The following is a 144179-nucleotide window of genomic DNA, read 5'->3' as shown; positions in this document are numbered from 1 at the left end:
ATATGCCAGTAATACATTTTTGCCTCGAAACTAGAATTATTATTAAAATCTTTAAGCCGATCCCTGAAACTAATATCTCTATATATGCGGAGATCATATAGCAACATCAATTAACAGCATCGAAAAATATCTGAAAGTCGTTATGGTTCAGCTAAATCGATGCAAAGTATATCGTGTATCTAACGAAAAACAAAAAAGTTCTAGGGCTAGCGTCTGAGGCGACACCGAGTACTTACCACAGTTACAGGGAAATGATCACATATTTCAGTAAATTCTTTACAAAATGAAATGGACTCAGAATTATTCTGCAAAGCAATTACGAGCTTACTCATGGAGGTGGAAAACTAGGATAATATATTGAAGTTTGAAAAGGTTGAAATAATTTGAAAGTCATATTATTTTTAAATTTTTATTTTTTTTTTCATATTTATTATAATAATTATACAATAATAATGATAATAATATTCATAGCAATAAAATAATAAAATTAATATAATGTGTTACATAGAATATCGTTAAACTTTAAACAACTTAGGTACAGCTGCTCGATACTTTTTCTTATTCTTTTTTTCATAAATCTTCACAGAAATTAAAAGCGACGAGAAAAGAAATTGATAAACGCCAATGATTACGCGAGAAACGCATCGAATCGAATGTTAACCACTCAATTTTTCTTTTTCGTTAATTTTCGTCCTTTATAGGTACACGTGTGTAATTAATGTTAGACGCGAGCTTGAGCGTGTCAAACTCATAACTAATATACGATTCTCGACAAAATAATGTCGATGAACGCTTTGTTTTTTTCATTTGTCCTTTTGCTTTCTCTCACTTGGCATGTTTAATCATAATTTCGTAATAATAATCATCACAAATCATCAGTTTTACAATAGTGAAAAAAGCACCTTACGGGAAAAATGGTACAGCATTTATTATTACGTTAAACGCAAAATTCGATACGGCGACAACCACAATAATAACGAACGATGCACGACATTAAACAATTGTGTTTCGCGTCGCTTATTTACGATCGGTTTTTTTGTAGGTATTTTCGTCGCATCTATACATCTCTTCAATAATTTATCAGTACCTAAACAGATGAATTAATCAGTAATAATCAGTAATTATAAACAACGCACAGCCCATCAGACCTTGACCACCGTAATTATCATTATTATTATTTTTTTTTAGGTTTTTTCCATCTTTTTTTTATGATTCATCTTTGTTGATACCGTCATGTATAATTGATTCGTTCTTACGATTCGTCGTTGACTTCGTGTTTTTTTTCAACTATGTACTTATTGTAATACACACATGGAAAGTATAGTAGGTATAATGCACAACGAAGCGGGCGAAAAAAGAGCATCGCGACGAGGAGCTTTAGTTTTTTTATCTTTGTTTATAGTACTTTGTTTTTTTAAAGTTAAGGCCTCATCGATGATTGGCTCTCTTTGTCACATTATATAAACATCGAACGTCTCTCTCTATACTCTCGACGTTTTTTTCGTCTTTCACGTGTTTCGCGGGCACAAAAATAGTGTTGCACTCGACCGCACGTAAAAAGATAAAAATAAAAATATAAGCGCACATTTATGGATTGCAGCAAGCTACGTCGGGCGTTGCTCTTTTTTCCTACTTTTTTTTCAATTCTTCGTTATTATATTGAGCACGCGTGAAAAGCAAGATAAAAATAGGAAATAAAAAATTTTTCACATTAAATATCAGTATGGTGTACATATTACACGTAATGACAATTATGTTTTTTTTTTCAATCGTACGAGGGTATACTATAGTAATTACTTTTTTTCATATTATCGTTGTTGTAACCGTATCGTCAAAATTTTTGTCCAATACAATATTATTATTACCATTATTATTATTTTTTTCTGATCGTTTTTGTCCCATACAGACTACTTATATTTTTGTTTTATTTATTATTACTAAACACTATTTATTCTTATTATCTTACTTCATTATCAAGTAATCATTAGAGTATATAATTACTTCTACGATTTATTTATACACTCAGCATCGAAATGTTTTCTTCGCTTCTTTCCGTTTTCCTCCCTCACTCGTGATTTCATTTTTTTCTGCACCATGACCGTCTCGTCATGTGTTTTAGTCAATTTATAATCGTAACAATATAATTCCATACGACTATGATAAAGCGTACATCATATAATTATAATAAGTATATTAAGGCCCTTGTTTTGAGGTTCCTGGACAGAATGTCAGAGCGTCACACCCCCACATTTTTTTTATTTTACTCACGATTATCATCGTTTTTATTATTATTTTTCCTTTTCCCCGTTTACACGATTTTCATTGCCCGCTAAAATTTGTCGGGCGATTTTCAACTGTCCCTGGAATGACATGTTATACAATCGATTACCAGTCACACGTGTACGTAAATATGTTTGAACATTTTTTTAATGCAATAATAATAATCGCTTGAAAAATCGACCCTCTCACTGGAAAGACTAAAAAATCATCTCATGGTATGAGTTTTCTTTTTCCCCCATAGATATGTATCTCGCACTCACTCAGTGTTGATGTGTGTAAGTGTTTTTCACGTATTGGTGTGCAGAAAAAATGCGACTTACTTCCTATACAATAGTAATATATATATTTTTTGTTGATTTTTTTCGTCATTTTTTTTTTACTTTTTATTTATGTAACACGAAAAATTCCTTACGAGCTAATTTTTTCCCTTACGCATTTAACGCGATCACTTACAATGTCCTAAGTATTTTATTGGGTATAATAAGTATACGTTTAACCTTACGATTGCACGACACAAGTTTTGTAGTTATGCAAATGTATCGGAGATAGTTTGCTTGAAAGGATTTTTCTCACATTCGGCTTGTGTTTTATTCCCGTATTACTTCGCTAAGTTTTTTTATAGTTTAATTACAGTGATATAATAATATTGAAAGGCGTTTTGGCGTGTTAAAATCAACGTGTAGGTATGTATACGTGAGTGTGTGTTTGTGTGTACGTGTGTACGTGTTGTTTATTTTTGGCTTTAGAACAACTATTAACAATCGAAAGAACAAAAACATACGGACATGACGGAGAAACTGAGAATGTTTCAAAAGTGTGCGTATATTATTCCGAGGAGATCCGAATTTAATAATTACACGTATAATATGAAACGTTTTTGTTGCCGGTGCGATCCACGAGCAATCAAAATAATTTACGAGTAGTAGATTATCATAGAAATTAAAAAATAAAAGGTATTAACTCTCGCGAGATTATAATATGCACATACTCTCGCACACGTTTGGGCGTTATATTTTCGTCGAATTTCTCTTCCTCCACAAACGTACATTACTTTTATTCCTCCCTTTTTTAAGTATATAAGAAATAACAAATTTATATTTCTCGTCTTATTACAAAAATTATCTCACTTTTGTCGCGACTCTCTGGAACAGGATATAATTCCCTAATGTATTAGAAACTTGCTCATTGACTCGTTTCGTTTTTCGATTAATATCATTCAAAATTCAATGGCTTTAAGACAGTCTTGGGAAAAAAAGTTCTTCTATGTATTTGTTTATTTCACTTTTTAATAATATACAGATCCTTTTTCTCGTTTACTCCTCTAAATGACGTCGTCGTATTTTACAATTATTTTCATTGTACTAATTTCTTTTTGTAATTACTATCATAACTTTGACGAATCACCCTCGAATCGTCGCTATACAGATTCATCTGTAAACGCGACGCAAAGAGCGGATTGTGATGTCAAAATTGAATTTTGATTTTCAGTCGAAAAGTCGTATTTTTTGGTCTGTTTGTTTTTTTTCTTCTTCTGAGAAACTACGCAGAGAGCATTAGAGCTGGGAACGAAATTCAAGCGAGCAGTGCTACGAACCACCAGGACATCGATTACAATTAATAATAAGATTCATTTTTAAATGTGCGTGGTGTAATATACGTCTATATACGCGTGTAAGTTAAGTATTAATTAGTTTCACTTATCAAGGAATTGCCATTAATTATATAACACCGTGTATATTGTGCGACTAATCGTGGTTATACTTTTGCACTCCTTGGACTCTTGACCTCTGCTCTGATCTAACTCTCTCTTTGAAGTTTCAGATTCGAATCAAAAGTCTAATCTAAAAAATCACCATTACACTTTTTTTTCTCTTCGAAAAGAAAATAGGTTTACTTTTTTACTTATTTTTTTTTATTAAAGTTATTGTCAAGCTCTCGCTATTTAATTGTTTGTCTTTTTTGGTTAAAAAATCGTCGTCGTCGTTTAACTGTAAATTTGTCCACTCTGTCCTCGCGTGACAAAATTTTTACGAGAAGAGAAAATAAAGTAGAAAAATGAACGAACTAACAGGAACGGATGATATCTATGCAAGTTCGTAGAACAGTTGAAAATCGCAAGCGCATTACCTCACCCTAAATCTTTTGTGTGTCTTGGAACGTTTTCGTTTTTTTTTATTTACTTTTGTCTTATGATTTATACCCCATGGTTAATTCTATTGCAATCATTTCTGCATTCGCAAACGTATTATCACTCAAACTTTTCTCACGGTTCATCGGTTAAAAAGTAATGATGTGGTTAAAAATACGCAATGTATCTCTCTCTCACTTATCTCGCATTTGAAATAAATCAAAAAGAATAAACTTGAGTCGCGGGCGCAAAATTCATCACGCTCGAAGTGGCGCCGGCGCTTCGATCACATACACGTCTGCCCTTGGTTTGATGATTCTTGATTAATAGTTTATTATTATTTAATTATACGAGGAAAAAGTCTATAAGTCTTTTAAAAAATCAAGTCTCCGAGCGCAAGGCAAAATCATTTGACTTTTTTTTGTTTGTTTGTATTTTGTGATAATATTTATGACGAGCGAGCGCCACTTCGTCGCGTCGATTTCGGCCACGAAATTCCATCTTTATCATTTTTTTTTCAATTATTATTATTATTATTAATATATATTTATATAAATTGTTGTGTTTTTGTTTTCTTCTCCTTTATTCGGTACGAATAACGATAGAAAGAGAGGCAACACGAGTATATAATAGAAATTAAATGTCTGCGCTTGGTCGTACGCCGCCTCTGACTTACATCGCTACGTTTTCTTCTTTGTGTACTATATGCGTGTCACAATGAACCTTAGTTTATTTTTTATTTATTTATTAAATGTATATGTACCATATACGTATATAGTTTCACTGCCTTGAAAAAATGTTCCTTATTTACGACACACTATGCCTTTATGTCATTTTCTTTTCTGTTTTTTTTTTATTTTTTCTTTAGAAATCTAGATAACTACGAGAAGAAATATTATAGCTTTCAGACTAAAGCTCACAACACATTGTACATTAATAATAAAATCCGTATAATCTTAATGTCATTTTAATCAAATATCATTTATACGTAGTAAAATTGATAATGACAATATTAAATAAATTTAATAATAAACATAATAAAAAGTAATAATATTGACGATGACACTTATGCAATTAAGTTTCATCGCCGAATCGTGACGATATTTTTTGCTTAAAATTAATTTCGAACTCTTGCATAGAAAAGTATTTTCTGCATTGTGTGTATTGTGTTTGGTTTTTATTTCGATCACTTCACTTTTCAAAACTTTGCTCACACACACACATACACGCATACGACTGTACTTACAAATATAAATTTAATATATTAATATGCAACCACAAAAATCAGTTTATCTCGATTCAATTAATACTCGCATTTGTATGATTGGCATAATTATACTCACAATGACAGTAATTGATAATAGCAATTACGATAGTTTATTATTAATAATAATAAATAATTTTATATTAATATATTTTTTAATCATAATGTATAAGGTATATCATGTAATTGGTTAAATATAATTTTATTATCGTTATTTTGTATATAGATATATATTATATATTGTGTATATATATAATATATTGATTTTTCCATTTTCCTTACCATATAAATATGTTTTTTTTCATTGAGGTATGTCGCATACAACACATTTTTTCTCGCCGTTAACCTTATTTTTTTCAGCATTAGTTTAATTAATCTTAGATACATGTATAATGTGTGTATGTAATTATAACAGGGATGTTGGCGCTTCACAGATTCGTTTCAGTGCGGAAAGAACACCGGTCGCAAAAAACATTTATTAATTATTACTACGTTTTTAATTCTACCTTTATATTATGACCCAACCATTAAAAGCTAATTTCATGTACATAGGATCTTCGTCGTTTCTGCGCGAGAAAAAAGGCCCTTCGTTTTTTTTCATTAGGGTTTTTGTTTGTTTGTTTTTTTTACGTAAAAACGTTGCGTTGTTTTACGGCGTAAATTTTTTTTCTTCAAGTCGACGCGCTTGTGAAAAACTCGAACCTTTTTATCTCCTCCGATAGTACGTATAACTCCCATTAATTCTTCGTTTTCGAAACATTTAAAAATTACTGCCTTTTACCTATCTTTCAATCGCGTCACAGCTCTGATGCTACTTTTTTTTCTCTTAATTCGCTATTACGTCAACGCGCTCATTGGTTTACTCATGGTTATTATCATTTATTACCTTTGTTTTTTTATTGTTATCGTTAATTACAAATAAGTTAATATAATACGCACGATCAAACAAGTATCTTATAATATATGTGTATAATTATGAATATATTGTTTAATGATATAATTATATTATGTAAGAGGTACTAAGAAGCTCGAAAGAAAGAACGGAAAGAGTAGTAAGGGTCATTTAATTAATTCGTTTACATATTAAACCTTCTTCTTTTTTTTACTCTTCTACGCTTTGATAGTTTTTTGTTTAATTTTATCATTATTCATTAAAAAAAGGCGCCCCCGTGTTTTGATAAACCGTCCATTAAAACGGAAATCCCTAAAGATAAAGATGATCACATTTTGATATATTTGACACGAATTTCGATGAACACCTTCGAACTTATTAAAGAGCTTCGATCGACGCTACGAAGAGAGATCTGCTCCAAATTTCACTCAACAATAAAATTATATTTTTTTCTTATTTTTACACTTTTGTTCTGAATTTTTTTTCCATTCGCCACGTTAAAATAATTACAATCGTTTTTATTTTATACGATCAAGCCACTTGATACCTTCTTCTGTAACGAATGTTTGAGTTCCTGCATTTATATGGTATAGTTATGGATACATTTAATCGTTTATTAATTATATCCTCATTGCTATATTTTTGCTCGATATATCAAACAAGTGGATACATCGATTTGACGACTTGTCTTGAGATTATGGGCTGTTTTTATTCACGTCCGTAAGTTTAATTTTCGCAAGTCAAAGTCTCACATTGAGCCATTTTTATTATGACTTTAGTTCTTTTTTTCCTTATCGAGTTCATCCTCATCCATTGTTGTGCCATTCGCACAAAAAAGAAAGAGTCCATTAAAAAGACAAGAGTTAGTGTCATGTTTTACCAAGTTTCTTTCATTTTTGATTTTTTTTCGTTTTTGGTCGTTCTTTGCTTCCTAGCACAATTAATTAATTTATTTTTTTCGTCATAAGTATGTTTTTTTTTTGGTTAGATCATTGTCATTGTGATGGAGAAAAGAGAGCTCAAGGAGGGAAGGGCTCTGCACAATATATAAGGTCACTTTGTCTCAAACATCTAAAAAGTCTCTGATTTTAGTGTTGTAGCACGCATTCATGCTTTCACGCACACGTTACTTCGTTCCACATTCAATCTTTCACGCTTAGGACTAGATTCAGGCAGGTTTCTTACTTTTTAATTGTTGATTAAATTTCGCTGAATTACTTTTTTTTGCGCATTCATGCGGGGGGAATCGTATTTTGCAAGCATTTGGAGGGGAGTGGGAGGATTATAGTTATTGTAATAATCGAACCTCGCAGACGATTAGTACCGAGAAAAACTTAGGAAATTCCTCGATACTCTAAACGGCTGTTATCATTCAGCGCTTAAAACGAGATAGAAATTATGTTTACGTATGTCCATTATAATAAACAAAATAATTATGTAATTAGACGTTAAAAAATGTATTTTATGGCACGCTAACCTAAAAATCGCAACTTCGCCGCTACTTTTAGGCTTTTGTACCATAAAATATTGTATGCAACTGATACGGATATGCTTTTCCAACGAAACTCGTTGCAGCCCTCGCCTTCGGCTCGTGCTGCAACCCCTCGTTTCGCTGAAAAAGTATATCCGTACCCGTTGCATAAAGTACTATAAAAGTTAAAATCTATATGTTGGCTTATGATATTTCAACTACTATACAGTAAGAACATCTTTCAGAAATATCAACGGGCGAAATTACTTCGTTAGATCTTTACCAAGGCAGGAATTTTTATTAAATTACGCGTTAAAGCCTTTTTTCTTTACCGGAAAACACGTTTGTCCGTTAGTTTCCACACTCATGAGTAAAACCTGCTGTCGTTCTGATTCGAGGAAGGGGCGTGTGGAATTACTGACTAAAAATTGAAAATATCGATTGCAGATATGGTTAAGGAACAGATATGCGGCGGGACTAAGTGTTACATGCGCAAATTATCACTGCTGCATGATATTGAAATTAAAGTAATATCGGAAAAACCCTCGTTCTTATCGAGACTCGATAATCTTCGTTTCATTACTCGCAAAACATAAAAGGCCTCGTATCACTTTTATACACAGCTTTTTATATTTCACATAAATCGAACGTCGCGACTTAAAAAATTACATACTATCGTCTTTTTTATACTTAGGCACTGAAACATGGAATTTCTTTTTATTTTCGTTATTTCGTTCATGTCCTTTGCTCACCCTCTGGCTCTGTATTGCACAATCTACTTGATTAGAACCTAACCTTAAAAGGCTCTGACTTAACTCGTTACGATAACGGAATACAATTGTATGGAAAATTTACATTTAAATCTAGTGGTTAGACAAAAAAGCTACATGACTAAATACGCGAATAATTCAACTTATTTTTAAAGAGAATTCGATAACTAAAATACAGGAAGAATTCATAATGATGATTATTCAGAAGAACGAAAATGGAAGATCGTTCAATTATGTCAAGACTTCGATGATAAAACTGATTTTTATGATTCATCGCGCGGAAAACAAATTAATATATCAACGAGTTTGATGAGCGTAAAATATAACAACGAGCGAGGTAAGGTTAGGTTCGAGTTAATTGAAAATTTTTATGTGAAGCACAGTGTGGTAATGGGCCTATTACGGCATACATTAATAGGCTGTCTGGTGTTTGTCAAGTATAGTAGGTATTTTGGTCTGAAACGTTAACTGTCCTTATCATTAGTAAACGTCTTCATTGGAAAAATGCCGCGTTTTTTTTAGTTTACAAACTGTGAACCGTCGGAAAAAATATCACGCATAAAATCGGACATTATTAATCTCTCTGTCTTTCTTCGTAACGATTCCCGATCCCAAATACTCGTTTTAATGAGACCACAAGCGCGCGAACAATTATTATTTTTTTTTACGAGAAATACCAAATTTTCGGTTAATATACATGATCACATTTAGTTCATTGATGTACGATTGTGCACGTATCGGTTAAATATAATTAATAGTACCTTAATGTCAATGTGATACGATATTATTATTATATATAAATAGAGAGAAATATTCTAACGCGATGATACTTTGAAATATTATTATTGTTACCTACGATTAATTGCTTATAATTTGTAGAAAGTATTTAAAATAACCATCGTAAAATACATGAAAGGAATAACTTATAGAAATACATCGTTACTATAATTAATTACTCTTTATATCAATGCTTTTTCCTGTCTAAATATGATATCGATTAAAAATTAATTAAGATTCACCATTTATTTAAACATTAATTTTATAATTAATGTGATTGGCAACTCAATTAAGCGTATATCAGAGCAACTAAGCTTTTACAATGGTTTAGTATTCCCTCCTTAATAATTTTTCGACTACGATTAAAGAAAAAACACTTTTTTGGAATCACGCAAAATTCGTCGTTTTTTTTTATAAGTCAACTTCCGTATAGTCTAATTCTTACAATCTAAATAATGATAATTGGCAATCTGTAAAAGAAACTTGTGTAACACTCTTGTCTTATTAATAAAATTTCTCTTAAGATCTACTCATCAATTTTGCTCGGTTAATTTTTTTGCACACAATGGAAGTAGCAGTGACTCTCTGCGTTTATGAACTTCACTCGTCAGTGAGAAATATAACACCAGCGAAAACCACATGGAAATATTTTTATACTTAATGTTGAGCATTGACGCTTTTATCTTTTTTAGCATTTATCAATAATTCAATATCTCATTTCTTTGTACGTTTTCACAGCACGGAGCTACTGATTGATTGTTTCTGTTTTTTTTCTCGTTTATTTTCTGCATTTATTTTCCAATAAAATCGCGTGAGTATGTAAATGTTAATGTATGTATATCGATAAATAAACGCGTTGATCGAACGATTTTCGTCTTCACATTTTATTTCGGTGTATTTACTCGGGAACGACGCGTTCTTAATTGCGAAAAGGACGGGGATGACTACCATTGCAAGGATATCGTAATAATATATATATTTATATCATTTATAAGTTTACATTATATATCGCATTAGTCAAGGGTTTCAGAAGACCATCGACGTTTCGTTTTATTATTCGTCATGAAAAATACGTCCGATTGTAATATGCCGTTTCGCGATCGAACGATATTTAGTTACCCATTATCGTATATAAATGTTATAATATTGGTGATTCTTCTTGGCAAAACCCGTAGGGCATGCGCATAAAATAATATGCTCTATTTCAGTGAAAAGTGGCGGTTTTGAGTTTTGTTTACGTGTAGCTTTTTTTATTATATAAATATGACATTAATTAGACAGGAGGAACATGTTCGTTTTTTTTTATTTTATTATTACGAGTCTGAAACAAGACCATTTTGACGTCGTTTAATCATAAAAACGTGTGGTCGTTACTATCAATTTTCATATACCGCAAAATTATTATTGGCATATTTATCTCTTAAACGTACTCTTGGTGTCTATAAGATGCGTTCAACAATGGATACTTTTTTTTTGGGGGGGAATTATTGATGTCCGTCTCGTAGTGTAAAGTTACAAAGCAGCATTATTAGCAGCTTGAATTGTTGACTGAATTATTTCGACTTCATAGAAACGTTTCGTTTGTGCCGAGATTTTCTTCCAATAGTAATTCACACATCTTTTACTTTGATTACTAGAGCTTGGCACGCTCGTAATGCCCATTTGACTGCACTTCGTTATTAGTATTGTACTGATCGACTTTTACCGAGAGTTTTACGTATGCGTGTTTATTCGTTACTTTTATCAATCTTCGTGTTATTTACTGTCGTTAAATTTATAACGACAGTTACACGTATCGATTGTTTCACGAGTTCTTTCCTCCGTTTTCTTTCATTGAGAAAAATACGATAGTTCGTTTATGGATATTCGTCAGTGTGATTCTTAGCAAGTTAAAGGCTCCACATTAATTTCTTTGTTTTAATCCAGAGCGACTGTTTTTTACATTGCGATGAGTAATTATTTTTTCATTAAAAAGTTGTACTACTTTTCATTTATTATTATATACATCGAGGCTGCAGTCAGAGCTTAGTTTTTTTTCAAATCTGCTCATAAAACTCGCCTAAGTTTATGTAAGCCTTACAAATAAAAGCAAAAGTATTTATGAGTATTTAGTTAGAACAAGTTTTATTTTGCATTTTCACATTCGTACTCGTACCATTAGTGTTTTGTGCTATGATTATTTTTTTCAACATTTTAATCGAGTCTAAACACCCATGTTACTCTAAAAATATGCTCACATTGATATTTTTTAACATTGTTCCCTCGTAGGCGTTTGTGATGGCTTTTTTTTCAAATTAAAAACGGCGACGCGACGCATTAACGTACTGCAATAGTGAAAATGTGCGGAAAGACTGTGAACTTTTTTAGTTTTATTTATTTATTGTTTTTCATTCTTCAGTCAAGTTCATCGGATCGACGCACTGAAAAAATAGCTGATGCATTGCTCCTCGTCATCATTGCTTAGGAAACGCACAATTTCCCATATCAAAATTGTCAACTCTCTCTCACGTTATAGTGGAAATTATTTTTTATTTTTATCAGTGCACGGATTTGATAAAGTCTAACACATATCGCTGTCTCACCAGCTCTTTTTACTCAGACGATTTCACATTTTTTTACAAATGCACGTTGATCTAAAAGTAAAAAATAATTTGATAAATCGCGTAAAATATAATATATCATTGAGATTGTTTTACTTTTTTTGAATTCGATATTTAGGGTAGACTGAGGTTTCAATTTTAGAACAATTTTTTGTCAATTTTTGATTACATGCGCGTATGAACGGCACTTATTACATCCAACAAGTTTTATTGCATTTTATTTTTTATAAAAATTTCACACGACCGAACATCATTCAGGTTCGTTTTTCATTTTTAAAATATTGAACATTATTCTTGACGACCTTGACGATGGATAATGATACCATGAAAAAAATAGTTTAAAATAGTCATAGTCGAGGTAGCACATTCCTTTGCTCTGATGGCCTAAATCACAGAAAGATAATTTTAGATAAATCATTTGATTGATATCATAAATAAAATTGACACATTCTAATGAGCGGCGTGGAAAGTAAATGGGAAGAGGAAAATAAAATAAGAATGACTTGGGTGTATTGATCAGGTACTGGGAGGGTAAGGAATTTGAAATAAAAATAACGTAAAATTGAAGATTATACATTTTTTTCTAACTGTTTCCAATTTAGAAGGTAATATTGTAATCTTAAGATATAAAACGAAAAAATTCGACTATACAAATGGCCTTAAGTATCTGTAATTTAGATGTATTTGAGTCTTTCGTTTACTTTCATACTAGACTTCGTATATTCAATATATACTTAGTATGATATTAAATTTATGATACTTTTTTTGCTTTTTTTTTATTGATTTTTTTTTGCAAACTCAACATTCATCATTCTCACATGAAATTCAACACTTAAAACGACACGCGAATCCACTCTTGTACTCGTTCATGATTAGGTGCACTTTTTTAAAATTTGTTTTGACTTATAATTATTTATACGTTCGCGATCTGCTTTTTTTTCTATTCATTTTTTTCTCGTATTTTGTTAATTCTTTGATAAGTTATTAGGAAACATGAGATCACAGATTCGAAGAGCACGACTTCATTTCGAATGTTCTCTTACTCATTCGCACAATAATCATGATTCCCTTTGATTGGATTTACAGACAAAAAGGTATAGGTTTTGCGAACTTCATTTTTTCTCGGCGATAATTTTTTTTAATTATTTTTTTTGTATTATTTCGTAAATGCTAGCGAACAACTTGGCCTTTCGTCGTCGATAATTCATACATACATTATAGTGTACATACGAAGTGTTTCGGACGAAAAGATTCGGCGCCTTTGATTTTATTATGAAAATACTTCTTTGTTTTACTTTTTCTAAATACGATTACATGCGTATTTTTTAAAAAAAATATCGCACTCAGAAAAAGAGGTCCGATATTATAATTGAACTTGTGCTTTGTTTGGTCGATAAAATTTTTTTTTCTACTACACTTAATGACGTCGCTCGCTATAACACTCAAGTTTAATAAATTTGCCGGATTTGGAATGAATAAATATATATGCCTTTCTTAGAATAAAAATGCCATAGTAAAACGACAATAAAAATTAAGCGCGAAGAAATTATTATTATTATTACTAGAGCTTGTAAAAGTATTCACTACCGATCTTTCGAATGTTAAATACTTGAATATGCACTTGTAATATGCGATCGTGCTAATTGAGTTTACTATCTTTTTTCCCTTTTTTTCAAGAACGAATTTACAATTACAACATCTTTTTTTGTTTTTACAGTTAGTAGTGACACTTTTATTGAACTTGAAATTCGCATCATTCACTATAATCATCATTTAGGAAGAAACATGAAAAATATTTCAAAACGTTCTTAAAAAATATCAACTTTAAAAATCTTTGATCGTCTTAAAAATCCAAAATTTTCCTTACAATTGACCTTGCGTAATGTGGTGGAAAAGTTTAAAAATATAATTACAAATATATTTTATACCTTTATCAACTTGTAACAAAAAGTGCAGAAAAAAGTTACGTTTTAAAAATTAAAAACTAAATTATCGCCTCATGCGTCGATTTTTTTTGCACACGCCGAATCCGGCACGATCCAATGCGCACCCTAAATCTTTTCTTTTTTTTGTTTCTGTTGAAAACATCGACGAGGCTCGGAGTGCTCGGGCTCGAAGCGCGTCCGCACGCATAATGTAGTCAGTAAGTTCACGGTGATACAAGCGTATACTATAATACTAACAATATAACTTCATATATGTGTTCTAAAACAAAACATATATAATTTTCTTTTGAAAAATAATGCCTAATTCAACGGATTATATGAAAAATGTGTAAAAACTAGTATCACCGCAGTTGAAAATTTGCATTATTATATATAATTTTAAATATATATAATATATTAAAAGATGTACAATACGCGAGGTGATAAAATATCGCTAAAGTAACATATACTCTCTACATATAATATCAAGAAACGCGGAAAGTTATACTTATCCGTTTCCGAAGTGCATGGCAAAATAGCTACATACAAAGTGTCTCGTGTACATGTATATTATTATCGATAAAATTATGAAATATATAGCGTAATATTACCATATGTTATCCAAGATTATTGTGATACATCCACTATTAATTATAATTATTATTTCATTATTATTGTTAAATAGAATTATTATCGTTATATCGATATCATAATTTCATCTTAAATAGAATATATATAATATATTTATTCTTGTATTAACTCTATGACATAATTATTTGTGTATGCACGATTATTCAACGTCGCATCAGGAAGATGCATTGTTTTTTGCTGTTTATTCATTTTTTATTTATTTTTTATTTAACAAAACAAAAATAAAAGTATAAAGTTCTGATCATTAAAAATTATAATACAAATAAAAATACCATTAAAAACTTAAAAATTAATATCCATCGTCAAGTCAAAGTATTTCTTCGGCATAGTCCGATCAAAAAGTTCATTTGTCACGCATTGGTTTAGTTTTTACAATTAATAACAATCATCGACATTTTGTTACGTACGAGATTCATCTTGTTTCATCGTTTCTTTTTTTTTTGCTTTTTTTCTATTTTTTTTTTTTTTTTAATTTATGGCTTGACGTACGAGCGTCAACGAACATCACGAAATATTTTTGTATTGTTTATTATGTATATTATATATAGCGGCACAAACGAACGGTCATTTTTGCATTGCTGCTGTCATTTTTTTTCTATTACAACGATATTTTTAAAAAAATATTATGTTATCTTTTATCTTTTTTTTACATGAATTAAAAAGTTTAAGGCTAGATAAACTTTAGCATCATACTTTTATCCCCTTTCGTCAATTGTGAGATTACCACCATCGTCGTGTTCATTTCTTCCTTTTATTACTTTTATAACTTCGTGACGTTCGTTTGTGTTTCATTAATCGACGTTGCGTACATAATGTTTTTATTTCTCTATATTAAAAGGACGAATCGATGTTTCTCTTTATTATTATTATTTTTTTTTTTTTTTTTTTACAATCATTTAAGTCCTACAATTATTTCTTTGTATATTATTATTCATTTATATACTGCATTAAACAACAACCACGGAACTGGAAATTTTCTCGCGTTTACGTTATTCTGCAAGGCAGTTGACTCGATACATCAGCGTTTTTTTTAATCTAACTATTCATTCAGTGTTTTTTTTTATACTTGAATGCCTCTCGCACACAATTTTTTTTTGTTATTTTGTTGAAGGAAAGATTGGGTACATGACATATATAAAGAACCCGACTCTATCACCTATTTTAAACCTTTTTTTATACATACGCGAGATTACACATTAGGTTCATAATATATAAGTTGTAATTAATAACATACTTTATATGTATAGCGACACATACGATATATACTAAATTTATATACGAAATCTGATTTTTTTCATTGCCATTTTTATTTTTCGTATAGGCACGCGTCAGTGCACATTTACATTCAACATTACCTACATATTCCCCTATATGATATATATAATATAATATAATACTTCATGACGATTCGTTAGCATTGATTCACATACACTTATATAACACATTTTTTTGTTTTATAAATTGTGTGATGGTACTGTAATATTCATGTATTCGAAACTCACTGAAGAGTCATGAAAATTTCAATTATAATTAATAATCATAATAATCATGTAATAATTCTAAAAAACAACGCCTCTCGTTGGACAAGACACGAGAATATCACATAGTGGATGTTCATTATTATTATTCTTTTTTTTTTATCTTTTTTTTTCTTTTTTAGCAGTAAATATTAAAGTGTCGTACTGGGTTTTATCGTCACTATAGAAAAATCTATTAAAAAAATTGTTTCTATCCGTCAAAAATGAAACTTATGAATTGAAATCTCGTTCAAAGTGTCAGTTTTGTTTTAATAAACAATCAACCCCCTTATACTTAGTTATGTATAAACATTGAAATGACTTATTTCGATTATTAGTTAATCAGGGGTGCTTTTCACTGCTACAATGATTACACATGTATACTTATAGTTGACGTTTAATTAACGTTACTTTTGAGTTTTATCGTGGTCGACTAAATTTTGGTCTGCAGTATTATTGATTTCTTTTCTCAATTTTATCATGAACTTTTTTTGCCACCACTCACATTTTTTTTCTTTATAACTGTACTATAATTCCTTCGAAGGATCAGTCGAGGAACTTGACTGAACTTTTCTTTGCTTTAATCAAACAATTATTAATGCGCAGTGCAAAATCTTGTCTTGTTGATATGATTTTCAATTATATGTATTACAAATGACTACATGCGGCTTAGTTTGCGTGAGTTTTTTGTTCCATCTATTGACTAGGATTCAAATGTAACGCGAGTTTGAGTGTCAAATATATATATATAGGATATAAATTGTATATTCATATATAGTTTCGATGCGAGTTGTTGAAAAACATTAAAAAGGCAGGAAAACTGATTTTTCACCGCGAATTCGTATTCATTATTCGGTTAATGACTGGAGTTCAATTATTAAGTTCCTCGGTGATCAACGTACCTAATAAACGTTTCTTTACTTTAATTATTAAAAGATAATTTTAGCAACACAAGATTCGGAAGAATGTTTTTTCAATTATACGTATAAATGTATTTATATGTATGTATATTATATATAATAAATATACAATATACATAATGCGTTGGTGTAGTTCAAAGCGCGTCGGGAATCTCGAGCGGCGAGCTCGGAAGTGAGTTTATTTTTGACGCGCTGATTGTTGAGCCTTCGAAATTGATATTAAACATTACCGAAATTTGTACATGTGATTTTAGTTTTAACAGTATTCATGTTATTACTATTATTATAATTCTTTTTTACTTATTCTAATCGTTCAATTTAACTTTGAACTGGATTTTTTGGAAACATGCTCAATACGCTTCGAAGGAATGGTGTAATTATTATTCATTAATTGTCGTGTATTATGCACATGCAAATTCTTCAAATTTTATATCGAACCAACATTTGTAGTTTTTTTTACTTCGCTTGTGGCATTGCTCATTTTTTTTTTTTTTTTTTTGGTACTGATAACTTGCAGGCGTGTATGTATATTATTTTATCATTATAATATTATATCGTAGTTCGTAATTATTTCATTGTTTATAAATCGTACTGTTGGTTGATGAGTGTGATTTTTTTATCCCTTCCTCAATTTTTTTAAATTTTATGTACGTATGAAATCTTACTCGAAAAAGTAGGATTATACACCTTTAAATGTATCATGTGTCATTGTTAGAAATATAGTTATCATAGGTACATTGACGTGTTCGATATTATATGAATTGTTTGCATCTTATTATTTTTTTATTCTTATGCATTACACTGGGCTTCTTTTGCAATCTCACACAAATATATAACTATATTTATCGTATAATACAACCCTATTATAGAATATTTTCATCTTCCTGTATTTTCAGCACGAATACGCTCGATTTTACGCTCGACTATCTCTTTAGTCTCGCCCTGTATATATAACACAGCATAATAACGCGAGATTATTATTATTATTATTTATTATAATAATTATTAGCATTATCCTTAATTTTCATTTAATAAAACACTAGAAGTTCAAATTTAATTTATCACAACAAACGTGTCAGCCGTTCGTCATCGTCTTTGATTTGATCAATGAAACATAGTAAGTCTCGCTTCGAGGGAGTTGGCGTTGTGTACTTTTTTTATCATTTCAAAACGCCGAAATACTTTGAGTAAGTCGTCATTTTACTTTTTAAAACTTTCTTAGCCGCTGTCATGACTCACCATTACCTACAAATATATTTATATGCATGTTTTACAATTAATTTATCTTTACTTGTTTACTTATTAGATTTTTTTATGTAAGTATGCAGTTTCGATCGACGAGAAGATTAATTCGAGTTATATTCATTAAATTTTATAATAGAAATAACCGAAAATATAAATGCCTCCTTTTGCTGAGCTTCGCATCGATACGCGTACACGCACACAGATTCATCACACAAGACAATTTTTTAAATATTAAACGATTTTTATTTTATTACTTTTTTTTGCATTCAAAGTTCATTCAGAGTCCCTAATTTCTGATATTTTAATACGTTCTAAATAAAATGGCTATTTCAGATCACTCAGTTAAATCGTCGCTATAGTCAACGACGGTTGTACATAATATACACATGTAACGTTGGTTTCGTTTGATCGACTTCAATTCATCGAATATTGTTTTAATACAACGAATAAATTGGATTGACCCTCAATTTTATTTTTTAATTGTCAAAACGTGGCATTTTTTTGCTATGTTTTTTTTTAATAAATATTATACTGATTTTTTTTTAGAAAAATAATTTTTTTCGTTTTAAAGCTACATTTATACATTTTGACTGATAATTATAATTCAATACGACCAAATATCAATGCATTGGATATCTTGCGACTACTGGACTAATATGATACTTTTTTTTCATATGTATATAAACAGATATTCCCCGTAGCTCGGACAAAACATTTTTTTACCATGGTTGATACGCGAAGGCCTTTTATAGTCTCTCACGTTTGAAAGCTCTAAATATATGTCGATCGCTCGAACGGGTGTCCCCAAAGCTGCACGAAGTCAATGGGAGAGCCGTTCTTGTATGTGTGTGTAAAAAAAGTCGAATGTTTATGCCCGTGTACGTAAATGAGCCGTTTTGTGCCACGGCTGTAGTAGACATTTTTTTACATTTTAAATCTTAGGTCCCTCTATACAATGTGCACGACGAGTATATTATACACGTATATGAATAAGGCCTGCACTCACTGCGTGATTATTTTTCTTCAAGTAAAAAAAACATGTATTATTGTGATATAAATATTAAAGTTGCGGTAAAATAACACAGGTCATTCGTTAGTTTTTCTCTTCATTATCGCGACAGTAGTAGTAACTCTTTCGCGCGAGTCGCTCATTTATTCTGGAACTAATTCTTGTTTTTTCGTGTGTGATCCGTCCGTCGTAGTGTAATATAATGTGTCGACCCGCAGAGAGCCTCACACTTAATTGTTCAGGAATGAGAAGAAAAAAAAATTGACAAAATTTTAGATTACAGTTATTATAAAAATTGTAGGTATTGCTTTTATCTTTATACAAAAAAATAATATAATAAATAAACAATATGATAATGTGCAAATTAGCAAATGATGACAACAATTAACCATTTTGCTCGCTTGTCTAACTAGATACTTATGTTTTGTTGTAGTGCCGGTTAACACGCGTCGCTAGCGACTAGGATAGTATACATATATCAGTAATAACCATTTTTCAGTGACATACGTTTTTTTCTTTGTTTGATCTGAGTTAATAAAATAAATAAAACCAAAAAATATACGGATAGTCAGATTCATTGCCCACGCATAAACTCTCAATATACTGCGTAAAATATATAAATAAATATATATCTGCCATATATATTTTTGATGATACGCATATAGTTTTGTTTGCCTTGTTTGCATTTTTTCCTGTAAAGCTTCAACTTCGCCATCAATAATTATATCGGATAATAGACTCGTACGTTATACAAATTAAATTATAATACAATAATCAGAGTTCATACTTTGTTTTACTTATAAGACTATCGATGTGTTTTGTCAGTGGTGTATTGTAAATACTTAGTAGTGGCCCTTAATTTTCGATTATACTTTTAAAAAAAGCTTTATCTTTGACTCGATTCGTGTGCTCAGAGAGTACGTTGAGGAAAGAATTTTAATAGTCAAGAGCGATTTCCAATGCATTTGTAAATACGTTCACTTCAAACAGTTAAAGCTTTAAAGATTTTACTTGATTTGAATTCCTGAATGGCTTTCCATTAGTGGTGAATTGAAACGCGTTTACGAATACATTAACATCAACATTGATTATAAAATTGTATCTCATCGTACATGATTTATAATTAATAAAAATAAAAAAACGCTTCTTAAATTACGTCAATCACTCGGTTAATCTTTTGCATCTCGTCACTCGTTTTGCGTATCGTCCCGTATTATTTAGGTATTGCGCGTTGTTTTATAATAATAGTTTTAGTGTATATGGAATTTTTCATTAGTTTGTTTTTTTTTTGGTTTTTAATTTTTTTTTTTTTTTTTTTCATAAAATCATTACTTCTCGCATGTCTTGTTCCATTATTATTGACTGAGAAGAAAATATCTGAAATTCTTCAAGTAAAAAGAACTTCGAACTTCTTAATATGAGCAAAGCTTAAAACAAGCGGGAGAAAAAAGAATGATGAGTGAAAATTCGTCTGTTCTACTACTTAAATAAATTATTTAAAAACAAGCTTAAAATATATAAAGATCAAAGGTAAATATCAAATTCAATAGTTCATCTTTTTTCCTTTTTTTTGGATTATAAGGGTTACTATAGTTCAACAAACGTATTTCCTCTCGTCAGTCAATCAGGTACGTTTTTCATTTAAACGCGGAGAAACGCAACAAAAGAATATAAAGATAATCACGTTATAACGTCCCAGCATACTTATTATCACACTTATGTATATTTGCAATCATACTTGAATTATTCACACAATACATACATACAGAAAAAACTCACATATACTTTTTAAATCGTAAAAACTTCGTGCTTAAACGCATATCACTATGAAATCTCTTCATTTTTATACACATTTCCTTCTTGAAACTTATACGCGACCGAAGCAGTCACTAAAAAGCTCTACTATTTTTGATCAATAACAGAATGGACTTTGAGAGGCTTAGTAACAAAGTACAGTCACGAAACGCTCTTGAATTCTTTCAAAATCGAGCGAGTTCAGTTTTTTAATTGTTAAATATCAATTATCGGTCCGTTATGAGTTATTTTGCTTTGAGGAACGAAGATTCTCAGTTGGGTGATTTTTCGAAAAAATGGCATAGCTATTTTTTCTTAAAGTTGAAGGTTTTGAAATTCGTCATTTCGTCATTCGTCATCGAGTGCAGGCTATCATATAATTAACTATGATATATATTATTAAATACGTACTAATCATGCGTATTTTTTTGTTTTTAATGCACAGGAAAATCTGATAAAACGGATCGGTAATTGCTTATAATAAATGTTTTTCGCGATAAACACGCAAAAGCTCGAGCATCAATTCATCTTATATATTATTTTATATACCGTTTGATTAAACCCCAAACTTTCGTTCATTATTAATAGATACTTATATTTTTGTACATAGCGGAAACGAAAACGAAATTCAATCCCAAACCCTTTTTACTTGAAAGAGAGAGTCTCTCTTTGTATTATTGATTAATCTTCAGCTTAACAAGTTTATTTTACGTCAGCTTATTTCCTAATTTTTTTTCTCTATTATTAAAATTCTACAATTAGTAAATGGTACAGAGACACACTGGACATTGGCACGACAGGTGGCATTAAGATTTAATAATAGAATAAAATTTACGTTATTGCGATAACATTTGGTATCGTTGCGTCGCCGGCCGCGTCTCACCCTCTCTTCTACCTATCATTCAATCTCTCTTATACTTGTTGGCTTTTCAGTATCTTTATATTTTATTTCATGAATGGCGATACGCTTATCCTCCAATTAACTCGCACACGACGGATTTCCCACGATGATTTTTTTTCTCATTTCTCTCTATGTATTTTATATTTCTAATGTAATGTATATGTGTACGTGTGTATCTCAGACTTCGGGAACGGAGAGAAATTATTTATTTTTTACTTTTTTTACTAAATAAAAGCGCACAAGAGAAACCACATAGTTTCATGTTCATTTACGCGTTTTTCAATTTCACGTGGAGATCCGGATTAACTCATTTTGTATTTATCACCTTTTTTTTCTATTTAATTATCAATTCATTTTTAACTATCTTTCGTACGTACGTTTATATATTAATAAATAGTTTTAAGAACTTTTTTCTCATTTGTTTCATCACACTTAAGAATATCGTCAACGCTCATCGTTTTTTGATTAGATTGGTACAGTCTAAAGTTCGTGATACTCACGCCGTATTACTACGGGTTAGCCGGCGATCGATCATGATGTATCGTAGAGAATGAATGAAATGAAAGTAGAACACTCATTATAATTAATAATTTTTTTGTTAGTCTGAAAGCACGGCGCCGGTATAGTTGATTATTATTATTTTTAGATGTCTCATTGTGTACGCGTGGTTTACCATGCATGTTACTAATAAGTCCTTATGAAATATATATGTTTATATATAGAGCCCTTCCCATTTTTACTTAATTAACGACTGTCGATGCATAAATATAAGCAAAAAAATACATGAACCGTCCGGCGAGCCTTGCCCTCCTAACACACAGCACTAGTACTAGTATCTTTCATTAGAAAAAGATTAAACGCGCGCATGGTGACACTTCCTACTTTTTACGGTGCGATTTGAGAGCTGAAATCAACGATGACCAGGTCAAGTTTGAATCACGCTCATCGTTATCAACTTAAAAATAAAGTATCAGAAAAATTTAAAAACACTAAGACATAAAGCTTTTTTATAATACAATAATACAGTTCAAGTCTTAAGACCATCGTCACCTTCAGCTCTCTCATTACTTATTTGATCACCACACTCGGCTTATCCTTTACTTTTTAAGTAACGTTTAAATATATATAATGTATATCTTATATATAAATATATTCGGGGACGAATATATGTATATAACCTTTGCTTCTTTTGTCGCATAAAAGCGAGTCTCACGTTCACGCACGCCTGAATATAATAATATAATGTGTAGTATCGCAATATGTATCGTTTCACAATTAGTAGCCTACAGTCTCGCTCTTTCTCGCATTCGTTCAGCTGTCCGTTATTATATAGGTAGTTTTTTTTTGTTATAGTCATTGGTTCCTTACGCTTTCTTACTGGTTTGGTGGTAATTGACGTATTGATGAGTTCAAGCGTTTTATCGTAATGGTGTTGCTGATACTTTACATGGTAAGGTTTCACCTTACATGGATTCACCGCCAAGCAGATCACCGGGAAGGTAGGAGTTCAGAGAGCTCGGAGTGGTACGCTGCTGGTCGCCACCATCGAGACCACTACTGCCCCACAGTGAATTGCCTGTCGGCGGGGCGCCCCAGAGTTGGCTTGCACCACTCGCAGCAGCCCAAGTATCATTAGCGCTGGGAGGACCAACGCTCTTGTTAGAGCCGGACGATCTAAGACCACCAACCCAACTAGGAGCGTTTGGACCGACGCTGCCCGGTGGCTGCTGAGTAGCGCCTGGTCCAGCAGGAGATGGTCCCGCGCTGCCGTGACTAAGTTGCTGCAGGAGAGTGTGCACCTCGCTATCAACTGGTGACTCGGCAAATATCGTGGTATTGCCAAGTACGCAGTTGTTAAGAGCTCCTTGAGCCTGCAGACAAAATATTATATTATTGAATAATCTTCAGTTAAAGAAATATATGTATGATAAAATAAATATTACAAACCTTGATAGCTTCGTCTCTCGATGAATATTTAGCGAGGGCAATGCCATGGTTGAGGTAAAGTCTGAAATCTTGTACAGGTCCGTGCTGCATGCACAGAGTTTTCAAAGTAGATCCGTCAATTTGGGGAGTGAGATTGCGCAGCAGCAACCAAGTGGATGGAGAAACCCAGCCACCAGGATTGCCACCGTTTCCTCCAGGAGAGTTGGACTGTAAGCCCCAAGTATTTGAGCGTCCAATTGATGAAGACCAGCCGTTGCTCACATTACTTACAGAGCCACCCTTACTGCCTAATCCAGGTGGAGGACCCCGCGATTTGTTGTTCATTGGAGCACCCCAGAGCTCGGACGTAACCGCTGTTGGTGGTGGAGCTGAATCACCCCATGTATTTTTCGAGCTACAGAATTAGACAAAGGATACATTAAATTACGTCACACTGAAAGTCAATAACATGATCGATGAAATCTTACCTTGGAAAGACTGGTGTTGTGGCTGCTGCAGGTGTGAAACTCCAGGTTGAATTGCTCAAGCTTGGAATGGGTGTATTATCAGAGTTGACAGATTGAGGTGGTGACGATGACTTACTGCCAGGTGCAAATATAGTGTCGGTATCTTTAATTGCTGCCAATGATAGTGGCGAGCGAACTACCGAACCAGGTGTTATGTTTGGATCGTCTTCGATGGATTTCATCTGCATCAAAGAAAATTTCGTAAATGTTATCGTTCCATTTTCAATTATTTCAAACGTTATAATTATTTATTTAATATGATTATTACCTTCCAGGGTTTGCCTGGTTCGAATTCCGGTACGAGATCAGCAAATGCAGCACTTGTACCGCCGGGCTGCCAGTCTTTGCCGTCAGTTGCATCATTGTTACTTGTGTCAGGCCAACCGCTATCTCCGAGTCTAGATGACCAAGTAGCGTCTCCAGGACCTAACAGCGGATTACTGTGCGCCGAGTTTAAGCTGCTTGGTGTTGAAGGTGGCTTGCTTGAGCTACCTGGAGCTCGTGAAAATTCATTGACTACGGAATCTGTATCCTTGTCAAGAGACGGAAGCTTCCATTGGTTCAAGCGAGATTGCTGCTGGCTCTGCTATAAAAAAAGTACGATGTATAATTATTATTGAAATTGACGGTGAAGTTTTATCTTGTTGTTAATAATACTGACCACCGGAGCTTCTTTGTGCATTGATAGATCGCTGAAACTGCTCTGCAAAGCGCTCATTGGATCTTGAATCGACGGTTTGTAATAATCTGAAGATTGAGACGGCGTGCTCGGATGTTGTTGCTGTTGTTGTTGCTGTTGTTGTTTCATATACGTAGCCTGTTGTACAGAGATTTGATTTTGCAAGTTAGTAATCTGTTGCTTGGTTTTGGTAATCTGAACGCTGATTTGAAGCACGTTCTGGCTGTTATTCTTGATGGCGTTCTGCATGGAATGCTGCTGATGAAGCTGTTGTAAAACCTTGATCTGTTGCAGAAGCTGATTCAAAAGCATCAAAGTCTGAGGAGCCAGGGGCTGATTCAAAATTTGATGATTCAGATAACCTTCTTGCACAGCCAGTTGGATTTGTTGAACCAACATACGCAGCTGTTGAGCACTTGGCGGATTCGATGGCAGACGAGATGACTGCTAAAAAAAAGAAAGATACACATAAAATTAAACTATTGGTTTCGTATGCAACGTTATGAATAAAATAAAAAATAATGATAATGTTAGCGAATTTCATCGAGTATAAATATATTATAAATATTTTGACAATCATTATAATTATTATATTTCATATTACTTTCAAGCAATTGATCATAATTCTAAGGGCGAGAAAAAAAAGCATCAAAAGGCAAGGCTGCTTTAAGGTAATTATTTGGCTACGAAAGCGTTAAACCCAAAATCACTAAGCTAAAAAACTGTTTTTCAAATCATGCGAGATTCACGAAAAACATATTAGTTAAGTACGAATGAAATAAACAAAATAAAAGCATACAATACATGCAAAGAGCAACAAAATATTTGAGAAAAAACAGAGGAGTGTAAAAAATTGAGAGTGCACTCGTAGAACAAGTTCTATTTACAGAATGAGAGATAAGAATTTTGTCGGTAGTTTTGGAAAATGAATTACATGTATAATACAAATAAATACAACAATAATGCATTGTTGGCCTTTCACGCCATCATCATACAAAGTATGTAAAAGGTGGAAGAAGAAGCTCAGAGAAAGTAAAGAAAAAGTTTCTAGGCAATAGTTTGGATTTTAGTCGATATTTTAAAAAAATCTTAAAGATTCTGTTCGACAAAGTTCAAGCGGTCAGTATTGTTGATTTCACCAAACGTTTTGTTGTAAAATTTCATTGCTTTATCGTGTACTTACATACGCACGTGTGCGTGTGCGCGTGCGGCGGCAAACAACTGACTGCTTAAAATTTTGATAACAATATAAAAAATCATAAATTCAATATCAATTAAGATTGACGCTTCAAAAATAAAAATATAATCAAATCATAGTTGAAAAAAACTGTACACAATCGGCAAGTAATTGATAAAATTGTACTGCATTTTTTATATATTACAACTCGACGTGAAAATTTTCTATACGTAAGTGGAATTCATGTAAAGGGCGGATTGGCAATTTCACCTGATTGAAAGACTGCTGAGGCGTATTACTGCTCGGTGGTTGCTGCTGTTGCTGCTGTTGCAATTGCACAGCTGCGGCCGCCTGCTGCTGCTGCTGCTGTTGCTGTTGCTGGTGCAGCTTCAATAGACTGGAGCTAGCGACCGAACCACCGGACGCGGGCACGGCGCTACTCGGTACTCCGACTCCCTGTTTGTGCGCATATTTTTTTGGTTTTTGTAATTTCAATTTTTACGGATACGCCCTTCTTCCTAACTCTAAATGTTCTTATGAAAATAATCCCTAAACGACTTTTGATTGGGGCTTTTTTCGAATCGTTAACAGTTCTCGTATAAGTGTGCATGTACGTCTGACATTTTGTAGATTGTATTTAGGTCGTGTTGAATTGTAAGAATAAAAAAGTATAACTACTTGAAATTGAGAATCTTCCAATCCCGATGTAATTATAGATACTACTGGATATAACGGAGAGCACAGGATAGAATACTGAACCAAATGATTATTCAAATGCGATACAAGCCTCCACCTTGAAGGTTTTCGAGCACCAATTTCCCGTAATCAAGAAAAAATTGCTTAATGATAATAATTGTAATTCATTGCATCAAACATTGCAGAAGAGAATATTTTTTATCAAATTTATCGGATGCCATTTAAAACTGCTAAATGCTTGTCAAAGCTTCTGAAGCAAATGCATGTTAAGTTGCATTACAATATAAAAATTTAAGGATACCGGTTTTATTAAAACATTATAACTGCACAATATTATGATTATTTCATGCACGTTGTTTGCGCTCCGATCAGGTTTTTCTTATTTTAGTCGATAACGCTTTTACGGAAATAAGACCTCGAAAAGTCAAAACAAACACCAGAAACAGCTTGAGGTCTGTTATATTCACGTGGATCATTCAAAAAGATGAGGAAAATCCATACCCAAGAGTCAAGTTGGAAATGGGCAAAATGAGCAAGATGAATCATTTGTAGGAGTTTTCACTTACCGGTGTAAATGCTACTGGTTGGCTGATGTGGTTGAATCGCGAGAAGGATTGGCTTCCGGCTGATTGACTCGAAGGATCATAGCTGGAATGGCCTCCTCCATCGTGACGACGCCACTGATCAGTCGGGCGCAGTTGATTCAATAATTCTTGAGCTTCGTCACAGTTCATTTCACGATTGCGCAAAGCTAATTCAACATCTTCTTTCTGTAAATACGAAAATTATGTTTACAGAATTGTTTGTCAAAAAACCACGAAATTTATATTAAAGACGAAAAAAAATTATACCTTGAATCCCATATCGCAAAGGTATCTGAATTCACGACTGTTCCAAATCAATTCTTTTGTCAACGTAGGCTTATGAGGAGTATGCGCTGCCCAGTTACTAGACGGATCCATATCTGAGTCACCCCAATTGCCGGCACCGGATGGCCCCATAGGCGGTTTTTTATGTTCATCCCAACTGAAGTTCTTGCCGGAAGTTTGGGGATTGACAATATCACGTACACTACGTTTACGAATAGCGCCGCCACTGCTCCAGTTTGAAATATCAGATGGACCGTCGGTCCAAGAGCCATTGTGACTTCCACCGGTAGGTCCGGCACCGCTTCCTGGATAATTTGCACCCCACATCTGACCACCGCTTGTATCTGGTTTCATACCTGGCTGACCTGGCATTTGATTTTGCATCATACCGGGAGGGCATTGCATGCCACCCGAGGCAAAGTAATCGTTTCCACGTCCGAAGTTTTGAGTTTGCACATCTTTCCAGTGAGGAGCTTTGTTTCCTTGCATCGGACGTTGATTGGCTGCAGGATTAGCCCAGAGGCTAGTGCCATCATCGTAATTGGGAACGTTGCGTCTTTGAGTGGGAGGTGAAGGTTCTTCCCATCCTGTTGGTTTTCCGGGTATCATATCTTTGGGTGGTGGAGCAGTCCACTGATTAATATTCGAAGGTGCGATCATCTTATTTGGTGGGCCATTAGGATGTTGATGGCTTGGTATTTGATGATGAGGTGGACCCGGAGGTTGGTTCCACATCGCATCGGCGCTGGAGCCATTGAGTCTGCCAGATATTCCACCTCTGGGATCGCCACGAACTTCACCCGGCATGCGAGGCATGTCTCGAGCCCCCATAGAGTCCATGACGCGCATATGTTGTTCACGAGGATCCAGAGACATACGATGATCTCGTGGATCGCGAAGTTCGCGAGGATCAACCGAGCGCAATTCACGTGGATCACGGGGATCCACGCGTGGATCGCCCCAATTCGAGCCCCCAGTCGAGGCAGGTCCACCAGAACTTCCACCTGGTTGCCACATACCGGTTTGCGAGGTATTGCCACCAGCGCCTGGCCATTGGCCAGTGTTGGGTTGAGCCGGTGGTTGCGAAGGAGTGCCAGTCCACATGTTCGATGTATCAGCGGTATCATCGTCTTCGCCCCAAGTTCCACCAATGTTGGTTGACGGGGTGTGTCCCCAGGGTGTTTTGGCTTGTTGCGGGGGCGGTTGACCGCCGTTGCGCAAATTCGCTTCCCATAAATCGGTTCCATTATTCACTGTAGTTTTCCACATAGGATTATCAGACTTAATTGCTGGCTCTGGGGTGCCAGGCACATCCCAGTTTGTATCTTGGTTAACATGTTGCTAAACAATAAATTATATTAGTTAGACTATTATGAAACTTCACTTATGTACACTTCACGCATTTTGAAAATACTTACGCATCCCCAGCCATCAGGACTGAATAAAGCTTCTCTCATAGTATTCAACTGTTCAAGTTGTTGCTTGGTTGACGGATTGGTAGCGGGAGGAGATCCGGCACTGACTGCCACAGAGTTCGGCATCTGCTGGTTGTTGTTGACTCCGGCTTGTTGCTGAGGCTGCAGAGGCTGAGCTTGTTGCGGCTGCTGTTGATTCGGTGGTTGCTGCTGCTGAGGTGCAACACCTGAACCGTTGTTATTTTGAGATTGCTGGTTGGTAGCTTTATTGCCCTGCTGCTGGGCTTGTTGTCCCCATTGAGTATTTGTATTGGCAGCGGTGTTACCGGTGGTTTGGTTATTTGATTGCGATGTAGGCGGCACTTGTTGAGGGGCTGTAACAAAGATTCACGTGTCAATATCACTTCATGTCACTAATTTTAAAACACAACGGATAAGATCAAGGTGGGTAGATTTTTTCTGATTCTAATCGCTCAATAAACGAGAGTCGTGAAAAATTTCACACATACCCATTCCTAGTTCATGTTAGCTGTGCTTACGCGTGATGTAAACACGCGACTAAGCATGCGATTACTCTCGTTATCGAACGATAGGTGTCATTTTACTCGCGCTCTGCAGTGTGTATCTCGAAACTTAAATTTTGTAAATATTAGTCTCTGTTTACCTGGGTTGCCGGGTGGTCCTTGTCCTTGCATACTTCTATTGCCCGGCGCTCCCTGCTGCCAATTGGCTTGTGGTGTTTGTTGCTGTTGTTGCGGATTAGAACCGGAAGCATTGCCACCGGAGGTAACTACGCTGTTGCTGCCACTCCATCCGGAGGGAGCGGGATTGTTATTGGTCGGTGTAGTTGGCTGCGAGGCCCAGCTAGCGGTAGCTCCGCTGTTGAGAGAGCTTTCCCCACCGCCGCAGAGTCCCAAGAGGCTTGGAATGCCCCAGCGCTGTTTGTAGTCATGAATCATAGCTGCACTGCCGCAGTTGTTGTTCCTGTTGAATGAAGAAGGTACGCTTTTAGACAATCTCTTTCAGAATTAACAATTTCGCTAAAAGACCGTTGGTAAAAACTTACTCGTATTTTTGAATTGGGATAGTATCTTTATTTTTAATAATTTCGTCAATGAGAGCTGAACGATGTTTAGTCGTCAGCAGAGTATTCAGAACCTCCCTCAGTCTCGTCAGTTGGCGTACGTTGTCATCACAATTATCATTGTCACGCTTCACTCGGAAATAATCAGCGAGAAGGCTTTTGCAGTCTTCAACGAGACTAGATCCCGTTTTATCACTTTTCTTCGTCTTGTTCATCTGAAATAAGAAATAATTTTTCGTTAAGTCATGCCTCTAGAGACTCGTTTATTCATGAAAAAAAACTAGAAGTCAGGGTAGTGTACGCACCTCGTTCTCGAGAGTAGATTGGATTGCAGGTACATCAAACATCGCTTGAGATTTGATAACGGTGGTAGATTGGCAATTAAGCGTCATCGTAGGCTCGCAGGTATTAGGAATGTTATTGTTGGCCGGCTGCCTAACAATCATTGTTTTCTCATCAAATCGCCGGCATAGTTTATTATTATCATCATAATCGACCGCCTTCTCTTTGAATTCATCAGACTTATCACTATCCTTACTGTAGTCCTTATCGTAGTTCTTATTGTTATCATATTCAGTATTAATTTTAACGATCAGCATAGACTTAGACAACTGCATTTTTATCTCCTTAAGTTGCATTAGATAATCATCATTATCAATGGTAATACGCCGATAGGACGCATTATCACCAGAAATCTTAAAGCTAGTATTTAGAGGCTCATTATTAGACTTATAATCATTATAAACCCGCGACGAAGGAGCACCAACAGTGAACATTGTTGCTTCGGTATAGCTAATACCATCGATTGAGCTCGTCAGCATGAACTGCTGCCAAAGCTGCTTCTTCATGTACTGGTACGACATTAGTTGCAGTAGAGACAGCAGCGGCTGCATCGGAGCTTTACATTCTAAATTTAATGGAACACATAATGCGCTTATTAGTCGTCGTTCGAGCTCATCCTTTCCAGCTTGTACGAGTTGCTCGATCAAGAAGAGGCAGGCCCGCCTTGTTGTCGTGGTTGTAGGAACGGTAAGCGTAATGGAAGAACTGGCCTGGCGCTCTTTATGATTATTAACCGTGCCTTCTTGATCAATCTCATTGAAGATCTTCTTAATGGTGTTCTGGCTGATTTTCATGCCACTGAAGCTGCTGTTGAATGCTGAGCTCGAGCCGAGCGATATCACAGACATGGAGTTATTCGGCTTATTAATTAAACTTACATGACTAATATTAGCCTTAAGGTTAAGGGCCCGCTGGCCATCATCAGACTTGGGTATCATCCTAACTAGGCTAGGTGCTGAGCAACGACGGTTATTGATCTTACGTCGCTGCTCATCCTCCTCCTTAACTTCGTCCTTTATCATCGTTGAGAGATAACGATAATATTGGAATACATCTGCTGCTGTTGTTTTATTTCTTAAGCTTAGTACCCTAGGGCTTACTGAGCTAAAGCTATCCTTATTATCACTTAACGGCTTAGATGTAGACTTAGAGTTAGCAGCTGCGCTTTGCTGCTGCTTATGATGGTTGTTTGATGCTGCTACTGTTGCTTCATGACCTCTGTTATTGTGATGTTTATCATGAATGGCATTATTCATTTTTTCATTTTGTTCTTTAATTAGATGGTTCAATTTAATCTCATCATAGTCTTTATCATGGATGTTGTCTTTGGCCAAGCCATGATTGCAAGTTTTGTTTGGCTTATTTGAATGAATCAAAGTGTTGATTGTTTTTTCATCAACATTATTGAAAAATGTGTTCATGATACGAACGATACTTTGGCCATCTGCTGATAATGATGACTTTACTTCCACATGTGCTGAGGACTTGTCTGTAAAAAAAAATATAATGTTAACATAAAAACTTTGATTATAGTTTACAATACACTAAAACAGGTCAAAGAAACTTTTGTTAAAGGCAGGTCCATAAAAAATCTTCCAGCCCTTAATTAGTATTTGAAAATGAAGTATCAATTATACAAGTTATATTACATACCAGCACCGCTCATGAGGACGGTAGAGAGGTCAATGATGGCATCAGCTTCAGTATGGCTGATAGGTTCAGCTGCTGCTGTTTGTTTTGCCATCACAAAGTTTGGCATATTGCTGCTGCTTTCCGTTAATCTGCCACAGTTGTTATTTTTGTTGTTCTTTATGAATTCGATATCACAGTACCCAGCGTCTTCTGGTCTTTTACCCACATCCCTCACCCCAGTCAGACTGCTTTCCTCTAATACTACTACATCCCCCTATTCAAATTATAAAAGTATATTAGTACATATATCAAATACAAAATTCGAGGAAAATAGGAATCGTCAGTGCAAATTTAATCATTTTTACTGACAGTTACTTTTTGGACATAAACACTACATAGAAAGATAAGAGAAATTGCTTCTTGTTAAAAAAAATTTTCTTTCTATTCACCTTGGAATTTTGTACGAAGGCATTTGTTTCGGTAGAAATCTCATGTGAACTAGAATTGTGTGGAAACATTGGGCTCAGTTCTTCTTTGGCAGGCAATGCATAGAAACCAAGATCTGTAATCAGCAAAAAAAAAGTATCTTATCATAAATGCAATCTCTAAAACAATATCTGTACATGAAAAAGAAAAGGAAGATATGATATTTACCTTGTGAAATATCGCTGTCAGTGCACTCCTAGCTCCATGCCAGTAGAGATCTGCAACAGCAAAAAAGAAAAAAATTATTAGATTATTTCTTTCCGAGCGACGATGAGTGCTGTATTTATGAATTATACAAAGAATTTCTCGCTATAGGCGCGCGAATCCGCGCTCTCTTTTAAAATCATTCGAAATATTCGCGGACCCGTGAGGCACGCTTTATAATACATTTCTCGACAAAATTTCTTGCAACTGCAGCAGCGGAGAGAGAGAGAGAGCGAGCTAAGCGAACATAGAGAGAGAGAGAGAGAGAGCAGCATCAGCAGGGATTCTCCTCTCCATCTTATACATTATATAAAAGAGTATAACAACGGCATAAAAGTACAATGGAAGAATCTATTATGAGCTCCAGGTGTCCTATATAACTCGGTTTTTCCTTTGTCCTGAGCGGTTGTTATATACATATACGTACGCCCGATATACGGCTCAGAAAGTAAGTAACAAGGGGAGAAAGAGAGAGAGAAAGAAAGACATGTTTTGGTAACGAAGGAGAAGTGCGAAAGAATATAATATAAGGGAGAGAGCTTTATAGCGTTAAGACATCTCGCTAACCAACTTGGAAAATATATCGCAAGGAATAACCGATCTCGAAAACAAATTTTTGTCAACGCGTGCACCCGCTCATTTTTTTTTTTTCTTGCCTACGTTCTCACTTGCAAAACTACTTTTGCTAGTTAAAAGAAAAAGAGTCGCTCGCGCTATATAAGAGCATACATACGTTATTATAACCACACACACACACAAATATAATAATATTCCAATGCTGCAGCTACAACACACCGTCGTCGCTGCCGTATAATATGCAGTTCTCGTGTGCTCCTTTCCACCTACGAGCCATTTGCGCCGCCGCCGCTCACGGCCTTTCACGAGCTCCGCGCGCGAGCGAAAGCTTACGATAGTCTATAGATATATGCACTCGCAGACGCACACACGTATACACGGACACACAGACGAGAACTGGAGATAGTTACTGTTACTACTACTACTACTACTCGAGCTGTGTAGTGTTGCACATTCCTAAAACCTTCATGTACGCCGTGTAGTAGTTTATAAGCCATACGTATAATGCACTCGAAATAGTATGTATCGTATGCCACACGCTTACAGGGCTATCGTGTTTTTGCTTTACAGAACTTGCGGGGCCGAGATTCGCACAAAGATCCGCAATTATTATATTAAAATGTCGAGGAAGTAAGGTAAGCTGCTGCACAAAGCGCAGCAGCAGCAGCAACAACAAAAAACACATCCAGAATAACATCTCGAAGGTCCGGGCGAGTATTGCATTACTACTACCTCGCGCGTACTATATCTCTCTATACTAAAACGCTACATTAGTGATAATAATAATAACAATAACAACATCAACAAAACAACTGTGTCGTCTTCGCGGGTGTCTCATCGCCACCTTACACAGTCGTACGTATACACGCCCACGCGCACAAAAGTAGCTCGCGTCTAGTAGCAGTTAGTTAGTTAAGTTTAATATTATATTTGTCTTTGCACACGACGCTGCGTAGTGCGCGATGCGTGCGAAATTTTCATCGTTCATCGTCGTCGTCATCGTCATCATCATAATATCATATATAAATGCAGCGAACGGCCCGACACACACTCGTGCACACGAAGAACATAATATAATATACTCGTGTGTAGGTTTATAAGCACGCACGACAACGATGACCACTACGACGACGACGACGACGACGACGACGACGACGACGATGGCCAGTGTGCAGTTTGCAACAAGATATATAGCGTATACGCGAAACGACTTTGAGAATGCGCGCACCTTTTGGCGTGGCATCGTGTGTATATACACGCGCGAAACTCCGTTCTCGCACACATACACACCAACGCACAATGAAACCGTGTAAACGCGCATATAGCGTTATTATTGAATTTTGACGAATGAAAGGTATAGAGCAAGCAGAGCGCGCATATAAATGATTGACGTCCTTAACGATCCTTGAAAATTGCACGCTCGCACGCGCGTATAATACAGTTTCTCTCTCGCTCTTTTTTTTTGTTTAAGAAAAATGCGCGAGTTTGTGTGTGTGTCTATTAGTGTTATATATATATACATAAAAGACCGCGACCTTGACCCTTTCCCCCTCTCCCTCCACCCCCTTCGTTTCTTTATTGCCCCCGCGAATAAGCGACCGAGCGACCGCCGCGCGATGTTATCCCACCCCTCGTGGCAGCAGCAGCGACGTATTTTCTCTATTTCCTTAAAATTACGCTCGTCACTACTTGTATTACGTGTATAGTACGGCCGGGCACTGATTGGCTACACGCTGTATCAAGATCGAAGTGCAATGCGCGCGCTGGGCTCGCTCCTCTCGCTGCTGCTGCTGCTGCTGCTCGTGCGTGCTATATATATATATTACACTCGCAATGCTGCACGGGAGAGCCACCCTCTTTTTTTTTATTTCTCTTCTTTTCCGCGCGATATAGCTAATATTGTGCTATATACGCGTTCTGCTCAATTATGTCATATTTCTGATGATTTGTGGCGCTATATCATACTGTTACAACCGGTGCACAGGGCCTATAGAAGCGGGACGACGCACTACATAATAGAGTCTGGCTAGCGCAAAGATTTTTTATTCCGCTCGAATTTTTCATCGTCGCGTTTATATAGACTGATGTATTAAATACATGTCGGGGTGAGCAACGATATATAGTATATATGCGTTATATGTATGCACTAGCCGAGCTCGGTGTGTGCCGTTGCCGTGGTTGCTCTTCCTCTTCTCTCTCTCGCTCATCCCGAAGTACATAAATTTTATTTATTGCACACACTCAGTTTATTAAGCAGGGGCTTAATATAGAGATGTGTATAATGCACGCATAAGCCACATCAAACTTATTAAAGCCAGTGCATAAGGTTTAAAAATAGGTCGACCGACGTTGTCGACTACGACGACGACGGACGACAGGCAAGAGTTAGAACGAGTGAGAGAGAGAGAGGGAAAAACAGTGAACATCTCTAGGCTCTAGCTATAATATGCATGTTGATGCTGCTGCTGCTGCTGTTGCACACGTTACACGCGCGCGTGTTATGTATACGAGAAGTCGAAAAATCTCGCCTTTGGCACTTTTATCGGAGTTAACTAATAAATTTGAGTCGCGCGCGTATTATAATGTGGCATCGTCGCCTTTTATAAGCAAGCAAACGCATAAAGGAAAAAATAAAGGCGAAGTAGCCAAAGAAAAAGAAGAAAAAAAAGAATCAACTGACTGACATGTATACCTGCTTTGAATAACTAAATGGCCTGATGCATCGCGTGTAAATGGGCGCACGCAATCGTCGTCGCGAAAAAAAAAAGAAAGACAGAAATGGAAAGATCGATATTATTGTTTTGTTGTGGTTGTGCGAGCATTACACACAGTGTCACAAGGGTTATCTTCGCTATATGCTCTCTACTACTGCTGCGTGTGCGTCTAATATGCTTAAAATATATAATTGAGGAATTTCGCGCGTTATATTATACTACGTATTTAATACACGTATTCGAGAGAGAGAGATTTTTCCAGCCGATAAATTGACGCAAGTGACGAGTAGTGGGTGTGTGTCCAATATATACAACACTCACGCGAGGTGTAATTTTCGTCGCGAGTCTCTCTGTCTCGTTCATTATTCTCGCGTTCTCACACCATCGTGCGCGCGCGCGCCTACGATATTAATAATATAATTGCTGAAAGGACGAAAAATACGACACGAGAAAGTACAAGAAAAGGAAAAAAAAAATTAAGCGCGAGGAAAAAAACTTCGTGGACTCGTGTGTGACACGCCGACGCCATTGGCGCGATGGGACTTCGCGCTGTCATTCCAGCGCTGCGCCGATCAGTATCGCGTACCATACCGAGTTTAATGATCCGTAAATTCGATTCAATATTGCTTCGGAATGCGTAAGTGTATGTGCGTTATATGCATATGTACGACGCATCGCGGTCTCGCGTGTGCATCTATATTCGCGTCGCAGAGTGCGGTATACTTATTAACGCGCATTGAAGCGGCCGCGGGAGAGGGGGGAAAAAACTCAACCGAGTATTTTTTTTCTCAACATTTCGCGCGCAAAGAGACATATATATGTGTATCCGAACTCCTTTACGCTACGTTGTCGTTATTTTTTTGCGATTATTATAATATCACGCACGGGGGCCCACACGATATACGTATATAATAATTCATCATGCTGCTTGTCGCGTAGGTTAAAAGAACGAGTGACGACGACGAAGCGAAGAGAGAACTGCTGGCAGAATGCACAATCGCAGTCGTCGTCGTCGTCGTCGTCGTCGTCGTCGCAGAGAGGCAAATATATAAACGCCTATATGTATAACACACAAGACGGAGGGTAGGCACCTCTACTGTGCGTTCGAACTTTGTGTCAGTGTGTGTAAGTGTGTGTGAGAGAGAGAACGCGATGAGAAAAGGATTAGATAACAGAGAGCTCAAAGCGTTATATATTTATGCAACGGACGACGAAATAAAAATCGGTTAGGCATATATGTAACGAAATGCACCACGAGCCTTATACATATACCGTAACTCCGATACATATCACACTCTACCAACACATGCATACAGGCAGTAGTTTCAACATACAAAGAACGAGAGAGAGAGAGAGAGAGAGAGAGAGACTCGAAAAAAATGTGTTTTCGCCATTCGAACGCGCTCCGCTCGCTGCATAGTATGCTGACTCTGACTCCGAGCGCGGCCTCGTCGTCGTCTTTGCCGTACAGCTAGCTGACTCCCTCGGATATTACGGCGACACGGAATTTTTTGAGGTTATATACAGATGTTTGTGCCTACTACTATACCCGCAAAGTGTTCGACGAAAAATACGGAACACAAGGCGTGGATGTGTGTGACGTAGAATCGACTCCAGCCGCGCAAGGTGGAACTCCGTTTCCGTGGGCATAAGGCAGCAGCACGCATTCCGTATACGAAATAATAATGTGTGATTGGGCACGCAGAGCAGCAGTAGAGAGAGCGAGAAAGTCAAATACATACATAAAGATTAACGGTTTTAACGAGAAGGAGTCTGCTGCTGCTCTGCGTCTTACGAGGAGAGAAAGAGCTAGAAAAGTGAAAAAGAGAATTTTATTTTTTTTGAATCGGACAGTTCCAACCGTCCGTTGCTGCTGCTACTGTCGCGAGATGATGATTTTGGACGGGGGGGGAGGGGAGGGTGAAATGAAACGCATTCCATATGAAAAATTAAGAGAGCAAATAAAAGTTGCAGCGACAGCAGCAGTAAAACTCGTAAATCATCGCGTAGAATATATATAGAAATAGAACATTGCACATAGGTATATAACGCCCGTCTAGGTAGGTAGGTAGGTAGGTAGGTAGCGGGTTTTATATACGCGAGAGAGCCCGAGTAGTGCACTCACTGGAGTGTATCGCTTACACACACAGACAGACAGACGCGCGTATGTATGCAGAAAGAGCAGTTTTCTGCACTCTCGTACACACACACATACGCAGAGATACAGACGCTCGCCAGCAGAGAGGAATTCTATAAAACACTCGGCCTGTGAAACGTTCACGAGCCGTGTAAAGTAGTAGTAGTAGTGGTGGTAGTACTGTATGTGTATAGTAGCAAAGAGCCCAACACAGAGACGCACACTCACACACTTTCAATATGTATAAAAGGCTAACTCCCCATGTAGTAATAAGACGTAAGAATCTCGCACACACACACACACACACACACGCATCTCGATATAATAATACACGTATACAAAAAAAATCGCACACACGGATACGGGGAAGCGAGAATTCGTGTATGTAAGTACGCGGACGAAAAAGCTGGCGATTACGACGAGGTTGGTTGCCTTTAGCAGCATGTCGACGACGACGAAGAGACTCGAGACAGTCACGACAAACGGTTCGCACTCGTACCAAAAGAAATATTATATTCGACTTCAACGCGTTGAAGAAAATATTCATAATTATTTTATATGATGACGATGAAAAAAAAACTTGGTGGTGTTAGGCTTTTCGTACCGAAGAACGTCTATTCTGCCTCTACAGCTTCTGCACACGCACGCACACCAGTCTCCGCTGCTCCTTTTTTGAACGCTTCTTCCCTTCCTCGAGATCGCTTTCTTTCCTTTTTTTTTTGATATCTCTTTTCACGGTTGCAATTTTATTTATTAACTGGATTTTTTTGCTGTTGTTGATAAACGTGCACTATTTCGTAACACACTCGCACAAACACACGGGTATAATATATTTATACATACACTGTGGATTGGCGCGTACGTGCGTATATATTACTATATACGAATACGATAAATAGAACACTTCTTTTTTCGAATCACAAAACACTTCTTCCTTTTTTTAACTTTTTTTCTTTTACGAAATACATATATGCATTATAATAATAATACTACATATATATATTTTATCAATATATTACTTAAGCTGTACTTGTTGTAATATACTGCACGAGTATAGTATAGTTGTATTTTTTAGGTAAAGAGAGACACTGATGCACGACACAGCCGTGCGCGCGCGTTTCGCACGGAGCTGCTGTTCTGACTCCTCTGTGTGCGCGGTTGGCAATATTATATCGCAAAGTTGGCGTTTTCAGCTAGAGCCAGCCGCCGCCGCCGCCGCCGCCGCCGTCGTCGTCGTCGTCGCCGCTGCTTTTGCTGCCTTTGGCTGCACGAGAGCAAGAGAGAGAGAACGGCTCACAGTCACGCACACATAGTTACGATCTACTCGCATATGTGTAGCGCTGCTCATACGACACGCTCCGCAGTAGGGGTGGTGGGGATAAAGGCAGACTGCTGTGCCCGTGTCTGCGTGTGTATAATAAAAGGAGGCACAGCCACTATGTAGCGCTATATGCGTTATATATGTGCCTACGATTTTCAACGTTACACACATCCAAAGCATACAGAGACTCTCAGCGAGCCATGAGCACGAGCGGCGGCGGCGTCGGCGACGTCGTCGTACTCATCGTAGTAGTAGTAGTAGTAGTATAGCTATGTATAGTTATAGTAGTAGGCGGCGTAAAACACATGTATAGTCAGCCACCAAGAGAGACGCATGCGTATAAGAGCCGCGCGGGGAAATCGAGAGCTATTCTTGCCAGCGGCACTCCTCCCTCTTCCTCGCCACTTAAATGCTCTATCTATCTTTCTCTTATGCACGGTGTACCTCTATACCTATTGCTGCACTCACACACAAGTTCGCGGCAGCGCGGAGAGTTGCAAATTTGCAATGTATACTCTCTGCCGCTGCTGCCGATGCCTTTGCTCTTGCGCTGCTCTCGTCGTAGTCGTCGTCGTCGTCGTCGTCGTCGTCGTCGTCGTCGTCGTCGTCGTCGTCGTCGTCGTGTATGTATATTCGGAGTTTGTGCGTTTGTGTGGATGCCCTCTCCCTCGCTTCGCGTTACATAGTATATAGTCGCGGTGGTGGCGGCAGCGGCGGCGACGTACGTACGTCCGTTCGTTCGTTCGTCCGTTCGGTCGTCTCTCTTTCTCGCTCGTCTCTCTGTTGCCACGCTCGTAAAATACGAGTTTTGAGCCGAGTATAGCAAGCAACGAGAGGGAGAGAGAAAAAAGTTTTCAAGCAGCATTCAGAAAGTTGGAGCCGCCAATGATCGTTTGTTATTATTATTATGCAGGGATCGGAGCGAGGCCCGAGGCAGGTGGATATGTATCTCCTTCTCTCCCGTATATATATAAGTTCTTTTTTTTTCTTCCAACTTGCTGCATACGTATACGCGCTCGCGTGTGCAGTGCGTTATATGTATGCATATATATATAGAACCAAGCAAGCACCGACGTTTGCAAGCTTCGTAGCCGTCGTAGTCCGTGTACAGGTCGCTGTCAATTATGCACGCGGTATTGCACACGGGCAACAACATGCGTTTATAATGAGCTCGCGAGTATATAAGAGAGAGATAGAGAGAGAGACAGAGAGAAAACTCGAGTCGTTGCGCATTATAATACCTATATACTTGCACGCACGCACGCATGCAAAACTTTTGCACGAGTTAACGCGCGAAGAGAGAGAGAGAGAGAGATAGTTTATATATAGATCAGCAGCTTCTGTAAAATCGACTCCGTTGTGGACTCGACTTGCTCCTCTCTTGCATGCATTGATATTGCAGCAGCAGCAGATAGTGCGTGCTGTGCACTGACAGCTTTGCTATTTCGCGACTGACGCACACGCAACGCTATACTTGCATTCAAGCAGCTCGTGCGTCTCTTCTCTCGTCTCGCTCTACTATATAGCCACACGGCTTATGATAGTTGGAGCATATGTAAACGGTGCTAAAAAACACTTTGTATAATGACGCGCGTGCTCTCTCGGTGATACGAGAGGGGTTTCGATCGCATATAACAGCAGCAGCAGCTTTCCGTTCTCTATTTTCTCTCGCGCTCTTTTTCGCGCTGTCTTCGCGAGGAGCTAGCGAGAGAGACGTATCAGACATCGCCGGCCGAGGCGCGTGCACTCGTATATTTCTCTCTCTCTCTCTCTCGCTCTTTGATAACGTGCAGTGGAGTATAACTGCAGTAGCGAGAGTTTTTGCTACATTTCAGACGGAAAAAGGCATCCGATCTTCTGCTGCTACTGCTTCTTCGTGATTTGATTTCGAATCAGAAATTAATTTACTTTAATCGAGTTCGAGTTCTCCTACAGCTTTTCTCGAGTATACTTTTCTGTGCGCTGGCTTGCTACACGAGAGAATTTGAATGAAAATACAAAGAATGAAAGAAAGAAGCGAGATTTCACCGCTAAGAATTATATTATTTATTAAACTCTGAAAGTTAGAGAGTAAAAGCACTACTACTACTACTCTCGGCAGCAGCAGTTCTGCTCTTTTTTAGGAATTCTCGTCACGAAAACTCTCAGGCCGCAGTAGCGGCACACTCCACCACCATCACGGGGGCATGCATCAACTCACACACACACACAGAGAGGCGAAGAAAGGAAAATCGCTCTCGCCGCTGCGCACCCAACTCCTGTGAACCTATACTACTACACGGTTTAAGCCCATGGTATATGGCTGCACGCAGGAAGAAGAAGAAGAAAATTCACTTAGCCGCCCTTTAAAAACTGCGAGCTCCCTATCATTGTTCCGCTGAGCCTTATATGTGTACGGGCGCGGTGCGTGAGCCTCACTCCGTATATATAATACATTTCGAATTGCGCGCGCGAGCAAATATAACATAACATCAATCGCGAGAACTCCAGAGAGAATTAGTGCGTTATACGCCTTATATGTACGTAATGATCGATCGATTTATCGTTTATTTTTCTTCGCTCGCTCCCTAACGTCGTCGATTATTATTTATATAAATGACATGATGTACAGAAACTACAGCTCGCTCGCGGAGAACCGAGTGCGATGACTGTGTCTCTGCGGCTTGATAGAGCATAATAATTACAACAACGATAACGAAAGAGAGAGAGGCCCCCTGCATTCGCTTATATACTTGCTAACGCGCGCCTCTTAGCGTTCGAATGAAATTTAATTTTTTACAGGATTTTGAGGAAATTGAATAGTACCACGCGCATCGACTCTTTTTATTATTTTTATTATTATATGTACGAAATATATATAAAGTGCATACAGTCTTACACGTATATAATTCTACATTTACCGAGGCTCCGCTCGGGCAAGGGTATATGTGCACGCTACCTATAGATATATCGCATGTGCACCAATATAACACATTTTATATCTATATATATACACATAATATTGTGCCGCTGCTGCAGTACTATGTGTATGTGCAGGTATACTACACTACACGTTCTCTCTTGGGACTTTCCGATGGCGCGTCACGACGTCGAGTTCACCGCCACCGTATAAGAGCCTTTCTCTTTTTTTTTTTTTTTTGTTGCTGCTGCCTCCTTTGGCGCAACACACAACATCGTGTACAGAGAGTAACGCTCGAGCTCGCTGCGCGCAAATTTTCTTCTTCGTCTCTTCTCGCTCGCTCGCCCGCTTTTTTTTCTATTCGTAATTTGAAGTCAAGGGTTGCAAAAACTTTTTTTTTCTCTCAACGTTAGTTGTTTTTGTTTTGTTGCTGTTGTTGTTTTTTATTTTTATTCTCTTCACTTTGTATAAAAGAGAGTAGCAGCAGCAGCAGCAGCAGCAGTACGAAGAGGATTGGGCGAGAAGAGAAAGATAGTCGTAAGCTGCTACGGCCGAGCGCGTTATAGGACTTGAAGCAAAATGTGTTTACTTGGTTCGCTGCTGCTATTGCTGCCTTACATCGTTGTCATTTCGAGGCGCGCACACATACATACGGGCGATTGAATTTTAAATATTCACGTGCGCGCGAAGTTTCGCTTATATCACGTATACACATACTCGTGTGCTTGCGAGTCCCGATAACTAACGCAAATTTTTGCCAAAGAGAAGAATATATAATACGGCGAAAAATACAACTCGGTTACAATAGGATTTTCCACGACATCGGCAGCAGCAGCGGCAGCAGTAATAGCAGAAATTCTCGCGTCCATCGAACAAAGAGAATCGAGCGATTAATACCCGCGTCGTTATATATATATCGAAATCGTCGATTCCGAAGCGCATTTTAAATATGCATTCCATTTGATTACGGGCGCGCACAGAGACAGAGAGAACGTCAAATGATAATATGCATCGCGTTATTACAATTATATTAACCTGTTGCTTTATTCGCGTTGGCTGCACCGATGCATAATACCTATATATATAACGCAAAATGTATAATATGCGAAACTTGTACATCGTTTATATATATATATAGGCACAATCCCAAGTTTATTGAACGCGCGTCATATTATAATCGTCAAACGCCGCGAAATGATAAACGAATCGAGCGCAGCACCAGAGGCAGTATATGGAATTATTACAAGCCAGCGAAGCTCTCTGAACTATCAAAACCAACAACATGTATATTGTTTATAGGTGTATGCGTGTAATTTTACGTTTAAATATTTGTATAGTAGTTACTAGAGAAGCATGAGCTTTACACGCGAGACACAATTGAATCAACTCCCGTGATATATAGGATAGGTATATGTATATAGCAGTAGCCGCGCGTAGCTGGAATAATTTCATTAACGAAGCAACGAACTCGAATCTTAAGGGCTAACAGGGGGCTTAATGATTTATCATTTTTCAATTACAGTATTAGGCTGTAAAAATAAAAAAATGTGTTTTTTTCAATAACACAAATGATAATCCTTTTCAATAGCCTATTTGAAAGTATTTTGTCAAGTTAGATACTTAGAAACAATTGAGTACAATAATAATGAGGGTATTGGTGCTCAACGCAATCTGTACGCATATCTAAACTACCTGTCGTAGGAATCCAAGAGCGAGCATTAATCTAATAAAGACTATGTGGTTTCATTTTGTTCAATAGCCAATTGGCCATGGTCGCAACCAAAAGCTAGCCATAAGATGAACTGTAGCTACTCCTGTGTACAATTTTCTAGAATTTAGTATTCATTTTTTATCATTTCCCATAAATTAATTTCACTTTGCTATATGTACAAGTAGCTACAGTTCATCTTATGGCTAGCTTTTGGTTGCGACCATGGCCAATTGGCTATTGAACAAATGAAACCACATAGTCTTTATTAGATTAATGCTCGCTCTTGGATTTCTACGACAGGTAGTTTTGATATGCGTATAGCTTGCGTTGATGACCAATACCCTCATTATTATTGTACTCAATTGTTTCTAAGTATCTAACTTGACAAAATACTTTCAAATAGGCTATTGAAAAGGATTATCATTTGTGTTATTGAAAAAAAACACATTGTTTTATTTTTACAGCCTAATACCGTAATTGAAAAATGATAAATCATTAAGCCCCCTGTTAGCCCTTAATTAGCACGCGCGTCGGGACGCGCCAAGAATGTCGTCGCGCGTTTTATATAATACAATCTATATATATGCGTACATAAGTGATCGGGTTAATTTCGGCTAGGAAACTGCATCGACGTAATTGAGGAAAAAAATAAAAATCCGAGAACCGCGAGGAGCTTGCACGCCACGGCTAAATTTCCGAGATATCAAAAGCAGATGAAAATAAAAAGGAAAAAAAGCTCCCTTGAACATATATATATAGAAAGCACTTGGAATATCTATATGTATATACAAAGAGAGTACAAGAGGAGGCAGCAGTAGCAGCAGCAGCCGACGAGGAGAGGGTATAGGGATGCGAGCGGAGGTAGCGAGAGGAGGTAGTTCCTCGCGCGCGCGAGAGAGAGCCCAGAGAAGAGTAGAGATAGCACAAGAGCCAACATCGGGAATTATTGATCGAGTCCCCTCCCCCGCCGGCGCCGCGAGCTTGCACCGCACCGTCGACGGTGGCGGCGGCGACGAGAGAGAAGGACGCGAATATATGTATAGAGAGCCGCCGCCGCCGCTGCTGCTGCTGCTGCTGCTGCTATCCGTCGAGGACAACGAGACATCCACACTTCTCGTTTCTATGATATATACGCGCACTTATACACGCACACACTTAGCCCATGTATTAACTTTGTATACATGTATAGGTATCATCGTCGCATATAATGACGACGTGAAAAGCACTCGGTACATCATCCTTCAATATAATAGCGTCTATATGTATACAGCCTTTTGAGAGCGCAAGGATAAATGAAATTTAATTTAAAAAAGTTTAACGCTCGCCCGAGCCAAAATGAAATTATAATATATCGAATATTTTATTGCGATTCTCCGATTTCGCTGCATTATATGTATATAGACACCATTATGTACTTATATCGTCGCGTATATATGGATATATGTGATTAAATTGAAATCGAGTACAGTCATCGAATTTTTCTTTCTTTCTCTCTCGCTCTTACTCCTTTTTTGCTGCCTCGAGCTGTTTTTTTTTTTACTCTATACTTTTTCGTACTCCAATTTCAGCAAGTTTTAATATCGATGCACCGGGCGGATATTGTATAATATATAAATGCTTGCAGCAACTACGAGCGACGACGACGAGCGACGACGAGCTACATTGTTATCTCGCGCGTTTATAATGCTTACACCCTTACATTCGGGTATATAACGCACGTGTGCGTATATATGTACGACGACTCTCTGCTTGTATATATGTACACGTACTTTTCTTTTGTGCGCGGCAACAGCAACGCTGCAATATACGTTTTCTTTTTCTTTCTATACGCTCGTTGCGTTTCTGTTGCTACCTACAGTATGAAAAAAAAAAAAAATTCCGTGGGCCACCCTTCGCAGCAGCAGCAGCTTATACTTTCTTGAAACTCCTCTCTCTCTCTCTTTCTTTCTCTGTTGTGTCTGTCGCTCTGCTCCGCTCCGCGCGCGTAGGTACACTACTAGTGCGTTATACTTATTATACGTATACTTTGTAATATACATTTCTTTGGGCACCGAAACTCTTTTCATTATTATTTCGAATGTAACCCCCTACTACTACCACTGCTACTATTACTTACTTATACTTACTGCTGCGGACGCGCAGCTCGTGTGCTGCTGCACCTTGATCTTCGACGACGAAAAATACGCGCGCGCGCTGCAACAGCAGCACCCCTCGCCTTATGTAACGCACTTATAAAAGCGCGTGCGGTGCTTTTACCGTTAAAAGTTACGATATTGTGGGGCGATTCGCTCCAGGTAAGTACACGAAAATTTATATATACGTATTATGTATTTCGGCTTTTTTTGTCACGGACGATAATTTCTTGGATTTTTTTTTTGCTCGAAAAACTAGAAGAAGCGCGCATACGAAATTGCGATGTCCACATATGTGTCAAGAAATCAAGCATAAGAGCTTAACATGTGCGCAGCTAACGAGGTATTATTGACAATTCCGGTCATCCCTTTGGTATATGCATAATATAATTTCAGCGATTGCTGCACATGGCGTGTATGATGCGATGCAATGCTGTATACAAATTACGTGCTCTGTAACACGAGAATACCACCCAACAATTACACAACGTGTCGGTTCATCCATACGTACGTAGCTTTTGCTCTCGCGCGCGTTCCGAATTTCTTGCATTCATCCGTGCCCTCTGCAGCGCTACACCACCACCACCCTTTCTCGGGGAAAACTTCTGCGCTCGCAGCTTCAAGGCTTGTTACGCAAATTAATTGAAGTATATACACCGAGCTTGAGCGCCCCGCACTATACGTATATTACGTGCCCCATACACCTTAATTACATTTTACGCGCGCGCGTGGAGGTAGTTGTTGAAAAAATATTAAGAATTAAAAAAAAAAGGATATAACTTTTCGGTCTGAAAGTTATTACAAGTCGAAAATGCAAAAAATGTTTACGCTCGTTCCCGGGAGAGCTTTTAAAAAATTTCCATCGGTTTAGCCTGAATGTTCAAGGCAAAGAATTTATAAATAAAATTTTTTTCCAACGATTATCGGAGAAGCATTTCTATTTTCCTGAACAAATATTTAATCATCGCAGAGGGTTTTTATTAATTGCACGTGCAAACGACGTATTTGAAATTGAAAAGTTGTCCGAAAGACGATCGTCCATATAGCGAAGCAGCAAATTAACGCCTCGAGGTATAGAAAAAGAAAAATTGAAAGCACGGGTAGCAAAACTACGTACATATATATTGTAAAAAAGATACGAAAGTATGAGTGCGCGGACGGAAAATGCATATATAAACGTCGGCAGCGCGGGATAAAGAATTGCGCTTGTGTAAAACAGAGGGTCACAAGTCAAGCGAGAGTGTGTGTGAGCCATCTCTCTTTTTCACGGGGCAAAAGAGAGAAAGAAGCTCGAAAAAGCTCGGGCTATTCATGGGGCCTCTGCGAGCCTAGCGCAGGATCGATCGGTATCATCCAGGATAAAAGTTTCTGTCGTACGTATTTATATTTTGAGCGCAGCGACGTTTTATACATGTGTGCGCGTGTACTTTAGTCATCGAGATTTAGCGTACCGAAAAACGTGTGTGTGTGTGTGTGTGTGTGTGTACGGCCAATGCAAATAATCTTCCGATGCGCACCTATATGTGTACGTACGTATAGAGCTTAATACGATATGCGTGAATATACGTTTGAGAGCTTTTTTTCGGAACATTCGTATAATAACTGACTTTAAAACGTTCGCATTCAAAAGTAAAATGCTTATAATTTCACGATGTGTACGCGCGCTATCGGTGTTCAGGTAAAGCACACACACACACACACACACACACACACACACACACACACACACACACATACGTATATATATTTTTCTGGCACTCGACACTCGAGTTCCTCTTTCAACTACTGCAGCCGCGTGCGAGCGCGAGCGGTAAACACCCACTGAACCTCGCTCTGATCGAGACTAATGGGGCTGCATTTCATCCGAGAGTAAAGCTAAAGGCTTCGGCATTATTATATCCGATACATTATCGCGCGCGCGCGAGTTTAGTCCACCCGCGTAACCCACAATGTCTCGAGGCGGCTGCTCGTCTCTCTTTCCTTTAGCACTGCCCCATTCTAGGGCAGCGGCGGCGAAAAAAAAGGGCTACTAGTACGGCCATTAATCACTCGATACGTTGCACGGGATAGTAAGCTACTTGGCCGCACCGATGCAACAGATAATAATCTTTTTCAATCTTATCGCGTTTTTGTGCCAAGAGTTCGAGAGAACCTCTCTTTCTCTCTCTGCGATTGGATGTCGAATGTCTATATAGAGAACGTAGCACGGCGAAGCATTTCGAAAAAAATGTTCGGTGGGGTTGGAAAAAAAGAAGTGAAGCAACAGTCGTTACACAAAAAAAAAAAAAAAAATATGAAAAAAATGCGCGCTTACACACATTTGCACGGTGAGCAGCGGCAGCAGCAGAAGATACACACCCAGACACAGACGTTCTCGGCAGCAGGGCACGCGCTGCTGACGCATGTAGAAATCGATTCAGCCCCAACCGTGGGCAATGGCTTCAAGCACACGACGCGTATATATATATATATACGTTACTACGACAAGCTGCTGCTGCTGCTGTTGCTGTACAGCGTGGCGCTGCTCTATACGCTGTCCTGTCTCGCGCGTTAAAGTTTTGACTGGGTTTTTTGTCCTTTTTTTTTGGTACATTTTCGTCCGTCACTTTGGTGTTGAAATATATTTTCGTAAATCTGATTAAGAATTCAAAAGGGGGCAGGCATCATCATTTAAGTCGAGTTAAAAACGAACGACACGAATTTTCACTCTAAAAGTTGCATCAAACGACATTACCGTCCAAGCGCCGAATTTTACATTTGCGCATAACTTTTTTCTAAAACGATCCTCGAAAAGAAGGGCCGATTCGAACAATCCCGTATTTGTTGCTCCGAAACAGCATTACCCGACAATTTAGCCAATTTCATTCGATAGTTTTTCCGCAGTAAACAGGATCGAAAGTTCGTTGAGCCGGAAGATGGAAATCAAAAATTTAAATCCTGTTTACTGAGAAAACCGCCTGGAATGAAATTGGCTAAAAGTTGCTGTACAGTTGTTTAGTAGTGACAATGCGAGGAGATCCGATAAGCCATTTTTCAAAAAATCCGTTTAGAAAAAAAGGCATCATCCTCGGTGGTACTACACTCGGTCGGTAAAAAACGAACGTGCAGCATATTGGATCGCCTCAACGTTAGAGATTGTTTAACGCACTTAACGAGTGAAAATTTTCAGAGCTTGAACGGTAACATTGGTTATGCAGCTTTTCGAGTGAAAATTCGTGTCGTTCGTTTTTAACTCGGTTTGAATAATGCCTGCCACTATTTGAATCGTTAATCAGATTGAGAAGATTTATAAACAAAAGTGATGGGCAAAAACAACTTTTCAACACCGGCTTAATGGGTGCTTTAACGAGGATACAAACTCGTCCGTTTTATTTCGCGATTAAACGTGCAATGATAAAAAAAAAAGAAAAAAAATTGAATTCCATGCCTGTGCGTGAATGCATTACGATACGACGATGAGTATGTATGTACTAAGCGATCGATCATCTCGTATAAATTACAATTATTTTATATTCAACGATTATGTCAGTCCGAGTGCGCGACTTGGTTTTCAATTTTTAATTTTTTTATTTTTTTATTTTTATTTTTTCATTTCGCTGGATTCGAAAACCTCAGCTTTATTTTAACATTTTAAAAGCAGAAATCACTTACGTAAACAGAGGCACGAGAGCGCTATCGAGTATGCACGATAAAAATATTATATATATGTATGAGAGATATTACAGCTAGATATAATATGCAAAGCAAAACATTGTGTGACGACAAAAAAGGCAAAACAAAAAAATAATTGAACTCTTCGCTTTTAGTACATTTTAATTATAACCACCGAGTGTAACGAGTGGATACTTAGAAAATTCCACTGAAATGCAGTATAAACACGTTCATAGAAAACATGTAATAAAAACCGTATATGAAGTAATGTCAGCATCAACAGCAGCAGATGAAAATTTTTAAAGTTTGTATTTCAAAGTGCTCAAGTGTAGCATAGAGGAGTTTATAGTAGAAGAGAAATGTTTGACGAGAATCACACGTATTACTCTTGCTGTAGGAAAAGGAGAGGAGAAAACTATTTAAGTTCAACTCGGGCTCGGTGTAATGTTTTTCCTCTTTTATACCTTTTATGCTCTCTTAAAACGATAGGATACCGAATGCACATGTGCACTGGAACTACCCCCGCGTTCTTACTCTATTGATTCGATGCCGATAAAGAACAGATATAAATACGTTTTAATACAATTTTTTTGCAGTACCAGCGGTCGAGTGTCGTTTCATAAATAGTTCGCGAAAATCGATCGAATTGTTACAGTAAAAATAAAATTTTGATCCAATAGAGACACAGCGTCACGAATCATCATCAATGAACTCCGTTACGTAACTCATCTCAAACGTATTACTCACATTTACGATTCGGAAAATCAATCGAGCAAAGAGCAACATTATTGTTTCCACCTACATGTGTACGACAGTCGTGTAAACATCAGGCACGATTTGCGCGCGATTCGATCCCTCCAACGATCAAAAAGAAACTTTTTATTCTCGAGCACGTTTGCTTTGGCTCGAGGGAAAATCGTGTGCTTTTCTTCGTCTGTGTGTGCCAAAAGAAAGACCAAATGCAGTTTGTTCAGTACGGTATATAAGCGCAAACACTGCAGACAGACACGAGAGTTATAAGAACGCGAGATATTTGCATAATCGTTACGGCACGCGTTAAAAGAAATGTTCGTTTGTGTCTGTTTCTACGGATGAGATCGGATTGTGGTTTTTCTCGGGAGAGAGATAGAAAATCATACCGTTTTCAAAATAAACCGCAACTAAAAAAGAGGGTTGATATTTGATACGTTGAGTACGGCTCGAAATGAAAAATGAAAAACTTTATTGATTGTACGAGCACACTGAAGAATAAAATACCATTAGATTTTACAGCATTAATGCGCGAAAGAAATGCGTGAATATGAGATTTGAAGATAAGTATTTTTTTATAGCTACTATTGTGTTTCAGAGGACAAAAAATCAATTTTTTAAGTCGCTGTAAAAGTATCAAAACAGAGCTAGAAGAAAATAACTAACTGGTGATTTCGTTAGAAACTTTTCTGAAACATAGCATTTTCACCGAGAAAATGAACATTCAAAGAAAACAACATATTCAGGACCATATCGGCGTCAACATCAGCTGGAAATCAACAACATACGGGGCCCCTCCATCAGGGCGGCTGCTGGATCTCGTGCGCCGAACAGTATCGCATTAAAGTATACATACACTGCGCTACAGCGGATCGGATATCAAGCTCTTCGATTAACGACGTCCAGATATCTCCTATAGTTCGCGATTATAAAAAGGGTCGAACCTTTTTAATTTTCCGATATCCGATTCTCGCCTCGGCCTCGTGCGCTGACAGCTCTCGCTGCTGCTCCATATATAATGCATCGAAATATATTCAACAGCTGTGCAGCGCTGCTCTTTTCTCTCTCGTCTCTCGCTCGACTCTCGATGCATGCCAAATTAAAGAGAGAAAAAAGAAACAAAAAGAGTCGAAATCGTTTAAAAATAAACATTTCGAAGTACGAAAATAATCAGAGAGAGAGAGAGAGAGAGAGAGAGAGATGGCTGTTGCAGCCGCGCATACATACATAACACACATACGTGTATACGCAACACTGCTGCACAGGTCTGCATATAATGTGCAGCGCCGTCGTCGTCGTGACAGATGCTGATGATCGTCGGGCAATATTAGAAGAGGAAGTCTTTCTTGCTCGTGCAAATCCACGCAGCACACATACACACATAACAGCCATGAGCTGCACAACATCAAGTGGCTAAACGTGTATAGATGTGTGTGTGTGTGTGCGCGCTATATAGTTATATGCACACCAAAGATACACGTACAAGTTAGATGCAGAACGTTAAACGTGTAGAGTGTGTGTGCGCGGCAGTACTTGGCAACAAGGCAGTAAAAGAGTATATAGTGCGGGGCAAGGTCGTACTAGCGATATATACTACTACCACTACTACTACGTACCTGACTCTTCTGTCTCTCCTCCCACCCCCTCCTCCTCCCCCTTTTTGCAGTTTATAATATGTTATAGTTGGCTCGCGACACGTATACGCGTACACATACGTATTTCTATAATAATAACGCATACATATTAAAGCTTACATGCATGCATGCATGCTACACGTATACGTGTGCTACTCGCTCTTTTAATAATCTATGCTCCGGACTCCGCTATTTTATCCACGGACATTGTCGTTGCTTATAGTGCGCGTGAGCGATCTAGCTCGATACACATATTTAAATATCGATGTAACGCATGCGTGCCAAACGACGTATTTTATAGCGCGCGCTAGAAGCGCACCCGAGTCGATCTCTTTAATCCTCTCTTAAATCATCGCGTGTGTGTACACTTAGCTTCTCGCGCTAGTTATATAGTACACGATACACACAACAAAGTTTCTGACAATTTATCTATATAAGCTCGCGCGCGGGGACGATAAGTGCAGCAGCAGCAGCAGCAGCGACTGCCATTAGTATATAACGATGACGCGCGAGCGCAAAAATCTTACGCTGCACCAATTATAAATGAATAACAATCGCAAGAGCACAGTGGGTATAACAACTCGTAATTTTATGTTTGTACAAAAGATTTCATCTATATATGAATAGGTGTGTGTGTGTGTGTGTGTGTGTGTGTGTGTGTGTGTGTGTGTGTGTGCGTGTGCGAGTGCAGCTTTAATTCTTTAAAAGTTTATACGATCGCAAAGACTTTGTTCTACTGTAGAACGAGCTTGAAGTTCAGGCGTATAAACCGTGTATAAATGCGAAACTGGACGGAGTAAAAGAGAGAGAGAGACTAGATAGCAGCCAATTTACATGCATGTGCGAGTATCGAGGTTCACATGCGGCAGCGCAATGCTCATATAATACAAGCAGCAGCAAGAGCACAGACACACTATCACACACTTGCTATATGCTCGCGTATGGTTACTCTATAAAGAAAACTAGCTCATATATACACACAGGCACATACACACGCGTCTCTGTATACCTGCAGATTTATAATATCGCTCGTGACCGTTTACAAGTATGGCAGAGGCAGAGAGCACAGGCTAGCTAGACTAGACTAGCCTCGTATTATTATACACATATCGAGGTGCTCGAGCTTGTGCACATACATATATCTATTGGTCTTTTTATTTTTTTTGCGCACACGTTTTTAGCTCGCAATATACATAAATCGGCGCGTTGTGCTACGGGTGAAAAATTAATGCGCCAATTTGAACGCGAAATAATCGCGCTCGAAGAGATATACGTATGCGCCCACCTACTCTATGCGTTAGCATAGATCGAGTGGCTCTCCATCATTTATAAAAAGATATTTTTCCGCCCCGTTGATACATAATTTTGATCCAATTGACATTTGAAAAAAAATCCGCCGTACTTTTTCGATTCAACGCCTGTTGTTTCGAGGTTATGTGTCGTTCGGCAAAATTTCGCTCCACGAGGTTTGCGTGCACCACACGACACACAACACATGTGTTAGGTATACAGTGTGTATAATAGGTACCGGATATTGCCTCGAATCTGGTTTTTCAGCTATATGTACGCGCGCGCGCGCGATTTTGATCCCTCTTTTTTTCTTCTTCGTCTTCTTCTTTTTTTTTTATTCCCCGAGACCCTTCCTTGGGAGATCATCTTTTATATATAATCCGGTTTCACGTGTATAATGAAAAAAAAAACGAAACAAGCGAGAAAGAGAGAGAGAGATGGAGAGTGAGAGACCAACAGTCTTATACACATCGTCGCTCATCACCCGTATATATATACGAAATATACGCAACGCCGCACGGTATATACCTATTATAACATCAATGCTGCGTTAGAGAGATACACATTTGCCTTCGGTGGCTTGGTGGCTCTCGGCAGCAGCAACAGCTTCTTTCTTCTCGGAACTTCACCGAGAGAGAGAGAGAAGAGAAGCTCCGTGATATATAATTCGCATCTCGTTGGAAATTAAAAATTAGCTCCTTCATCCCATCTCCAAGACACACGAGCACAAGCACACGCGCACGCACAAATATGTAAAAAAAATGAATTTAGCTTAGCTGACCTCTCTTTCTCTCTCTTTCTAATAATGCGAAAAATGCGCGTGGCACAAATTGCCAGGAATGCCAGGTCTGTGCGCAATCGCGTCTGTTGCACGACGACGCGTATATATGTATAATATAAGCATGCGCCGTCGCGTGCATATATTATTATTACACGCGCAATATGCGAAACCGTGAGGTGGCTTTTCGATAATTGACGGCGCGCGCCTGCCTGACTGCGTGCATATGGAAACGAAAGGATCTTTCGCTCTCTCTCTCTCTCTCTCTTTCTCTCTCTCTCTACATCGCCCCAAGGACTCGACACGTGGATGGCCTGGCTCTGGCTGGCAGCAGCAGCAGCAGCAGCAGCAGCTCTCGACGAGGAGAGCTTTATTCATACATTTTCACGTATTTATGAATTTGCCCTCGATCTCGACATACCCGCGTATAAGTACCCAATTGAAGACGAATTGAAGACGAAAAAGTTGGAATTATTATTTTGCCGTTGACTTTGAGCTCGTGGCACCACTCGATGCCTCGATTCGTTTATGAGCTTGATTGCGTTATTTGGAGTCGCGACGACAACGAGACCTATCGTAATTTAAACAACAACGCCCGACACACAATCGCGGCCAGCTCTGCTTCTCCTCCTGCTCGAAGCCGTGCGCATTTAATTGTGTATAGGCCTCGTGCTGCCGAGGCATTTTTTTGCAAATTCATTGAACTCGCGAGTCGCTATCGTCGTCGTAGTCGCACTAAATTCAAACGAAGCTTCATAACACATAAGATACTTTTTTGAAAAATCATCGTATTATGTACGCGCGTCGTGTTTTCGAGTGTGCGCGGCAAGAACGAATGTATATAATTATATCAAACGTTCGGGAATCGCTTTCGATATCATTTCGCGAGTATACAACATCGAGTAGCTCTCTCGTTCGGCAGAGAGCTACTTAAACATATGCGTAGGAAAGGAAAGGGGATAAATGAAAGAAGCGCTGCGCAGGGAGACGTTATCATCAGTTCGGCGAGCGAGCGGTAACTTTGTTAAAACGAAGAAACAGAAATGCACGCAAATACACATACTACTATCGGGCTTGCGACGATGGTGCACTGTACACAGAAATATACACACACATACATACACACGCGTCGCGCGGCAAGTCGCGAAGAGAGAGCGAACGAGCTGCATTCCTGAAGGAGGGTTTCGAAGGCTGCCTGCGCAAGTTCAACGAGGTACACCTATATATATACATTCGCGAATGCGCGAGTGTATGTGTATAGCGCACGGTGCTGCTGCACTATCCAAAGAATTAAATTCGTGCGCATGTATGTTATATGTAAGGAGCATATATACCAGGCCACGGTGAAACGGAGAGAGAGAAGCTACAGCATCTCCCGACAAAAGACGCGCGCAATCGTTCGCGTGTTCGTTCCTATACGTATGCATGTAAAGGTAATGAGTATTTATGATCTCGTTTGCCGTTTTTATCGCTTTTTTTTCCTGCCTCGCTCGCGTAAGAGAAAAATAACGACTGAAAAGACGACCCACGTACGTATCTGCTCGTCGTGTGTACCTTATGCAGTATCCTCCACGAACGCGAGCTGGGCAGCAGCTACTATGATCACACGAATCGCGATCGCTGCAGCGCGGCGTACAAAACAGTTGTGCAGTGCACCCGTACTCTCACGGATTGATACCTGTTTTTCTCTGTCCTACTCTCTCGAATTCGTCGCAGAGTCACTACTCTATTTTTTTTTTATATAGTGCGCGCATGCTATAAACTGCAAAACAGAGTTGAGCGAAATAGAGGAAGAAAGAAAAAAAAAGAGTAAATGCACCAGCAGCAGCAACAACAACAATATATAAAATAGGCGCTCAACTACTATGGGTAACTATTCTATATGGGGAGCCAAGCGAGAACGGGTCAACGACCATCTCTCTTTCTTTCTCTCTCTCGGAGCTCTCCTACACGATATAGGTATACGTATAGATATATAGAGGATAGGCGAGAGAGGCTCGAGCTATATGCAACACGCGATTGTGCAGGCGCCGCCGCCACCGAGCGCAAAAGAGAGTCGTCCACCACTATCTCTAAACCTACTCTGCTGTTGCTGCTGGCGTAGTTGCTGCTGCTGTCCAGCGCAGCCATGGCAAAATTCCATCGTATATACGTGCGGTGAAGACGACCACGTACAGATATTTACACACACACAAGCGTTCGCTTGTACATGGACTCGCTGTATAATAGCTCCAGCAACCTTTACTTTCTTTTGGAGCTATTTATGGACGCTCTCGACTCCTTTTATAGTCGTTATTGTTGTTGTTTTTGTCGTTGCTATTTCGTATGATTTTTGTACCTTTTGCAAGTTTCTCGATTTATGACACAGCTGTACTACCAACCCAAATGATCTACAAAATTATCGTGCTACACGGCGGCAGCAGCGTACACCGTCGCTCTTTTCACGAATGTAAATTGATTTTGACATCGTCGAACGCGTTTCAAACCTATTGTAATACATATACCCGGTCGCGCTTTACCGAAAAAAATATATAACACGTGATAATGAGCGAAAAAAGCAAGACAGATAGATAACACACAAAAAGAGAGAGAGAGAGAGAGAAAAAGAAAGAGAAGCAGCAGCAGTAGCGGTTGAGAAATGGAGAAACCGCAGTTTAATCAGCTTTACGATGAATATATATGCATTGCACATTCGATACTCTTTTTCTGGTTGCGCGTACTCTGGCTTTTTTTCTGTCTTGCTGCTTTTTTTTGCGTTGTTTGCGATGTCTATGGTGTAGGTTTTCTCGTGCTGCTGCTGCTGCTGCCGTGCTTCGAGTACATTATATCGCGAACGGGTGCGTGTTGGCGTTCGTGCGCTGCACTATACCTTACACCGTGTGCGTGTGTCTATGTGTGTCTGTATGCGTCTTGGCACTGAACGACCCACTTGGCACGAATGAAAAGCCCGGAAGAGTCACGCCGTGTCGCCGTGCGCGTCTGCATGTGCGCGTTTGTGTGTGGGTGGATGGGTGGAAAGGAGTCGCTAATGGCAAATTTTTCACCGAGATATATGCTATAGCACACATAACGCATCTGTGCGAAGCGGCATGGTAATGGGTTTCTAAGTATGAAAAAAAAGGAGGTAAAAAAAAACAATTGCCGAGTTCGCAAAAAGGACACCAAACACACAGCACCAAAAATAATTGCCCTCTCGCGCAGCCAACGCAGCGAGACAGATATATATATATATATATATATATGAATATACGAGCTGTAAATATTTGAATTTTATCTCTCATTGAATGGTTTCGTGCGGAGGGTGAGCAGAGAGCCAAGTGTCAAAAAGTGGATGTATATCATTACATTTTTCTCCTGCCGCACGAGCTTGCGCGCGCGTTTAAAAGCGTCGAGTATATAAAGGTAATGATATAGAATTACGAATGAAATCCAAACGCGAGATATTGATTGTCAATAGCCTCTGTGTAAAGGATAATTGTCTCTTTGTACAAAACTCGCGCGATAAAAGTTAACCGCATGCGCGTTTGTATGTAAAAGTTCAAAAAACTGCAATCGATCAAAGAGAATTATTAGAGAATGAAAATATGAATCGGTCGTCAGCGGCAACAGACCAATATGGTATTATAAATATCAAGACTTTCCATATGCGGATGCAAAGTTCGTCTACTCGAAGCAGCAGCAGCAGCGACTTGCAATATATGAGTTGCAATTTCAGCAGTTTATTTTGCAGAGAGAGAGAGAGAGAAAGAGAGACAGCCGATCGGACGTATCTAGACGCGATACGGCCGCATTTATTATCATTATTATTACTATGAACTCAGGAAACAGTCGCATACACTCTCACACACATATAACACTCGAAACGGCGCAAGAGAATACGACAGACAGACAGAGAGAGAGAGAGAGAGAGAGAGCCGTTTTATTTATACGTCGACACTCTCTCTCTCTGACTCGGCTCTCTTTGCCGTTTCTCTCTCTCTCTCTCTCTAAAATAGAACGGCGAAATGGACATAGCCACCGCTGGCCGCCGTAGTCGTCGTTGAGAGAACGAGACAGCTAAATTACGTATACGATAACACGCGTGTTCCTCGGCGAATAGAGACACGCAACAACGGGGACGATCTATAACTATTTAGCCGCGCGCGATTCGATTCATTTTTTTTACCTGCGTTTTACATTTTTTTATCTTGACTTTGGTGTGTTTTGTACAGAGAGTCTCTCCCCCACGATAATTGATAATTCGTTTACGGTGGAACGAGCTCGATTACGAGTGCGCTCACGTGTTGACGGCTTTTTGAAAATAAATGTATACGCGTAATTAGTAATTGTGTTTGATATATCGCGAGAGATTTATATATCGAGCGCAAACTTGAAAATTACAAAATCGCAGAAAGCAAGAACTGTTGTTTTTTTTATCGATTCGACGCCGAGGGAGGAAAAATTGAGGCAAAAAGTACCCGAACTGAACGTGGAATACGATTCGAAAGTAGTACTCGTCTGCGATGTACACAACGCACATTGGCTGGTATAAATTTCATGGCGAGACTATTACGACACGATTCTCGGCTTCGAGGTTTTTTTTTACCTCGAAAAAAAAGTACCTATCTAACTATATATCACCGACATACGTGCACAGAAAGCGAGACTAGAGTAAAAACATAACACACGGATGAAACGGAATGTCGAAGAAGAAGAGAGAAGGTGCAGAGAAAAATAAAAGGAAAAAATAAAAATATTAATCGCGCATTCCTGCACATACACACACACGCAGCAGCAGCAGCAGCAGCAGCAGCAGTTGAGAGTACCGAGCGCAGATATATGGAACGGAAGGTGTGTTTAGTTCGAGTTAAAGTCGGTTAGTTTATACGCATTACACGTGCAGCCGCAGCAGCAGCGCGATATATAGGAGCAGTTCGTCGACGGCGAATGACTATCGTGACCCGCACGGCTTATAACGTCGTGAACTTTGTACGCCGTGCGCTACATATACTGCACAAACACATTAATGTGTTGTAAAAGTGAAACACACACGCATACTTCAAACAACAGTCCGTGTGTCCATCTCTCTGCACGTCGTATCATATCGTGTGTATAAGATAATGGCATGAAAACATTGGGCGAAAAGTCGTGCGAGTGAATGTCGGGGAGATGCGAGACGCGTTTGAACGTGAAAACGGCCTGTTTTTTTTGCCTTTTCTTCCTTTTGTCATTCGAAAGAGACATGTACATTGTGATACACCAAAAATCACAGAAAAAAGATAAGAGAACAGAGAAAAAGAGAACAAAAAGGAAAAACTGGGGCCTAGCACATGGTGTGAAAAACGAGGATTATAATTCTGCGTTCGCAAATTCGCGTCCATATAGCAAGTGTATGCTACAAAATAGCGCTAGAAAGTTGCCAGCAGCAGCACCGCTCGGCGCGTGCTGCACACGGGAGTATACACACCAACTATATATAGGAAATATATGTGTACACAAGGCAGCGCAGGGAACTGCACACAGAGAACCCAAGTTTCAAGGCGCTGAGGACGTAAAAGTGAGAGAGAGAGAGAGAGAAAAAGTAAAGGTATACAGACTGCAGCGGAACTCTCTTACCTTTCCATCGCTTTGCAAGAAAAATTGTTCGGCTGTTGTTGTTGTTGGGCGCGCGATGAACAAAATTATCTAAACAAATCACACGCAGGGCACTCAAAAGAGAGAAAGAGAGAGAGGGAGAGATGGAGAGAAGACACAGCAGGTGTATTTAGTAGTGATGATGTTTTTATCAACGAGTCAAATCGATGTTGTTCTCTCTCTTTTTACAATTTTTCTACTATCAACATTTAACGAACTTTTTTTTATCACACTCTTTCGCCGAAAAAAGATTTACTTTATTATAAACAACCAAAACAATATATCACTTTTTTTTAAATAATATTCTATTATTATTTTTTGTTATTTTAATATATTATATACTGAGCGCACTCTGCACGCGGGGCATGTGTGTGCGCGAAATACACAGACGCGACTGTTTGAGCCAGCAAGCGCGATATTCTGCACAAGGCAGCGGCAGCAGCACTCAGCAGCAGCAGCAGCAGTTGCTATTTCTTTCGCCAGCGTATAGTATAGAGTTTGCACACACACACACACATTACTTGCATATAATATACAGAAAGTGCTGCGCGCAGGTGTGTAAGTGTGTGAGTGAACGTCGTCGTTTCGCATGCTATATATACAGTGTGGAACGTTCGTCCGTGGCGCGTTCCTCAGACGCCCTGCAGAGAGCCGCCTATACATATTCGAACGCACACAAGGAGAAAATCGCGCGCATCGTCTATGCTACATAATAACACTATGTATGCCGATCTATACGTATATGTTGCAGGTACACAAAAATACGTACACAGGCAAGGTAGGATACTTACTACCTACGCTGCGCGCACATAATGTATATTTCGTTATGTACACACACTGTAGATCTTGTACGTCTTTGAGAGGTTATGTCGTTGTCGTCGTAGTCTTCGTCGACGACCAAGTTCCATTCCGTATTCGAGTATATAAAATATGTATAAAACGGCGCTGAAAAATATTCCGCGCGTCAACTCGTTATCTGCTGCTACCTATACTGCTCGTTGTGTGGACGGGGTTATAGGTTCCGTGGATTCGCGTGTCACACGTATATGTGTAAGGTACGAGTAATTGACATTTTGGCAACGATGACGCACGCACGACAAGCAACCAAATAATTATTAAACAAAAGGAAGGCAAAAAAATAGCGAGCACTTACCACTTATAGGATGTAGAGAGTCGGCGTGCGTCGGTCGGCGTTGTACCAACAATTGATCGGCGGAGCTTGAACGGCGACAGATAGATAGATAGATAGAGAGCCGAGTAATTATTTATAAACTAGCACTTGGCAATATGCGTATAGATGCACTTTACTACTATCCTACGTTCATGTGTGTATGTATGTATTGCAATATAAAGAGGCACACGTATTATTACGTACAAGCGCACTAACACACACAGCACAATTGTTGGTGTATACTACACTTACATGTATATTGCTTGAGGAGTATAAGAGAGAGAGAGAGAGAGAGAGAGAGACTACTCCGACACTACTAGTCGAGTTGAGAGAATAGTGGCCAGTAGTCGACGTCTTCGTCGTGTTTCTTGATGATGATTCTCTCTTTATAAATGCACACACAGCTAAAAGCACAGCACAACCCGTCGATGTGGTATATAATCATGCCTATGTGTTATACTCACGAGGATTGCTGCCGCCGACTCAACTGACGGATATTATATACTTACAGGCGAAGAACGAGAAGAGTCTAATTTTTTTTTGCAGAAGACGCGTTGCTTGCTGCTGCTTGGCTGCGATGCCGAGCCACGCAGAAAACGATTTGACTGCAGTTAACGAAATCGCCCCTGCTCAAAGACGACGGTCGTTAGGAAATTTTTTGAAAATTTCGAATGCCCACTTCCAGTTGGCTATCGTCTCGTTCGATTCGCTGTCAACGTATTTTTATGCTGCAGTTTTGTTTATTATAGTGTACTAACTACCGAGCACAACTCTACGTTGTTGCATCGCATGGGTGCATGTGTTTTGTGCACTGTCGGCAACGACAAAAATTAAAAATCGAAAAACGAAAAAAGCTGCAACGTCGATCGCCGCTTGAAGTGTATTATAGTCGATCGAGCTGCACTGCACACCCGGGTCTCTCTCTACTCTTTACTTGACCGAAAAATTGTCCTTTTTTCCGGGCTCACTTTTTATCCTTTATACTTGTTGCTTAATCATTAGTTATCAGCTAGTTATCACATTTTTGACGTTTTAAAATTATATTTGCTTAGTACGAACTGGCACCTACGTTGCTCCTCTAATTTCCTTTGCCGTTGCTTGTATACGATATAAAGCCTGTGCGTTCCAGTTATTTTTTGTTTTTGTATTTAACACAGACTCGCGAACAACAATTTTTTTTCTTTACAAGCACACGCACGCCGATAAACTGCAGCTACTGATTGTATTACAATAATCGTCGTTATCTACAAATTAAGCAACCTTTATTTATTCTTTGTTGTTTGTTGACGTTCGTTGAGAAAATCAGAGCTGAGGAGGCCCAGAAAAGGTTCATTTATTTATTGTATCTCGATGATTGTAGGAGGAAAAAAAGTCTCTCGCTCCATATGATATTTATTATGTGGTAAGTTGTTGACGCGGCGTGCGGCGCGCGCTCTCTGATCGTTCTAAAAAGTCAGCAACCAGAGCCATACATCCAGAGCCAGAGAGCCGCGAGCAGCAGCCCAGTACACAAGTCGTGCGCGCATTATATATGATTGTGTGTATACAGAGCTCAGGCAGCAGCAGCAGCAGCGAATCTTGCCTGGGGATTCTCTTTCTCTGTATACCGCATACTCACTCACACATGCATGCCATACAGCACTGCACACCAAACAAGTACAAAATGATTATGATGATGATGATGATGATGATGCTTTTCGTATAGAGAGACAGAGAGGGAGTGGAATACATTAATTTTTGCCTTTTTTTCTTCTCTTCCTTTTTCATTCGCCTCGAGACTCTTACTCGGAGCAGAGGCTAAGCTCGTCGTTGGGCGAACCGCCGACACCGCCTCGTGTGCGTGTGTAGATATATTATAAAAGCGCCGAGGAACCAGACGCGAGGAGTTGACGATGCTCTCTCCGCGCAATAAATAATCGACGGGAACACACTTTGTTGTTTGTTTATTTTTTTGGCTCGCAGATAAAAACCATTATGTGACACACGCCACGCAGTCGACGTGTCGTCTGTTTTATAAACGAAACCGATGAATTGGGTGTGCGTTTATATTTTATTTTTTTTTTATTTAAAAAAAAAGAAGGCGCCAGAAGAATGCGGCATTCTTTTTCGGAATGTACTTTGACGAAATATCACGAATCGACATCGTGCAATCGGGAAAGCCATTCGTGTACATACCTATCGTGTGTGAATTCTCGTGCATGACATCTTTAACACACGCACGGCGCGTGCTGCATTTATAAAAATCCGCGTCGGTTTCGCAACGGACAGCTCAGCAGCGATACAGAATCGAGTTCGGAGTACCAGAATTCGGAGTCGCGGTTCCGAAACGAAGACCCGCTCTCGCTGCCTAGATTTCGAAACGGGTGGCGACATCTGTTAGCAACGGACGCGACTCGCGGGCTTTTTAGCGCAAAATACGAACATTCGATAGTTCGCGTTATCCCAGCTGATTCGAAAATGTCGAAAATCAAGACCTCCCCAACGCGCCGAAATTCGGCAAGTGTTTGTCGATAGTGAATAGAGATAACGTCGTGCCGCAGTGTTGTAGAATTTCGTCTACCATCGCACTTACGCGAGTCGTGTATCGATACATATAAATCGCGCGTTGTTCCGTGTGCGGATCGCTTACGCGACGTAACGTTTGTTGTTTGTTTTTTCTCCGTCGTCGCTCGATTACATACAGTTAGCGGGTGCACGTATATAAACGATTAAAATCGTCGTCGCGCTAAAAACAAACAAGTGCGGCCGCGCGCGCGCGCGCGACAAAAAAGTAAAGGCAAACAATAATTGGAGCATCCGCGGGCGTAATTGCGGATCCCTTGATAAAGGCGAGAGAGCTGTATCATGCTTATGGTTTGAATGTGTCATACGCACAAGTAGTAGTAGGTAATACGCAAAATAATACAACGCATCTGATCTGACGCACAGTTGTGATTAAAATCATCCCGAGTAGAAGACCAAGACGACGGGTAAGCACAACGATACAAGTGACGATCTAGCGATACGATATATAGTGGCCTTTTTTTGATTGTTTTTTACGCCCACAACAAGGTACTCGAACGTTAAATATTGCGAAGATAATGAGATAATCTGAAAATTTTAATTCATTACACAGGTATGTCTGTGACCGAATATTAATTAAAAGGTATCATCAGCGATGTCCGCGACGCGCGAGCGCGTCGTCGATGCACGCGTTATATCTATACCTCGAGTCGCCTAATAATAATATATCTCTTTTGCTACTGCCGCGTGTCACAACACAATTCGACGATCCGCTGATAATGTAATAATAGAGCCAACCGCTGCCGACGACGTCGTCGTCGCGTCGTGCGCACACACCACCGTCTATATAATTATTATTTTTCGTTGAAATTACGACCGTACCGTTTTAATATTACTTGTATGCATTGTGTCTCGTCGTGCTGCTAAAAGTCACCGCTCTAGCTTTAAGCTGCCTGCTGCTGCTCGGGCGATAACGCGCGATCGCTTGAGCAGTGACGTGTAAACAAACTCCGGCGCCCTAACCTCAAATAAAAAAGCTGCTGCAGACTGTAGTGAGGCCATTTACTTTTGCCGAGCGCTCCGCTAAACTTTTACACTACTATATACTATATAGGCAGCAAAGCAACAGCAGCAGCAGCAGCTCGACTTGCAATTGAAAGAGAGAGAGAGAGAGAGCTGCGATCACTGGAGCTCCGCTGCCTGCGACTCCTATATACAAACATCCGACGTTCTATATATTATGTATGTGAATGTGAATGTGTCTATATATGCGTGTACGTGTACGTAAAGCGCCTTCTTCCACTCCGTTTGTTTTCGTCCAGTGGTTTTTCACATAATAAAGGTTTCGATCTGACGGCTCTCCGAAACACACTGCCTGCTGCCTGCTACTCGCAATCTCTCTCTGACTCAGTCAGTGAGCTCTCGTCGAGCAAAAAAGCGCATCGCTCGCTCATATACTCGCGCGAGATCGTCGCGAGAGAGATCTTTTTCTTCTTTTTTTCTTTATTATTCTTTTCCTCTCCGCGATATACTACTACTACGTGCAGGCTGCTCAATTAATAACACTGTACTATAACATTATCTCGCGTGCGTGCGCTGGTGCTATATACATCGTTAATACATCGATGATACATTCTGTTATACTCGTTTCGTGCTGCTTTGTTCCAGTGATGCACATCATCATCATCATCGCGGACATCGTCAGTGAGTGATAAAGCAAGCAGAGAACAGTGGTACAGCAGCACATATACAGCAGCAGAGGAGAGTGAATCGTGCGCGAGAGAGTAGTGTTGTTTCGTCGTCGTCTTTGACGGCTAATTAGCGAGTGTATATTGCAAGGGGCGGCGCCCGAGTACAACAGCAACAGCACACTGGGCCGAGAGAGAGAGAGAGTGAGAGAGGAGAATAATAAAAATCATATCGACACATTCGGAGTCCGGAATTACATGTACGACGACGACAGCGCGATACAGCGTACAATAATATTACGTATCTACCGAGTCAGCAGCAGCAAGTTCCTCTCAACGCGGCGATCGACCTGCAGGTTTTTTGGTGGCTGAGAACTCGAGCATGTTTGCTTGAATGTCAGCTGTTGCCTGCTGTTTGTTTGGGATATAATAACACGTAAACGCGTACAACACGACGGTGTACAATACGGCGCGTCATGGATGGACGCCAGGTTAATATCTCTATTACTCTTTATTATTATCATTACTGTCACTGGTTGATTGTCGGAACGAATGACGTGTATAATGGCGCGCTTCTTTTTCTTCTGTTCAACAGGTACGAGCTCTCTATGACTTTTCTGGCGAGCCAGGTTCGGCCGAGTTGTCGATAAACGCTGGCGAGATTCTCACCGTTATTAGAGACAACGTCGGCGATGGCTGGTGCGAAGGATACAATCAGTCCAGACAGTCCGGATTGTTTCCAGCTGCTTATGTCAGCGACATAGAGGAGACTTCGAACTCGACGCCAGGTAATTGTTGCAATTGTGCACTACCACTCGAGTATACAGAGAATATGTGAATGAATGAATGTATGATTTGTGACATACTGGCTGCATGACTCATGCAGGATATAGATTAGCAAACATTATTGATTTGTTTGTAATACGTCAATCCAGTAGAATTTTTTCTTTTACAATTCAGGAAGCTCAATCTGATATGTCAGTGATAAGCGATTAACTACTGCTCAAAGATTGAGATAACTTTGAAAGGTCATTGACTCAGTGATTCATATTTGTATAAATGAACCAGCTCCAAAAATTAATGTTTCTTAACAAAGAATGGAAGAATTTATTTTTACACTATTGTTGCAAGATAAAGGAATTGTTAAACACAGATACATCCAAATTGTGTATGATTGTATTTTATGTTGACAATAAGTTTTAAATGTGACATATTTACCAAAATACATTCTGTGATGATTATTAATTTGTTATTGAATGATTTTTCAGCAGCTAATGCAGCAAATACAGCTAACACTGCTGCTAATCAACAGTCACATCAACAAACATATGCGACAGGTGATTACTGGGATGATGACTGGGACGATGATTCAGAAATTGGACAAACTCAAGCTTATGTTCCTCCGGTTCAGCAACAACCTAGTGTGCAATCAACTCACACAACAAGTAGTGCGGAGTATGGCGATAACTTGTCCATGCATACTGTGCACTCGGTGATAGACAAAGCTGTGCCTAATGTACCAAAGAAAAATAATAAATTTAGTGCCCTGGTCAAATCAGGAGAAGAAGGTTTTCTATTAAGTTCTAAATTAGTTATTGTACCAGAGTTGGAAAAAGTGTATATAGAAGAAGTTGAAAGTGGGAGATTTGCATGGGCTTCAACCGGTGAATCATACAGCTGTGTTGTCACTTCACCCAAAAAAGAATCTAAGTTGAAAGGCTTGAAGAGTTTCATTGTTTATCAACTCACGCCTACGGTAATAATATTACCGTATTTTCGTTGTTTCAACGTGCGAAATTTCATAATTCCTAAATACATTTATCTTTCAGTTCAACAACATTCAAGTTTCTCGAAGGTACAAGCACTTTGACTGGTTACACGAACGGTTGGAGGAAAAATTCTGCTTCATTCCCATTCCACCATTGCCAGATAAGCAAATTTCAGGCCGTTACGAAGAGCAATTTATCGAGCATCGACGCACGCAACTTCAAGAATTCGTCGATTACGTATGTCGGCATCCGGTATTATCGAGAAGTCGCGTATGGCAACATTTTATCACGTGCACCGATGAAAAACGCTGGAAAGCGGGAAAACGACAGGCAGAAAAAGACGAGCTATTAGGTGCTACGTATTTCCACGCAGTGCAATGTCCTGACACACCTTTGGACGCTATTAAAATCGAATTTCAAACGGATGCATTTGCTAGGTAATTTTCATAACCGATTTGTTTTTCATCAATTTCACTTAACATAAAGTATTGAATCTAAATTATTCTATTAGGTTCATACAAGGTCTCGATCCGGTGGTTAAAAATTTCATGGCAACAGCAACAGATCAAGCGAAAAAGCATCAAGTTTTGTACAAACGAGAATTTCAAAAAATTGGTCAATGTTTTACGGCTCTTGGCCAAGCTCTTGAGGTTGACGACGGGGGAAGACTGCGCGGGGGTCGACTAAATCAAGCTTTAAAAGATACAGGCGAGGCGTATAACGAAATCGGCAGACTTTACGAAGAGCAACCTAAGTATGATTGGGAGCCATTGGCTGACAAATTTCATATATACCGAGGAATTATTAGCAGTTTTCCTGATGTCGTTGGTATACATAAGGTGAAAAATGACTTTTTCAAGCGTGATATCAATAAAATTGCTCATTACTAATGCTAATTTCATTGCTTTTTTAGAATGCAGTTCAAAAGCGTAAAGATTGCGAGAGGCTGGTAAGCGAGCATAAAATGGAAGCATCTCAACTTCGTGAACTAAATCATCGTACGGACATTATAGCTCGTGCATTGGGTGCCGAAGAGTCTCACTTCCAAACCGAGCGTGAAATACACATAAATCAGACAATCAAGAATCATCTCGTGGAACAGATCAATTTCTATCAAAAGATCGTCAATAAGCTGCAAGAAGCTTTGAACTCTTTTGAGTGATGGTATGAATGCGGCATCAAAGACTTTTATGTTCATATATGTAGATTGCACAACTGTTCACGTCGTATAAAATGCATAAGAATAGAAATAACACACGAAACGATGTTCTAATTCTTCCTGGTACGTTTTATGTTCGTTTTACGTGGGTGAAAACTGCTTATGTACCCTAGATTTTTTTTCACAAACTTGAAATCTTACCGTTTATGGATATACTTATCAGTCACGATGATAACGATTTTAATTGTGCTTTAAATTTTAAAAATTTAGTTGCCGAGCGCTCGATACATAGTCGAACTACCGAAAATTGACAATTTTCAAGAAATCAGCGTGGAATCTTCATAGAGCTAGGCGTAAAGAGATGTAAAATGTCGTAATTTTATATGTTTTTTTTTGCGTGCAAAACAATTTTAATCTTTACACAATAGCTTGTTGAAAAACAATTGTTTATGTCTATAATTGAATATATATTTATGTCTGTTGAAAATGTTTGTCAGAACACGATGTGTAATGTAAAGATAAGTAGTATGGTAAAAAGTTGCAGTATTTTTGCTTCACTTTTTTACTCATCCACACGTTTTATAAAAAAACTCACCTTTTTGAGCTTATATAATGTATATAGATACATATATATATATATTTATACGTGAATGTTTGAATAACGCTAAATTGTTAATGGGACTTGCCTTAATTTTTCTTTATCTTTTTAAAAAAAGTATTTTATATAAAAAAGATTTATTCGCGTTAATTATAATGGTATATTACACATTAATCAACTAATATTGTATTATATCTAAAATTTTGCAATGTTTTCTACATGTGAAATGAAAACTATGAAATATTAAGTATAGAATAATTTTTACCGATCGCATTGCACATTGCATTTTTATCCACGCGAATTTAAACATAAACAAAGATTGTAATTATGACGTTCAAAGCGATCTGCGTCGATCGTAAATAAATATTGTGTATATTTGCTTTTATAAATCATGCGTATATTGATGTCAAGGAGTTTTTTCAAAGATCAATTTTTTTATAAATCATGAGTTTTCTATTTTAGATTTTTATGACTACTAAAACTTATTTTATTGTCGATTACATACACCGTATAAACTTTACAATCAAAATTTTACTATCAAACCTGGGTACGTTAGTCATTATTCGCTGTAGTTCGTTCAATTTTGTAAAATATCCTTAAAACAAATGTGATCGTATTTGTATCCTCAACAATGTATTGCTACACGAATCAAATCTTTGATATCCACGTTTGTAATGCTGAAGACAATGTAAATCACAAAAACGATTATTAATATTAAATCATTAATGCTCTGCTACTGAGTTTAAAAAACAAATATTTGTTATTTTTTTAAATTTTGCCCATAATTAAGTGACTTATCGATTTCGAATGAGTGGTAGGAATGAATGACAAAGGTATTAATTAACTTCTCATTTAGTTAAACATGGACTACATCGAATTTATTTCTTATTATTATTTACATGTAATATATCGATATAATTCATAAATAATTAATAATAATTATTTATAAGTTTCACCTCACTCTACGTATATCTTTATTTTTTGTTCATTTTGTTTTCGTATAAAAACTATATGTCCCCCGAATAGTTTAGGTTTTATACTCTCGTGTGGCTGGTTTCATTTTTTGTTTTGTATATCATCAACGCCTCACACACGCATGTGTACAGTAAAATTGGTTTTTAAGAAGCACGTACACTTACAACAATTTTTTTTTTTCTCTTTTTTCTTAATGTTATAATTTTTTTTTGTCATATCTTCTACATTTCAATGAGACACCCAAAAAATTCTGCGCGTAAAAATATGTTATAATACACGGAACAACATTGGAATGTCAGCAGTTTGACAGCATTATTTAACGTATACAAGCAATTATGTAATAAAATAATATATAAATCTTTCGTAACAATAATATTCTGTGCGATAATCATTACAATAATAATAATAATAAAAATAATTTTTCACTTCATTCCGTTAAACTCTACGGTTGCTCCAAATCGGCATTTATCATCCTCACATACAAACGATTAACGCTAATTTTTTTTTCTATATCGACTCGACTAAAAAAAACCATTAATAGGCTACGGATGGATAAAATGACTTTCGGCATAATGGAGTCACTTTCGAAAAAAGCCCAAAAAAATATAAACACCTAAAACAAAACGTCAAGCCTATGATATAATAATGAGTCAATAACGCATTGTATTCTCTGGCAACGCACACTTACAATCGCCATCATTATTGTCCGGACTAATCACAAATCAATTCTTTTCGTGCGCTTTGCAAAATATTTCCACGAAATATATTATACTATTATGTCGCGTCATTTAAGAAGCATACCAAAATGTTCATCATATATGTTGTCTGTACCTATTTAATGTAACGTTAACAATTGTTAATTAATGTGTATTATGGACTTCACAATTATTTTCTGCCCTAACTATAATTCGCGACGTTTTACGATCTGCAGTAATAATAATAAAGTGGAAACTCATATAATCGAGCTTTTAATGCTCGAACGATCGACATGAATCTGTACACAAATAATTAATCGTTAACTTAAAAACGTCTGTAACATATATTATGTACAAGTTTATTTTATATTATGTATTTTGAGTGTATTAGGTTTTCATGTGTGTGCGTGGGTGTGGGTGTGTATGTGTGTCTGTATGAGTAACATAATATAATGTGGCAATGATATTCCCGCAACAAAAATCATTCTGAACTCAACTTCAAGTTCGATATATAATCAATATAAGCACACACCAGCGCCGTATATATATACGCTCTTTTTTCATCCATTTTATTAGACTATACACATATATTATTTTACATAGACAATAAATACATAATATATTTAAGATATATTATTCATCAGTCTGAATATATACGTTTTCGACCTTGCTCGCGTCGGGTGTCGCTCATCTTCCGGGTGACACTCCGCAATTTACTCTTCTTTTTTTCTACCTTACGAAAACTGCCACGTACATACCTTTTAGTTATTATTATTTTTTTTTAACAAGCTTTCAATTATCATTGAGTTAGGATACTTTATTTTCGGCTCACCGTGCGCTGCTTTTACGGCTCTCTTAATTGTCATTTTAATTTTTGTTTTTTCCGTTTCGTTTTGTTTCTGCTTTCTGCATTGCCGTCAGGTGCTAAAAATTGCTTGAAAGTAAACTTCTCAATAATTCAAGTGCGCCGAAATACGTTATCGTTTTTTTTCGCTGCTGCTTTTTGATTGTTACTTTCTATTATAGATATTTTCTCGCGTTTCCACAATTTTTTTTTTCGTCACGATTGCTGATAGAAATACTAGATTTTTTTGTTTTGTTTTTTACCCAACGAAAAACCATTCTCGTTCTCGCGTCGAGAGGGTTTCTCTGTTCTGGAAATGATTGAATTTTTACAATAGCTCGCGCGCGTAGTTGTACCCGCCACCCTTACGTATTCATCAATTTTTCACGTACTCCTCCTCATGCAATATTTTTTTTCTTTCAGTTATATATTTATTTATTTATTTATTTTTTTTTCATAAAAAATAATATCGCTTATTCGTTGCTCGTTTTTTTATGTATGTCACAATATTCAGTAATATATTTATATATTTTTATCATTATTTATCAAATAGTCTTTTTACGTTATCCACTGACGCACATATATTTGTGTACACACATTGAATAACTTCCATAAATTACAATATAGATCTGTTTTTTTTTTTCATTGGAACCGGCATTAAGTACGTTCTACATACACAATTACATCTAAAGTACAACATGAATGTTTCATTTATATTTATAATATATGTTTTTATTCGTAAAAATATATTTAAGCTAGTTGGTCGTTTAGCAATTGTTTTCTCTTCGATTAATAATGTATATCAACACTTTTTAGTAATGGCACATCACCCGAGCAGAAGAAGATGCAAATGTAATAAGAGTAAGAAAAGAATGAAAAGACAAAGTCACGGGTTTTTTTTCCTATTTTTTTTTCTTTTTTTTTCATTAAAAGTAGCGCAAAGAGAAGAATTACTGTTATAGCATTGATTTAATGTGTGACATGGTAAAAGATTTTTTTTTATACTAGTTACAAGAGATTTTTCTGAGTGGAAGAGTGAATTCGAAAAGATGAAGTTTCAAGACGACATGTTAATGTCGTGTAAATTTTTACTCTGTCTTTATAGTTTGTAAAAAGGATTTCATTTTCCAGAAGTGGAAATTCCTGAAAGTCAATTGAAAAATAAATCGATACAACAATCATTTAAGTTTTCTCTTTCTCTTAAGACGTCATATAGACTTAACGGTATGCATAATTAAGCCATCGCGTATAGCCTCGCAATATCGAGGAGCGCGTGTCGCGCTCCACCTGGCAAGTATGACAGGAACTAAGTGACGACACGCCGCTACTCATATACAGCCCATTACTTTCCGCCAACTTTCTTGTCGCTCTAATTTGAATTTGATAACAGATATCGAGAATCTGATAAGCCCATTAGATTCCTTGGAAAAAATCCTATCGATATGAGGTATTCAGATTTTCGAAAAGTTCACGACTTTTGATAAAAATAACATTATTAAAGTGAGAAGCATGAAAAATGTTCACACCTACAATATGTTCACACCTAAAAAGTGTTCACACCTCATATATACGCATTGCAAGTGTGTGTTGTGTATGTAAGCGCTGTCGCGTATATGTCGCATATATCGCAGATTCTCCGAGAAGTGGCGGTGTTTTCGCCCGAATATCATCCCGGGCGACTCGCTCGACGCAATAGGTCGAGATCTGTCCTCGACGATGACTTTCTCCGGGAAGTCGTGGTGTATTCACACGAATATCGACCAGGGTGTCTCGCTCGACGCACTAGGTCGTGATCTGTACTAGACGATGACTTTCTCTGGGAAGTCGAGGTGTTTTCGCACTAATTTTGTCCTGGGTGGCTCGCTGTACCCAACAAGTCGGATTGCAGACTGAACGATAATTTTCCCCGGGAAATCGCGATGTTATCGTACGGAAATCACCTATATAAGTCCGCTCGATGCACTAGGTTGGGATCCGGACTCGACGATGACCTTCTTCGAGAAATCGCGATGTTTTCGCATGCATATCATTGTCAATACGTATTTTTCTAATTTTCTATGTGGGTTATAAGCATACCTATATAAATAGTATAATAATCTGAAATCCCATGAACTCTTGTTTTTTAAAAGAAAATATATGATCAAGTATGTCCGTCTCATACTCATAATTTTGTGCTACCTTATGTTTGTAAACTATTGAATTGGTAATCTTAAGTCGTAAATGACAATTAATTTTGTGGCTATGATATATTTGAAATCAAATTAATTCTGTCAAGTATTGAACAAACTAACAATTTTTTGTTTTAAACTGTTATCATACTGAAATGTTTACAATAGAATAATTCATAACCGTTGTAATACTTTTTTCAAAAGTTTAAATAGGGGCAAGTATGACAGTCTGATCCTTATAATTTTAATCTAACTTTAAAATTCTCTCTCTCATTTATGAAACTTTTAATTTCAAATTGTCAATGATCAACTACTTAGCTATGATGATAATGAGATCCAATACATTCCGACAAGTATTCAAGCAAACTAACATTTTTATTACTTAAACGAAAACCCCAATGCAAAGTATAGTTGTTGTTAAAATTTATAGTAATTATTATTCAATTATATACAGTGATAAGCGAAATGATATACTCTCATGCGATCATGCAAAGGTAACAGTGGTATGTAAAAAGACCTTATTATGACTCTACTTGCCCGGCCGTCTCGATCGAATCCGATGCGAATAATACAATTTTACATACCGAAAGCAAACTATATAATATACAAGAATTTTCTAAACTTTAAGTTAAAGTTTTTACTTCAATGGTGTATAATAACATAATCTTATATTTCAAGTTCTTCCTTTACATTAATGACATTTAGAAACTTTTTATGAATTGACGGAAGAATGATTCTGAGAAAAAACGGTATATCAAAACGGAAAAAAGAATACAGGGTGATTACTTAATATATTGTCTTCAATTGAGTAAATTTTTTGCGTGTTTTCGTATAGATTAGAACAGTAAATGCATTGTAGATACATTAAATGAAAGACTACTATTATATAATACATGACGATTGCGAACGTCTTGAATTCGATCGAGACGGCCGGGCAAGTAGATTCATAATAAGGTCTTTTTACATACCACTGTTACCTTTGCATGATCGCATGAGAGTATATCATTTCGCTTATCACTGTATATAATTGAATAATAATTACTATAAATTTTAACAACAACTATACTTTGCATTGTGGTTTTCGTTTAAGTAATAAAAATGTTAGTTTGCTTGAATACTTGTCGGAATGTATTGGATCTCATTATCATCATAGCTAAGTAGTTGATCATTGACAATTTGAAATTAAAAGTTTCATAAATGAGAGAGAGAATTTTGGAAATATACATCGACGTCTATGTAACAATTGTTTTTTTTTCTATTTTCTTTTTCTATCCCAGAAGCTATATCGAAGGAACGATGAGGTTTCCTCATGTTCAACTTAAGTTACCGCTTTTTAATCTATTCAAAAAGTTCAGGATAGAAACTTTCGTTAAGGGATTTTTGCTCTTTCTTGAAACATTCACAAAGTAGTAGTAGTAGTAGTAGTAGTAATAGTAGTAGTAGTAGTTAGTTAGTTCGTAGACGCGCAGCATTTCAGTAAAAAGTATTTGTATTCATTTATCCATAGTTTTTATCATTTATCATCATTCCCTAAAAATATTGCGACGATGAATATAGATAGCTTAATTTAATCATTATCATAGCTTATACTTTGATGTGTTTTGGCTCATACTGGGCGCAGAAGAGCATTCACGCGGATAATCTCTAGAAATCTCGCTCTGATTTTGTGATAAAAAGTGAAGAGTCGATGTAACTGTAGGATAATCCATATCTGTGATCCCAAGTATGTAATTGATCATCGAATTGCCCCTCTTACCTTTCTCTCCTTCCCATATAGAGTTACTATACGCATTAGCTCCGATCTCTCGTTACTCAAATAAATATTCCAAAATACCACGTGTTATTCTGTTATTGTACGTAAGAGCGAACATTTATTCAAATTATAAAATATGTTTCATCGAATCGTCGGTCGGATTTTATATATAATATATACAAATTACAAAGATTGTTTATCAACTGTCAAAATACACGTAAATACGTACAACGAAAAGTACGTACACGCGAAAGCTCTTACGATCGTCATCCCTCCGCATGCGCTATCGTTGTTGTCCTCGTAACAACGTCAAAAATCACACAAAATCATTAAAAGTACTCGTCCGTGAGCACCTTGACGGCCACCTCGGGCCTCAAGCTGTCGAAGTACTTCCTCACCAGCGCCCGGCAGATGTAGCCCTTGATCGTCGGCCCGATCGCCGTGAACACCCGCGAGAACTTCTCCTCGGTGTCGTCGAGCAGCAGCGCCTGCCAGCCCGTCTCCTCGAGCAGCGGGTAGGCCTTGTCCGGGGCGCAGCTGCACAGATCCAGCAGCGACGCCGACTGGCTAATCATCGTCCGCCTGGCTCGCTTGATCTCCTCGAGAATGGCCGAGTCCTGGATCTTCCACATGTCGAATTTCGTGGCTCGCGCCGCCTGCGTCAGGTCCAGCTCGTCCTCGCTGCTCGAGTTGTCGTCGCTGCTCTCCTCGAGATTCTGCATGATCTCGATCATGGCGTCCTTGGCGCGCTCGTTCATGTACATCTTGCCGAAGTCGACGGCCTTTAGGTGGTTGCTGAGGGCGCCGATCACCGGGCCGACCTCGTTGTCGAAGGTCGTCAGTATCGAGCAGTGGTTGCGTATTATCGACGCGTTCGACGCTGCTCCGGATCGTATTTTTCGGAAATTAATCATCGCCAAATCACAAATTTTCCTCGTTATCAATTTTTACCTAGAGCTATGACGTAGGCCGCGTTGAAGTGCGCCGTCGAGGGTGGGAAGCCGAGCAGGAACCTCAAGACCCAGGCCTCGTGCTTCTCCTCCATCACGTACTTGTTCTGCTTCAGCAAGTCCACGATCTCCAGCAGATTCTGCGTCAGCTCGAGATTCCTCAGGTGCTCGTTGGCCGGATCCAGAAAACCGCCCTCGAAGGTGACCGTGTGCGGGTCGGCGCCCAGCTTCAGCAGCGCCAGCACCCCGTCCAGATTGCAGGTGGACACGGCCAAGCTCAGCGGGCTCTCGCCCGCGTAGTCCTTGACGTTGACGTCGGCCCGGTAGTCGCGCACGAGCAGCTCCAGCACCGCGTAGACCTCGGGCGTGCGACGGGGCAGATCGAACACCTTGCCGTGGCACTTGCCCAGGTAGCGTCGACGCAGCACGTAGTGCAGTATCGTCTCGCCGCTCTTGCTGCGATAGTGCACGTCGGCGCCGGCCTCGAGGAGCAGCTTGAGCACCGCGAGCTGCAGATCCGCGGCGAGGATGCCGTGACGATAGAGATTCTGCATGGGCGAGACGCCCTCGTTGTTCATGAAGTTGACGTTGGCCTGGTGGCGCAGGAAGGTGCGCACCAGCTCCAGATAGACGGCCTTGTCGGCCTCGGTGGCGCGCGAGCTGCTGCAGAACTGCCGGCAGTAGCTGCTCAGCAGGGTGGTGCCGTTGGCGTCGGCCAGATTGGGACGGGCGCCGCTCGACAGGAGCAGCTCGAGCACCCGTGCGTCGGGCCTGGACTTGAGCATGACCCCGAGGATGCTGTCGACGTCCTCGTGGACGCCGCGCACGAGCAGGCTCTCGGCCAGAGCCGCGTGGCCCATCTTGCAGGCCGCCTGGAAGTGCGAGAAGTCCGCGTCGTCCGGGTCCACGTAGTTGATGTGGTTGTCGTAGATCTGGGTGAGCAGGTCGAAGCTCACGGGCAGATTCAACCTCGCCGCGACGTGTATCGCCGTTCTGACCTTCTCGGGCAGGCCGTTGCTGATCCGCTTGAAGCGACGCACGAAGAACTTGATGATTCGTGTCTCCTGCTCCTCGCAGGCTCGCACGAGTATCCAGTTGAGCTCGAGGTCGCTCAGATCGTCGAGTTTCACGGCCAAGCCGTAGTCGATGAGATTCGGCTCCGGCTCGACTTTTTTGAACAGCTCCTCGTAGACGACTTCCTTGCTTTCCTTCATTTTTTACTTCGGACTTTTTTCTCGTCAACTTTTTCGACCGTTACGTTATATATAGTATATGCGTATTACTTCGCTACGGGCCAATTACTCGCCAGACTGTGCGAGTGACGAGTGACAAACTTTTCGTATTTCGAGGGCAGCGCAAGACGACGATATTGAAAATATTTACATTCGAGAGTCGCTTGGGGTCCTTCCCACCGAGCTGTTTCAATACGAGCTTTTCTCTCGACTCGCGCGGCCAGTTAAACTTTGACGCGAGTGGCGCCAATTTTCCTTCGTATACGCGATGTCGATCAGCTATACGAACAGTTTCTTGAGTAATTTCATTTGTGGGAAATCAGTCGAGCTTTGATAATAAAAGGAAAAAAATATTCACCACTTCGCTCGGTCGTAACTCAAATATAGTTTTAGATTCTTAATCAAAATCTGAGAGATTTCTAGAGATTTCTGATGCTTTTTCAGCACGATGTATGTATCATTTGCATTTGAGAAACAAAAATTATCAGCGATGAACCTTTCGACTTATGTACAAGTAAAATCGATCATAAACAGGTGCATACATCAATAGTGTACTTAAAAACTAATAAAGTTGAATGATAAAAAGAAAAACAACTGCGAGCAATCTAATTTTTTTCTTTGGATTTAAATGGACGTTTCTCGCTGTCGCAGTTGATTGTCGAAGAACCGAAAATAGAAACGAAAATTACAATTTTCCGCTGACTTTGAAACAATTATCTTTTTTTTTTGTTCTAACATTTTTGTTTATGTTTAATCATATATCATGTTGATGTTCCTTACCATTACAGTGAAAAGATAGATGTAGTACTTCAGTTTTTTTTCTAGCGTAGCGTAGTATAGTTATAGCATTATTAGAAAGAGTAAGAAGAAGTAGTTTTTGTTTTATTTTTTTGATATATCGATCGTTTTAGACACTTTGAATATATTTACCCGCGCGAGTTATTACGCGCGATTTATAATATAGAAAAAGGAGACCAGTATAGTTTATACCGCGCGATAGAAGAAGATAACGAATCCAAGAGTGAGAGACGCAGACGAAACAGGATACACAACCTCCGAAGTGTATTCGCGAAAATGTTCAAGCTCGTGATAAATAGCTTTGAAGTATAGCTCTTTTAGACTATACATTCATTATATCCGTAAGATTTTTTTTCGTCTCTACTACATCATCATCATCATTTATTTTAATATTTAACAATATAGTCTTTTTTTATGCAATGAGTAGTCGATAATTGTTAATATACATGTAATAGTTAGTTACTTGGGAACACATTTTTAGCCATCGCGCACAGCGCGCGCGCAAGTACATATACATCTCGTAATAATTAATATAATATAATTTACGCATTTTTTTTGTTCATATTTTTGTTTGTTTGTTTGTTTGTTTGTCCAATAAAGTATTCTTTTTTACGTTATTAATAATAATATATGTTTCTGTTCGTGCCGCGAATCGTTAAATTCACGGGCGTTTTAATTAATCTTCGCTCTCTATTTTATCATCATCTCTCTCTCGGCTTAAAAACTATAACACTGCACACACGTGGTATCGTGTCGCGCCTCGTGCTACTACATACATACACGAGTTCGAATGGAGAGAAAAAAAAGTGACGATAAACTAATGATTTGTTGTTGTTGTTGTCAAGCTCTCTTTTGCTCTGCAAATTTTCGATAATAAGCACGTATATTATATGCACATCGATGAATATCACAATAAACGCACGAGCTCGGGCAGAGAAGTCGCGGACAAGTTACATATAATACGTTGTTGTTATATTAACGTTACGCACAAGAAGTAGTTTTTTTTTGTTGCTTCTTTTCTCTTTTTTTCATTTTTTATCGTTGCGCGCCCGACGAGAGTAATAGATGCGGGCTATGTACACATAAGCGAGAGATGTAAAAATTGCATACGCACGCTTGTTAATACTCAGATTCGAAACGGTGTGTAATTACGCGTACATACATATGCATGTGTTTATACGTTTTAAAAAGTCGAGCTATTTCGAGGATTCTTTTTTTATTTTATTTTTTTTGTTGTTGCAAAGTTTCGTACTTATAGATTTTTCGTCCGTGTTTTGTTGCAGTTTACCCAAGCGCGTATGAAAAATGCACATCGATGCGAGGGAGGAAAGGTAAATGAAAAAAAAAAAAAAAATTAAAAAAATATGGATTCTGTAAAAGCTTCATTTATCTTTTTTTTTTTAATCTTTCTCTCTCTCTCTTTGTTTATTATATGTTTGCTGGCAGGATTTACATGTTTATCCGCGTCGTAATTTAGCTAGACAATGTAACCTTTAACACGTGCTTTTATATTTATCGCTCGCGAAACGTGAATTAGCAAAGATTATTGGAGAGAAAATAAATTATTTATATTTATCATTACTATTATTATTATTTTTTCTTCAAAAAATGCTCGATAATCATCGAAAAGAAAATGGCTTATATATCGATTATATCTTAAGCAGCTCGTACTCATATTTTTTGTTATGTGTATCTTTCGCAAAACGTGAAAATATTAATTAAAAAATATCGTCGATTGGGAAGTCATCATTATCACACTCGACATTCCTTTCGTATTTTTAGAGTTTTTTGTTTTACTTTATATTCATCGTCTGCCTCGTTTTATAATATTGGATGGAATCGGGAGTGCTCTGTGTGGCTTGCGCGCGTAATTATCGTGTGTCTCGGTTTTTTTTCTCGAACATTTTCGAAACAAAAAAAAAGAAGAACAAACATTCAATAAGAGAGAATGAAAAGTAAGAAGACGAAAACATCGAATTTTTGTAATACTCATTTAGCGGATCGCATCAACAGTCGAGAGTGGCATCGTCATCGCATCGCGTACTTCTCTCTCTCTCTCCGTACTGTTTGCGCATATTTTTGTGTGCATGTGTGCTGTATTATATATGAAAGATCGCGGCGAGAAACGCACACACGTATGTATAGGCGCAATGTCGCGCACATGCGTCATATTAAATGAAAAACACATTTTATCATAAATGAAATGAAAAACAGTATTTTCTATTTTATCAAGGACATACGCAGCAGCAGCAGTACAGCACATAAGTATAGAAAGACATTTGACATTTACGCTTTTGCTATAGATATATATTTTCTGTTGTGTTCAGCGTGTGTGTATGTATATTTCTGCGCGTATATCTGTAATCGTCGTCCACATGCCTCATTATCACGTTGCATCATGCAAATATAAGCTGTAGGAAATGGAGGTTCTCTCTCTCTCTCTGTGGATGATTCACACATACGTATATGTATATACAATATCCGTGACTTCTGAATATAATTATCATTTTCATATGTATATACGCTGCTTTGCCCGGCACACGCACACACACACACACACACACACACACATACACATATACAAACACACACAGCGCAGAGAAGTTTTCTGGCCTGGAGCAAGAATAAAGTAACAAATATATGATCGCGAAAGTCATCCTTCGCGACATTCAAAAGCTCGCCGAGCATCGTCATTGTACACATTTTCCTTCGTTCCAAAGTTTAGCAAATAATCTCTTATATATTCGAATATTTCTCACAAAAATATTATCTTCATCTTCTTGTACCGTCTCGCGATTTCTGTAACTCGACGCAACGTACTATACGTAACGTACACCAACGAACGCGTATGTTATATATTGCCGAAGTGAGAGAGAAGAAAAAAATTTTATACGTACTTGTAAGTACGTTCGATCAACTCACAAAATTAATCATCATCCTCCGTTACTTTTTTTGTCAACACCAATCAAAAGTATCGATTGTAATAATATTTATATAGAAACGAGAAGATATCCGTTACGTAATAAAAAAAAAATCAAAAATTTCAAATAATGTTATAAGAGCGCCTCTTGTTACACAATAACAATAATCGTATACACCTGGACGCGAAATATATTATATTCGTCAAAACATTCCACAGTCGGATAACGAAAGGTGTTATTACATAAATCAGAGATGAGATCCTCTCGTGCATTCACATCATCGTCGATTTAAGAGATAATTTTTATAAATATATTTTAATTATAATATATTTAAAGATAAAAAGTATATACGAAGTATAGTAAAGATATTTTTTTGTTTGTTTTGTTTTGTTTCACGTCTGTGGCAATTTTTTTTTTAATATTTGCGGACATTATGTGTGTTACGCAGCTGGACCAGCTCCACCGCCTGACTCGTCATCCCTTCTCGCGCTTCCAGAGCTTGCGCTCCAGCCTGAGCAGCAGCCGAGCCCAGAGCTTGAAGGGCAGATCCTCCGTGGCGACGTCTTCATCGTTGTTTTCGTCGTCCGCTCGTAAGGCTGAATTATCGTCCTCGAGATCCTCCTCGTACAGATCCTGATACCTCGAGGACGGCTCGATCGTCGTCGCTGGCACGACCATGAAACAGTAGTTACCCCGGCGACGTCTCCGCAACATGATCTGCACCCTCCGTCTTTGCTGCTGCTGCTGCTGCTGCTGCTCAGGACCCACCAATTTTTTCTCTCGGTGCAGGGGTCTCAGTGGTGGCTCCGCTGCTGAGACGACTGCTGCTGATGCGGCTGCTGTTGGCTGCTGACTGCGTTTGAGTGGTGGTGGTGGCCTGTCTGTGTCTGCTGCTGCTGCTGCTGTTGCATGCCTGGCAACTGTCTGCCGGGATTGCTGCTGCCGCCGCCGCTGCTCGACGTGGTATTGGTCGTCGTTGTTGTTGCTGTCGCGGCGCCCGCAGTGGTCGTGGTGCCGCTGTTCAGGGCCAACTTTTGCATCTGCCTGATCACGCTCGTAGCCATGTACGCTTGCTGTTGTTGTTTACCGAGAAAAGAATTCACAAAAAAAAAACCAGACACACGCCGGGCGATTAGTTTTTTATATCTGTTGCCTTTCGACGATGCGAGGAAAATGTTATTTTTTTTTTTTTATGAATAATATTAATGTACAATAAAAAAAAGTAAAAAATATTTTTAACAGTGGGATTTATCCATATTATAATGTTATGTATTTTTAATTGTAATTATTAATATTAATGATTGAATTGAGAAAAAAGAAAAAATTTGTAACAGTGACTTACTCGACACACGTTGATTAAATAATTGTGCGAATGGAGCGATATATGTATCGTCGAACTTTCGCGCTGAACGTATGTATAGCATAAAAAATATCTGAACTAATGACTGAATATGGAGTATATATAATATTATATCAGCTTGAATCAATTATTTATTATATGAGAATAATTGTGAATTATTATTGACAAAAAATAAAATAAAAATGCAAAATCAAGAGAGCGTGAAATACACCCAGTATTGATTGGTGCGCATTGATTAATACAAAATATACGTTTGGCATTATTTATTTAATTTGCGTGCACGCGATGTGGCGCTCGAATAAGTGAAATATGTTATATGTCGATACGTAAGACTAATTTTGACAAAAAGATGGAAGGTATGGGGATTTTAACCCGCAACCAATATAAATGATGTTTCAATTATTGTATTATATATATACACGAGATTTAAATGACAGTTTTTAATTTTCGTATCGTTATTATACGGTGATGTGCGTGAAGTGATATCAACGGGTGGTTGAAATGCGAATGTGTGATTGAGCGATGCATGATAATGTACGCAAAGTATGATTTTTTTTTGTTTGTATTAATAATTACAAGCAAAACACACTACTACTTTAGTGATTTATTTATTTTCAAAATGGGGGGGATCGTGAATCGTTGTTAAACCAGGAGTCAGTGTGTGTTAGTACTAACCTTCCACCTCGACTTGGCGAAGTTCTTTTTTAGTTGTTCCGATACCGTACCGTGGATATTTTTATTGCTGGCTTCATTTCCGCATATCCTGTAACAAATAAACAATGACAAAAAAAAAACAAGAAAAAAAAATAAGCGTACGACGTTTATGTTAAATGAAAAATTGTAATTGGCGCGAGAAACACGCTCTTTGTCGCCTCTATGTAGGTGTGTGTGTGTGTGTGCGTGTAATAGGCAAAGAAGCACAGATACACACAGGCTATTATAGCGGCAGAAGCGACTCCGATATAGTGGAGCGAGAGGACTGGCAAAATCCATTATTCTCCATTATGCACGGTGTACGAGTTTTCCTCGTTTCTCTCTTTCTCTCTCTCTCTCTCTCTCTCTCTGTTCCTTTTTTCTTCCTCACTTACTTTCAGTCCTTCCTCGTCGTTTTTTTTGTTATTCAAATGGAAACACAATGCGACGTCGACACGCAAACGAGACAATTAATCGATAATGACAACGTTTGTATACGTATAGGCTGTGTGTATGTAGACGAGCCGCGCGCGCGAAAAACGACAATGAAAGAGAGAGAGAGAGAGATACATCGCCTAGGCAGTGCGCCGAATGTCAGCTGCCGCCGCGCGGCGATGATGCAATAATATCGTCTAGCATAGTCGCGAGCTTTTTTTTTTTTTTGCTGCCCCGCAAACACACACACGCGCACGTGGATATACAAGGTGAGAATGAAAAGAGGAAGCGAAGGATAGATAGAGAATGAAAAAAAAAAAGAAAAAAAAAAACAAGAAAACAAGAAAACGACGACGATGACTACGCGGACAAAGAAGAACGGAGAAAAGATTGGAAACGCGATTGTTAAAGCGAGTAGTAGTACGTACACATTATTGTGCCTATAATAGCCGAGGGATCGATTGATGTGTGCACCCCACGTAATGACAAACAGATATAGGTATATGATGATGATATCCGCGAACGAGGCGCAGCAGCACCAGCAGCAGCGCGCTTTAATCGAAGGTGTGCGCGCTCGCTTTGGCGCGAAATTGCATTTAAATTCTGCTCTCCGCGCGGTATGTTTTTTCTTCTTCTTCGCTCCACCCCCGCGCCGAGTGAAAATTGCCGTGCGATCGTCGCGAGAGTCGGAGTCGAGTGAGAAGAGACGTCGAAGTTTTCTCTCTCGCTCGCGCCGAGCTTCGCGATCTTTACGTATAGCGCACGTACATACATTCACATGCATTTACATGCGTCTGTCTGTGCAGACGGAACGTCGAGTTTTTCTCTCTCTCTCCGCTCCTACCCGCATTAACTTTGTCATTCGATTACGAAAGTTCGCGATAGTAGCGGACGTTTTTTTTTCTCTCTCCTCGCTCGCTCGCTCGTCGTTTTATTCAAGCGTAACGGGGTAATGCGCGCCGTGTACCTACTACTGCGAGCTGACTTTTTAGCTCGTCAAGCGATGCATTTCGAAAATTAACTTTTTTTGCGCTCTCTCCGTCGCGCTCGCGCTCTCTCCGGTGGCACTTTTTGATATATATCTAACGAATCGTCGTAAAAGCATCGAATCCGATAAACTATTCAGGCTCTCTCTCTCTCTAACTCCAACTCTTCCTCTCTCTCGCTCTTATCGCATCGTTTCTCTATCCCGTTATTATTACACGCCTGGTGCATTAGTGTCCTTATCGCCGAAATGGGTATAAGTGCACGGTGGCGCGCAGAGAGCGTGTGTATATACATAGACAAAAAAAAGTATAGTTAGAGAGATTAAAGTAAGCTTACCAGGGATGTCCCAGGGCTTGCTTGCACGTGTAGCGTTTTTCGACGTCGATGCACATCAGGTGGCTGATGAAGTCCTTGGCCGATTGGCTGATATCGTCCCAGTACGGCGAGTCGAATTCGTACTCACCTGTCGGGCGAAAAAAAAAATATCTCGATGAATTTCAGCTGGGCAATTAAAAATTAACGAGGGGATTAAGCCGAGGGACGATAGGTGTGTACATATACCTTTGAGTATCTGGGCAAACAAGTTGGAGTCGTTTTCGTCGTAGAACGGCGGATAGCCGCACAGCAGGATGTAGGATATGACGCCTATGCTCCAGACGTCGACGGCCTTGCCGTACGGTTTCTGGGCCAGCACCTCGGGAGCTGCAAAAACAAAAAATTAACCACTTATAGCTGCGTGTATAAATCCTTAATTTTAATGTAGATTTAATGGAGAATCGGACTTTAAAATTAGAGCGACCGATACCGAATTCTACTTAAGGTACTTTGGCATTAACTGCATGAATAACGCAAAGTACATAATTCTATATACTCAAATGGAAGATTTCTATTGGAAATTAATGTTAGAATACTGATTATTTATGTAAAATTATTGAAAACTTCAACTTTCTTGAAAATCCAATCGTAATTAATACCAGCCTTCGCCACTAGATGGCGATTACATTTATTCGTAAATCTGCAAGTGGCTAAGTAAGTATAATTCAATATAACTGACGTTGTATATTACAAAGGTAAAAAAACAAGATAAAATTAATAGAAGATGAACATAAAGTGAAGAATTGTTTTGAATGTTACATGATTCCTGATAAAATCATTAAATTTAAAACAAATCACGCGCTGTATTTGAATTGATCTGCCCGATAAAGGAATAAGCTTAGCCCCCCTTTTAAATCGTAACTACATTTTGAACCTGCGTAAAAAATTTATCCATGCAACGATCATAATTTTTAAAAAAGATAAGCCAGAAAAATCCCTTACCGACGTAGCCGGGCGTGCCGCAGGCCGTGGCCATGATGCCCGAGTCCTCCATCTTGGACAGGCCGAAGTCGCTGATCATGATCTTGCTGTCCTCGTCCGGGCTGTAGTAGAGCAGATTCTCGGGCTTGAGGTCGCGATGCACGACGCCCTGCTCGTGCATGTAGTCCACGGCCTCGAGGACCTGCCTGATCAGGCCCGAGGCGTCCTTCTCCGTGTACGAGCCCTTCTCGACGATCCGGTCGAACAGCTCGCCGCCGGTCACTCTGTCACATTCGCGGAATTTACACATTATTATTGTATATAACGAGGACGCGCATCATATGCGACGGATGATGCGCGCGACTTGCGAAATTCATATGGTGGGCTCGCGGCGCGATATGATCTGATCTCGCCTATTGCTGAACGAGAGAAACACGCGCGAAGTAATAGAGAACGAGCCCACGCGCGCGTAAGCGAGCTGTATCATCGTATAAAAGCTTTAGACAAAAAATAACGCTCGTTGTAAAACACTTTTTATGCATACGGCGCTTAAACAAAAAAAAACAAACAAAAAAAGCCTCTCACGGTGGCGGAAGTCCACGCACGCGTATAGATCGTAAAAAAAACCGGCGCGAAAAAAAGGCGCGTACACGCGAAAGATTGTTAAAGTGAAAATGGCTTTTATACGGTCCTCCACTTGAATCCACGTAATACTAGGAGAATTGCCCCGGCGGCTGTTATGATACACAAGAAACGGGCGCGTGTCTGTGTTTTTTTTTTGCGAGATGAGAATTAACGCGCGGCAATCAAAGGTATCTTTATATTCCACCATTCACCGGCGTCGTTATGCAATGCGCGCACACTTGGGATTTGGCACTCGGTCGTCGTCGCCGTAGCCGCGCTGCTGCCTTCGTCTCGTGCATGCGACGTATGCGTGGGCGCGAGTCGATAAATCGCTCAGTATCCCGAGCGTCGAGCGCTAAGTTTTTCATATATATTCGTTTTGATAAAGTGGAAGAAGAAAAAAGTTTGCCGAGCCGCGCGTCGTGTCGGCCACGTGTCTGCGTCTTCTGTTTTTTTCTTCGTGTCTCACGTATATATATTTTACTACTACTATTACTGCTACCAAGCGAGCGAGCATAATACATAAATTTTAATGTTTATTTTTGCACTGCGCGTATGTCGCGCCCGAGTTTGCGAATTTCGGTCGCATTATTCATGCTTCTCTGTTGATGCCTGTCATGATGGTTTTGAAGATTGCGTATTACGGAACGGCTGCTGCTAACATCAATCGCGCGCGCGGCTCATTTGAATTCTGCGCACCCAGTCCCAATGACTTTATTTTTTCGTCTTCGGAACTGCGACGAGTATATTGACAGGATGCGGCAGTTAAGTGGTGTGTTTGGACGCAGAGATAAGAGAGACGATTTCGGACACGGGCCGCACGCGCGCCTCGCGTCAGAGTTCATTGTACACGTTTATGCTTTTGTTCGCGAGGGGCATCGATCGTAAATCTATAACGAAGCTGAAATTCAGATAAGAGCAATCGTAATTTTGAAGAGGCCTAGAAATATCAACGTCGAGAACTCGGAAAAAAAGAGAACTGCGAGCTTTTTTTTGCGCTCGTGCGGATCGTATCGCCGTGTAACATCGCGAAAGTTGTGTGCGTACATCGGCAAAATTCACGTCGATAACATCTTAGCCATAAATTTAGGATTAGGTTACGCGCGCGTGAGGTAACACGAGCGCCACGATAACAAATATTGACGCTGTGATTAATTCATTCGCACGCCTCGAGCCAAACACGAATGAAATTATGGTAATAATAATAATGATAATACTGCGGGTGGGTAAGCGCGAGCGAAAAATCAAAAAATAATCGGAAAATGTATATGCATGTCATAAAAAAAACTGAAGAAGAAGAAGAAGCAGTAGAAAAACTTGACACTTACAACTCCATAACGAGATAAACCTTGTGCTTGTCCTCGAACGTCTCGAGCAGCTGTACTATGTTCGGATGCGTCAGCCTGTAAAATAAGGTATAACATGCATCATATGAATCGTGTCGCTTGTCTCTGTCACAGCATATTTCACAGTTTCGTTATATGTATATATTGCGGAGAGATAGACAGAGAAAATCCCACAACCCAATTTCTGCAGTGTAATACTATGTATGTGCAAAAATATTACCCAAATATATATAATACGTGTATGAAAGCTTTGTCAATTTTGTTTTATAATAAATATCTTCCGATAATTGCCCCAGGCGGGGGTGTAAGAATTTTGTACGAATCGTTCGCAATTATCGCGTGCGTATTATGCTAATATTAAATCGAAACTATGCGCGAGATTTGCGGTAAAATTTCCGATGTGCGGCTCTTTCGATCTTTCGCGATATAACTGCGAACGATCCGTATAATATTCAAGGTATTCGGGATCGTGTGCGATTATTATTAATTTCCAGTGTACTTTGTGCTTGGCTATTATGGCCATAATATATAAATTTCAATGACTTTAACGGAAATTCAGTGGTCGTAAATTTCATTGATATATTACATAATCATCTATGTTATGTGAATAAAATTGACACAAATATAAAGCTTAAGCATATCATATGGAACCATCACCGTGCATTTTCTATATATAATATCGATACAATAGGTGTGTGCGTGCAATAGTCAAAGCTACATGCAAGCGTGCAAAGCTCTCTCGGGCGCCGCGCAAAGCCTTAAATTACAAAGTTGCTTCTATTCCGCAATTACGTAACGTCGTTTGCGTTGGAGAGTAACGGAATTCATTGAAAATTACCTTGGTATTCATCTCTCTCTCTTTTTCGCTACGGTTAGCTCTCCCATCTATTGAAAATTTCTTACTCTGCCAAGCCAAGTTAATTGAAAGATAAGGGGTTAAAATGAATCGATCGATGTGTCAATTACAGCAGTATACAAGCTAGCTTCTGCTGCAGCTGCTGCTGCTGCTGTTGCCGCTGCTGTCGATAATGACACCCGATACGCGAGCGCATAGAAAATAACATAATACAAATCCGCAGAGGAAGGCGTGTCAAGGTTGTTTCGTGTGTCCGTGCGTGCGCGCGTTGTTGTTTTTTTTTCATCCAACATTTTTAGGGGGATTTTTAATTGAAACAATAAGCTCGCCGTGCATCGGAGAGTTTTAGATCCGACTACGCACACGCGTGAAAGCTTTCTTATGTTTCCACGCTCGAGCTTTGTTTATAGTGCGCGGGAACTTAATTTACAAGAACAACGCGCGCGGTGGATATAAAAGCTCAGAGCGCGAGACAATTGGATTTTGAAATTTATTTTTATCCCGCGCACACCTGCGGAGAGATGGGCATGTCGTGACTGTGAAATTTTGCGAAATTCCAGTACGCGGCTACCGCGAAGCGAAAGCTCATTTTTTTTTAATTAACCTTTTCAGGGCTCAGGGTCGTCTAGGTTACACGTGTCTTGTGTTTTTTTTAATCATAGAAAACTACGTATTAAAAAACTACGTATTAAAAAGAGAGAGAAAAAGAGAGTAGGAGAAATCGTATTTATAAAGAAACTAATTATAACGCATGTGATACAAATATACAGCGAAATAAAAAAAAAGGCGCGCAAATGTATATATCGCGCGCACGGAATCCTTCGAGCTTTACAGAGAGCTCGAACTATACCCGGTTAAAATAAAGTAATACGCTAAGAGGTTTCTTTTCATTATGATTATATATTTTTTTTCTTCTACAAAAAGGGATAAATTTCATCACTCTATCCTTGCTTTCTTTTGCCTCCTTTTTTTTTATTTATTTTAAAAATTATGTAGAGCTTGAGAATTTTCACGGACCTGCTTCTTTTTTTATTTTTATTTTCCACTTTCTTTTTTGTAATAGCCCGAGGCATTATGTGGGACGTCAAGTCATCGTCGCGTACAAAAAAGCGTGCACAAAATAAAGGGCGAAAAAGCTTGGTGAGCTTGCTAGAGACTAGTGCTTAATTCGCGCGGGCACGCATATAAATCCAACTCAGAGTTAATTTAACGTAAATCCAGGAGACTCTCGCTGGAGCTGCTGCTCTACCTTTCTCTCTCTCTCTCTCTCTCTCTCTCTCTCTCTCTCTCTCTCTCTCTCTTCTAAAATTAAAAGTTGTAAAATTCACGACAATTGACTCCCTCGCGCGTGAAGAGAGGTAAAAACTGCCACGAAGATGCGAACGAGAGTCCCAGTAAACAAGTTGGCAGAAAAAAGACAAAAAAAAAATAATAAAAAAAGAGAGCAAACGAAAAAAGAAGTGGGACGCATGTGTGTATACTATATACACACACATATGCAACATATACACCTATTTCGAATGAAACGAACTCTCGGGGTTCGCAAGCTCGCGCGCAAGCACACACGTTTGTAGTATATGTATACAGATATGCTATATGCATCAGCAGCAGCAGCAGCAGCGAACGAAGGCCAATGTTTAGAGCTCGAAAATCAAGAGTGAGGTTGACGCGCGCGCGTGCTGTGTATTGCACAGCTGCTGTCGAAGCTCGCGTGGCACGCACACGCACACGATTATTAAATTTTCATTTTCCATCCGAGCTATATAATGTATGTATATAGGCTTCCCCCGTACAACGTGGAAAGCTTGCTGGCGCGGCCGAACATCTGGGCCTGTCAGATCATTTGTAGCTTCTTCGACGAGTGCGGGATTAAAGTGTAACAAGAACCATCCGTTTCTCCTTTTCTTGGCTCATTGAATTGTTGCACTTTTTGATATACTTGTCTGTACTTGTCTTGGCACACCTGTAAGGTTTTTCTGTAATTTCTAAATAAGATTAAGATTAAAGTAAGTGCAATGCCTTAACGGGCGCAAGCACTATAAATATAAAAAAAAATGTATATAGGCGGAGAGAGAGTGAGAGAGATGCCCGGGGATACGTATAACCGAATAGAGGAGCTGCTGGACGCGAGCTTTAATTTCACTTTCACAAAGCTCGCCAGCTATGCACTTGCTTGCACGCGTAAAATAATAATTAGAGGCTGCTGCTACCGTGCCGATTTATATGTACGCTCGCTCGCGCATTTAATCAGGAAAATAATGAAGTCATCCGCGCACGTATGTATAAGATGTAATTTTTGCGCCGCTCCAATTATGCATATATGCACACTGCCCGAGTACACTAAAAAATGATAATTTCTCTGTCGTGTGCATAAATGCATCACCGCGCCGGTATCAGTGTGTATAGGTGAGTACCATTTTTAATCCAAGGTACATGTAATCGAGTGCATCAGCCTGTGCAGCTCCGTATTTGTGTGCGTGTGTGTGTGTAAGTATGGATGCACACGTATACAATGCAAATCAGCTGCTGCTGCTGCCTGAGGAGGGCTTGAACTTGAAAAGTGGCTTGTACCTCGCTCTCTCTCTCTCTCTCTTTTCACCGCGACCTCAAGGATGATCACGCGAGCCCCCGCCGCGTATTAAGCTCGCGTGTGCACGCCGCGTTAATATATTGTGCATAGCTTTAAGGCTCTCTCCTCGAGTAGTAGGCTAAGCTACATGTATATATAACGGGAAAGCTATAATACACAGCCTAAGGTACATACATGATATATAAAGCTTGCGCGAGCGAGCTCGGCTACATATATATACTACCAGAGCCCCCGAACGGGGTATAGTTCTCAAGACGACGTACGCGTGCCGGCATTAATACTCATTTGTCCAAATGTGATTAGCGTCTACTGGTTCGAGGCGCATTAATTTTATGTTCTATATGTGTGTTGGTTATATATGGCGTGCTGCTGATGCTGCTGCAGACGAGCTCGTCTGCGGTTTGTTATCGACTTTTTCGTTATTAATTATCATTGTTATCATTGTTATCATTGTTATCATCGTCGACGTTACACACGCACCACAAGGCGTGCGCGCGTGCGTGTACTCTGCGACTCGCTCCGGAGCTATTCCCCCATATACAGGGTACCCGTTACCTCGCTCGTATACGCGCGCATCATAATGTATACATAACTCGTCGGTTAATGTCAAAGGGATATTATAACTAACTAGCTCACCGCAACGACGACGAGGACGAGCGACGAGCGCAGGGATGCTTACGCGCGAGCGCAAGCTCGCACAAGCCCGCTGCGCGGCCGCATTTGCCACATTGATGAAAGCTCGTTCCCTTATTATATCGTTTGTGCACGTACTACGTCGAAGCGCAAGGTCGTAGTAGGTATAATACATATACTACTATAGGTAGTATATACCTTTGTATAATATATAATACGCGAAATTCCTTCGAGTAAGTCGTCGTGTAATACTACTAAGCTCGAGTCCTAATTTAGTCATCTTTGCGACGAGAGCTTGCAGCAGCTTGCAAGCTCTCGCGGCGGCACAAACGCACTGTACTGCTCGTGTGCACAGCTGCAGCAGCGCTTGTAGTATTACAGCTGCCTGCGCATACAGTTCTCGCAAGGTAATACGATGCGTATAATAAAAAATTGAGAGAGAGAGAGAGAAGGAGGTAGCAATCCGTGCAGCAGCTCATATCTAGACATCGTGCCCAGGCACTTGAGGCACACTCGTATACCCTTTATAATATACACGTGTATACAAGCCAGCCCGTGTGTTTATAAATACCGAGGTCGCTACCGAGTATCTTGACATTAACCTTTTGCGACGCCGCGCCGATATATACACGTACCGCTGCTGTGCTTTTAATACGTATATATAAAAATAAAGGTGTATCGCTAATTGAAAGAAATCGCTAATTGAAAGATCTAACGCGATAGCCGCGGGGTGAGACTAGCCTCTCTCTCTCTATATATATAACTAATAACTAGCTAGAGAGATGGAGTTTGAGAGAGAATTACGAGAGTGAGCGAGTGAGGTCCTTGTTTCCCGTAGCCGAGCTCTGACGTACATAATACACGCAGCAACAGCAGCAGCAGCAGCAGCAAATCGATAGATCTTTATATCTTAATCTCGTGATATATCGTGTCGCCGCCTCCGCCGCGAGTATATACATAGACGCACGCGCTTATGCTATATACACGACGACGATTGCGGATTTGTCGCTGCAGCTGCAGTGATTCTAATCAGTGCACCACTGTACAAGCGTATTGTATATGGAAGACGGATTAAAAGTACAGCGATTGTGTATACGACACAAAGGGGGTTTAGCGTTATATTTAATCAATTATTTATCGCGGAGCGTGCATCGCGCGCCATATATTTTGTATTTTATTATATTACCCGCGTGCGTCGTACGCGAGAGGCTAGAGAAAAGATGAATTCTTAAAATGACCTCGAGTTTTTCAAGTTCGCGAAAAAAAATTGTCCATATAAATGTATACAGGCAACTAGTGCGCGCGTGCGTGTTTGAATCGAACTTTTGATCATTCGTGGGCGCGCGAAACGTGCGCGAAATAACCGCACGATTCTTTTTTTTTTTTTTTTTTTCATTCATCTTTCGCTTTTTTGTCTATCTCTCTATTTATTTTTTTTTGTTTCAACGCGCGCGCGCGAAGAATGTATAAAATTTTCACCGCGACAGCAGCAGCAGGGGTGGCTGTGATATACTCTATATATTTATACGACGGAGTTCGAACTCGGCTGCTGCGTGTATATAAATTCGCCACAGCTATGCTATTGCTGCCGCTGCGTACGCGCGTGTATCTATCCAATCATCGTTGCATTGAGCAAAATGAATCGGCTCGCGCGCAACGTACGCGACTGCAGCCAAGCTGCCACTGCTGCGTGTGTGGTAATCCGCATGCGATTGTGTGTGTGTGTGTGTGTGTGTGTGTTAGTGTGTATTTCGCGTTGACGTATGTATTTGTATCACACACACACACACGCATATACACAGATACACGCTCCAAACCAGCTGCAAAGTGTAAACTAAAGTCTCTCTCTTTAAAACTTCTTCAATGCATCGCACAATGCGAAAAGTGTGTCACGCGATGAATGTCTCTCTCCGTGTATCTGTGTACGAAATGTACATATATGTGTGTCAAATGTAATGCTTCGCTTCGGCACTGGTTTCATTACAAACGCTTGCGTTTTTTTCTTTTTTTTTTTGCTTCTTTTATATTTTTGTTTTTTTTTTCTCGTGCTTCTTCTCTTTAATAAAAAAATATAACAATTACTCGAATGCGTATCAGTTTTTTCATCAATACGTATACACGTAGCAGCAGCAGCAGCGATCGAACAAAAAGATGTAGAGGGAAAATTTTCTATATATTCCAGGCAGCTTTTAGTTTTTTTGAAAAGGTCGCAATTTACAAGGGCGTTCAAAAAATTTTCCACGCGCGCGGGCGGTTATCGGACTTACATGGCAGAAGTTTATACACAGATACGCTGATTGATTTGTGGATTTTTTTTTTTTTATTATCCTATCCAGCCAATGGGTTAAAATTGACACAAGACTCGAGGCGCGCGGGATTAATGCGCTATAACGAGTCGACGAGCTGCTGCGGCGCACACGCACACAAATTGACGTCCTTATACGTGCTTTTCATTGCTCAGAAAAAAAAAATGAAAATAATAATAACGCACGCTCGTGTATACGTCAGCGCATTTCGAATGAAATGGGCGAATACGTGCTCAAAAAATTTTCCCGTTTCTATATAAATATTTTATAACCTATTGCGCGTTACGATTTACTCTCTTTCTCTCTCTCTCTCCCTCTCTCTTGAATATAAAAGAGAAATACATCACGAGGATCTCCCTGCTCGCTCGCGTATCCGCTTCAAAAGTTTTATATCTTGGCGCGCACAAAAAAAAACGCGCTCGCGAATATAATTCATTAACTTTTATCGCGCACCTCAACCGGAAGGAAATTTACTGTCGCCTGTGCGTATAATAATGCCGTGCGATACACTTTTGATTTTTACGAGATACATCTTTGACTCGCGAAAGGTGTATATATTTCCGTCTTCTTTTCTTTTCTTTCTTTCTCGGTCTTTCATTCAACGACTCGTGCATTATGCAAATCTACCTGAGCCACGATCGCGCGTCCTTCGTGCTGCCGAGATGATAATACGCTTATATGGTAAAATAAAAGTGCAGCGTCGACTCGATATTTTCACCTCGTAAAAATCTTGCCGAGAGATCGTACTTGTATGTATACGTATATATATCTCTATTTAGTCTCTGGAGAGACGAGCAGAGAGCACAGAGCGTATATATTTATACTAGCTATACGCAGGTGAGAATGGGTTTGTATCGAGGAACTATACAACACGAGCTGAATATCGTATGAATAAATAGGAAATTTAGATTTTCCATTCACGTTCGATACTTATTCTATATATGGGTAAGACTAAGAATTTTTTAAATCTTGGTCGTGATACAAGTTACGATTATTTTTTGAAAAACGTGTTTACTTATATAATTATTTTTACGTTGTCACTTGCAGATTTCGAAATAAAGGTACTCACCATCGGGTGGTGGAGGCTTAAAGTAGTATCATTACATTTTAAGTGCTAGAAAACAGATCTGGTTCTAACACCTTTAAAGTGATTATTTTTTGGGCATTATGTCAATATCAATGACAGGCGTTTCTGTAAATTTTTAATAAAATATTCTAGAAACATCATTATAATTCTGCGAAAAATTATATTTTCGTCATTGCTATTTTAGAGACTCCCCATGTGCTTGCTCCTGTTTAGAACCCCCACTACACAACGTCGGAATCTTAGAGCTGTCGAGCAGCCCAATACAAACAATTATGAGTAAACGAGTCAAATAAAATCATTGCATAAGTAAGTCTTGCCCGTGAAGATGGGCAACATACACGCGTGATTCCTACCTAGTATTTTCAGACTCAAACATAATTTTGAACTTTTAAAATATTTTGGACTCCGTTTGATACAGTTAAATTTAAATATTTAGCTTGATTTACGGTCAGTAAAATAAATTAACTGAAACTCCATTCCAGACTAGGAACCACACAAGACAAACGAGTAGGTAATAAACTGATAGCTCGCAATTTTCATGAGTTTATTTTGCAATTTATTCTGTAACCATATATCGAACGTGTTGCTGTTCTTTTCCCGCAAATTATCGTTTGTTTATCGTGAATATTTTTTTAAAACAGAGTATCTGATCTGTCTACTATATAAAAGTTTACACGACGTAATCGGTGAAATTATTATAAAGGAGTCGTGGCCTCGGTGACGATTTCCTAAGAACCCTAATCTGCTTGTTTTGGGCATTTATTGCACGTTTAATTATTAAATTCTTTATAAAATATAGTAAAATAAATAAAATGTAAAAGTTTTACAGGCGAAGAGATTCCATTACTACTACTACTACTAATTCCGGAAACATGGATATCCAAGTCTATATAAAAAAATTATATACATTACGACAAAACGCCAAATTACGAAAAGAATGGAAATTGGAAAAGGAGCCTTATAAAGTCCTCAATGAACTTGACAGATCCATTGGGAGGGCGAACTCCCTGATCTCCGGGACTTTTTTCGTCCCGAAGAAATCGATTCTCTTCTCGCGGAGAATCTGAGGCTCTAAAACGAAGGAAGCGATTGCTACTCCAGCAAAGAAGTCCCGCCGCTCCGCAAGTTCACTCATAAGTCGAGAGATTTCGAGCAGTCGCTTCGACATTGCGCGGGAATCGATATCTCTCTCCCGGACTGCTGGATCATTGCGACGATCGGCTGAGGTCCCTGCGGATCGACGCTCGAGACAAGTCGGGACTGACCGCGCTGTGCGCTGGTACGACAACGCGAAGATGTTCGAGAAGCTGCTGAGACGGGGCGCCGATCCGAATCAGCCCGACCACGAGAGGGGACGAACGCTTCTGCACCGCGTCTGTGATTACAACAAAGAGGACTCGTGGTGGGCAAAGACGTTGTTCGAGCTCGCCGGGCGAGGGTGGGAATCGACGCGCGAGGCGACACGGCGTTACACCTGGCTGTGGTCGCCGGCGACCGAGGCATGACCGAGCTGCTGCTGAGGCGGGCCGCCGATCCGAACGCGGCCAAAGCCGAGGGTGCGACTCCTTTGCACGTCATTTGTCGTGCGGCGGACGACGGCGACGACAAAATCGATCTGGCCAAGATAATTTTTCCGGTCGCCGACGAGTTGAAAGTTGCGGTCGACGTCAACGCGCTGGACAACAAGCACCGATCGCCGCTAGTATTGTTGGCGGAGAGAGACAGGAAGGAATTGACCGATCTGCTTTTGGCTCGTGGCGCCGATAAGTCGTACGTACCCCCGCGGAAAAAAAGACGTACGAGAAAGAGTAAGAATGGATTCATAGGGGTTTTCATCAATTTAAAATGATCGGTACCTAAATGTAATGAGCTGTAATAAAAAGTATAGAAAAACGTATTACGTGTCTCGAAATCGTTTGTACACTTTTTTACTTTTTATTACAGTTCGCTGGGGTACCACTCCAACACTCTGTGTTCCACCGAAAGATCCAAGTGCGATGGATGGTGTTTCAAATTGAAAATGGAGACAAAAAAAGTACGAGCTGTGTTTCCGTTTGCCAATAGTTTGTAAATTCATTTTTACTAATAGACTCGTAGAGGCGCTATATGTTTATTGACGTGTCAAAATAAAATTCCTAGAAGTATAGTACATCAGAAAATAGAAGTGTGCTTTACTCGCCCCAACTCTGATAAACATTTTCAGTTGGGTCTTCGGTTAAAATTCGTCTCGATTTCGAACTGGAATTGAGATGGATTTCGGCTGAATTTAGTTTTTTTTAATCTACAGTTTTGTCTCAAAAATTTGACTTGTTTCCAAGCACAAAAATTCAGGCGACTTTATGAGCCGAACAACCCTGGAAAATTTTTCAGCCGAAAATTCTTAGCTATAAAATTTTCCAGCTGGATTACCAACAAATTAAGAAATTTTCAACGTACAATAATTAATTCATCGGTTTTGGTAGCAGAAAATTTGTAACGAATGGAATTTTAATGAATTTTAATTCCTCAACTGTTCGCAACTTTAAGTTGCGCTCAAGTTGGTCATTCATTTTCATCTTCAAAACGATTCATTTCGAACAGCTACTCGGCTCAGGCCTCGGGTTTCAAAAGTTTTGGCGCTGGAGGCGACGATATGCCACGATCCATGAAAATGCAAGAGAAATGACATACAGCTGGAGCTGATCGTAAAAGTTCGAAATAGAATTCGTCCCCGAAAGCTCGTACACGTTTGATCGAGGACCAGGAAAAATGGCAAATATCTCACGTATTTTTAGTAATTCAACGTACACAAAGCTGATCGCATTGGAATTCCCGTGGCATTTAATGATAAAAAATATATCACGGTACAACGAAAGAATTGAGCAATACAGATGCCCGAATTCAATATACAACGTTTTTATCATTTATTCGCCGTGAAAGAATGCAAATATCCTACGATACGAGATACACACGTATAATACATACCCGCAGTCGCTATTATGTATGTACGATACGTATACCTGAGAGCCAAGAGCGAGCGAGGAGCTCTCGAGAGATGATTTTGAGAATAGCGAGAGAGCGCAAGCGCCGTACGCCACCTTCGTCCACCTATATGTATATATCTGTATGTATACAACGTGAAAGAGAGAGAGAGAGAGAGAGCAATTTCATCGATATTACGTAACATAAGCTTATAGCAACTGATGCTGCTGCTGCTGGCTCATGCCGAAGAGCTAGATTGCAGCTGAAGAGAGAAAAAGGCTCAAAGGTTCTTTTTTTGTGTACGCTTCTGCGCCGGGCTTATATATCGCGGAGAAAAAGTTATGTGCATGCATATATAGAGCAATAGTAGTCGAGAGGAGAGAGAGAGAGAGAGAGAGAGAGAGATCTGCAGGGCTGACGATGAGCAGCGCAGCCAGATATATGGAAGTGGGTTATAAACGATGAATATTATAAGCCTTCAACTATGCGTTCGGTGATTTTTTATAAAATAAAAATTGTACGCACGATTTTTTCAATTTTTGACAGGTCGAAATTTCGCGCTTTCATCATATATACTTTACACTGGCCAAGCGCGCTTGTTTTTTACAATCCTCGAGAGCTTTGACCTTGTTTTCAGTTAGATTTTTTTTTCGCTTATATCTCCCTCGCGTACACTTGCTGGTGGAACAAATAATTATACCGTATATATATACGTGCATAAAAGCGTTGTCCATCCACGATGCGCTTACGTGTATTAAATGCACCGAGCTCGACGAAATATAAAAAAAAAAAATAAATAAATAAATGATAAACAATGATAATAATATGAAACGCGAGTCAAGTGCATCTGTACGTGGCGTTTGTCAACAAAGAGAGTTGCCACGACGAGTACAATGCCAAAGAGCGTCAGCTCGCTCTAGCATTTGCAGCTCTCACAGCTGTGTATATGTATATAAAACTGTTTGCAATCGAAGAAATCCCGAAATCGATAAGCGCGAACTTAAGCTCTCCGCATATACACGAATAACGCATACACACACGTACGTGCTTTAACGTACGTACATACAAACCCTCGAACCCGATGACGACTGTTATTTTTCAATATATAAGTAATAACGCGTAATGCAGGATGATGTCGTGTACTTATGGATGTACACAAGTATATTTTTGCGCCGCTGCTTTTCTGCCTGTGTATTATTATTACAATATGCCGCGGCGCATCGTATTGCGCTAGAGCGATATATATTATTACATGGATTGATCGCGTGGAGAGGAAAAAAAATTTTTTTTTTTGCTACTTTTTTTTTTTTTTTACCTATCGAGTCGTTTCGTATCGAAAAAAAGTACGCGTGCGTGCTGATATGGTACATGCAAAAAAACTAACTGCAAATGCTATATACTTGCCATTTGATCCGCAGAAAAGCTGCGACCAGTGTATATCTGCTTCGCGGCTTGGCACGCGAAATAACCATTCCAAAAAGCGGTATATTTCGTTGCTGATAAATACCGGGGCGATGAATTTAGAAATATATATCAGATTCATCGATTCTCCTTACTTCGAGGTAAAAAAGAACGAAGAAAAAATTACTCGACTCGATTGTAAAAAGATTTTTCCATTCTTTTTCATTTCCTCGGAAGTAAATGTAAATTGCGCCCCGCGCCAGCTAGCGTAGTATAGCTGCTCGTTTCTTCGCATTATTATACACGTATATATATACCCTCGCGGGCACCATTAAGATTATCTCGCGTTAATCGGACCAATCACGTGATTACGTATTAGCCTCGGCTATATCATAACAGTTATATATACGTAAGTATCTTCGTGTGTATAATAATGTTCTGAAAAAAGAAGAGAAAAAAATATAGAAAGACGCCCCCGGGAGAGAGAGAGACATATTTGGGGGTGGAGGAAAATTAGACTAAAACGGAAACGTCGCGCGGATATCGCCAAGGCGATCTCTCGTCGTCGTCGCTGCTGCCCATTGAACGTGGCGCGCGAGGCGTCCAAGTACACACAGTCGCGCGCATATATACATACGTGAACGTGCCAAGGTATACAGTAGAAGGTATATAAGAAAAAAAAGGTCTATTGTACGGTGGTGGTGGTGGTGTGCGCGCCTTCAAACGACTTTTATATTTACCCAATCGATCGACGGTTGTATACGAGATACACACACACACACACACACATACGTGAATATAGCAAGTGGTCAACAGCACTAATACCTACATGTATACATAATACACATACGCGCGGCTGTGGTTCTATATATAAATAACCCTCGCTTAGGTGTAGTATCCCTTCGGTGTTTTTTTTCGCTTCTTTTTATTTATTTTTTTTTTTGCTTTGCGATGACGAAATTTATGAAACCCAAAATTGGGGGCTTTAAAACGATAAAAAGGAGGAGAAGAAGGTGAGAGGGTAAAAAAATGGAAAAAGTCTCATTGCTCTACCCGATATCTATATAACAAGCCCATGTGTATGATCGATAATTGTTGCCCCCCCTCGTTCAAGGACAAGCGCGCGCGCGGCCGAACGATAACGGCGCTTTTATAGCTCTTTCCCTTCTCTCTCTCTCTCTCTCTCTCTCTCTGCGCCAGAGTGACTACTCTCTTTTTTTGCAACTTCGAGGGATGAGATCAACGCTTTTTTTGCACGGACTAGAATAAAAGGGAGTGGAATAAAAAGAGGAAAGATTAGAGATACTCGAAATTTGCCTTTGTCCTCGCTGCAAGTCTCGAGTGAGCTTGCACACACCCCCACCCACCCACACATGCATATCAGCAGCTGCTGATGCTGCTCGTGCTCAAGCCGATTAGAGAACTTTTCTCCGATTGTAGCAGCATATATAAGTCGAATATATATATGCCTATATAAAGAGCATCTCGATCACATGGCGCGCTGTGGTGTGCTTCGGTATAGCTGCAACGCGTCACCAAGACGAGCGCACTCTCGCTCTCACTCGGGCTGATCCGTCCTCTCCTTGTGTATATAATACATAATACTCTCGGGTGGAGAATGGGTGACGTTCGCTATTTTGTGACGTCATCGTCGTCGGTGGCAGCGGCGCGCAAAAGTGACACCGGATCGTCGCCGCCGCGAAGAAGAAGAGAGAGCTTTTCATTGTCCGGCGCGCGCTTATATACTTATTTAACGTACGCGCGTTGCGGTAATTTTTGAGCATTGTACGATGCTTCTCCGAATGAAAAAAGCAAAAAAAAAAAAAAAAGAGGAATGCGAAGTGCGAAGGATGAGAAAATAAAAACCACCGAGGTCGATAATAAAAGCTATACACGCATGGAGAAAAAGAGAAACGAGTTGCGTTAACAAAAAAAAGAGAGAAAAAAAGAAATAGTCGTTGCAGAAAAACCCCGAGGATACTAATGGGGAGGAAAGACTCGAGAGAGAGAGATAGAAAGAGATGGTTTCTTTCGATCGATTTACTCATCGGCAGCTCGGCTATATAGATGCTATATAACTCGCGCAGCGCTGCCAGCAGTGGCCCCCTTGAAAGTCGGTTTACTCGGAGGAGAGCGAGAGGCGCCTAATTAGCTTTTCCCTTTGCGCTACTGGGCGCGTTTCATCTCACGATGCCCGCGTAAAGCATATATCCTATGTATCTCTCAAGCGGTAGATATACAACGGGTGATATTTCTTTATCATTGAGAGAGATAGAAAGAGTATATAAAGCAGATGCAGCTTCGCAAGTAAAAACAACATCAAATAAAAATAAATAAAAAAGGACGACGATCGTATTATATTACGGAATCGAACGCAAGTCGATGCGGACAGCTTTTTTTTTTTTTATAAATTTTATTTTCCACTGCTCGCCTCGCTATTTATCGAAGTTAATCAGACAGACGCGCGGCGCGGCGGGCTTACGACAGCTCGCGAGGAGTTAAAAATTTCTCTCCCTCCCTGTCTTATGCTCTTCATTATCCTATGAATAAATCATGAGCGTGGAGCGAGCAGGAGTGGGCGCCGAGCGACGATCATCATCGCGCGTGGCGCACGACGACGACTCGGGAATAATAACAAAACAAAGAGTCGAGTCCCGCGTGCGACCTGCTCTGCGCCGAAGTTTATAATATTAGTACGTATACATATAATGTAACGCCCGAGCTTTTACAGAGAGAGAGAGAGAGAGAGAGTTACAATATACGTATCTATTATCGAGGAGAGACCCAGTGACCTACATCTTATATCGTTTGGCGGCGCACAAAGCGTTACACAGCTGTAAGGCAGCAAGTTTTAGCCGATGCGGCACATACACACACGCGCGCGAACAGAGACCGACTGTCGAAGTGCATTATACGAATTAAGGAAAAGAAGAAAAGAAAAGGAAGAAACGCGAGCACGAGGGAAAACTCAATTTTACGTGTGTGCCTTCGAGTTCGCCGCAGTTACACACACACACTCGCGTATTATTCCCTTTTCACGGCAGTAGTCTGCATGCATGCCTGTGTGCGAGTGTTTGTCGTCGCGCTCGCTGCACGCCTCTGACCTTGAAAAAACACGTTCTCCGAAAATTCCAACGCGCGAGCGCGGCTTAACACACACACACACACACTGCACTGCCGAGACACAAATACACACCATCATCATCGTATGTATAGTAAGTTTTCGCTGTTGCTCCGCTGCTGTTACTGCTGCTGCTGCTGCTGCTGCTGCTGTGACCTCCGGTTCCAAAGGATTCATCCTTCGCATTTATAATGCACATCATGGCCGCGCGGCGCACAGCTCTGCATTGCCGCCGCCGCTTCTCGCGCTCGCGAATATAAAGCGATTTCGAGTCTTCTCGAGTAAGTATATACATACGCAAGAGAGAAAGAGAGCCGCGTGTCTGCACGACTCGAGGTATAGTGGCGGATCGAGAGTCGCCGCCGCTTGTGCACCAAAACACGCGGCGCCCAGTGAAAGTTAAACGCGTGTATATGTATAATATTATGGTTCAACCAAAGTGTCAGGTGTCAGGTGGCGAAATGAAAAAAACTCACTTGAAAGTTAATGATTGATTAATTTTAATTAACAAAGGTAGAAGAATAACAGTGAAAGTAATAAAAGGTTGGTTCGCAGCTTGCTGCCTTATCTCAGAGCGTCTGCCGCTTGCGGCCTTGCTCATCGCTCGCTCGAGCCTGTCTCACTGTCGCGTATGCCGTCGGGCCTGAGGCCACCGCGCGTGGCGCCACTGGCGGGCAGCGCGTGCAACGCGTACACACACACATACGTGCGAGCTGAGGCTGTGTTATGCGAATCCATAACAATAATATATAAATTCAAGCGAGAGTTTGCGGAGCCTGCATCTTTGCATTATGCAACAGCACAGCTTATGAGTTGTAACGCGAGTCGATTCGTGGAGCTTTTTTTCCTTTTTCTTTCTCCTTCTTCATCATATATATTATACCACACGATATCGCACACTCACGATCTTTTTCTTCTTTTTCGTACGTTTGGCGGTCGAGCTTAACGGCTGAGCGAGTCTCCGCGCATTATGTAATTGATATATCCGCGAATTGTAGGTCACGAGGTGCCTGCCTGCCAGCGCCGAGTGAAGTAATACTTATGTACGCCGAGAGACATTCGGTCATCGGCGCGATTGAATAATATGAATGCCGCGGTACATTATGTATAGCCTCCTTTTTGCTTTTTTGTTTTATATATATATATGTGCCGCGAATGAGGTCGCGGGCTCGGAGAGTACACGAGTACCAGTGAGAGTGAGAGTGAGAGTGAACGAGAAAAGTTGAACGACCCCGCGGGAGACATTTTTTTCGTCTTTTATGTATATGGACGATGATAATGTATGCGCGGGCAGGGCTAATTTAGCGACGAAATTGAATTTTTTTTCGAACCGTGAAATATAATTCAACCGAGCGCGTTGGAGTTGGAATTCAGGGCCAGCGAAGTGATAAATAAATAAAAGTAGTAATTGCGCGTATAAAACATGAACGTGCGCATTACCCAGCCTGGAAAAAGTAATTTTCCGAAACGGCTCCGGTGCTTGTACGTTCGCGTTACATTATATACATTAAGCGCTCGCGAACGAGCCGAGCTTGAAATCATTCTAAATTTGGATCGTAAAAATAAAAAGGAGAAAAAAAACGCGTGTGCTACGCGAAGAGGTGCGCGCCTGGGTAGGTAAATTGAAAATCTTCCGCCGGCGCGAGCCGTAAAAAGGCGTCGCGCGGCACGCGTGAACGCGACATATTATGCGTGTTTGTTCGCTTATAAGAGCATCATATATCATAAAAAAAAATCGAAACGGTATAAACTTCCAAGAAGCTTGTCGTCGAGGACGCGCTAAAAAATCCCCACAAGATCGAAGCGAGGAAAAATACGCGCCGATAGCAGCAGTAGTCGTTAATCGATCTCGAGCCCTTTCATAACGAGTCGAACTGCTGTGATCGCGAATACGAAACGAATCGCGCGTCACCCGCGCGGAGGGAGAGAGGATGCAGCTCATCCTCTGCAGCAGTAAAGAGAGAAGAACTAGCTGAGAATTTCATCGTACATAGCTCGAGGATACGTATCCCCCCCAATTAAAATTTACCCCATTTCTCTCTCTCTCTCTTATATACTCGACGCTACATAGCTCATCGGAATCCTCTAGTGACATAACTCGCTCATCGTGTACTTGCTGCTATGCTATGCGCGCTTCAAATCGAATAGCTGCCGCCGCTGCTGCTGCTGCAGTCGACTTTTTTTTTACTACTCGGATATCTCTTTCGCCTCCATCCCCGAACCCCTTCTCTGTAAGCAAATAACCCCCTGGTATATATACGCGCTCAGCCTCCGGGATATCAATTTTCCGTCCAAATGCGCTGAATTAATGGCTCGATCATCGACGCGAAGGCGCGTCGCACAGCAGTAGTATATAGAGGCTCTAGCTCGAGCTCTCACGAGCCGATGCGGTCATCGTGTCGTCTACGACGTCTTTACGCTGCAATTACAACTTATATATATGCAGCACGTAGAGAGCTGGCGTGAATGAGGAAATTGCGAATTAGCACCCAGAGAGCCACTGTACCAGCCCTGGTCGTATAGTCGATTTTGTGTATATAGATATAGGGTACTCCGTACACGTATCGTACTACACATGGGTAAATATAGGTCTATGGTACACACGAATAAGTCAGATGATCTTGTGCCGCACAAGCGTCCATTTGATCATTCCGAATTTTCCGATGATAAATATCGCGCGACGTATCGCCTTCGCACGTTCTCGGATGATATATATCATAACGCGCGCCTATTATTTGGATAAAAAGAGGCAATAAGCAGCGACATCAACGACGATATATATACGATACGCCCCCGCACATCGACGTGACGCTCGACGCCGTATAGCAGCAGCTATTCACTCTCACGGGGGCCATCGTCGACGCCGTCGCCGCCGCTGCCGAGGAAAATTTATCAAAAAGTCGAGGCGCGCACACAAGACACACACACACACTCGCAGAATGTTAATTATGTCTCGTCTCGGAGTGCGAGAGAGAGAGAGGCGAATGTAGGTCGTCGGACATTTGCCTACGCCACACACGACATGCATACGTATCTAATATACACAGGCCGCGTGGCTGTATCGTATAGTATGAGTGTCTCTGTGTGTGAGTGCATAATATAGGCTGTCTCGCACAGCAGCAGCAGCAGCAGCAGCGGATCAAATTCTGCACACGCGTTTCGAGTGCGAGCGGCCCCGAGGAAGAGCAGTGCCGAGCATCGTATATGCACACGCACGTGCACTCACACGGTGTCGAATTTAAATGCCGTTGGTGTTGCTTTCTCAAAATCTTTCGTGCGACGATAACGAGTGCGCGACGAGCTTTTTCGGTTCTCTCTGTTTTTTACCCCATTATCTTGCCTGTATTTGCGGATTTATACAATTCGACGAGATACGGCCGCAGGTCATTTTTTTGCTTTGTTCGTTCCAAAGCGACGATTAATAAAAGTTTATCGACGCGTGCACATAAATGTATATGCGCGCGCACGTAAAAAAATGAAAATCTTTCCGAGCCGACGCGAATAATTCGTGTGTGTGTGTGTGTGTATCTTCTTCTTTCCGCACGTACGCCACAACACTCGAATGCACGAAAAAAAAAAGTTTGACGTTGTTAGTAGGCGATACGAAGATGACCTAAATTATCGAAGCTACACATATCTCTGTGTGTGAGTATATATGTGTGTGTGTGTGTGTGTAGGCAGGTCTCGTAAAGCCGTACACACGCTGGAGGGTAGCATTTAAATTTTTCTCCCTTTGCTTTTTTTCTTGTTTTTTATTTTTTATTTATCTCAGAGACCATGAGAGTGGCTCTTTTCATCGTTCGCGCATTTGGACGTTTTTATTGTGCACAATAATCCAAGGGCACCCCCTGCAACGTCATATGAATTCATTGGTTTTTTCTTGCTTTTTTATTACTCGGTACTTTCATGATAGAAATGATCAATATTGATAATGGCCTGATAACTAAAAAATTAACATTTTGTAAAATGCATAAACATTAATTGGCTGGGTTTTGACCATTTTTTATGAAAATTGTGTTAAAAATATGAAGCGCATTCAGACCTGAAAATGACTAAATACTACTTTGGGCCTTGGCCGCTAGATGGCGAGTTACTTTATCTGTAAATCCGCAAGTGGCAAAGTCAAAATATTTTTATAACTCAAATTTAAAAAGGTAAAAAAGTCAATAGCATGGTCACAGACGAAATGCTGATTAATATGTCGTACACACGCCACGTGCGCTGACACGCGAAAGAAATTTTTTCTCTCTCTTCTTAATCACGTACCTAAAAGCTCCTTGGCAATTGATTATAACGTCCATAAAATACGCGGAGAAAAAAATCATTGAAATACACGTATTGACCTTTGAATTGAAATATATATACAGGGTAGCAGTAAGGCAGTACCTTTGAATGATACGGGCGATTATCGTTATTCGTAAGCTCGGCTCGCGCGCGCGAAAGCTCGGGGGCAATTACGGCGAGATTTTAAATATCATGCGCAGTTCGGTGTAGCACAAAGTGCGAGCTTGATTATTATCATCATTATTCGAAAGAATCGACCTCCGTCACGGACACGTGTGTGTATGTGTTATAAATGTTGATACACGCACACATGTGTGTGTGTGTGTGCGGTTGGCCAATCGTTCGATGCAATTATTGCAATCGTCGGCTCTCTCTCGAGCAAGACTGCTATTTCGCAATAGTACGGTATAATATAACGATGATGTATACATGTATATAATATTTATAATAACGATGATGATTCGCATATTTTATATCGCTGAAAACGGAGCAAAAAAAAAAAGAAGAAAAGTCGATTCTCCCCACGTGTGCGACCTTCGTCGGTATGCGCAGAGCTGAGAGATCGACTAAAACATTAATCGTATACGAATTGATTTTCACCTTAACATTATAACTGATTTTGACGGCAGTAAATATCGCAAATTACGGCATTATGCGAATATATACATTCGCATGGGCAAGCAAAGCGAGAGAGAGAGAGAGAGAGACAGCAGAGAGCTGTATAGCCAAGCAAATTGATAAAACAACAAAGCAGTTACACAAATGACAATTGATACAGCGTAGGAATGTATATGATTTATTAAAGCAATTTTCGCATCGCCGGCAAGCATGTCACCTAGATCCCTTTTAACATATACACACACACATTTATTAATATACACGTATAGTATAACACAAGACAAAGACACACATAGACACATATATATTTACAATACAGATACGGTACAGTGTGTGCGACACATGCAAGTGCGTGAAAACGATAATAACTCAACAAACAGACATCACCCGCACACATACTCACACATACTGATATTTTGCACCCACGCGACGACGACGGCGGTGGCGATGATTGAGGATATGCGAAGAGAACGAGATAGAGAGAACGTGGAAGAAAGTACATAATGAAGATATAAACAGAGTAGATTAGTAAGACAGCGCGAGACAATTTCGAGTGTCTGTTGCGGGGGTGGTTGTCGTCATTGTTGTTATTATTGTTGTTGTTGTTTTCGTTGATTGTCTTTTTTTTCTCTTCTTCTTCGTGTACCGTCTGAAGAACCAACCTCCTCGAAAGAAAAATGAGCCCGCGACAAGAGAGAGAAGGTTAATAATGCACCGAGTGTGTACCCCTAGCCTAGTGAAAATGTGTGTATAATATGTTTTATACCCTTTGGCTCGAGACGACCCACTTGAGAGCTCAGAGGAGGTGGTGGTGGTGCTAAAGGATTTTTTTTTTTTTGCTTTTCTTCCAACCCTTGCGTTTTGATCAAAAAGAGCAGCGTTGATGAGGAGAGAGAAAGAGAAAGAAAGAAAGAAAGAAAGAAAGTAGGGAAATGGTAAGAAAAGAGCTTAAAAGTCGAACACTTCGTCTTGTATACAGTGCGTGTTTCGTATAGTAATAATAAATAATAACAATGTGCAGCCGTGTGTAAAATGCCTTTTGATAATAATACGTTGTGTGTACAGAGATAAGGCAAAAGTAATAGGATAATAGCTCTTGCGTGACCGTACCATAAATGAATCGCACTCAGGAACACAGTGTAGTAGTACAGTAGTAGGTAGTAGTAGTAGTAGTTGTAGTAGTTGTACAAGAGTGCGGAAAAACAAAAGATTTCTCGGCTATATTATAAATTGTGCCAATTGAATGTATAATGCAAGAGAAGAGAGAATAAAGGCAATAATTTTTTTTTTTTTAATATCTATGTAGATAGAAAGAGAGATTTTCTCGTGTGTGGTTACAAAGTGAGAGAGAGAGAGAGAGAGAGAGAGAGAGAGATGCGTGAAAAAGATTCCAGATGTGGCCTTGGTTTTTTTTATTCCCTTAAGGCGTTTTTTTGTTGTTGCAATAATAAGTAACTGGGGATAGAGGCCCATGTTTTTTTTTTGTTTGTTTTATGACTTACCATTCCTTTTCGTCATTATCATCCGACTTGAGTATACCGTCGCCTGTGTACGATGTCACGCATCGACTGAACCTATATAATAGTACATTGCACATAGAGAGATCAAACAAGACAAAAACAAAATGTGTGTTTGGTGTGTGGTAGATAATCGCGGCGGCTGTTCTCTGCAGCTTCGCTCAATTGTTGTTGTTGTTGTTGGTTTAGTTATATACTTGGGCATGATGTCGGTGTGTGTGTTTATGCGTGTGTCTGCGTTTAATCTCACTCACAGCTGTGTCTTATTAATACAAAAAAAAAGTCGTAGACATTTTGGCTGTGGATATGCTATAATAGTATATTTGAAGGTGTGTGAAAAAAAAAATAAAATGAAAAATTTGTAACCGCGGCTACGACGAGACCGACTTTATAAATCAAAATGTTGCAATAATGCATTCAAAGCCGACCAGAGAGCATAAATACAGTACGATTTTAATGCAAGTACTTACTCATTTCCGGACAGCAAAAAAAACTGTTACTGAATCAAAAGTTTTATCTCTTTCACCCGATGCATTATCGAATTATAACGTATAGTATAGTTGCACGTTCAGGGTCGCGAATGCATATTTCATCGAAAATACAGCGGAATCAAAGTAAAATATTTTATCGATAATACAGAAACATAGGCTAAAATATTTAACAATAATAATATATAATTCTGCAACACAGGCAATGCGAGATCATACGACCCTTTCAACGTAATGAAGATCGATATGATATATCTATACGTAACACCAACAATAAATATTTAAAATATATATCAGCATTCAAGTACATAGAAGCTTACATACTCACAGCCAGGCGTCTCTAATTGGTTCGTTAATTAATAATAATAATAATAATAATAATAATAATAATAATAATAATAACAATGAAGTAAAAAAAATTTAAATAAATGAAAGACACTCTAATTTTTAATGTTCAACAGTGTTTGACTGTCGCGCTAAGAAAGCACATAATACGAACAAACATTACTGCCGTTGATTAATATAATTATAGAAGCAGCAATTAATGCACGAACTTTTTAATTCGTAAAATAAATATACATAAAAATTATAAACATTTACAGATCAGTACTCATAATGTAACACAGCAAAATTTTTATGTTAACATCTCATTTGCCAAAAAGCAATTATAATACTTCAGCGTCAGTATAATAACTTTTATCGATTATTTTGATTTTCGTTGTTTGCATCTACACTTTTCTTCTCAATTTTCTCGCATTTATATCGATTACGCATGTGCAATAATAACATGTATTACTATAGATTTATATATTGCATGTATATCGTTAAAAACGTCGATTGTATTATATTTACATAAATATTAGCACACATCTGCGCTCTCGACTCGCGCCTGCCGCGGCGCGAGTTGGTATAAGAAGAGATAGTAAAAGTCTGCGAATTAATTACGGCTGAACGCCCGAATCAATGGATATAGATCGCCGATTATTTATTGTATCATCGCGTACGTAGAGTACTGCCGGCTTTCATTTACATTAATTGGCACGGGTATAAATAATTAATCCGCAGACTTTTACGGCGTTAATTCACGGCTAAAAGACAATTAAACACATTTATGTAATCGTTTTATGACTTTGTTGTACCTTTCTCTACTTTGAAGTTTTTTTTTTGTCAAAAATTGAAATGTAGATCAAATTGTGTGGTGTCGTACGCGATTGTAAAAAACGAAATTTCATTAAAAATGTCGTCACTTTTAACGCGTGTCCACGGCATTTTTACATAATTTAATCAATGTCAGGCTAAAAGCAAATTATTGGAAAAATCAAAATTCAATTTACTTTCTTTTTTGCAATCACGTACAATAGAGCGAAATGATTTACATCGCAATTTTTCCAAATCGATAAATTGAAAAGAAAAAGAAAAAAAAAGTAAACCGATGTAAAATATGTGTATTACACTGGATACGTGTGTCCAGCGGTGTCTATGGATATATATGTAGTATATAATGTCATGGTGGGTTAGCATCATGGGGCACAATCAACTCACCGTCGCAGGACTTTGATTTCATTTTCCAGCGAGTCCTCCTTGCCTTTGAGCGCCTTCTTGTCGATGATTTTAACGGCGTACAGCATGCCCGGCCGATCCTTGCTCTCTGCGAGTCTGACCTCCGAGAAGGCGCCACTGCAAAAATTTAACAAAAAATTTATTACATTTATCGTTACATTTTTTGCTATGCACAAATGACGCTATTCAATGTATAAAATCCGAATAATAATAACGATGACAATGATCGTAATAATAATGATAATAATGATGCTGTGTTGCGAACACGAGAGTCGCATGTACTACGCTACGAGTAGTATCTCGATCATATGTGCGGTGGCTCTCGAATCCGAGGCCGCCATCGACGAAGCATAAAATCGAGTCCTGGGTAATTTACGCCTCTTTGCACTTTACTCTCATTTTCTTTCCATATATCATCGTGTCGGTGTGTGTGTACCTTATATATCTACACACATTGCGCGTTTACGTGTCAGCACGAGTGGCGCTTGTGTATATATATATATATATTGTGTACGTGTACGTATATATGTATATAAACAGAGCAGCAGTTAATTATAAACCTTTAGACAAAGATTAATCCGATGCCATCTCCTCTGCTTCTCTATACCTCTGTCGTATGCAAACTTGCGCGTAAATCTCGCTCGCTGCTGTGCGCGCTCACTTCAATCCGTCCTCGTCCTCGTCGTCGTATATAATTCGTCGAGAGGAGTACAATTAGCGGCGCGCGACGCGACGCGCGGCACAAGAGGGAGAGAAGGAGAGATAGAGAGGAACTTGATAATCGCGCACTGAAAACTTGTCATCATCGGCGTTTCGCTTCGAGATTATTAATTGCGACGCGTGCAGTGAGCTTGCAAGCTCGCGAGAGAGGTAAAGACAGCTACGAGCTTTCGAGTGCCTACAGTGGCGCGCGATATCGTCAGCGAGAAAAGGCGAATACTGCAGCAGTCGTTATATTATAGTCACGTTTCTCGCGTTCACGTCGCGCGCTCACGCAAGTGAAAATTCATTTAATCTTCGAGGAGTCGTCGTCGTCGTCGAAGTACCATATAATTATTATCGAATATCGATGTCGCTAGGCCGTGATCGGTACGCGTGTCATCGACGACTTTATAATATAATATTAATATATATGTGCGTGCATATTCTTAACGCTCGAAGTACTCGCAGCAACTGCAGCAGTCGTTAGACAACTCGATATCAACTTTTGCGTGCGCAGCCATGTGTGTGTGTGCGTTACTAGTGCGTTTATTACACGCACTCCAAGTGTTATTAAATATTATGAAAATTTCTCCTTCTCTCTCTCTGGCTTTCCTTGGCCGCCGCTGCTGCTGTAATGTAAAAGCCGGGCCTCGCGCGCGTATGCATAATTCCTGTTCTCTGTGCGTATACCTATCCAATTACCCCAAGCGCGCGGCGCAATCGCTATATATGTACGCACGTCGTCGAGTCTCAAACTGCGTATTATAAACTTGTCGACGGCTATACTCCTTCGGGCTGCTTCAAGGCCTCGCATCTCTCTCTCTCGTATTATATATACATATTCATCGTTACATAATTACTCTACGCGCCGCCACCGCCACTCGTGTGTATATTCAACTCTTTCGCGCGAGGAGCAGCATACACGAACTCGAGTACGCCCGTATGTGTGAATGTGCGAAATGGCTAATTTCTTTTTCTTCTTTTTTTTTATTTGACTCTAGCACACTTCGCAGTCTCGATACGGGGACCTTTTTTTTATTCTCTCTTCTTTTTATTTTTTTTGCTGCTGCTGCTAGCTAGCTCTCGACACCTCGATATCAATTACGCACTTGTGCCAGAAAAATATAATACGCGTATACGACGGCGGTGCGTGCGTCTGACACCGCGCGGCAGATATTTGTGTGTGCGTTATTATTATACACGTATACGCACTCGAATGCGATCCTCCTCACCTGCCGTCGTCGTCGTTTACACACATATATCGCACGTGCTAAATCGAGGCGAATAGCGCGTCGAGCGGATGGAGTGCACAAAAAAAAAGTGTTATAGCGACTTGAGAGAGCTATATAAATGAATGACACCGACCTAAACGTCGGCGGTGGCTGCAGCCCGTACTCGACCCGCTCACTCGCACCGCGCAGAGAATCTGGAGCTACATTACGGTTATTTGATTTCTAGCTCGTCTACGCGCGTCTGTATGAACTTTTTTTTTATTAAACTCCATTCGTCGCTCGCTCGTATTATGGGTGACAAAAAAAAAAAAAAAAAAAAAAAAAAAAAAAAAAAAAAAAAAAAAAAAAAAAAAAAAAAAAAAAAAAAAAAAAAAAAAAAAAAAAAAAAAAAAAAAAAAAAAAAAAAAAAAAAAAAAAAAAAAAAAAAAAAAAAAAAAAAAAAAAAAAAAAAAAAAAAAAAAAAAAAAAAAAAAAAAAAAAAAAAAAAAAAAAAAAAAAAAAAAAAAAAAAAAAAAAAAAAAAAAAAAAAAAAAAAAAAAAAAAAAAAAAAAAAAAAAAAAAAAAAAAAAAAAAAAAAAAAAAAAAAAAAAAAAAAAAAAAAAAAAAAAAAAAAAAAAAAAAAAAAAAAAAAAAAAAAAAAAAAAAAAAAAAAAAAAAAAAAAAAAAAAAAAAAAAAAAAAAAAAAAAAAAAAAAAAAAAAAAAAAAAAAAAAAAAAAAAAAAAAAAAAAAAAAAAAAAAAAAAAAAAAAAAAAAAAAAAAAAAAGAAAAAAAAGTGTCATCTAGTCCGAGCGTTTTTAGAATATGAATCTTCTCGTCGTCGTCGCGGCTTCTCTGTGGTCCGGTTCTCGGTATATATTGCAGTACGACGTAATTTTTGCGCGTAAAAAAGAATTTCGGCCTCCTCTGTGGTTAAAATTGAAAGAAGTACATAATCCAATTTTTCATCTATTTATAATTTGTGCTTCATCTTGCTGAATAATTATACTCAAGCTCGTAGGCGAGAGAGAGAGAGAGAGAGAGAGAGAGAGAGAGAGAGAGAGAGAGAGAGTTTATTCAATCGATTGCTCGCCGATTGTCAAAAGAGCGTGTGCGTGTGGCAATTGCACGCACCGAAATCGAGTCCTTGGAAATATTTAATCAAAATTCAAATATAATAACGTTCTCTCTCATATTGAAATGATTTCGAGCTTTCCCCGAAATCAAATTATATAAGTCTCGGCGCCCACCCGTGCATATATTTATCAATATAATGAACGTCAGCGAGCACGAAGCAAAGTTGGGCAAAAGGAAAATCACTCGAGCCGTCATCGTCTTATCCTCCGCCGCTGAAGCAAAGTTTGACGCTATACAGAGAGTATAATAATATATATAGGTATGATATACAGTAACGACGACGTCCCCTCGTAGTTCAGCACACGTGCCGCTGTGCTGCTGCACACACAGACACATATACACAGCAGTCAAGCTTATAGCCAGTGCAAGCTCTCGAAAGCGCCACACGCAGCAGAGCAGAGCAGAGCAGAGCAGAGCAGAGCCGAGCCGAGCAGCAGAGGGCACAGAGCGAATATTGCGCTTGCGCAAACTACTATTACTACTGGTACTGTGCCTTCAACGACGTCGTGGCATCGAGTCAAGGGTTATACTACTGCTGGGTTGTGTATAGATCCCAGCGGACCTCCAAGCTGCGTCTTGTGTGTGTGTGTGTTGCAGTATGCGCGTGTATTCACGTTTGTGTGGCATGCAATAGTTGTATACACAGGCAAATGTATGTACGCGTGCACAGCCAAAAGCCATATTCCGCGAATGAGTTCCTAGAACAATTTCGAGAGTATATGTACAGGAGCTGCTGTAGAGCCTGGGCATATATATACAGGCAGTAGTAGTAGTAGTTACACACAGAGAGCCGCGCGAACTTGAGGATTTCGGATTGTAATTGACACGCGCGCCAATGGAATTATATTCGCTCTCGTAAGCTCGTCTTTCTCTCTCTCTCTCTCTTTTACTCGAACAATGCTAATTTGAGAATTCGCGTAACGAATTGAATTAATCTTGACGAATTTAATCACCCATGTTGTACGAAATCTCTTTCCAGAGTGCGATTACGCGATTCGAGTGTATGTGGCGTTTGCACATATGTACGCTAGAGAGAGAGAGGGAGAGAGGAAAAGGAAAAAAGTTAGTACACATATACACAGACACTAAGCACGGTAGTAGTAGTAGTAGTAGTAGTAGTGCACGGAATACGAGACACGCGCGATTTCGCTGACATAATCGCCGAATGGGTGTTGCTTTTTTCTCTCTCTCTCTCTCTCTCCCGGCGCGCGCGTTTTACGAGAGCAGGTTACACACTTACGGCGCAACTGTGGCATATGGGCATATAAGCCATAAGCATGGAAAATATGAAACCTATATAGAAAAAGAAAAAAATAGTTGTTTCTTATGTAATTTTCAGCACCACTAAGCTCGGGCCGAATAGGCTAAAAGTGTATACGTACGCATACTACACACACAGGTACACATTATAGAGAGAGAGGAGAGAGAGAGACTCAGGCGCGCGCATTATGTAATTTACATAACAGCAGCTGTTGGCTGTATTGCTCGCGTAGCGGCCCTCTCTTAAAAAGAGTTACATCGACACTGTGTGCTGGACTATTATTTCCTTTTTATATCCAGGCAGTGTGCAAGCAGCAGCAGGATTCAATTGCTCAACGAGTCTTCTTTTCTTTTTTTACTTTTTTCTCTTGCGCCGAGTCTCTTTTTTTTCGCTGCTTTTCGCGCGAATCTTTTGCGAAATGTGGGTCGATCAACGATCTACTTTCGATATTATTCATTTTTGAGCAATGAAGTGTGCTTACGGATCAGTCCACCATTGTTACTACGAAATTACGATCGATTTATCTCGAGCCGACGACCATTACGTAATTTTTTTCGTGTGTCAAAAGAATTTCAATCGGTTGCGGATCGACTCCTTGCTTCTTTTAATGCACGTGCCGAAAAGTAAAAGATTCGGGCACATTGAGTCGCTGCTCTGCTCTGCTGCTTCGCGCGTGAGTTGTTCATCAAAGACGTACGCGTGCGTGGCGATATACGTGTTTGGGGTTGAAAATATTCCACGTGGGTTATAGCGGTATAGCATAAGTTTCCGAAATTTGTAAAGTTTTATATGACTGGCGCATATTTCACATTTTTCATCGCTTTTTCTAGCCTCCCTCTACCTGCCCGACTACCCCCGCCTCCCTTTGCACGTAGTAGAATAAAGCGATGAAAATATATATCCTTTATAATACGATACTCGAGCACGTGTGTGTGCACATATTATAACCGGACTAACCAAGTTTTAATTTGAATTTGAAATTAAACGAGGGAAAATTTATGCGTATAATTTTGCAAAACTTATAAACTGTTTTCCACTGTAGCTCGTCCTTCTCATCCCCGAAAAAGCTTTATGCGAATTTTCATGCATACAATATGATACGTCTCGCTGCTGCTGTACGAAATCGCAGTATGAAACGAGAGTATGAAAAAATCAAGTTAATTCGAGCGCAAATTTTTCTCCGGTTACACGCTAATCGCAGCTCTGAGTGCCCGACCGAAAATTTTTCACGTATAATAATAACGACGATGATTTTGCTACGAGTCTTTGTTTTGCAGAGCAAAATCGTTAGGTATGTACATAGTAGATCCCCAATTTCGAAAAATTTGCATGTCAAAGCTTTTTTCGAGCCCGACTCGTCGACGAAAGCTTGACTACTGGAGAAGCTCGTGTACGCACTTTTTTTTAAATACGTACATCGTCCTCGTCCGTGTTTTATTATACAGTATAACGTGCATTTGATTAAACCAAACTGGGCGCGAAATAAAGGCGCGTTAAAAAAAAAAAAAAGGAGATGAGGAGGAGGAGGAGGAGGAGAGAAATGAAATGAAAGATAAGAAAAGGAGAAAATGAGACACCCCCACGCGTTAATATATATATTTCTAACATTCAAATTAAAAATTCAATTTACCCGGGGATAATTACAGCTCAATAGCAGTAGTACTCTGTGGTGCTCGCGGAAAGATAGAGAGAGAGAGAGAGAGAGAGAGAGAGAGAGAGAGAGTCTACTAGAATCAGTGCAGTAGTACAGCTGCGAGTGGTGCTGCGCAGCTTGTAATTCGCAATGAAAAGAGAGAAGAGAACGGAGTAGATATATATATGGCCGATTCTCTGTGAAATCGAATGGCCAAAAAAATTTTTTTTCTGCAAATATGAAAAACTTGCTGTTCCCGATGTCAGAAATGTCCCCAAATTTTATTAGAATTTTTGGGACCATCTATCACTCTTTTTCAGGGGCCCGAAGTTGGCCATTTTAGGGTTTTTTTGAAATTCATGAAAAATCACAAATATTAAAATAATTCCTGGATTAAAGTAGAATGATTCAAAAGTAAAAGTGCCCAGCAACTTTTTTGTTGGAAATTGTCCAAATTTTCAGAAAAAAAATATGCCAAAGTGATTGGAGCCACCTAAATACATAATAGTGGGAAAACATGAAAAAAAAACATAAAACAAGAAATCTACTCGAGTTCGAACCGGACTTTCATTTCCTAAACTATGTAAAAAGCTTCCCAAAGATGTCAACTAATGCCTGATAAAGTTTTGTAATGGGTCTTAAAGTTTAACGCAATGTAGACAACAATGTGTGGCGAAAAACATGCAAAAAAGGCCTGAAAATGGCTGTTTTTGGTGATTTTAGGCATTTTGGGCCTATTTTTGACCTTTTTTGCATGTTTTTCGCCACACATTGTTGTCTACATTGCGTTAAACTTTAAGACCCATTACAAAACTTTATCAGGCATTAGTTGACATCTTTGGGAAGCTTTTTACATAGTTTAGGAAATGAAAGTCCGGTTCGAACTCGAGTAGATTTCTTGTTTTATGTTTTTTTTGCAGTTTTTTTGCTTTACATTTACCTAGATTGTTCCAATCACTTTGGCATATTTTTTTTCTGAAAATTTGGACAATTTCCAACAAAAAAGTTGCTGGGCACTTTTACTTTTGAATCATTCTACTTTAATCCAGGAATTATTTTAATATTTGTGATTTTTCATGAATTTCAAAAAAACCCTAAAATGGCCAACTTCGGGCCCCTGAAAAAGAGTGATAGATGGTCCCAAAAATTCTAATAAAATTTGGGGACATTTCTGACATCGGGAACAGCAAGTTTTTCATATTTGCAGAAAAAAAAATTTTTTGGCCATTCGATTTCACAGAGAATTGGCCATATATAGGAAACCGATGAGCTGTCCAACGCGCGTAGCTATATCGTACGTATCTGTATTAGCAGTTATCAGAATGTACGCGTTTAAAGCTTCGCAGAGCGCCCCGAGTGCCAGCTTGTGCTACGTATATAAGCGAGGATGGATGTAGATAAATTCAGACAGCGAATAGATAGAGAAACTGCATAGATATCCCCGAGAATTGGGAGGAACGATAATTGACTCGGGTAGCTTTGCCGTACTCCGTATAGATCTTTCTCTCTCTCTCTGCCCGGGCCCCCGAGTGAATCACGGCCGCAGCCACGATCGCGTATACGATTGCAATGTGCGTTTATACGAGTGCTGCTGCATGCCCATCTCTCTCTCGCTCTCTTTCTCTCCATAATACTTCAACAAACAATTGCACTCTGACGTTAACTGCCTGCTGCTGCTGTTGCTGCGAGTGATATTCGATTGGTGTATAGGAATATTTCGTAGCAAATCGAGATCCGTAGCTGTCTCGGTCTGTCTGCCGCTGCTGCTGAGGTGTATATAATATGTTTGTACTGGGCGCGCGCGCGCGAATCAAGCTGTTATGTACCGCACTTATAAAAAGAGAAAAACTTTCCTATCTCACGGGCCGACGATGTGTAAGCTTCCCCGCGAGATAAACTTTTTTGTTTTATTCCCGCAGAGCTTTTCCAAAGTCTTCTTCTCTCTTTCCCCTATTTCCTTCTTTCTTGGCCAAGTTTCGTAAATCTCTCTCTTTGATTTTCGTCTTCTGTATCGCTTTACTCGCACTGTATATACACCGAGGTTTAAAAACTCACCGCTCGCTCGCGCCACGCTTGCGGGAGCGATTTCCATTCTGCGAACGTGGCAGATGGGTGTGGGTCGAATTGCAATTTTCATCGTCGCTCGCTGCGTCGTTGTTTTTCCGCATTTTTATTTTTTCGTTCGTTTTGCAGCTGTTATTGGAGCTGCTCTGTCTCGAACCCCCCCATACTGCACGGTATATACACGTGCCACACAATAGAGAAGGAATTACTTCGTTAACACGGCGCCGCACTCGGCCGTACGAGCTTTTACATTGAAGATATATATATATATATTATAGAGAGAGAGAGAGAGAGAACAACGAAAAGGGTAGATATATATATATATAGGAGGAGAATGGCGTAACCACGAAACTCACTTTTACCCGAAGCTGTAAGAGAGTGGCGCGCATTAGAGCTGTAAAACGAGATTTTCCATATAAACGAGCGAGCCGCGCTCGCGGAAGCGTATTAGTTCCCGTCGATTCGCTCTCGCTGTGGCTCTCGCTCGCGCAAATAGCTGGCAAATGATATTATACAGCAGGACGTAATTTCATTGTGACTAATTTTTTTTTTTGTGTAAGCGCGTTGTTGTTTTTCGTTGAAATAGAAAAAAATTCGGTACCACTATATACATTTAACTGCAGTGCGCAGAGAGCCTCGCGGTTAATCTCATTTCCTCTTTTCTCTCTCCCCCACTAAACTGGATGCTTTCTAAAAATTTCGCACGTTTCCCCGGGATCGCTCTACAATTATAATATGCTTATGTATTTATAATTCAAAGCTTTTGCGACCGCAAAAATCTTACAACAACGATCGCATGCTTGTATAGCACATCCAAGGCGTACAACGTCATAGACTCCTTTTTTTTCTATTTTTTTTTTTCGACGCGATCCGCAGACGCATTGGCCTTCTCTTTCTCTGCTGCTCTGTGCATTATATATACGTATACGTATGATATCTCCCACGAGACGTACGTTTGCGCGTATAACTGTTGCGCTACATAATACCTTGACGGCTGCCACCAGAACCAGCGGCACACACGCGTATTTACACAGTCTTCTCGCGATCTATTTAGCTCTCGGCTTGGCTATGCACGCGTTTAGACGCTATATAATACAATCTCATTATGGTTTTTCCAAGCGCAGCTAGCGTAGCTAGCGGCATTCACTCCAAGAGAGATAGAGAGAGAGAGAGACGAGACGAGAACGAGTTTTGACAAATAAATTGTGCGCGACTCGCAAGTACTCTCGTGACGTATTACATTGTACTCGGCGTATTATATAGGAGCAAATTAATTAACGAATAATTTAAAGCTTTGTTACGCGCCGCGGAGTACAGACGTATTATGTTGTACACTTTGCAAAACGATCTGCTGCTGTTGATGCTGCCACTGCCGCTTGTATCCGTTTGAATGCACATTTTTGACACTACTGCAGTGCACCGCGCGCGTATTATCGCGTTACACAAAATATTTCTGCGTCGTTGCGGCGTGGCAGCAGAATCAGACCGTCGGCTAGCAGGCCGGTATAGTATACACGCGGGGATCGAGTTAGCGGCTGCAGCAGTATCACGTGGTTTATTAGCGGTTTAATTGGCCTTTGATTGCTTTTCAAACGGTCGGTTGTACGAGCTCGCGAATACGTACGTGCGTCTGGTGCAAAAAGGTGAATTCACGCTACCGTGTGTGCAGCCGCAGAGCAACACTTGTTACATATAATATATAATAAATTTATATATAGTACAGAGCAGTAGCAGTGCATATTATAGACTCGATATAATATAGTCAGCTGTTATATGTATATAATATGATATGCGCGTGCAGCACTACGGGCAACTACTACTACGCTATATATAAGCCTGCTTCAAGTGTATTATGTATTCTGTATATAGTGCCAAGTCGAAAGTGAAAGTTATTATACTCTACCAATAGCACTACTTACACAGATTCGCGCGCGAGCACTATGAGCGCCGAGTCATGAGTGTGCGAGATTGCATATTTACCCACAGACACACTTGATCGAGTCGAGTAATAAAATAACACCTTTTTTTATTCGAGCGCGTGCCCTCATCCCGTCGACATTTTTGTATGTGTACGTATAATTTGTGTCGTATTGTGTGTGTGTGTGTGTGTTTGCATCGAATGGAGGCCTGTACTGGTTCTCGCCGAATTAATTGATACAGACGCGCGCGCGTGTGCGATGCGAAATTATGTAAAGACAATTGCACGATCAGCGCGTCAGAATAAATGCAGAGCTTAACAAAAAAAAAAAAAATTTCATCTCTGACGTAACAAGTATTTGCGCGGTATTTAAGGCACACAAGTATGCGCGGGGATAAGGATTTTAGAAGAATGTTTAGTTATCGTATCCTCTCTTAAACATAATATGAAAATGAAAGCACGCGAGCAAGCGTATAATAAGAGATACATATCGACACGAATATGTCGCAAACGCTCGAGTTATATTATTGTATCAATCTTGACACGCCATTCGTGCACACGAGTTTTACGCGAATAATAGAAGAAGAAGAAGAAGAAGAAGAAGAAGAAGAAACGAGGATTTAAAACTCGCAGGTGCAACGACCGTGTTGCCGCCGCAAATCGTGAGCTTGTGTGCTTCGTCTTATGGGGTATTATGTGAGCACGTATATAATATAAAGTATTATAACACGCTCGCTCTTTGTGTGCGTGAGTGGATTTATGAAAATATTAAAAGATTATGTAACGACAACTTCATCTCGACTCTTTCGCTTTTTATAAACATACAGCGTATATAGACGCAGACACAAAGACAGAAAGAGTCAGAACTTTGTTTATTCAGCGCGGTACAAATTCCCGCGCGCGCGCGAGAATTTAAAGCTCGACGACGTGCGCACGTTTTACATGTGAATATAATATATAAATCGTTTCAGCGATGGAAGGAGTTATTCGAGCTTTTCTTGCACTCGCGATTTTACAATTTGAAGCAGCTCGATATAGAGTAAGGAGTGCATATTGGCTCCTATTACGTTGCGTTACGCGCTAAAGAGGATACGTTAGCACGCGTCAATAATTGCGCTTCCACGAGCTTATCAAGCTGTAACTTATAGTAATATACATATATCCCAAAGCCACGATGGCTTTCCAACGTACTATATATAATATCACGAGCTCGTTACACGTGTTTTACACGGCGCACCTGACTACTATCACTCGTTTTCGTTCGAGTATAGTAGCGCCGAGACAAGTTAATGTTGACGACGACGATGCTACCGACTACGACTTCTACGACTAGGCAACACATGACTAGATAAATTTATTACGATGTCACGTACGTACGTTACACGTCTATCCTCCAGCGTGTATACATAATATGTTACAGCTCCGAAGTTAATACGATGCCTCGCGACTACTACTACTACCACTTCTCCTTCGTTAAAGCTAGCTAGTGAGCCCGCTGCAAGCCTACGATATTACATCTCTATATAATATATAGCTGCTAGCTATGCGTCGGATCGTCGCGAGCGAAACTTCTTTGCGATATTATATGAATGAAAAAAAAATAAGAAGAAGTAGAAGTAGTAGATAGAAGAAGACGAAGATTAAAAAAAAAAAGAACTCGATATTCCACTTTTTTTCTGCTCATAGCTGTGCTGCTGCTACTACTGCTGCAGCATTGCCGTACGCTCGAGTTCGCTCGTCTGACCATCTTTTTTTTTTATTTCTCTCTTTCTTTCCGCGACGTTATAACGTATACCCATTATATACTTATATATATATATATATACGTCTACGCACGGCGTTTACCGTCGTTCTCGAGCTCGAAGCTTGCGCTTCGTCTTCTTCTCTCGTCTTCTACGCTCCGGTCGTCTTCCTTCTGTTATTTATTTTTTTTTTTTATTCTTTCTCGAATTTTCGGTATTCGTAATATCTATATGAGACTTCAGGTTTCCCCTCGATCCTGTCCACGTACACATACGTTCATACCTACACACACAAGTAAGCCGTACGCGGCGAACGCCGAAGGATGCGTCGCGTCCGAAGAAATACGCTCGAGCAACGCACACATACACATACCACGCGTATTAAACGCGTCACCGAAAGAATCCGAGAAAGACAGAGACAATATACGGCATTATTATGGAAGGTATGGACCGCACGTATCATCATCATAATAGAGGCGAGCCATGCCACGCCGTATATTATATATTATATTCGTCAGCGCGCGTCGGGTTTATATCGCTCCAAGGCGCTGAGGCAGGATTTACGAGCTTCTCTCTGTGTGTGTATAGCTATCACGTACACACGCATCAGCCTCGTTTAGGATGACCGTATGTATACCTCGCTCGCGCATTCGAAGAGTCGAGTCGCCTGCCCGGGGTATAGCACGTATGATATATATTTTTTAACTATTTTTTTTCTTATTTATTATTACAACATATGCGTGTGGATCATTTTTCGTTGTGAATATGGCTACTTTTGGATTTTCGTTCGACTAGTTTTCTCTTACTTTTTCATTTCGTTAGCTATTGTTTGCGAGAACTTCTAGTTCGACTCCAAATTATTTTCATGGAAGACTTGCAACATGTATCAAGCGATCTCACTTATATTCATCAAAAATTTAAAAGCTTTTCGATCGCTTAATGCTAAATGAACTATCCCGCAATTTTCAACAAAACTTTGACGTACAAAAATTCGATCTATTATCTGAGATTAAAACGACGAGGAACAGCAAACAATAAAATAAAATCAACTCCAGTTCAATGACGAAAATTGCGCGTATCATGTTAAAGCTGTAACGTGGCCACGACAACTGCTTCTCTGCTATACACTACACTGCCGAGTCAGCATCAGTACAACACAACACAGCTAAGCACAGAGCTATATACGCGCGTTATAAGAGTCGTCGTAATGCGCGAACAAAAAAAAAAAGGTGCGAAGAAAGAAAAAAAGAAACGACATCGAAGAATGCACAACTTTCGCAAAGTACAAGTGCCGCTGCTGCTGGCTGGAGCTTTTATTTCACGGCGTTATAACTTTTTTTTTCCTAAGTCGCTCTGCTTGTCGTTGTGAGCGCGGGTGCGGGGTAATTCGCGACGCGCGAGCGTACAAATGTATAAGATATAATAATACCCACATGACTCGTGACGAAGCTCGTCGTCGTCGTCGACGACGACTTTATGATGCATACGCATGCTAAATTTTTTTTTATATGTAATGCCTAGATGTATATATACGTTACGATATGCGACAAGCGACGACAACGGCGATGTTATATATGTGTCGCCCATCGAAGCAGTCTTGCGTCGTCGTTCGTGACAAAATATCGTATCTCCATGCTCGTTATAACGTACTAGACTATATGGCATTAGATCCAGAATTATATATGTAGCAGCAGCAGCAGAGCAGCACACGGAGTGTGTGGCGCGCGTTTAGCGAAAGAACAACGGAAAAATGTGTGATTACTAGACGACCTTGAGAAGAAAAGCTCGAAACTCGCTTGGGGGCCACGCGATATTTCATCGCTGGAAATTTGATTATAAATTCGCGTGTAAAAAAAAAAATAATACCCTTGCGCGTACATGTATAAGTACATTTGCGAAATAACAAGAGAATTACGTATGTATATAGAAGATTTGTGGACGAAATTCCGCACACGCGACATATACAGCTGCTAAGCCCAAATTATAATGCAGCTTTTCTTTTCCAATCGGAAAATATCGCAAGGCTCTCTTTGACTTGACAAAAAAAAGAAAAATAAGAAAGCTTGAATAATATATGTATTTCCGTATATAGAAAGCGCGCCGCGTGCATATCTCGAAGACGTTCTCCAAGCCACAAAAGGAGCTTTAGCATATTTTTTTTTGCAGACGCTGACGGTATACTGCCGGGGAGCGGGTATAGATGGTATGTATAACGCCCATACCACCGCACTAGAATAGTACAGTGCAATCGAAAAATGAAAAATCCGCGAAAAGCCTCGCGTAATTCCACGCGTACTCGACGTGGATCTTTCACTCGTCGTCTCTCGTGTGCTTATATATGTGTAGCTGCAGCAGCTGAAAAGACGCAGCGCACTCGAGAGAGAGAGAGAGAGAGAGAGAGAGAGAGAGAGAAAATGCGCCACCGCCGAGTACCTGCCGACGCTATACCTATCTTACAGCACTGCACGATCACGTGCAAAAAAGAAAGATAAGCGAGAGAGAGAAAAATGTGAAAAGAGAAATAAGGAAGGAGAAAAAAAGCTTGCAGCAACGGAAGGGAAATTACATATTACGAGCTATATCACGTGCTCGTAAATCGAAGGTGGTATATAAGGGCTGCTGCTGCACACGAGCTTGCAAGCTCGCAAGGGGGAGGAGGAGGCGAGAGAGGAGCTTGATTATATTTCGCTCGCTCTCGCGCTTTTACGGATGAACTAGTTTCATCTCTTATATATATACGCGTCACGAGGATAACGTCGAGGATCGTTGCGGCATTTCTCTCTCTCTCTCTCTCTCTCTTCGTATGAGACTCCAGACTCACAATTTCTTCGTCATCGGCATCGCAGCTATACTGCGTACAGTGCGGCGGTGGTGGCATGGCGCGCGGCATATTTGCTATTTATTGAAAGTCTTCGCGTAATATACGCGGCTGGTATCGACGCGGCAGCAGCAGCGGCAGCAGCAGCAGCAGTAGCAGCATCAACCGAGAGGACAAAAGAAAGGGTTGGAATTCCGATGTGCGTGGAGCATCGGGAGGGTATTGTACGCTGCTTCTGCACTGGCTCGTATAGATAACTCGATCATCGGTTCGCGCTATAAACCCTCGTGTAAGTGTGTGGGCGTATTATTATATGTGCACACGTGTGGTCAAAGAGCTTCGGCCTTTTTATTTTCCTCTCTTATCTCGGATGCCGCTGCTGCTGCCGCTTCGAAGCTCTTGAAATGTTTATTTATGGAGGGATGAACAATTTTTCATAGAGATTACATGGTTTCTCCGTTCCGATTCTCGGAGCTCTCTTTCTCTCTCTCTTTCTCTCCACCGTTAAGTTCGTTAATTAAATTTTAATTACTTCCCTCGGTAATGACGACGTCGATGATGAAAAAAGAAGACGAAGAAGAAAATGATACGATTATTATTCTCTGCGCTGCTTTAAGAAAATAAAAAAAAATAAGTATTAATTCCTTAATTTATCCGGTGCGGAGAAGAAGAAGTTTAGCGTCAATTAAAGTACTTCGCTCTTGTGTTTTGTGTTCCCGACGTGCGCACACTCGAGCGAGCAGCGCAGAAATTAAATTTCGCATGAATTTCTCCAAGTTGAAGGAGGAGAGCTTCGATTCAATGCACTTCTCGCTTTTTATATTCTTTTCGACATTTTGGCCGAGTGCCTTGATTCGAGGAGTTTTTTTCTTTTTCTGATTGTTTTTCTTTTTTCATTCCTGCGCTCGAACACAAATAATAACCCATCGAGGAGGTTCTCTCCGCGCTCCGTGTAATATGCAAAAGAAAAGGAGAGAGAGCGAAAAAAATTTTCTTGTTTCACGTCGGGGCACTTGAAGAAAAATATTGACAGATTCGTATATACGCCGCAGTACAGGTGGTAGAGAGACAGAGAGATAGAAAGAGACTCAAAAGAAAAGTTTAAGAAGCCGCGAACAAGACGAGCGAAGAAGAACGAAGCGCGGAAAAGTAGCAATTTGGATTGTTGACAAAGTCGTGCTCCGCTACAGCAGCAGCAGTGTATTGTTACAAGCGATCATCAAGCTCTGAACGAACAGCTGTGCTATATAATAGTAAGAGAGTTTTTATGCCAAGATATTATTTTCGGTATCGTAACGATCTGCGCTAGCTGTTTTTTGATGGATTGCTCCGCGCCAAGTCGGACACGCGAAACTTTTCATGCGACGACAAATAAGCGCAAACAAACAGTTTCAGCGAATAGATCATCATTTTTTTGAAGATTTTTTAATTGAATCAAAGCACGATTTATATTTCTCTCGGCTCTCGAGCCCATAATGTTTTTCTCTGTATTAATTAATGCAAAAGTAGCGACGAGTGAGAGTAGTCTGTACGCGCGGCCATCGAGTCAAATTAGAAGTAGAAATAAATCATCATTTACGAGTGCTTTAAGAGCACATTACAACAACTGCCTCGAGATAAGAGCTCTCGCGACTTTGAGAATATAATTTTCGTTTGTGCACAGTTTTCTATGAATGCATAATAATGTCTCTCTCTCTCTCTCTCGGCTGTGCATAATTAGGAAGTAGCTCTAGCAAGTGTGCTAGCTAGTCTCTCTCTCTCTCTCTCATTTTTTTTTTCATCTTTTTTTTCGTTTTATTGCCTGTAATTCGAAACACGTGCCGCCGTGTCGCAGCACATGTCGTCGATACACCTATGCCTTTTTTTCTGCCGCAATTATGCATTTTCAATACGCGAAGACAAAAAAAAGTCTGCTGTGTGTGTGTGCCGTGCTGTGTGCTCGCGGACGACGACGATTGGGAAATCGTCGAGTGCATGCGCAGGCTAAATATAGCGATGAAGGCGCGCAGAAAGAAATAATAAAATACGATGGAACTCGAGGCGCGCGCGCGCGCACAAAACCTTCGCGTGAAAATTGAAAAAAACTGCCTTTGAAGAAAAAATATATATATAAGTGTATGTTTTCAAGTCAATAAACTTGCCACGAGCAAAACAAATCGGTACTCGTAGACCGAAAAAACCATAAATATGCTTGAGCACTGAGATGCGAATCTTTTGTCCGAGCAGCAGTAGCAGCAGCGCAGGTTTGAAATTATACACTCAGGAGTTCGAATGCTCCAAATTTTCATCAAAAAATTTTTAAATTGAATCTCTTTCATCATTTCCGCTGCTAAAAAAAAAGAAAAGAAAGCTTATCGCCGCGTATATACGAAAAGACTACTGCTGCAATGAAAATGCTTTTAATTTTAAACGATCGAAGAGGAGCAGCAGATTCGCAGCGAGTTAACGCGTGTACGAGAGCAGCAAGCAGCACACGGTTAAAAATGATGAAAATCTCTCGCGCGCGCGCCCGAAACGAGCTCGATTATCTCGCATTCGCAGAAATTTTTTCTTTATCATCGTCGTAGAGAGAGGTATATATACCGCACCTCGAGCCGCGCATATATGTATAAACCGATCGATATGTGCGGCGTGTGGCGCGAGGGATACGTACATCGGGAAGAGGAGGATAGAAAAATGAAGAGTAAAATAAAAAACAATCAAGAAACTGACGTTGAGAGAGAGAGAAATTGATGCAGTGCACAGTGCAGCACAACACGGTCGAAGAGAATATCGTCAGTGTATGGAAGAGAGATAGAAATGTATCCTCTCGTTCACCCCCCCTGCCCCCCACGTAACATACACAATATATTTTATGTATTGTTCGATCGGTGAACGGAACCTCTTCTGTAGCGACAACTGTCACTACAGCTTCTCGCGGGCGTTTTGATCTCTCGTACGTAAAATTCGAGCTTACATATAAGCTATTCGCGTTGTACAAGCGCCACTTCAATGACGTGATAAAGCCGACATCGCCCTCGTGGCGATGATCAGATTACAACCCCCGATGCATCGCTCGTCAAAGACGTCGATGATCGTCTGATAGAATCGAGAACAGCAGACATCTATGCGTTCGTTTGACAGTTTTCTTACAGAGAGGATGTATTGAAATTTGGAAGAAAAGCTGAAAAAGCTCTTTTGGGCAACGGAAGACTCGAAAAATGTCTCGGGAATCTCTCGTGCAATTTCGCCATTGTCGACGAATAAGACACAGAGATGCCTACGGGCACGTTTTTGTAAATACAGATCTGTTACGAACCAGTATTGTATGGGAAAAAATTTGGCGTCATTATATCGACTTATTTACCAAACACCTCGTCAAACATTTTAGTCACGAAAGACGCGGGTCGGATCCTTGTATCTGCATAAAGCTCCCACGATGAGCAAGCTGCCCCAAGCCTTTTCCTCTCGAACTAATGCCTAACGGTAGTCCCGTGAGGACAGAATAGCATCGGAATAAAGGAAAAGTAAGAAGATGGATCTTTACATGTATTGTGGATAATTATTACAACCACGTTATTTTACATTGCCACGATTAATGTATAACTTCATAATATGTGATAAGTCGTATGCTAATCGTCGTCAGCAGCTACTTATGTGTTAATATTATTTTAGCCATTATCGAGTATTGTGTACGCCACCTGTTGGTGATACAGTCGGTTCGGCTTTATTATCATCACTTTGGGCCGAGGAAATAATATACGACTGTTCTAATCGACTTGACGTATAAAAGTAGTGTCTCTAATAAACATGAGTAACATTAAAGGCATTAAATAAGTCGTCAAAGGCTTTCAGAACCCCCTTGGTGTACGTCTCCAGGCGACCTGCAAGCCCGATTATGTTTGTAAAATCTTGCCCATATAGTTTTCGGCCATATACAGAGGTCTCAAAGACGGGAATTGTGGAATATTACGCGCTCCCGGGGACCGAAGCCACCACCGCAAGGATCAGGATCAACGGAGGCGAATTTTTTACTCGTATGAACTAGTTTCATTTCTCATTATATATAACGTCGAGGGTCGTTGTGGCATTTCTCTCTTTCTTCGTCATCGTCATCGCAACTATACTACGTACAGTGCGGGGGTGGTGGCATGGCGCGCGGCATATTTGCTATTTATTGAAAGTCTTCGCGTAATATACGCGGCTGGTATCGACGCGGCAGCAGCAGCAGCAGCATCAGCCGAGAGGACAAAAGAAAGGGTTGGAATTCCGATGTGCGTGGAGCATCGGGAGGGTATTGTACGCCACTGCTGCAGCACTGGCTCGTATAGATAGGACTGGATATTATTCGATCATTGGTTTGCTATAAACTCGTGGGTGTGTGTGTCTGTATTGTATTATTACGTGCGGTCAAAGAGCTTTGGCCTTTTTATGCGTGCGCGAGCTCCAAATGAATAATCATGCGAATGAAATCCACTGATACACTTATCAGATAAAAACAGCTTTCGAATCGACTCAAAAAACCTCAACGCAAGATTACCCAAAATAAATGAACTTCGTGACAGATACTAAATGTTAAAATTGAAAAAAAATCGCGTGATACTCACGTGCCGAGCTGCTCCTTGAGTGTGTACTTGTCGTCGATCGTAGGTAGCTTGTCATCGCGCTTGGTCTTCTTGGCCGAGGGTCTGCCGAATAGCGGCATCTTAATGTACCACCCTTTTGCTCGAGGATTTATACTACTATTATGCACAAAGCCGCAAAGAGTAAACGTCGGCGATTATCCCTCGACAACTTAGCGGAGCTTTTAATAATAACGATAACGTGTAAAAGCTCTCCTCTCGTCGGCAACACAGAAAACAAAATCTTCCTCTTCTTCTTCTTCTTCTCTCTCTCACTCGCACGGAACAGCTGATCCCCTCGGGGCTGCAGTCGAGGGGGAAAGAGAGAGAGGTATAAATAACTAACGAAGCGTGAGATGCTCGAAGCGCAGCGCGCTCGACGTTTCGGAAGATTGACCCGAAGAGAGAGAGTGAGGTTGTGGAGGCTTGGAGCGGCGGCAGCGGCGTGTCACAAGTGCCAATAAATAGATAATCTCTTATCAACGCGGCTCTCGCTCTCTGTGGGCTGGCTGCTAGCCGTGCTGTGTATTATATTATTATATATATATATATAAAAAAGTCGCACACGCGCGCCAGTTGCAGCATCAGCACACACCACTGTGTCGGTTGCAGCAGCAATGCAGCATCAACTTATTTTCTTCTCCACTCACTCTCGATCTCTATTTTGCACAGCTGCAAAAGGAACGTCCGCGAAATATTATCTATCGACACTTGTCTATTTTGCACTCACTCCAATCCACTGTTTATGTATTATATGCCGCTGTTTCGATCGTTACAACAGAGGGAGGGATAGTTTGTTTACACGAGAATCGAAAAAAAATAAAGTACATACAAACGAGTACGATATTTATTTTTCTTTGTCTCCTTCTATAGCCTCGTGTGCAAGCTCGATGAGATAGCTGCTCTTCTTGGTAGTAGAGTAGAGACAATAGACCACTAGCCAATTATATCAGCATTAATCACGCGTAAAAGGGGGTTTGTTTTTCTCCTCTCTTACTCTCTCGCAGACACGCGCGCCGTTGAATGTATAAAGCTGCATTCGGGGGGATGGGGATATTTATCACACTGCAAGCACACTCGCGCACACGTTTACTCTCTCTCTCTTCTTTACGTTTGTATATATTCTCTCGGTTTATAGTACAATAGTCAGTGTTGTATACATAAAAACGTGAATGTATATATAGTCTCGGAATAGATGTTAACGCGGGCGAGTCAGCCGGACGACTACTAAGCGTTGACTATATTCGCGTGCGCCAAGCAGAAAGAGAGAGAGAGAGAGAGAGAGAGGCGTAAGTGTGTCTATGTGTTACTCGTGTGCCGCTGCCTCGTATATATACGGCGGTGCGGAGAGAGCGAAATGCTGCTCCTCTCTTGCTTGCATAAACACACATGCACGAGAAGTTGGTATACACATACAGTTTTGCAATACGCACACACACATACATACACTCGCCTCACCTACATGTACAGATATATACCCGCGTTGTGTGTATAAAGGAGGCGGATGAATAGGAGGAAGTGGTAAAGAGGAGGTGGTGGTGGAGGCAGCAGCAGCAGCAGCAGCAGCAGCAGCAGCAGTAGTAGTATAGTAGTAAGAGTAGTAGTAGCAGCAGTAGTGGTAGTAGTAGTAGTAGTTGTAGTAGTTGTATGAGAAAAAAAGAGAGAGAGAGATACGGCAGGAGGGAGGCTAAATCGCGGCGGAGCGAGAGAGACGGACAATCGTGATGGAAAGGAAGGTCGCGCAGCGGTGCAGCACACAGCGCAGCAACTCGCCGCGCCGTCGCTGCTTAACTTTGCTGCTGCTGCTGCTGTTGCTGCTCTTGGTGGCTGGCCTCTCTTACTTTTTTTTTGCTTCTTCTTCCAAATGTATAGTACTCACTGTGTGAGTATACGTGCGAATGTATGCGTGTGCGTGTGTGCAAATCGAGTCGGGACTGAACAAGTGGCAGCATCCACCACACACACACACACACACACACACACACACACTGGCAGCTCAGTGCAGTGGCGGGTAAAGAAGGGGGATGAACGTTCGTAATGCGTTTGTGCTGCTGCTGCAGTAGTACGAGTTGTACACATACAATACCAACACGGCCACGCGCCTTTTCTCTGTGTGAAACTCGGCGGAGCATCTAGGACCGGAGGCGCCGTCTGACGGCCGATCGGCGAAAATACACCCGCTCGCTCGTGTGTTTGCCACCGTACCACCCACCCACCCACCCACCGATACTCGCAAACAAATATATATATACACACGACACACATTGACACACCCTCGCCGTCGACTCCTTTTACTATCCATACATACATTGCGTTGTTTTCTTTTTTTTTTCGAAGCAGTTTGAAGTTTATATTGGGTTTGATTCGAGCGCGCGCGCACGCAAGCCGCCGATTGATATTTTCCTCCTATATTTATGCGGGAAAAATTATTCGAAGTTTATCAAACGGATATGCATCGCAGATAATAATATGCGCGATTTCATTAATTCGCTATGAGCTCTACCTTTAAATTGCATTTTTTATACAAATTAATAATAATTTTAAATTTCAAAACTAGCTCGTGAGCGCAGCAGCGGATGTTTGCATTGGTATTCATAATTGATCAATAGTCCGCGCGCGCAACGATCTCAACGTTTCTCTCTCTCTCTCTCTCTCTCTCTCTCTTTGTAAAGCCGGAAGTACAAGGCATGAATAATAGTTCGATCGCATAGGGCTATAATACCACGCAACATTGGAGGAAATTCAAAGTACGAAGCTCGATACATGTTATAAGTATAAGCTTGCGCGCGCGCGAGCTTAATAATAACATTGCGCGAGACTAACTTTTGCTATGAAAAACAGGCGGTAAAATTTCGATCGTAAAAAATAAGTATAAAAGTTTTTTATACTCGATACAGTATTTCGAAGACGACGACGAGGACGACAGCAAATATATGAAATATATGTAATATCTTCGGATCTTATGAATTCGGTTGTTATTGCAACATCGCTGCGATATTACGTTACATGATATAAAGACTTCAGAAGATCGGAAGCACAAGTTGCGATATCGAACATATAGTACATATGTATACGCAGCTTCAAAACGTCAATCTCGTGCAGCATCTAGCGCGAAAAATGAAGCTCGAATCTCTGCTGCCGCTGTATATGTATTATAATATGTGCAGACTCGCGCGCGCGAAACGCATCAAACGCAGTGGACAGCGGCATACTACGATAATGACGACGACGATGATGATAGTTTAATATACACATATGAAGTTTCTTGACTCTTGACCCATTTTGAGAGAGATCGCAGCAGCTATGGTAGCTGTCACTACACACAGATGTACTGTGCATTGCCGAGCTGATGCTCTGTGTGCTGTCGATATTGCATTTGTGCGCGTGAGCTTCGAGTGCTAATGGCGAGTGATGATGATAAAGTTTTTCCAAATGGCTTATGTATACGAGAGATATACAGGCAGAGAGAGAGAGAAAGAGAGAGAGGAAAAGCTTGCAGCTCGCGCTAACATGTTTTTCGAGTTTTACCCCCAAAAACTCGCATATCCCATATGCGATACATGGAAACGCACAGATAACTGCTTCGATCAAGTTTGTGCACGAGATATACATTACGTACTAGTTCGCTAGCAAAAGATTATTTTTGTTCCAGAGTTGGAAAATACTTTTAGATGAAATTATATTTGAAAATTGAAGGTAAAAAGACTGATTAATATTTTTACATAAATGATAAGCATTTATTTTAATGAAGGCAAACAAATAATGATTTAATACTATACCTAAATTTTAATTTGAGAGATCTTAATTGAAATTTTTCAAAAATATCATGAAGAATATAAGTTTATTATAATTAGAGCCAGAATTCAACGCTAGATGGTGACTACCATTATTTTTAAAACTACAAGTGGTATAGGAGAATCAATAAATATACCGTTATAAATAAGTATGTAGATTTAGTTGATCTTTTAATTTTAGTTGACCAATAATTGACGTTTTTGTAATTTGTATATTGCCTTTGCTGTTTTTCGAAGCTGAAGTGAATCGATGATTTTTCACAATTTTAAGTGGATATGTAGAAAACATCGGTAGCTCTTTGTCAAATACAATTATCTATGAACAATTACATAGTACCTATGAAATTTTTAAACGCCGAAATAGATTTTTGGAAATCAATAACATTTTTGGTAATGAATGCGATGTAATCCGACTCATTTTTAAGTTTAATAAATTCAAATTTATATATTCAATTTAATTAATGTTGCACATTTAAAATTTATAAGAAATATGAAAGTAGTTGCATGAAAATTAATGTAAAAGTGAAGGAAATGTTACATGAATCGACTTTTACTAAATTTAAACAATTTTATACCGAATTTAATGTAATTCCTGAAAAAATCTTTGACTCAATTCAAATGACGTTAATTTTAATGGTTTCACACGAAATCAAATTGAAATTATCTATATAGAGGTAAGGGAACGTCTTCCTCATTTACAAAAATGTTAACTGTGTGTATAATGTAGTGCTAACTGTGTATATAATGCTTTTCTTCAACGATATGTACACACCTTTTTTTTTTGTGATCTGACATCGAAAAATATATCGATGCAGATCGTGCACTTATAGTATACATTTTACACAAGCAGCATCAGTAGAAAGAACACAATTTGCGTGCTTTGCTCGTGCACATGTTATTTCATCTTATATTATAGATATAGGTATTTCGTCGCTCACGCGCGCGTCAACGAGATCTTCGCCGAGAGGTTTTTTTCCGTATTTGTGCATACACGTACACAAACAAGATGTCGAGAGAGTAACAACGACGACGACGACGACGACGACGACGACGATGCCGCATAAAATAGTTTGATACGGTATTAAGCTCAGAGCCGCGTAACGTTGAAGTTTTTAAGCGCGTTACACGGCTTACGAGCATATGCAGAAAAGCTCGATCGAGAGTGAGAGAGCTGAGAGAGAGACGACAGACGAGCGTGTATGCATGGAAACTTTTTCTTTAACACCATCGACTCCTTTATTTTACATGGAAAATAATGAAAAAACTCCTTAGAAAGAAATGAAGAAAAATAAAAATAATATATCGTACTCTGATATATACCACCACGACGCGACGACCTATTATTGTATAAAAAAAAAGTTGAAGTCACTTGGAAAAGAACACACGTCGTGCGCGTATACGCGCGTTATACGAGCGTCTAATATACACACGCGCACGCACACAAACACACACACACACCAGCAGAGACATCGCCGCCTTGCAAAAGCTCCTCTGCGCTGATGCATATCAAAAACGCTGTAATGAAATTGACCTCGTTCGGCTCTCGCGCGGCGCGCACATGGTCTATCGGCCCGAAGGATAGGTCCTTATTTTCCTTTATCTCACTCTTTATCGCTTTCTCTTTTCTCTTTCCTATCGATAAACTTCGCGCATTTCGTTTTGATATTACTACGGCGTGCGAGTGATAACGTTTTCTCCTCCTTTTTTTTTTATTTTTTATATGCGTCTTTAGCGAGAATCGAATTTTCAAATCTTATTTACTCACGAAAGTTCGAGCGTGTAGCATCGGAAATACAGTTACGAGCTTATTGCGTTATCTACACCTGCCATACGAATTTCGCCTACAACGCATATATGCACACGCGTACAGTGACGAATTCAAGGTCGCAGACAGAGCTACTACTACTGTATGACCTCGATGTGTCGTTGAAATTTCATTTTATTGAAAAACATCACGACGCAAAAAGGATTACAATATACATGCTGCAGCAGCCTCGATTTTTTTCCTCCCAAAATGTCAATTTGCCACGACGAGAGGAGACTTTTAAAGCGTCCGGGCGGCAATCGATTTATTTCGTTTTGGGTCGGGACGCGACGATGCAACACGCGTGTGCCTTCAATTTTTCATGCACCCAAAACAAAAAAAAAAAAAAAAACAAAAAATAAACGAATGTGACTAGAAATAGAATTACAATCAAAACTGTAATTTGAACAGATGGTTTTTTTTGGGAAGACAGAGTTAAAAAAACAGCGAAATGCTTCTAAATCCTCTATAACAAGTTTTCTTTGTAAGGAAATTATGGTTAAATCCCAGCACATGAGGCGAAATTAGATTAGTGAATTCAATTTTCAAAACTCATCGTATAATTATAATTTTTAATGTATCAAACATTTTAAAGAAAAAAAGGAAACATCTCCCTACAAGCTAAAATAAACTTTAATTGAAAATAAGTTTTATAATTTTTAATGATCAAATAGAACCTTTCGCTTTGCAATTATTGCAATTATCTTTGAACTTAAACAAATATTTTTACTTTGCCACTTGCAGATTTAAAAATGATGATACGTGCCATCTAGTGGTGGATTCCTACAGTAATATTGTTGTATTTAAATTGAAGACTAGTCTCAATTTTTTTAAACAATATATTTGTCATTTTTAACTCATTTTAATGCAGCTTAATGTTTTTAACTCAATTGTAATAAAAAATTGCTAATAACATCCCAATAAATGGTTATACATGTAAAACGTTTAACAGCTGATCAAGAAAAAATGTTGAAATTATCATCCTACCATACCCTTAATTTTTATCTACCCTTTATTTTATTTTCATTTATTTAGATTATCCATAAAAATAATTAAATGGTTGCCGGTTTAGTTACTTAAGCAAAATCCTTTGATTTAGGTATACAGCCACTTTTTTCATTCAAAAAAGGCTCGAATATTTTAATAAATTTGAGGGGTATTGCTTATTAAAGAGCCAATTTTAATGATGCCAGTAGAAAAAAACGTCACAGCTTTTTTCATTTGACAGAGAATCGGCCATATATAATGCACAAAAATAAGAGTTGAATTGTTAATAAATTCAGAGCCGGAGAATTTATACGCGATAACAAAGCGAAATTCATTCGATATTATTGAAGTCGAATTGCCCTCGCAGGGTCATGGATAAACATTTTTTTTTCTTTCATTCGCAGCTCTCTATCAGCACGCGGCGCTCATTAAACTTATTCAATATATGATAAACATATTATGCTACACATTTCTCATGACCCGTGCGCACACGAGCGATCTTGAAGTATTATTAGAAAAAAAAGGTGGTTTCTTTTTTCCCCTCCTCTCGAAGCGATGCATCGAAACAGTTTGCCAACGCACACACACGGGCGCACATAATGAGTTCAATTCCAAGACACAAGTGCGCTCACACATGCAAGCTCGGAAACGTCGCGCGCGCGCGCGGGAGGGGAAAACGATTAACGAGCTCGGTGCAAAAATCCAATTAGTCTTAGCGATGTGTATGGAGGCTAAATTACCCGACCGGGCGGTAAGCCAAGTTCCTCTGCTGCTGCTAGCAGCACGCGAGAAGGATGGGTCTTACACGAAACGCCAGAGAGTCTTACAAACATCGCGCGTCCTGCACTCTAATTCGCATCGACGATTTGCTAAGGTCACTGGGTTGAGACATTACTTTGCCTTTAATGCTGTCGGTTTTATAAGTTAAATCGGCTCGTTATTGTGTGCAAAGTTTATAAGGATATCAATTTTAACTTAAAATGTCTTTTTTAATTTGACGAATGGCACAATAAAAAATATATCTTGTTAAAGAATAAATTATGATAATTAATGCATTATCAATTTAGATTCATCATAGACATTAATGCAGTAATATAAGAAAAAGATAGGCCGACAATCTGCAATTCATAAAAATGCGAATTAGTAATTCATTTGGGAAGTGGTGCACTGAAAACAACACTGCATCACACAGAATTTTATGAAATTTTATAAACGAGGTGCAGCACTCTGTGTGCTGATGTGTTTTTTTATCCGAGGGTTCATTCTCACTTTTCCACTCGTTTCAAAATTTAAAGGATGAGTCGGACCTATTTTCACACAGCTAGGGTTGAGGGTTCTCATCATCATTATTTGCAGCAATTTTCTTGTTTTAACTGAATACTTATACCATCCGTTGAAATAACTATTTGATACGAAAATGTTACTTACTAATAAGTTCCAATTTAATGAGGAGAAAAATTAGTCACCACTTATTGCAGATATCATTACTTGAATTATATATTCTCTGAGACGGATAACTTCCAATAAATAAAAACTGCATAGTCATAATGTACGCGAAACCCATATTTATTGCGAAATTTATATCGCTTCCGAATCGAATAACCATCTAAGCAAAAACGTAAACAGTGAATTTTTTTCTTATGTATCAGTAAGTTAATTAACTAGCTTGAAAAAAACAATTGAAGTTTACCAAACAACCAGTTATGCTGCTGCCGACAATCACAATAAATATTCCAACGAAAAAAAGACCCTTGGACACATTATTCATGGATTCAACGGTACTGAAAATGAAGAAGGTTTTATTGTAGAAGAAAATTGATGTGTTAAATGAAAAATGTTCATTTTCCATAGCTCAACTTTATACAAAATTGATGTAGCCTGACTAGATTAGAGATATTGTTGTAAACGTCTATGTTATCTTGTTCTTTCAAGATATCACTCTGTTTATAAGAATCGAATATTTTCTGTAATTGGAATCTGATTTAAGGTTGACAATTTTGATTCAAGTTTTCCCTACTTTTTATTATTACCCTATGTAATCAAATTTTCCTATTGCCAAATAACATGGATTTATGTACATGCAACTTAAAGTTGCTATCACTATTTGCATTATTAATATTACCACCATAACATAACCAAAAAGACAATAGAAATATTTGTCCTCGTTAATGAAAAATTCAAAATTTATAGCCATCTTCCTCGGATAGGTTTGATTTCCCGGTAAAAATTTATTTGCTGCCAATGGACCTAAAACTGGACCTGCTACGTATGAGGTGTAACTCACGCAAATAAGAACTGTGGAAAAAATGTATAGTATAATTATTTTTTTAACACTGCGTGCGCGAAACACGGGCTTTCTAACCTTAAATCGTCAGAAAACCCTAGTTTCTCGCAAGCAGAGTTAAAAAATATCGTTTGCAACTAGTCCGCGAGGAAGTTGACTCACCCAGGAGTCTTTGCACCCTCGCTACGCTCGGGTGAAAACAACTCCTGGATGAGTCAACTGCTTCGCGCACTTGTTACAAAATATACTATTTTGGAAATTATTTGTATTATTTGAGTCTACCAGTTGCTATATTATTTATGAAATTCGATGTATCAATTTATTTCTGTAAAAACTCTTGCTCTTCCGAACTGGATTGAACCCAATGAGTTACGATAGTCTCGCACATATTTTTTACCTTGATAAATATTATAAAAAAATATGTAAAATTGACAATTAGATACAGCAAATCTCATGACATTGATTACCATTGCAGAACCTCTTTTGTCAAATGTAAACAAATGAATGGCGTATACAATAAAAGAAAATGTAATAAAGTGTAGAAAACCTTCACCAATAGTATTGATATCTAATTGGTCCATGTTGATTTCCTCTATTAAACGAATCAACTGCAAATATTTTAATTCATACCTTTAAGGTTTAATATTAACTATACATTTAGGGTACTTTACCCAGCGATTGACCGCTTTCAATCAGTAAAAGGCCATATCGTCGACCCAGCGCAAGAACCATCTTAATAAATTCGAGAGGCAAAAACGTGTCTCAGCCCTCTGTTAAAAAGATAGAGCTAAGACACGTTTTTGCCTTTCGAATTTATTAAGACGGTTTTTGCGATGGGGCTAAGATATATTCATTTTGAATTTACAAGTTTTTATATAATAATCGGACATGACAAAAAATATGCAGCGTTTGCTAATAAATTCAATAACCCACACAAATCCATTTTTAATTATTTTGCATAGAATATTTTGCAAGGCGGTCTTTCACTGGGTAGGTTATCTTACGATAGAAATACCGTTATGATTTTATCAATTTAGTTCATATATTACCGTGCCTAGCAGCAGTGATAAGCAAAGTGAAAAGGTTAATACTGCCATTTTGAATCTTTTTTTCTCTATCGTATAAGGCCACATAAATGAAGCTTTCATGAAAAATACTAGCAGTGGAAATTTGTCTACTGCAAACTTTTCGATATATGACTCACTAATTTCAATTTTGCGGTCTGGTTCTTTTGTTTTGAAATTATTTGCCGAATTAAGTGGGACATAATTCTACATGATTTTCTCATAAAAAGGATACAAATAAAGTAAGAAATGAGGTACAATACATTTGGTAAACGCTTTAAGAACTAATGCATATAATTTATTTGAAAAAAAAGTTCCCTAGAATTACTTGAAGTTTATTTATAATTTAAGCTTCATACTTTGAAATTCATGTAATGTTATTTTATACAATATTTATTAGAGAAATCCACAGTGAGTGCATATAGAAATGTAAATAAGTCATACATCACTAATTGAGCATATTGTACAAAAATATTTTATTTCGGATCATAATTCATGTACCTAGCTCATATTTTACCTGAAAATTTCCAGAAAAAGTCATTTACAATACATTAGATTAACCACCTAAAATAATAAAATCATTTATTAATGTAAACTCCTCAGGGAATTCTGTATTATCGCTTATAATGAAATATATTTTTTCGTTGATAAGTTCATTGCGGTCTCACATTGCATCTACTAAAATTTTTTAGCACAGTTTACGAAAAATTAGTGGTAAATTCAACGTTTTTCATTATCTAACTTTCATAATTAAATTTAACTTAAAAATTTGTACCTTACATTTATTTTCAGAAAATATGTATGAAAGTTTTACGAAAAGTTGATTAAAAATGTATATTCAGTTTTGTATACGAATCAAGTAAAAATTGTTTACTTTTGTCTTTGTTCTAAAAATGTTGAACGTAAATTTTTTTCACGTGAAGAGAAGGTCGCACACAAAACACTAGAGAGTTTTAAAAACATCGCACACTTAAATTGGTTAACGATTTGTAAATTGACTGGATTTATATACTACTTTGTATTAATTGTCCGGTTTCATAAATTAAATCTTTTGGTTTAATTGAGTCAATTTTAAAGGTATATCAATATTGTGAAAAATGTTTTTGATACAACCTCAAATAACAATTTATTTTCTTGTTCTTGGCTATTTTTTTATTCCAATTATGTTACAAATATACAGCGCTTTTTATTTCACCTAAAAATAAGAAATTCATTGTTTACTCATTTTTGTATGTAGAGCAGTTTTCAATCATTTTAAATACTTTACCACTAGATGGCAAGTATCATCATCTGTAAATCTGAAAGTATTAATTTGTAAGAGTCAAATTACGGTATACAAGGTGGGGAATAAATATGGAAACCCCTGGAAATCTCAATCAATCAGTGGGAGAAAAAAAAAACAAAAAACTCATATCCGACATATTTTTTCACGGGGAATCCAATGGTGACCTTGGATTTCACCTTCAACATAACCTCTAAGCTACAGCAAACCTAAAATTGATTTTTTAAATGGAAATTTCCATTTTTTATTGCAGATTTGAAAAGAGCGGAAAATTTTTTTGAATTATGTATTTTGTTTTTTTTTTTCAAGGCCATTTTACGGGCTTCTCAGAGTCAAATAAAGCTCCCCTTTAACCGAATATTAAGTTCAGCTAAAGAGTTAATTTACAAACTGTGGAGCCCTTAAAATGAACTTGAAAAAAAAAAGAAAATACATATTGGAACGTAAATTTTTCCGCAATTCGTCGTTGAATCAGGTAGGTGACGTGTGATGCATAAAAATGCGAGTTTTCAAATTTTTAACTTGATCGAGTACCCAGTTTGTGCGCTGAAAGGGCTAGTTTTGGGCATTAATTAAGGTTCATCATCGATATCAATGCAGTAATATAAGAAAAAGATAGTCGGACAACCTGCAATTTTTAATGAAGTGAGTTGGTAATTTATTTAGAAAGGAGTATTTATGATGAAACCTCATTAAATATTTTACCTTTCCACTTGATTCAAAATTAAGAGGATGGGTGGGACCTATTTTCACGCAGCTGGGAGTGAGAGCTCTCATCATCATCACTTGAAGAAGTTTTCTTGTTTTCACTGAGTACTTATACCATTCGGTGGAATAACTATTGACCATGCGAACGTGATGTATTTGTATGTTTCAATTTACTGAAGATGAAAAATAGCGAACCAGCTAAGTAGATGCGATAATTACCACTTATTGTAGATATCGAGACTAGATGTATAAATTCTTTGAGACGGATAACTTCCTATAAATAAAAACTGCATAGCCATTAAGTAAGCGAAGCCCATGTTTATCGCAAAATTAACATCGTTTCGAAATTGAATGACCATCTACGAAATAATGTAGACAATCCATCGTTAATTGTTTGCACATCTTACGTTATTCATTAGGTATGAAAATCGACTTGAAATTTACCAAACAACCGGTAATGCTGCTGCCGATGATCACCCCGAATATTCCCATGAAAAACAGATCACTGGCCACGTTATCCATGGCTTCGACGTAACTGAAAATAAATAAATCTTTGTTCTAAAATATTAACAAAAATACTATTTACAATAACTCAACTGTAAACAAAGTTGATGGAGCTTGACTAAATTAGAGATACTGTTGTAAACGTTAATTTTACGTTGTTTCTTCAAGATAACGCTTTGTTCAAAAGAGTCCGATATTTGCTCTAACTTGAATCTGATTCAAGAACAACAATTTTGAATGCAAATACGAATAAAATATACTTGAAATTAATTTGGCCTTTTCAATATTACCCTAGGTAATCAAATTTTCCTATCGCTAAGTAACATGGACATATGTACATGCAGTTCAAAGTTGCTATTACTATTTGCATTATTAACACCACCACCATCTCATAAGTAAAAAGACAATTGAAATATTTGTTCTCGTCGATAAAAAATTCAAAATTTATTGCCATCTTTCTTGGATACGTTTGATTTCCTGGGAAAAATTTTTTTGCTGCCAATGGACCCAAAACTGGACCTGCTACGTATGAGTTATAACTTACGCAGATAAGAGCTTTGAAAAAAAGTTCTGCGTTATTACTTTTTTTTTTGACCATTTTTTTGTACTATTAAAATATACCAGTCGCTATACTAGCTATCAAATTTGATGTATCTACATATTTCTGTAAAAAATCTTTCTCCTCGGAACTGGATTGAATCCAATGAGTTGCAAGAGTCACGCACATATTTTGTACCTCGATGAATTAAATAAATAATTATGTAAATTTTACAACTTTATTTAGTACATTTTTCAATATTTTCTTCACCATTGCAGAACCTCGTTTGTCAAAAATGAACCAATGAATGGCATAGACAATGAAAGAAAATGTTATGAAATGTAGAAAACCTTCGG

At 39.3% G+C, this 144179-nt stretch overlaps 5 protein-coding genes across 21 annotated transcripts; 1 reads left to right on the top strand and 4 right to left on the bottom strand.

Annotated features, from left to right (window-relative positions):
* Positions 1–20729: 20729 nt before the first annotated feature.
* Positions 20730–61814, bottom strand: LOC106656946 (protein Gawky). 10 transcript variants are annotated; one of them, XM_014378157.2, is made up of 17 exons: positions 39213–39781; positions 33146–33195; positions 32941–33053; positions 32513–32765; positions 30823–32348; positions 30500–30732; positions 30098–30417; positions 29437–29807; positions 28001–29359; positions 27716–27919; positions 26724–26909; positions 25259–25723; positions 24866–25183; positions 24559–24779; positions 24362–24485; positions 24092–24298; positions 20730–24015 (listed from the first exon to the last, which is right to left on the bottom strand). In XM_014378157.2, the coding sequence occupies exons 3-17, from the start codon at positions 33007–33009 to the stop codon at positions 23608–23610; spliced, it is 6264 nt and encodes a 2087-aa protein (XP_014233643.1). In that variant the 5' UTR covers positions 33010–33053; positions 33146–33195; positions 39213–39781; the 3' UTR covers positions 20730–23607. The 10 variants fall into 10 exon arrangements, with proteins under 10 accessions (XP_014233643.1, XP_014233639.1, XP_014233638.1 ...); XM_014378153.2 differs by lacking the exon at positions 39213–39781 and adding an exon at positions 61541–61814 and having other exon boundaries at positions 24092–24485; XM_014378152.2 differs by lacking the exon at positions 39213–39781 and adding an exon at positions 60370–60760 and having other exon boundaries at positions 24092–24485.
* LOC106656948 (sorting nexin lst-4) lies at positions 30366–70028 on the top strand. Of its 7 annotated transcripts, none has more exons than XM_014378162.2 (7): positions 30366–30433; positions 65729–66239; positions 66344–66536; positions 67017–67504; positions 67578–67954; positions 68029–68356; positions 68431–70028. In XM_014378162.2, exons 2-7 carry the CDS (start codon positions 66225–66227, stop codon positions 68677–68679), a joined length of 1650 nt encoding a protein of 549 aa, XP_014233648.1. In that variant the 5' UTR covers positions 30366–30433; positions 65729–66224; the 3' UTR covers positions 68680–70028. The 7 variants fall into 7 exon arrangements, with proteins under 7 accessions (XP_014233648.1, XP_014233647.1, XP_023318716.1 ...); XM_014378161.2 differs by lacking the exon at positions 30366–30433 and adding an exon at positions 64123–64527; XM_023462948.1 differs by lacking the exon at positions 30366–30433 and adding an exon at positions 64609–64673.
* Positions 70029–75796: 5768 nt separating this feature from the next.
* Positions 75797–81189, bottom strand: LOC106656947 (ankyrin-3-like). Its single transcript, XM_014378159.2, has 2 exons — positions 76661–81189; positions 75797–76589 (listed from the first exon to the last, which is right to left on the bottom strand). The coding sequence occupies exons 1-2, from the start codon at positions 77871–77873 to the stop codon at positions 76039–76041; spliced, it is 1764 nt and encodes a 587-aa protein (XP_014233645.1). The 5' UTR covers positions 77874–81189; the 3' UTR covers positions 75797–76038.
* A 1199-nt stretch (positions 81190–82388) lies between these two features.
* Positions 82389–132111, bottom strand: LOC106656949 (calcium/calmodulin-dependent protein kinase type 1). 2 transcript variants are annotated; one of them, XM_014378164.2, is made up of 9 exons: positions 130844–132111; positions 111756–111890; positions 109711–109782; positions 88334–88408; positions 86403–86665; positions 85647–85787; positions 85422–85548; positions 83646–83733; positions 82389–82683 (listed from the first exon to the last, which is right to left on the bottom strand). In XM_014378164.2, exons 1-9 carry the CDS (start codon positions 130939–130941, stop codon positions 82405–82407), a joined length of 1278 nt encoding a protein of 425 aa, XP_014233650.1. In that variant the 5' UTR covers positions 130942–132111; the 3' UTR covers positions 82389–82404. The 2 variants fall into 2 exon arrangements, with proteins under 2 accessions (XP_014233650.1, XP_014233653.1); XM_014378167.2 differs by lacking the exon at positions 109711–109782.
* Positions 132112–142600: 10489 nt separating this feature from the next.
* On the bottom strand, positions 142601–143084 carry LOC106657042 (odorant receptor 30a-like). Its single transcript, XM_014378288.1, has 3 exons — positions 143001–143084; positions 142779–142911; positions 142601–142701 (listed from the first exon to the last, which is right to left on the bottom strand). The coding sequence occupies exons 1-3, from the start codon at positions 143078–143080 to the stop codon at positions 142642–142644; spliced, it is 273 nt and encodes a 90-aa protein (XP_014233774.1). The 5' UTR covers positions 143081–143084; the 3' UTR covers positions 142601–142641.
* Between the last annotated feature and the right edge of the window lie 1095 nt (positions 143085–144179).

This window comes from Trichogramma pretiosum, unplaced genomic scaffold (genome assembly GCF_000599845.2).
Source record: "Trichogramma pretiosum strain Unisexual culture from Peru unplaced genomic scaffold, Tpre_2.0 scaffold14, whole genome shotgun sequence".
NCBI lineage: Eukaryota > Metazoa > Arthropoda > Insecta > Hymenoptera > Trichogrammatidae > Trichogramma > Trichogramma pretiosum.
The sequence above is the reverse complement of the archived record's forward strand: the minus strand, read 5'-3'. Positions and strand labels throughout refer to the sequence as shown.

What these genes read in the sequence shown, in the direction of transcription:
- LOC106656947 (XM_014378159.2), bottom strand. Translation starts at nt 77,873, where the DNA reads ATGAAGGAAAGCAAGGAAGTCGTCTACGAGGAGCTGTTCAAAAAAGTC. An exon ending in GGCCTACGTCATAGCTCTAG is followed by an intron (nt 76,590 to 76,660) that starts GTAAAAATTGAT and finishes GATCCGGAGCAG; the next exon opens with CGTCGAACGCGTCGATAATA.
- LOC106656949 (XM_014378164.2), bottom strand. Translation starts at nt 130,941, where the DNA reads ATGCCGCTATTCGGCAGACCCTCGGCCAAGAAGACCAAGCGCGATGAC. An exon ending in GAAATCAAAGTCCTGCGACG is followed by an intron (nt 109,783 to 111,755) that starts GTGAGTTGATTG and finishes ACTATTATATAG; the next exon opens with GTTCAGTCGATGCGTGACAT. An exon ending in GATAATGACGAAAAGGAATG is followed by an intron (nt 88,409 to 109,710) that starts GTAAGTCATAAA and finishes CTTATTTTACAG; the next exon opens with GCTGACGCATCCGAACATAG.
- LOC106657042 (XM_014378288.1), bottom strand. Translation starts at nt 143,080, where the DNA reads ATGGCTATGCAGTTTTTATTTATAGGAAGTTATCCGTCTCAAAGAATT. An exon ending in CTCGATATCTACAATAAGTG is followed by an intron (nt 142,912 to 143,000) that starts GTAATTATCGCA and finishes CATGGTCAATAG; the next exon opens with TTATTCCACCGAATGGTATA. An exon ending in ATTTTGAATCAAGTGGAAAG is followed by an intron (nt 142,702 to 142,778) that starts GTAAAATATTTA and finishes TAAAAATTGCAG; the next exon opens with GTTGTCCGACTATCTTTTTC.
- LOC106656946 (XM_014378153.2), bottom strand. Translation starts at nt 33,009, where the DNA reads ATGTTTCCACACAATTCTAGTTCACATGAGATTTCTACCGAAACAAAT. An exon ending in CTCAGCAGTCTTTCAATCAG is followed by an intron (nt 25,724 to 26,723) that starts GTGAAATTGCCA and finishes TCTTTTTTTTAG; the next exon opens with CAGTCATCTCGTCTGCCATC. An exon ending in AACCAGGCAAACCCTGGAAG is followed by an intron (nt 24,780 to 24,865) that starts GTAATAATCATA and finishes TCTTTGATGCAG; the next exon opens with ATGAAATCCATCGAAGACGA.
- LOC106656948 (XM_014378162.2), top strand. An exon ending in GACTTCGAACTCGACGCCAG is followed by an intron (nt 66,537 to 67,016) that starts GTAATTGTTGCA and finishes ATGATTTTTCAG; the next exon opens with CAGCTAATGCAGCAAATACA. An exon ending in TTTATCAACTCACGCCTACG is followed by an intron (nt 67,505 to 67,577) that starts GTAATAATATTA and finishes TTTATCTTTCAG; the next exon opens with TTCAACAACATTCAAGTTTC.